Raw genomic sequence first — 121896 nt, 5'->3', positions numbered from 1 at the left:
GGAGCATGTATACCTACATCTGTGAGATATACAACAACAGGAGCACATATACCTACATCTGTGAGATATACAACAACGGGAGAACATATACCTACATCTGTGAGATATACAACAACAGGAGCATGTATACCTACATCTGTGAGATATACAACAACAGGAGCATGTATACCTACATCTGTGAGATATACAACAACGGGAGCATGTATACCTACATCTGTGAGATATACAACAACAGGAGCATGTATACCTACATCTGTGGGATATACAACAACAGGAGCATGTATACCTACATCTGTGGGATATACAACAACAGGAGCATGTATACCTACATCTGTGAGATATACAACAACAGGAGCATGTATACCTACATCTGTGGGATATACAACAACAGGAGCATGTATACCTACATCTGTGAGATATACAACAACAGGAGGATGTATACCTACATCTGTGAGGTATACAACAACAGGAGCATGTATACCTACATCTGTGAGATATACAACAACGGGAGCATGTATACCTACATCTGTGAGATATACAACAACAGGAGCATGTATACCTACATCTGTGGGATATACAACACCAGGAGCACATATACCTACATCTGTGAGATATACAACAACGGGAGCATGTATACCTACATCTGTGAGATATACAACACCAGGAGCATGTATACCTACATCTGTGGGATATACAACAACGGGAGCATGTATACCTACATCTGTGAGATATACAACACCAGGAGCACATATACCTACATCTGTGAGATATACAACAACGGGAGCACATATACCTACATCTGTGAGATATACAACAACGGGAACATGTATACCTACATCTGTGAGATATACAACACCAGGAGCATGTATACCTACATCTGTGAGATATACAACAACAGGAGCATGTATACCTACATCTGTGGGATATACAACAACAGGAGCATGTATACCTACATCTGTGAGATATACAACAACAGGAGCATGTATACCTACATCTGTGAAATATACAACAACGGGAGCATGTATACCTACATCTGTGAGATATACAACAACAGGAGCATGTATACCTACATCTGTGAGATATACAACAACAGGAGCATGTATACCTACATCTGTGAGATATACAACAACAGGAGCATGTATACCTACATCTGTGGGATATACAACAACAGGAGCATGTATGCCTACATCTGTGGGATATACAACAACAGGAGCATGTATACCTACATCTGTGAGATATACAACAACGGGAGCATGTATACCTACATCTGTGAGATATACAACAACGGGAGCATGTATACCTACATCTGTGGGATATACAACAACAGGAGCATGTATACCTACATCTGTGGGATATACAACAAAGGGAGAACATATACCTACATCTGTGAGATATACAACAACGGGAGCATGTATACCTACATCTGTGGGATATACAACAACGGGAGAACATATACCTACATCTGTGAGATATACAACAACAGGAGGATGTATACCTACATCTGTGAGATATACAACAACAGGAGCATGTATACCTACATCTGTGAGATATACAACAACAGGAGCATGTATACCTACATCTGTGAGATAAACAACAACGGGAGCATGTATACCTACATCTGTGAGATATACAACAGGAGCATGTATACCTACATCTGTGAGATATACAACAACGGGAGCATGTATACCTACATCTGTGAGATATACAACAACGGGAGCATGTATACCTACATCTGTGAGATATACAACAACAGGAGCATGTATGCCTACATCTGTGAGATATACAACAACAGGAGCATGTATGCCTACATCTGTGAGATATACAACAACAGGAGCATGTATACCTACATCTGTGAGATATACAACAACAGGAGCATGTATACCTACATCTGTAAGATATACAACAACAGGAGCATGTATACCTACATCTGTGGGATATACAACAACGGGAGAACATATACCTACATCTGTGAGATATACAACAACAGGAGGATGTATACCTACATCTGTGAGATATACAACAACAGGAGCATGTATACCTACATCTGTGAGATAAACAACAACGGGAGCATGTATACCTACATCTGTGAGATATACAACAGGAGCATGTATACCTACATCTGTGAGATATACAACAACGGGAGCATGTATACCTACATCTGTGAGATACACAACAGGAGCATGTATACCTACATCTGTGAGATATACAACAACAGGAAACGAATACCTACATCTGTGGGATATACAACAACAGGAGCAAGTATACCTACATCTGTGAGATATACAACAACAGGAGCAAGTATACCTACATCTGTGGGATATACAACAACAGGAGTATGTAAACCTACATCTGTGAGATATACAACAACAGGAGCATGTATACCTACATCTGTGAGATATACAACAACGGGAGCATGTATACCTACATCTGTGAGATATACAACAACAGGAGCATGTATGCCTACATCTGTGAGATATACAACAACAGGAGCATGTATACCTACATCTGTGAGATATACAACAACAGGAGCATGTATACCTACATCTGTGAGATATACAACAACGGGAGCATGTATACCTACATCTGTGAGATATACAACAACGGGAGCATGTATACCTACATCTGTGAGATATACAACAACAGGAGCATGTATACCTACATCTGTGAGATATACAACAACAGGAGCATGTATACCTACATCTGTGAGATATACAACAACAGGAGCATGTATACCTACATCTGTGAGATATACAACAGCAGGAGCATGTATACCTACATCTGTGAGATATACAACAACAGGAGCACATATACCTACATCTGTGAGATATACAACAACGGGAGAACATATACCTACATCTGTGAGATATACAACAACAGGAGGATGTATACCTACATCTGTGGGATATACAACAACAGGAGCATGTATACCTACATCTGTGAGATATACAACAACAGGAGCATGTACACCTACATCTGTGAGATATACAACAACAGGAGCACATATACCTACATCTGTGGGATATACAACAACAGGAGCATGTATACCTACATCTGTGAGATATACAACAACAGGAGCATGTACACCTACATCTGTGAGATATACAACAACAGGAGCACATATACCTACATCTGTGAGATATACAACACCAGGAGCACATATACCTACATCTGTGGGATATACAACAACAGGAGGATGTATGCCTACATCTGTGAGATATACAACAACAGGAGCACATATACCTACATCTGTGGGATATACAACAACAGGAGGATGTATGCCTACATCTGTGAGATATACAACAACAGGAGGATGTATGCCTACATCTGTGAAATATACAACAACGGGAGCATGTATACCTACATCTGTGAGATATACAACAACAGGAGCATGTATACCTACATCTGTGAGATATACAACAACGGGAGCATGTATGCCTACATCTGTGAGATATACAACAAAAGGAAACGTATACCTACATCTGTGAGATATACAACAACGGGAGCACATATACCTACATCTGTGAGATATACAACAACAGGAGCATGTATACCTACATCTGTGAGATATACAACAACAGGAGCATGTATACCTACATCTGTGAGATATACAACAACGGGAGCATGTATGCCTACATCTGTGAGACATACAACAACGGGAGCATGTATACCTACATCTGTGAGATATACAACACCAGGAGCACATATACCTACATCTGTGGGATATACAACAACGGGAGCATGTATACCTACATCTGTGAGATATACAACAACAGGAGCATGTATACCTACATCTGTGAGATATACAACAACGGGAGCATGTATACCTACATCTGTGAGATATACAACAACAGGAGGATGTATGCCTACATCTGTGAAATATACAACAACGGGAGCATGTATACCTACATCTGTGGGATATACAACAACAGGAGCATGTATACCTACATCTGTGAGATATACAACAACAGGAGCACATATACCTACATCTGAGAGATATACAACAACGGGAGCATGTATACCTACATCTGTGAGATATACAACAACAGGAGCATGTATACCTACATCTGTGAGATATACAACAACGGGAGCATGTATGCCTACATCTGTGAGACATACAACAACGGGAGCATGTATACCTACATCTGTGAGATATACAACAACGGGAGCATGTATGCCTACATCTGTGAGATATACAACAACGGGAGCATGTATGCCTACATCTGTGAGATATACAACACCAGGAGCATGTATACCTACATCTGTGAGATATACAACAACGGGAGCATGTATATCTACATCTGTGAGATATACAACACCAGGAGCATGTATCCCTACATCTGTGAGATATACAACAACAGGAGCATGTATACCTACATCTGTGAGATATACAACACCAGGAGCATGTATCCCTACATCTGTGAGATATACAACAACGGGAGCATGTATGCCTACATCTGTGAGATATACAACAAAAGGAAACGTATACCTACATCTGTGAGATATACAACAACGGGAGCACATATACCTACATCTGTGAGATATACAACAACGAGAGCATGTATACCTACATCTGTGAGATATACAACACCAGGAGGATGTATACCTACATCTGTGAGATATACAACAACAGGAGCATGTATACGTACATCTGTTGGATATACAACAACAGGAGCATGTATACCTCAATCTGTGAGGTATACAACATCAGGAGCATGTATACCTCAATCTGTGAGGTATACAAAAATGGTCCTGTTTCCAAGCAACAGGTAAACACAAACAAATCCTTAACTTAATTCCATATCATTACTTTAAAAAACAAAATTCTACCAAGCATATGGTATTAATAGCAAATACATTGTTGACAATCAATAATCTTTAAGACAAACATGATCAATTCAGAACAACATTGTGTGGTTTTAACAACAAAAAAACAAGCAATGTTTGCATGGCAGTAAATCCATTTTGATTAATAGAATCTGACTACGTTTTTGCATGCACCAAGGAGGACGACGAACAAACACTACCAATCCAACAGCTAGGCTACAAATCCCTGATCACATAATGCAAGTATATATGTCTTGTGTTTCATACAAGATCATAACTGATGGCAACGTCTGTGTAAAAAATCATTTACACATTAGAACCATTCTGCATTTTCGAAACAGATTCCATGTATCTGTGATATAACATCAGGCCTTTCCTCTCACACTCTTTGATTTCGACATTGTGCTCAGCCTAAGACAGGGACGTCTACTCATCAAGAGACAATTAACAAATATATATCCCTGTATAGCTAAAATGAGTCATATTCATCCTCTATCAGATCTGTTTGTGTGTTTGTTGTTTAACGCCACCCTCAGCAATATTCCAGCTATTTGACGGCAATCTGTAAATTATCAAGTCTGGACCAGAAAATCCAGTGATTGACATCATGAGCATCGATCCACGCAATTTGGATACGATAACATGCATTAACCAAGTCAGCGAGTCTGACCACCCGATCCCGTTCTCTATCAGAGATCATAAGTCATTACTTTTAATTTATTTGAGCTAATAAGGATGATTATTGTTTAAATGTTTTAGTTAGTCTGCTACTTATCGTGAGGTATCGTAAATTGATTGATTGTCTGACCAGTGTCTTGAGGAACACCTCTACCATGTGCACATTAGTAGGTTACAATATATTATAGACTATATATACTACCAAAATATGTTAATACAAATTAACAACTAAATTAATTAATAGAAAAGTACAAAATACAAAGTTCAATGTTTCCAATGCCTTTCAAACAATCAGACACGTATGGTTAGTTTGATATGAGTATTGCTATGTCAGGTTGTGGTGCATCACTCAGACTGACATTTAGTCACAGAAATAAAGTTATCTTATTGAAATATATACATTTATATAAAATAAAAATAATAAAATCAAAATCAGAACAATCCTTAATTTCGAAATCATTCTAGACTTGAGATGGACTCCTTTTTATTTTTTTCTCTAGGGTCTGGAAGACAGACTATACATCAATGCATGGTGCCTTACCCCAGGACAATATGGTGGGTGGTTCTGAGCACATGACCGTAGGACAATAGGCAATCCTGGGCCATGTTCCATAAAGCGATCATAGAGTTAAGACAATAGTTACTCTTAATTTTATAGAATAGGCTTACGACAATCGTAGCACGAGGATCCCTATGTGGAACCGGGACCTAGGCACTCCAACTCCATGCGTGTTTCAAGACCCGACTTGAGAAGGGATCATAGTGATACAATGTCATACCTGGCTGACAGTGTGTCACACACCCTGACATGGTATTCATGCTTTCAATCCCTAGCATACAACACCCACTTCCCACTTTAGTATATACACATATACCTCCAGTCAAAAATTCTTTTAAAAAAATTAAAAAAATATACCTCCAGCTCCAGTCCTTATGCTTAAGGTGGGAAGATAAGGATCCTACAATTCCTACTCCACCCCAAAAAATATTTCATATATGACCGTGGCTTCACTAACCAGTCAACAACATACTATCCTTAAAATATATTTCACAAACGTATATTAAGGCAAAAGATACAGTCAAGCTAAATTTTTCAACATTACATTCGACTTATACTCTCGGGTGGAACATCAGATTGACATCAGTCATCATACACAGTGGTGTATGTAAAAATAACATTTGAAAATCATATCAAAATAATCTTATCATCTATTTTTAATCATATTGCATGGCAAACAGGACATTTGATTTTGGGTTGTTTTTTGGTTTAACACCGCACTCAGCAATATTCCAGCTATATGAATGTTGGAACCAACAGGTATAAACTATTAAATGATAAGAAAGATTTTAGCACATTCTTCTTATTGAATCACATGTTCTGACTTGAAAGTTAGACCAAAGTTACTAGACAGGCGGGATAGGGGTTTAAGGGGTTTGAAAAATTACTGGCCCACCTAGAAAATTGCTAGCCACGGCAGGCAACCAGTGTTCAAAATAATAAAAATTGCATGGATGCCAGAGACTTTAGAAACTACAGGCCCTGACGGAACTCTTCAGGCCTAAGCAGTCCTACAGATCCACCCTTGATAACTTGGGTGCTTTATACCTCAAATAAGGTATTTCTCAGCTCAATTAAAGGTGATGTATTACTGACAGAATCTGGAAGAGGTGTATAAACAATTACACTAGTGTAACATAATATATTAGTTAGATGTTCTCAACGTGTTATGGAATAAAACCATCTTGAACATGCGGTATGGCAAGGTTAGCATCTGGTATTATGCAGATGAAAAGTTAAACATTTAATGCATTTCAATATCAATCAGTATCAGATCTTTAACATGGTTTATCCATAATACGGAATGGAATTTAAGAAAACGTGTCAAACAGGAATGATATTATTCAGTATATAGACAATAACTGATACAATCTTTGGAACAAAAATATTTGGAATTAATGGTTACCACAGGAAAAATATCAAGCAAAACCATCGTCAAAATCAATAATTTCCTCTTTCCTGAACTAGAAAATGATTCGTCACAACCAAGTGGTCATTACATGACATATAACAGAGATTGTTTGCTTAAAAAATCAGTTTACAGATCAGAGAAGCCAACAACAACAAAAAAGTGAAAAAAAATGAAATCTGAAATTCAAATTGAATAGGTGACATTTATAAAATGTGAAAAATATAAACAAATACAAATACAAAAAGATCAATGATATAATCAGACATTTTTTCAGCATCTGATGTTATCTGGTTGGTTTATCCATGTACGAAAGGGAGGTTACTCTTATTCAGCACTCTGTAACTCTATTATGCATACATGATTAATCTGCAAGACCAGAAAAACAGCATGACAACATATTCAAGTAACTCTTTGAAGAACACAAATAAAATCTGAACTATCTGTTTCAGATTTTCCCACCTACATGGACTTAAAAAATAAATTTGTAAACCAATAAATAAGAAAGGTTGGTCCTAACAAGTAGCTCTCTAAGGAGCCACTGGAAACAGGGTCACACAGTTGTCTTCACAGTGGACCATGCACACTAAACACTTGTGGTTTGTCAAAAAACATGTACAATAAGGTTCAGTATATAAAAACCAGCACTAGATATTCTACATAACTACAAGAAATGTACATAAAATATTGGTTTGACCACAGATCCCCAAAACAGTTACAATCATATTGAGATTCAGTATCAAATAAATACTGGATGTGAGATTCATGCATTATCACAAATTATTTCAGTTCAAACTATGAGTGACATTTGCAATGAATTTCAAATGACGTAAATTTGCTTCCGGTTATTAGCAAGTGGATACTGGAACATAATAAAAGCAATTCATTCTAGGTTGTAAGAAAATAAAATATAAACATCAAAATATTATAATGAAATAGTACTGATAAAGTCAAAGAAATTGTTGCTATGGTTACATATTCTTCATATGTTGTGATATGGTAATTTACGTGTTTGAAACTAGCACCATGAAATCATTATCATTTGCTGACAAAGCAAACCATTTTCTAATTGAGAATTGTGACTTGAGAGTATTTTCTTCATAAACAGTCAGATCTATATCCACATGATCAACAAACTGAGATGCTATTTGTCAGGAAATGACAACAGGCATGTGTAATTTGATTTCAAATTAATGTTATTGGGTTTCTCTACATCTTCTCCAATGTTTGTGTTTAACCATCTCCTGGTAAGAATGACATTGGTTCCTGGATGATTTCATAACTAGGAATAACCATAGCTGTCATTGTGGTTAGGTTTGGAAGAATGATTGACATAGTTTGGAAGACCTATGGCTACTGTTCACCTGCTTCAGAAGAATGATTGACATAGTTTGGAAGACCTATGGCTACTGTTCACCAGCTTCAGAAGAATGATTGAATGAAGAAACTATTTGGAAGAAGGCTAGAAACTATTCAGTGTATCTATTTTGAGGAATGATTGATGCAGCCATACAGAGGAACCATGGATACGATTCTGTTTATTGTTGTGAAGGAATGATTGATACAAACTACAGGGAGATCTCTGGCAACCATTCTGTACATAATTCTGAAGGAAGCTGGTGAGACTTCTTGCTATGGGTCGGTTAATCATTTGGTGGAAATATTGATGTAATCACAAGGAAGAACCCTGGCTACAATTCTGTTAATTCTATTTTGGAGGAATGATTGATAATCGGAAGGACATGGTTACCCTTTTGGCGAAACGATCAATGTACATATTGGGTAAAAACGTGGCTTCATTTCTGAGAAATGATTGACAGAACCATACACAGAAACCACAACTATTTTGTTTCTTGCTTTGGAAGAATGATTGATGCAACCATTGAGAAGAACCCTGACTACAAATCTGTTTATTAATATAGGTAATGATTTATGCAATTATTGGGAAGAGCTATGGTTACTGATCTGTTCATTGTTTGGGGGAATGATTGATGAAACTATAGGGAGGAACCATGGTTACTGACCTGGGTGCCGTTGAAAACAACCTAAGCGCTACGACAGTCGTAAGTCTATGTTAAGGTATGTGAGTTACGATCACCTTAGTGCTAAGATTGCTTTGTACAATGGCACCCTGGTAAATATTTTGGAGAAATACTCAGTACAAAAAGCATAAGGTAAACCTTTGCAATAATCTCTGCATATTAACATTGTGGTTATCTGACATTAGGGGGAAACTACACCCAGGCAAACAGTAGTCCATCTATCCTGCTGTTCCTCGGGAAACGAGAGGAAAGCGAAATTTTAAAATGACACCCTAAGCTTTGATGAAGATAGCAAGCAACATTAGTTTGAGTATTCAAATAATACAAATCACGTATGATTTTTCAAATGTACACAAAGTCGGCTACACTCATGAGGGATAGAACACAGAGCATTTTGGATTATACAGGAACCCTTTTCCATCTGGAGAAAATCATGAAAATAAGGCATTTGACAAATTCAACCAAATCCTTGAACACCAAGTTGGAGCAGGACGACTATGTGGAAATACCACTGAAATAACTTTTTTTGAACATTTCAACTGTTTATGGTCTTATTTAGTTTCAGGCAATTTGAGACATTGTTATTTTACTATAATATAAAGGAGACGGCTCTATTCAAATCAGATGCAGGTAATATATGTATGCGAACGTCAGCTGTTCCACAATAAGAGCTTTCCCCCTCTAAATTCAGTGTAAACAGGACGAGAACACCTACCTATACATATCTCATTGCACGTTGGTCCACTCAGGAAATGACACACAAGTGATGTTCATTAATGTGATTGTATTGACATGATTAAACTCAATTGTTTAAGAAGAGGTCAGCTGCTGCATTATTGACAAGTAGGTGATTTGATTCAAGGAATATTTCCATTCTAGATAATAAGGGGGTAATTAGAATTGCACTCTGAACACCCAGCTATCTCGTGGGTTTGAACTGATGGTGTGAACTTCTATTGTGAGTATCAGTTTCACAAGTTAAATTGTCTTCATCTTTGATCAAATTTCACTTAATTTCATGGTTAAAAAATAGAAGAAACCATTTTGCTCACAATCCTAACAAAATGTTCTCTCTGCTTCTGGAAGAGGTGGCAAATGCAAAATGGATGTCCTGATAACATTTCTTTTTGCATTTAGGAACTTTAACCCATGATATAACTAGGAAAAAAATATAGTTAATTATATATTGCATTTTAAAAAATAAGTTTAATATTTCAAATTAACAAAATGTGAAGAATATAATTATGTACTCGTGGTCAAAGGTCATACTATGAAAGTTCAGATATCATATTCAGATCAGCAGGTTCATTCATCAGTTTGGTATGTTCACAACTGGTTAAAAAGTATGTCCAATCCTTGTACAGAATCTTAGAGATCATCAATTGTTCAACGTAAGGTACGGAGGTATCACCCTCAGCAACATCAGCACCTTGATCCAGATGTTCCGACAAGAGGATCAAATAGTTCATGTAGATGTCAACCCAGACAGGTGACAGTTCAGTCTGTTTAGCAAGGAAGAGGAAAAGGCACAGTATCACTCCATTTTAGGCACTTGAGATTCAGATTTTGATCGGAATCGATAATCACTGGGTCGTGATCCATTAGGCTTCGGGTTTTCGGTGTGGGCCGATAGATTCCAGCTGACTCGAGTCTGGGATGTTCGGGTTAGAGTTGGTGTGGGCACAGAGTTGACTGTGAAGTTCAGATGTTTAGCTGAGACATTTCTCTGCGTCTTTGATCGTAGTTTGCTAGGGACGGCCATCATGGTGCTTGGTTGTATCACATAGCTAGAAAATGAGAGTGGGAGATCTTTTAAAGTCAGAAGGCGGGATTTTTCGTTACTTTAATCAATTGCTACTTCATTTCAACAAAACTCTATACACCTATACACGGTTGGTGAGCGTGAGTGAGTATGGTTTTACGCCGCTTTTAGCAATATTCCAGCAATATCACGTCGGGGAACACCAGAAATGGGCTTCACACATTGTACCCATGTCAGGAATCGAACCCGGGTCTCCGGCGTGACAGTGAATGCTTTAACCACTAGGCTACCCGACCACCCCTATATACACGGTTTGGGTAGCCTGGTGGTAAAAGTAAGCACTCATCTCAACAAAAGTCTGGGTTGGATGAAGCATAGGGTACAATGTGGGAAGCCTGTTTCTGGTAGCCAACATTGTCATATTGCTGGAATATTGCTAAAAATGACATAAAACCATACTCACTCATACAGGGAGACTAGGTGAGGTAAAATGGGGTATAACGTCGCATCAAATATTGATGCACTTATATAGCAACATGCATGCATATGTAGCTGCTTGTACTAGTTGATTTAAAGTGCTCGCACACTGAGATACCATGACGCAGTTAAACATAAATACCCCACTCAGACACAGTATAGTGACGCCAAGTTGACCAGTCCTTGTTTTAGCCCCTTAATGCCAAGCACAAGACAGGCTAACAAGAAGTACCATATTTTAATGTTTTTTGGTATGACGCGGCTGGGAATTGAACCCCGGACCTTCCGTTCTCTGGGCGCACGCTCTACCACTAGACCACGGAGGCGGTACAGGGAGACTAACTTGTCTTGTCTGAGGTAATGATCATGGTAATGGTGAAGCATCACTCTCTACAGAGCGAATAATAGCCGACAGTGTTTCCTTATAGAGGATTCATCACGAGTGTTTTTTAATATGGGAAATATCAACCGAGTCTTAGTTAATCGGTATTTGCCGAGCCTTTGGCGAGGCAAATACCGATTAACGGGACGAGGTTGATATTTCCCATATCAAAAAACATGAGTGATGAATTCTATTTATCATTTTCAAATTTTTGCTTCCAAATTAAGGAATAATTGCATTAAACATTAACATCAGCAACTTGTCGAAATCTTACGTATAGATCATGCGTAGTGATGCATGTTTTCCATAGCCATGTAAACCAAAATAAACAATTCGCTGAGAAAAAAAGTTCCTCGGATTATTTTAAACAAAATACTTGAACAGACTTTTGCAGAATAATTGAAACTTTAATAACGGTAACAACAACGATTCTGTGTAATCTGATTATATCTCTGGTGTAACTTCACTTATAATATATAGTTTCAAATCAAACCGCTCCCTCTTCCGGTTATCTAATTTGCATATCTAATTTGCATACTTATGTCATTGGGGTATGACATACATGTTTTTATGTCATAAGCTTATGTCATGGATAAATGCTTAAGTTAAATGATAAATCGTAATATGTCCTTATAACAAGATTAATATTTTGGCTCGCATAATACAATTTGTTCTTTCCAATACATCCTATTTACAATACGAAAACACATGATGATTATAATCATTCATAGAAGTTTATTCTTGAAAACAACAAAATCTAAGATTTATTTTTGGTAATTTGGCTCTTGATACAAAGTTTATCAGATTGGTCTCTAACATTTAAAAAACTATCACCTACATGATAAATACACTTACATCATATCTCCATTCTTCAGTTTCCTTTTGGGAGATGGGTTCACAATCACATAGGACAGCAAGCTATCTTGTTCTTTGGCTGGACCTGTACAAGCAAGATATATCCATGAATGAATTTGTAAGTTGTAGCAGGATCACGAGGGGTACATGGGGTTTTATGCCTCCCGCAGAGCCGGAGGAGGGGGGTATAAAATTTAAAAAGGGATACATAAAACCCCATGTACCCTGATTGATCAACAAATTTATCTTAACCGCCAATTTTTAATATGACATTGTAAAAGAATTCAAACAAATGCAAAATTGATAGAAAACAGCTGTTTGATTGAGCTGAGGTTAGCCTGCGCTATGTCACGTGACTTCTACTAACTCGGAAAGAGCATGCAGCTTTTTGCTTTGAAGCAGGATTAGGGATTTATTCTGTCTCTCAGAAATCCACGTGCAGCCTGATTTGCTCGTGGCGGGGTATAAGAGATTTATTCCCCTGCTGACCAATTTCTTCCCCTCCAGGCGGGTTACACAGTATTTTATCAAGATCACATGGACCAATCAGATCTCATCAATCTGACAGTGAGGTATGATAATGCTTTACATTGCATTCATAACAGAACAAGTGAACAGTCCCTATAAAACTGCATGTGTGCTGATAACTCAGGGAGATCTGTAGAGAAATACAACCTAAAACACTGAAGCTCTTAAAAAAGTGACGAATTTTGCTTTAGTCTTGTCCAAATTATCTTCTGGTTTAACAACCATGAAAATATAATAAAAAAGTTAAAAATGAGTTGTTTGGTTAAAAACTATAACATTCCCCTTTTGAATTTTTTGTATCCACAAAACCATCAACTGAATTCCTCTGGACTTCTTACCATAATCAAAATTTATGTCAAATCACTGAACATTTAACTGAAGGATGCTGGTGACAATGGGAGTCAGCTGTCTCTGGTGAACACTTGCTGTGCAGGTCAACACCATGCCCAAGTTCATGGGTTTCACCAGATTAGATTGTTTGTTTTTAACGCCACACTCAGCAATATTCCAACTTTTTGATGACATCCTGTAAATAATCAGGCCAGGAGCAGACAATCAAGTGACTGACATCATGAACATCAATTGATGCAATTTGGACACAATGACATGCATCAACCATGTCAGCAAGCCTGACCACTTGATTCATTTAATCGCCTCCTATGTCAAGCTAACCCAGGTCTTCATGGGGGGTTCACCAAAGTAGTAAATATCTAACATCACTTCGGTTATTCTAAAATCAGGCTGACACACTAAATATAATAACTGATTATCCCTTCTGCGGAGCATCCTGGCTGACTCACACCAAAACTGTCCAACGCATCATTTATTCTTAAACCATTATCATGACGTCCGGCTATTGATGTATTTGATTCTGGGCCAGGAATTCACTGGCCATCCTGAAAGTGCATTTTTTAACAAGTAAAACAATATGTCATCATGCAAAATTATAGAGAAATTATATCAATCATAGCATGGTTTTAGTGGGAGTAATCAATCAAATCTATTGATTTCGTCAATAGAATCAACCCACTGCCTCGTGGATAATTGATTCCACTTCCGGAATGAACACTTTCTCTATTACCTATTCCTGAAATGATCATGTTAAGGTATCACTCACATAATCATTTCAAAGGGAGATAACTCTACCATCACCAGATTAAAACTCTACATGTGACAAGTTGGGACTCAAGAGTGAGAGGAATATCAAAGGAAGACAACTCTGGTGACACAAAACTAGCACAGCTTCCGATCTTACTTTGGTCATCAGTAATGTTGAGGCTTTTCATTCTGCTGTTGATGAGATCCCGAGCCTCGTTCTGGTCCGTGTCAGAGAAGTACATTTTGCTGGCGATGGACTGTTTGTACTTGCCTCGTGGCTGCCTTGGCTTGCTGATGTTGTTATTCATGCTCTGTAAAGTAGAAAATGAGAATATTATTAAATATTAGTTCTGAAGTCTGAGGTAACTGTATTTCTCCTCTTTAAGAGATACAACGCTGTCAAGCAGGGTGCTTGTGGGTACTCAGTCAAGGCATTGTGAGCTAATTGTGATCCATTGATGAGTAATGTGTTAAATACAAAACTCAGCACTCACTGTCCAGGTAGGATTGCCAGCTAATGAGTTGAGTTTAACATTGCTTTGAACAGTATTTCAGTATTATCACAGCCTGAAATAATTAATGTCCTCAACGTTGGTGAAACCCAAGAGCAAGGGAATAGTGCTGATAACTAATAATAATCAGGTCAAATCTGAGATAAACCTGTGATATGATCCTAGCAAGCCTAAGGGATGCAACTCTGCACAGCAACTGGGTCCCATGATGAAAAGTATTTTGGGATTATGTGATATGGAGCGAGATGTTTGTGATAAATTGCCACATGCAACCATACAGATTTGTGCAAAGACAGGCATAGTGAAGATTTTTAATTTTGAAATTTGACACAAAACATAAAAAACATTTAGACAAGATATGTTTCTGGAGCTTTTGTAGGGCTGGGGTGAGTCCAAAATTACTCTCCGGGTACCCAGACCCCATTACCCGACCCAACCCAGGTCCCCGCTGTAGCTCTTGGTACAAAATGTCCGACGGAGAAATGTTTTACCAGAGCCTTGCAAAAACTATTTAGATAGTAATATATATTGTCGCATCATAGGTTTTCAGACATCATAGTTTTTGGAAGGCCATGACTGTCGCAATTATTCGTGCAATAATGGGGGGATGTAGCATCACACAGACATTGTAAACACTCAGATGATGACTTGTTTTTAAGAGAGAGTTGTCTTTTATTAGTGAATGAGATGTTTAACAGTTGTTTATTTGATTAGAGAGAAAACTATGAATGTTTAAGCATCTGAAAACCGATAACACAGGGATACACATATGAAATGATCTGGTCATGAATACACCGAAGTTGACTGAAGCGTTATCTTTATTCAAAAATTTAAAAGTCAGAAGGAGTGGGTGCATAGTCAGAAATAAACGCAAACATCAGTGACTTATAGTGTAACCATGGAGAATTTTTGTCATTAAACAATATATCATGTGACTAATCACGGATCCGGTCCGAGTTACCCGCCCCAGCCCTACTGTTGTGTTATAGTGAGTGAGTGAGTGAGTATGGTTTTACACCGCTTTTAGCAATATTCCAGCAATATCACGGCGGGGGACACCAGAAATGGGCTTCACACAGTGTACCCATGTCGGGAATCAAACCTGGGTCTTCGGCATGACGAGCGAACGCTTTAACCACTAGGCTACCCGACCGCCCCTTCTGTTGTGTTATAAGTAGGTGAGGAGTGTTATAGATCACAAACGCAAGACGTTACCCTGATATCTGGGTGTGAGGACACGACAGGCGTGGGCCGTTTCTCGGAGCGGTAGATGGCGATGGGGATCTCCCCTGTGGTGGAGCACAGGCCCTCATACAGCTCCCCATAGGTCGGGAACTGAACTAGGGTGGCTCTCCGGACCCTCACCTGCAACACCGTCATACAACCTTCTCATCTCAGACTTCTTCTTTTTTTTCAAATCATTTTTATTCCAGTTTCAGTGGTTACATACACAGTGATATATACATATATAGCAATTAACATTTTGGCACCGCATATTTGGAGGATAGGCCTTGATCATGAAGGATCGAGCAAGATGTTCTGGCATGAAAGTAGTTAACACCATATTTATGAGCAATCGTAGAAAGATAAGCTAATAATAAAGGAAAAAACAGTACCGAATTATAGTATTGTAATCCTTATCTTGGGTAAACATTACAGTCTTTCTTTGGCAATAGAGTCAAAGTGATTGGAAACAATCAATAATAACACACAGTCAGCAATCTATGTAAGATTCAAGGCATCATGTAAACCACAATACAATATCCACTTTTTGTTATAAGTGCTAAGCTTATTATTAGTTTTTGCTGACAGATATTCCAAATAAATAGCATCTTTTAATACTTGTTTAAAAACGTCTAATGAGGGTTTCTTTTTCTTTAAACTAGAAATAAAAATGTGTCTCTTAGCTAACATAATAATATGATTATTTGCAGGTTTTGCACTTATTTCACCAAAACATACATTAAATCTTGTAAAAAGTATATGATTATTTCCCACAGAATTCAGGAAAGCCTCCAAGTTTTGCCAGAATTAGAACACATATTCACAGTCATAAAATACATGCATCAAGTTTTCTTTCTCTATCTTGCAAAATTCACATAAATCATCATCGACAAGTTTCATTTTATAAAGTTCTTTTTTCGTATATATCATTCTATGCAGAAATCTAAATTGAAAATCTATCGATTTTACATCTCTAATGTCTTTTCTAAAAGAGAATTTTTTTTAGCCCATTCTAAGCATTCACCAAATTCAATTTCCCATTTCTTACATATTTTAGGTTGTGAGTCAGAAAAAAATAAGTTTATCATAAAAGAGTCTTGAACCTTTCTTACAAATCAATAAGTCCTGATAACAAGGAAGAATATACATGTCAAAGTATAAATCTACATCAAAATGTTTTTTAATTGCTGTTTTCCATGCTTGGGGAATAATTGAAATAAGCTGAACATAATGCAAAAAGGTCCCTTTAATATTGTATCTTTCTTTTAGAGTTTCAAATGGAATAAATCTATTTCCCTGACAAATATGTTTTAGGGACCAAATACCCTTAATATACCAATCTTTTATGAAAAACTTTGGGGAATTTAAGTAGTGGTTTAACCATAATGGTTGATTCATAATGTTTTCAATAAGAGAAAGGTAATTCATATTTTCCAAAATATTCACACCAAGCTTTAACAACATCGTTCCAATAAGGGTTAGAAACTTTTGTGTAAATAAAAGCATTTGAACCTAATCTTAGTAAATCTTTTACTGGAATGTCATATTGCTGACATTTCTGATGTTTAATACATTTACTTAAAAAGGAGATTTTTAGAGATTTCACAAAAGTTTTAATATCGGGCATTCTTAGTCCCCCGTTTTTATATTCTCTCTTAATATTTTCTCTTTTTATTTTATCTGTTTTTCCGTTCCAAAGAAAATAAAAAAATATTTTATCTAATTTCTTAATAAAAGCATCGGGCGGATTTGGGAATGCCGTGAATATGTGAACTAGCTGTGGTAAAGCAAGTGTTTTAATAACTGTAATTTTCCCAATTAATGTTAAATGCCTTTTTCTCCAGTTTGCTAAAAGTTTAGTGATATTTTCTAATCTTTTACGAGTATTGATTACCCATAAATCCTTTAATAATACCTAGAACTTCAAAGTCTCCAGTGTGCCACTCCAAGTTGAGCTGATCACATATTTTTAATCTACTCCCAGCGAGGGCGCCTATCCATAAAGCCTTTGTTTTATCCATATTAATTTTCAGCCCTGACATTTGGTAAAAATCGTTAAGTGTTTTAATTACAGCATTAAGACATTCCGGAGTACCCTCTAAGAATAATTCAGTGTCATCTGCATATTGACCAAGTTTATGTTCTTTTCCATGCATCTCTATACCTCTAATGTTTGTATTCTCTCTAATAAGTATGCTTAGGATTTCAGCTACTAGAATAAAAAGATATGGGGAAATGGGATCACCTTGTCTACATCCTCTTTCATTTTCAAAGAAAGAAGAAAGATGGCCATTTTGTATGACACAGGACAAACTATTGTTTATAAGCATATTTACCCAATCAACAATATAGGATCCAAAACCAATTTTTTAAGTACGTCTATTATGAATGATTTGGAAATTGCATCAAAGGCTTTCTCAAAATCTATAAGAAGAAGAAGCCATGTTTTATTTTGTTCTTTAGATGGAATATGATATCATATAATAATCTTTCTGCTATGCATCTTCCTGGTATAAAGCCAGTTTGATTTTCATCAATTAGGGAAGGGAGAGTTTTCTTTATTCTATCTGCAATACATGCACTCATTATTTTGTAAAATACATTAAGGAGAGTTATAGGTCGCCAGTTTTTAAGTAAAGTTCTATCCTTTTTACCTTTGGGAATACAGGTGATGATACCTCTGTTTACTGTTATTGTTAATTTCCTATTACTAAAAGATTCATTAATGTATCTGAAGATCCAAGGGCCTAATTCCTTCCAAAAAAAATAAAAAAATTCTATGCTGAAACCATCAAGACCGGGACTCTTGTTATTTTTCATATCCATGACAACTCTATTAATTTCTTCTTGAGTGATTTCTTGTTCTATACTATCTCTTATATTCAAATCAAGTTTAGGAGTTTTGATATCTTTTAAAAAACTATCAAGGTTATCGTTTTCAAAATTTGGATTAGTATATAATTTTTGATCGAAATGTTTTGTTGCTCTAGTATCTGGTTTCCATCTGTAATCGTATTACCTGAATCATCTACTAGTTTATGTATCAGCTTATTTGTAAAATTTCTTTTCTCTAAATGGCAAAAATAACTGGTTGGTTTCCATCCTTCATCATACCATCTTAGTCTGCTTCTAATTTCTTGAGCTCTTACTTCTTCCTCTCTTAATTGTTCTAATTCTAATTTAAGCTTGGAAAGTTGGGCGAATTTATTTTCATTTACATGTTGAAAATCATTTCTTATTTGATCTTCTACCTCGTTTATATCTTTTCAAGTGATTGTAATTTTATTCTTTTTTTTTTCTCTTCAAATAAGTTGATATTGAAATTGAGATCTCTCTAACTTTCATCAAAAAGGTTTCGAATACAATTGTTGCTGGGTATTTTAATTTTAAAAGCTCCACTGGAACATTATCCTGATCATTACAGGCATATTCAAGTTTAACTTCTTCAAGTGTTTTTTTAACCATATCACAAAATTCCTTATAAAATAACAAAGAGGAATTGAATTTCCAGTAACCCTTCCCTTTTTCTTTGTTTACAGATGTGGATAAGGTTAAAGAGATGGCTGAATGATCCGATTTGTAGCCTGCTGATATATTTGCATCTAGTGTAATATTACTTACATTTTCTGATATTAAAAAGAAGTCTAGTCTACCTTGTTGTCGCGGGTTCTTTTTCCACCAGGTATATTTATTAAAAGTAGGGTTCAGTTCTCTCCAAATATCATGAAGATGATATCTCTCCATATTTTCTATAATAAAATTTCGCGCTTTAGGTTTGTTGATATGTTTATAATTTTCAAGATCTATTACCAAATTCCAATCACCACATATAACCCAAGAGTCATTTTCAAATTCTAGCATATCTGTAAATAATTGTTTATACAAATTTGGATCATCATTATTAGGGCCATAAATATTAGCAATTACCATATCAATTCCATCAATATTTAGTGAAACAATTATGAAATTTCCATTTTTATCCTTTTTATATGAATGTATATCGATTTCACAGTTATTGTTAAAAAGAATGGCTACCCCTCTAGCATTAGATCTTAAAGGAGCGATAATACTTTGCAGGCCCCATTCATTTCTCACAATTGTTTCGTTCTCCTCAGAGATATGAATATCTTGAAGGCATATTATGTCAAATTTATTTTTTCGATAAATATTCAATACTTCTTTGCGTTTATTTTTATTTGATAGCCCTCTACAGTTAGCAGATATTATTCTAATTTTACTAGTCATTGTCAAATTTTAAAAGTATGATTGTCAATATACACATAACCACTCTAGGAAATTGCAAGCCACTGAAACCGTTTTTTAGTTTTTAAAAAAAACATAAATTGAGAAAAACATAAAAACAAACACATGTACCTCCTTTCATCAGTCTTGTCCACCTATTGGATCTGATACCTAAAATCCACCTATGAATATCTGGATATTTATATCATAAGGGAAAGGCCAAATCAAATTTACTGAGGCCTGGCAAAAATAGTTATTATGAATTAGCATATATCTTCCTGCTAATCAATAGAGGTTATCACGCGAGTGCGTTTGGGGATGGTAAATATCCTGCATTAGGAATAAACATTGTATTTAGCAAGCCTTGGTGAGCTAAATACATAGTGTTTATTCCTAATACAGGATATTTACCATCCCCAAACACACAAGCGTGATAACCTCTTTATCATATAATGTCATTCTTTAATTCTGTGCTTTAAAATCGCTTTCCCTCTCTCACAAACATTACCGAAATATTGCAAGTTTTCCTGGAATGCGCGCATTAATATTTATTACGTCATACTTACGCTAGAGAGATGGCCTGAATTGTGTTGAGCGTCGATTCCCAGCAGTAGGCGGACAAAGCTGATCAGGTACCCTTTCACAAATGTCTGCGGGGAAGAAGAACACGAACATTGGAGCATTATATTGATGCTTTCCTCTTCCTCATGATCCAAAAACATTTATTCTTGAAAGCAAACTTATATTAGAATACCCTGGAATCTGATTTTAAATTTAAGATGAATAGGAAACTTAGAAAGGCCTACACATTACCACATAAGACATAAACAGATTTAGAATTCTTTTTTAGATCCACTGACGTCAGCCTCATTGATTAGCACCTGTATCCCCATAACTTCCCCATAACTTCCAAGATGTTAGCTCTATCACATTGTGTGCCACCTTTATTACAGATTGCAGGGAGCAAAGTGTCATTGTAAGGAGCTTGCCCAGATGGCTGTCTGCTAGTAGAATTTTCTGGCACTCAGCTAGCTGTCTGGCTGAGAGATAGGGAATCTTATTCTCTTACCAGTACTCCTTGGAGGAAAAGGATAGACTGAAGCTTCTAAGAAGAGAAGTCATCGTAATGTGAAAGTTCACTTTTTGTTATTTGTGTGACATGAAGGCAAATAATTTTCAATGATAGGCTGAGGAAATTATACTAATTCATGAATCATTCCAAATGTGGACAAGCCATCGAAAGATCTACCATATAAAGGAAATAAGCCACCGATCTGAGTATTCACCCTGAATGTGAATCTGACCTTGGATCAGAATCTTACACTTGTGTTTATGGTTAGAGGCTGGATAGATGTACAGTAGAACATGGATATAACGAACTACAAGGGACCGGGGAAATCAGTTTGTTTATACGTTGTTCATTACCGTATTCGACATAATAAGCGCCCAGGGCGCTCTCAAAATTAGAAATAGGGGGCTCTTATTAGAATATATATTTTTGAGTTCAAAGAGCGTAAATTTCGTGGTTTATGCTGAAATGTTTATAAACGACAGATATATTTTTCCAGAATTTAATTGCCCATAATTAAGGGTGCATATAACAAACGTATTATGCACGAATAAATAGCCTTGTGTACATTTATCAATCGGAAGGGGTGCTAATTAGGATTGTTCACTAGCCAGTATATTAACAAATATCGCCGTGGGCGCTTATTAGAGCGGGGCGCTTATTACGTCGAATACGACGTAATAAGCGCCCGGGCGCTCTCAAAATTAGAAATAGGGGGCTCTTATTAGAATATTATTTTGGTGAAAAAAAACATGGATGAAAGATAAATTTCGTGGTTTATGCTGACAGCCTGAAGTGTTTATATGCGACAGATATATTTTTCCAGAATTTAATTGCCCATAATTAAGGGTGTATATAACACACGAGTGCGTATTATACGCGAATAAATAAGTCCTTTGTACATTGATCAATCGGAAGGGATGCAAATTGGGCTTGTTCACTAGCCAATATATCAGCAAATATCGCCTTGGGCGCTTATTAGAGCGGGGCGCTTATTACTTCGAATACGTATATACGTTTTCGCTCGGAAACAGCCGCCATCTCACAATACACATACACGTTTATACACGTTGCCTCCCTCTTCTACCGGTGATTTAGTTTAAAAGTACCCAATGATACAACTTCAAAACATTTTGATGCAATGGTCAGAAGAAATTGTATCTGAAATTATTATTTTATCAGAATAATATATTCCAATAATGTGTTAGTTACAGCTTTCACTATATATATTTAAAATTATAAGAACCATAAGCGTAGCACTTTGGTACAGGTGATTGCTATTGCCGGATATTTTTACGTATGAAACAATTTGACCAGTCATCGTAGGGACTTCCCGATTGCGAACACTGAGTAACATTTCTCAGTTCGCTATACACGTCACTAATTAGTGGTAGATTGGCTTGTCGGTGATCAGATATCAGTTCGCTATTTACGTTAGTTTGCTGTAGAGAGTTCGTTATGTATGTAAATTTTATATGATAAAATATAGGAGATAAATCGGAGATTTCTTAACAGTTTGTTGTATCCGTTTGTTCACTCTATCCTTGTTCGTTATATCCGTGTTCTAGTGTAGATAGATACATCAATTATAAATTCATCAATTATTTGGACCCCGAAGGTAGCGTTGTAGCAAGGGATCACTGTATGTTGCACAGCCAGTAACTGCTTTTCAATTTCAAAGGAAGGCAAGTCCATATATTTGTTAACTATCAAGCAAAGATAAGTCAACATGTTTCTTAAATATCATCCATGGCTATCCTGTTAGAATGTATGAAGTCTCTTTTTCATATTCCAATGTCTTTTCAGAAGTAAACCTGATAGATATATGGCTGACACGACACATGGCAATGCTGGAGATGTGGCAACCACTTTGAGGTGGGTGCAGCCGTACCTGGTACAGGAGCCGGTCCAGCATCCCTGCACTAAACACCTGGCCTGCAGCGAACGGGAGTCGGAACAGATGGGGCAAGTTGGAGCTTGTCCTCTCCTTCAGTTTCTGGGGATAACATGTCATTTTATCATGATAAACATTGCAATAATTAAACCATCTTCAATTGTCACACAGAACGTAAATACTTTGCCTAGAAATGTGTGTGCAATAGCAGCATCTTCACTGAACAGAGAGAAAAGGTCTCAAGAGGTCTCAAATACAAAACAATTTTGCCAATGTTAATTCGATATATCTTCAAAATGGCCATAGATGAAGATCAAGGAGGTATCTTATGTTGTGAACACTTGTAGAACGGTACTAATTATTGTGGCTTCCCTAGGCAGGGTGGAAACTTCACTAAATCCTGCCAATCTTCTGGGCATAATCTATGAAAATAGAAATCCAGTAAACATAAAATGACATTAAAAAGACTGATTTGCCATTTTTCTGCCCTGGTTTAGAATATATATCTTGTTTGATCACAGTATGCATGTCAGATATATGTTTCAACCAAGATTAGATCAGATGTTCTTTTAAGCAGACTTTTCATTAAGTTTGTTTGATATGTTTGGTATACAATGTACTGGCAATTTAAATAAATTGTCCATAAAAAAAATATTTTTTCCACGAATTCATGTTTTCATGAATGTGTGTTCAGTCAGCTACAAAAAGAATCAACCTGTGAAGATCCCGGGGTAGAATAGGTCGTCAGGAACCCAGGCTTGCCGTAAAAGGCGACTATGCTTGTCGTAAAAGGCGACTTATGGGAACAGGTGGTCAGGCTACTACTAAAATATACCCTTATTCATAGTTAGAATTAACAGGTAGATAAAAATAATAGTAAACCAACTCGTGAATGACTGTTGAAGATCCTACCTTTTCCAGCTTGGATATCTCCTGTGAGTACACATCGTGGGCCTGGAACTGCATGAAGCGCATGTTGGATGCATCGTTCAGCTCCGTGATCACGTTGGTGTTGGGGAACAATCTGAAATGAACCAAAATCCACCTTATTCTTGAACTACCACTAATGGACAATAAATACACAAGCAGAATCAAGAAATTCATCCCTTCTCTCAGACTCTATCCCACATGATATCAGGGGAGATGGGATAGCCTAGTGGTTAGTGCAGTCGCTCATCAGATCTAAGACTCGGGTTTGATTCCCCAGATGGGTACAATATCTGAAGCCCATTTTTGGTGTCCCCGACCATGATATTGCTGGAATGACGCTAAAAGTGGCATAAAATGCAAACCAAAACCGACTGACTGACTCATCAGGTCACTGCTAATATTTGTCTCTTCTTCCTTGTAGACATACCTGCAGCAAGACTTTCAGTGCAGACAAAGCATGGCTGGAAGAGAGGGATGTGATGGATCAAGAATTACCTGGATATCTTCTGGACTGTCACAACTGTTTCTGCATCAGCAAGAGTCTCCTCACTGGCGTCAATGTCCGACTCTTTATTGGAGATGACGACATGAGACGCGTGGTTGATGCCAGCACGGAGAAGGTCATCAATGCTGGGGAAGGGAGAGGTTGTAGCGTGATGACAAAACAAACAAAATGATTTAACTTTGGTGAGAAAAATCTGTTCAATCACACAAGTACTAGAAGTCACATTCTTTTCTATTTTGAATTTAGTTTAAAAAGGCAGATAAACAACGATACCTGGAGATTTTTCCTTGTAACCAGTAGACAAGAGGGAATGCAGCAATAGTCTCCAAGAACATTGTATCTGGTCTGGAAACAAAACCAAAACCTAGTGAACCCACAGAGTCATGAGCAGAAAATACCCCAGTGGTCAGAAGCAATATACATACTATAGCAGTCATCAGTAACATCACAGCAATAACTGAAATCTAGCATCGAGCAGTCAAAACAGGGATTGCCAATATGAGTTTCAGGGGCGGATCCAGCATTTTTAAAAAAGAGGGGTCCAAAATATCAAAATCCTCTCTCATATAATTTTACTGCCTACTACATGCATTTGGTTTTAAAAAGCGGGTCCGGACCCAATGGACCCCACTTCTGGATCCGCCCATGAACTGACACAGGGTGTGACGTCACATTAGCAAGATCATATCTGCATGGTCTTCATTCCTTATGGTCATAGAAAAGTGCTTGCCACATTTACTGACCAGTTCGGCCATCTTTTCCACCCTATTGTTCTTTCATTCTTTAACAGGGACAGACTGATTGCTTGAGTCCCTACAGACTTTGAGACAAGTTACCAGCATCAGCTGTGTGTAACGTACTCTTGTTCCAGCAGCAGAACTATGGGGCTGAGAGAACCGAGACTATGGAAGCTGGTCCGTAGCGGCACGATGAAGTTGTAGATCCCGGTACTGGCATACTCAGCAGCCAGGATGATGATCTGGCCCTTCCAGTGGTCATCTTTGGCTGTCTTGGTCTGACAGTGGTCGCAGTTCTGTCACAACACACAACAACAATTACTCATGTAGGACACATTATTGGAGGGGATTCCCCGAACCTGTGATGTTAACTCACCTGACAAAAGAACCAAGGTTTGAAGTATGGTAGCCCATAAAATGAGCCAATGTATACATCAGCACCTTCCCCTATCCCTCCATACACACAGACACACTTGGAGAAGTCTACATTAGTCACCTCTTACAACAAGGACAGTCGCCTTTTAAGGCAAGCATGGGTTGCTGAAGACCTATTCTAAAGATCTTCATGGGTCTTGTAGCCTACACACTTTACCAGTGGTGATCAACAGTTAATCGAAATTAAGAAATGCACTTTTATGTCAAATATAAGGTGTAATATTTGAGTCAGTATGGTTTTACGTCGCTTTTAGCAATATTCCAGCAATATTACGGCTGGTGGCACCAGAAATGGGTTCACACATTGTACCCATGTAGGGAATTGAACCCAGGCCTTTGGCGTGATGAGCAAACGCTTTAACCACTAGGCTACCCCACCGCCCCTTTGGTGTTATAAACAAGAAGGGAACTTTATAAGGCTTTGACAAATGAGGGTACCATGAATGAGGGTCACAAGTTATACCAGTTTTGGGAATCAAACCCAGAAGTTACCCATGAAATAACCGAGACCCTCACTCCCACACAAGACTATGCTGCAGTACCTGCCCCCACTCCAGACAGCAGTAGGGCCTTGGGTCCTGGTGAAGATGGCACTTGGTTCTCCGGGTCCCCACGTACAGTGTGCTGGGAGGGGAGCCAGTCATGTACCTGCACAGACAAGAGACAGGGTGAGGGACATCCTTGCATCATTGGCAAGCTCACTTCAGATACCTGATTTTTGTTTTTTCAGAAATAATATTTTGTATATAATTGAAACCCTTCCTCATTCTCATAACATCTCACAAAAAAACACCACCACATCCACTATCTCACCCATCAACACCACCACATCCACTATCTCACCCATCAACACCACCACATCCACTATCTCACCCACCAACACCACCACATCCACTATCTCACCCATCAACACCACCACATCAGCTATCTCACCCATCAACACCATCACATCCACTATCTCACCCATCAACACCATCACATCCACTATCTCACCCACCAACACCACCACATTCACTATCTCACCCATCAACACCACCACATCCACTATCTCACCCACCAACACCACCACATCCACTATCTCACCCATCAACACCACCACATCCACTATCTCACCCACCAACACCACCACATCCTCTATCTCACCCATCAACACCACCACATCCACTATCTCACCCATCAACACCACCACATCCACTATCTCACCCACCAACACCACCACATCCACTATCTCATCCATCAACACCATCACATCCACTATCTCACCCATCAACACCACCACATCCACTATCTCACCCACCAACACCACCACATCCACTATCTCACCCACCAACACCACCACATCCACTATCTCACCCATCAACACCACCACATCCACTATCTCACCCACCAACACCACCACATCCACTATCTCATCCATCAACACCATCACATCCACTATCTCACCCATCAACACCACCACATCCACTATCTCACCCACCAACACCACCACATCCACTATCTCACCCACCAACACCACCACATCCACTATCTCACCCATCAACACCACCACATCCACTATCTCACCCACCAACACCACCACATCCACTATCTCACCCATCAACACCACATCAACTATCTCACCCATCAACACCACCACATCCACTATCTCACCCATCAACACCACCACATCAACTATCTCACCCATCAACACCACCACATCCACTATCTCACCCATCAACACCACCACATCCACTATCTCACCAATCAACACCACAAGATCCACAACCTCACCCATCAACACCACCGCATCCACTATCTCACCCATCAACACCACCACATCCACTATCTCACCAATCAACACCACAAGATCCACAACCTCACCCATCAACACCACCGCATCCACTATCTCACCCATCAACACCACCATATCTACTTTCTCACCCACCAACACCACCACATCCACTATCTCACCCATCAACACCACCACATCCACTATCTCACCCATCAACACCACCACATCCACTATCTCACCCATCAACACCACCACATCCACTAACTCACCCATCAACACCACCACATCCACTATCTCACCCATCAACACCACCACATCCACTAACTCACCCATCAACACCACCACATCCACTAACTCACCCATCAACACTACCACATCCACTATCTCACCCATCAACATCACCACATCCACAACCTCACCCATCAACACCACCACATCCACTATCTCACCCATCAACACCACCACATCCACTATCTCACTCACCAACACCACCACATCCACTATCTCATCCATCAACACCATCACATCCACTATCTCACCCATCAACACCACCACATCCACTATCTCACCCACCAACACCACCACATCCACTATCTCACCCACCAACACCACCACATCCACTATCTCACCCATCAACACCACCACATCCACTATCTCACCCACCAACACCACCACATCCACTATCTCACCCATCAACACCACATCAACTATCTCACCCATCAACACCACCACATCCACTATCTCACCCATCAACACCACCACATCCACTATCTCACCAATCAACACCACAAGATCCACAACCTCACCCATCAACACCACCGCATCCACTATCTCACCCATCAACACCACCACATCCACTATCTCACCAATCAACACCACAAGATCCACAACCTCACCCATCAACACCACCGCATCCACTATCTCACCCATCAACACCACCATATCTACTTTCTCACCCACCAACACCACCACATCCACTATCTCACCCATCAACACCACCACATCCACTATCTCACCCATCAACACCACCACATCCACTATCTCACCCATCAACACCACCACATCCACTATCTCACTCACCAACACCACCACATCCACTATCTCATCCATCAACACCATCACATCCACTATCTCACCCATCAACACCACCACATCCACTATCTCACCCACCAACACCACCACATCCACTATCTCACCCACCAACACCACCACATCCACTATCTCACCCATCAACACCACCACATCCACTATCTCACCCACCAACACCACCACATCCACTATCTCACCCATCAACACCACATCAACTATCTCACCCATCAACACCACCACATCCACTATCTCACCCATCAACACCACCACATCCACTATCTCACCAATCAACACCACAAGATCCACAACCTCACCCATCAACACCACCGCATCCACTATCTCACCCATCAACACCACCACATCCACTATCTCACCAATCAACACCACAAGATCCACAACCTCACCCATCAACACCACCGCATCCACTATCTCACCCATCAACACCACCATATCTACTTTCTCACCCACCAACACCACCACATCCACTATCTCACCCATCAACACCACCACATCCACTATCTCACCCATCAACACCACCACATCCACTATCTCACCCATCAACACCACCATATCTACTTTCTCACCCACCAACACCACCACATCCACTATCTCACCCATCAACACCACCACATCCACTATCTCACCCATCAACACCACCACATCCACTATCTCACCCATCAACACCACCACATCCACTAACTCACCCATCAACACCACCACATCCACTATCTCACCCATCAACACCACCACATCCACTAACTCACCCATCAACACCACCACATCCACTAACTCACCCATCAACACTACCACATCCACTATCTCACCCATCAACATCACCACATCCACAACCTCACCCATCAACACCACCACATCCACTATCTCACCCATCAACACCACCACATCCACTATCTCACTCACCAACACCACCACATCCACTATCTCATCCATCAACACCATCACATCCACTATCTCACCCATCAACACCACCACATCCACTATCTCACCCACCAACACCACCACATCCACTATCTCACCCACCAACACCACCACATCCACTATCTCACCCATCAACACCACCACATCCACTATCTCACCCACCAACACCACCACATCCACTATCTCACCCATCAACACCACATCAACTATCTCACCCATCAACACCACCACATCCACTATCTCACCCATCAACACCACCACATCCACTATCTCACCAATCAACACCACAAGATCCACAACCTCACCCATCAACACCACCGCATCCACTATCTCACCCATCAACACCACCACATCCACTATCTCACCAATCAACACCACAAGATCCACAACCTCACCCATCAACACCACCGCATCCACTATCTCACCCATCAACACCACCATATCTACTTTCTCACCCACCAACACCACCACATCCACTATCTCACCCATCAACACCACCACATCCACTATCTCACCCATCAACACCACCACATCCACTATCTCACCCATCAACACCACCACATCCACTACTCACCCATCAACACCACCACATCCACTATCTCACCCATCAACACCACCACATCCACTAACTCACCCATCAACACTACCACATCCACTAACTCACCCATCAACACTACCACATCCACTATCTCACCCATCAACACCACCACATCCACAACCTCACCCATCAACACCACCACATCCACTATCTCACCCATCAACACCACCACATCCACTATCTCACCCATCAACACCACCACATCCACTATCTCACCCATCAACACCACCACATCCACTATCTCACCCACCAACACCACCACATCCACTATCTCACCCACCAACACCACCACATCCACTATCTCACCCATCAACACCACCACATCCACTATCTCACTCACCAACACCACCACATCCACTATCTCACCCATCAACACCACCACATCCACTATCTCACCCACCAACACCACCACATCCACTATCTCACCCATCAACACCACCACATCCACTATCTCACTCATCAACACCACCACATCCACTATCTCACCCATCAACACCACCACATCCACTATCTCACCCATCAACACAACCACATCCACTATCTCACCCACCAACACCACCACATCCACTATCTCACCCACCAACACCACCACATCCACTATCTCACCCACCAACACCACCACATCCACTATCTCACCCATCAACACCACCACATCCACTATCTCACCCACCAACACCACCACATCCACTATCTCACCCATCAACACCACCACATCCACTATCTCACCCACCAACACCACCACATCCACTATCTCACCCACCAACACCACCACATCCACTATCTCACCCACCAACACCACCATATCCACTATCTCACCCATCAACAATCTCACCCATCAACACCACCACATCCACAACCTCACCCATCAACACCACCACATCCACTATCTCACCCATCAACACCACCACATCCACTATCTCACCCATCATTTAGTTGAGGTATTGATATTCAGTATTATGTCATTTCATTACATCATTCAAAACTGTCGACGATATGGTGTGGCGTTCCTGTCAACTACTGAACTTCTAGCTTGTCATCAATGTATCACCATGGAGCCACAGACAAACACATGACCATGCCAGTTGGATCAATCATTACACCCCCAATCCTCACCCATCCAAAGCAGCCTCTGGAAACAGCCCCATGACTTTGCCGATGGGTGACGGTGTCGAATCGTTCACGGTGTCCAGGGTGTCGGTGCAGTCGTAGTCCGGGGAGTTGGGTTCACTTGATTCCTCGATGTTGTCCACCGTGATCTTCAACAGCGGCAGTGCTGCAACATGTACAACATTGTTCTAACATCCACACGAAGTTACTCATCCATATATTACATTTGGTTGAAAATAAAAAGTAAGCATGAAAAAAAGTTTTTAAAAAAATACTCATATGATCAGAAGTATTTGTCATTATATTAAATTTATTAACAGTACAGATTTCATGATGTGATCAGTATAAAAATGGTTGTCAAAAAGACTTTGGAAACTATACTGCAATACTTTTGGTTTTTAGATATATTTAATAATTGTTTGTTTGAAAAGAACACGAACATCAGGTTTTTTGACAGTCACGTGTAGGGAATTATACTACTCAAGTTTTGACAAGAATGTATTTATTTTCCCATGATACATGAAACTGACACTCATAATATGTAAAAAATAAAATATATATCTGATTATCCCTGTCAAAAGATGAGTAGCATATATCAACAATGTGTCAGGGATGTCACAGTGTCAAATGACTTAATCCCCAACTGCAATTTAGCCTGAAAAATAAATACATAGTAGTACTTTTTGACTGGAAAGATGAAATCAAAAATGAAAAAAATCACATCTATAAGGAAAAAACCATTGACATTAAATAAAGCAAAACGTATGTATCATGTACATGTAACATAGAACACATGTCAAAGCAAGCCAACATCAGCACATGTATCAGGCATGATGCACAATCCTGGAGGGAGGGAGGGAGGAATCATACATCTCACCTGTGAACATCAAGTAATTACACATCTATTTCACTGTCGGTCAAAAGGAATATGCTTACCAATATATTCACATTGATATAAGTTCTGGATCTATCATTCAAATTTAACATCATAATGTGGTTTTAACAGCTGAATCATCTCCTGATTGTGTAAATGTCTTCATAATAAGTGGGCACAGGTGGTTCAGTAGTCTATTTCAAGACCTGGGTAATTCATCGCACAGACAATTCCTGACCAATGAAGGAATATTCCCCACACAGACAATTCCCCACCAATAAATTCCCAACACCCAACAATAACTTTTAATATGAAAATAATCAAGACCAGACAATCCAGTGATTGACACCATGAGCATCGATCCATGCAAATGGGATACAATGACATGCATCAACCAAGTCAACGAGTCTGAACACCCGATCCCGTTAATCGCCTTTTACGACAAGCATAGTCGCTTTTTACGGCAAGCATGGGTTGCTGAAGGCCTATACTACCCCAGATCTGCACAGGTATGGAATTGATAAGTAGTGATTGGGAGAGTAGGAGAGGAAGTGAGTTGTTACTGATTACTATCATAAATAAAACCTCTCTTTCTGTCACCCTTATCAATGGGACTTATATATTTGCTTACTGTTGATGAACATACGCAGAAATCAATGAAGACATTGAAAATGAAATATTATCATATGGTCACTTGTTTATCATTATTTAAATGTATCTGTTAATATGTGGGAAAAATCCATGTTGGTCGTTGTCTATGTGGAGTGTTGTCTGTGTGGGGATTTGTCTGTGTGGGGTGTTGTCCGAGTGACGAATTGCCCTACACTGTGAAAAGTTGTCTCCCCTAGCTACCAGGATCTTCTGGTTGTGGTTTGAATCCCAAATTCACCCTGATTATCCCCCTTGGCTTTCAGTACCATTCCTGAAGGTTTCAGCACCGAGGGAACCATCTTTGACATGTCATGGCTTTTCTCCTATATAAAGCTAAAACTGTAAAATAACAAAACTATTGTTCCAAGAGGGAGAAGCCCAAAACATACACTTTTGATTTAAAAGATACATGGAAAAGAATACCTTATTATTTCTAAATTGCAATATGTTTCGTAAAACCTTTGAAACCACTGAGATCGAAAGCTTACTTATTGAAAACCCACTTAAAAAGCAAAGCTTTGCTTGACATGACAAACATGTAGGCAAATTCAAATGTTTATAAAAGTTATAATACATCTGTTAATCATATTACTATCAAGAGGAAAGGTTGAGTCAAGTCATATTGGATGTAATTAGTCATTAAAATGTTAAAATCAATTATTTTAAGTAACATATCTGTTATATTAATATCATTTTAGTTTAATCAAGGACAAATATATCTGCTCTCATTGTGATAGAATTTCCAAGCAATGTTTAAATCTATTGCTGCATCTGCTTGCAAATTGAAGGCTTGATTTGTGATGATAATGGAGTGGCCTTCACTAGCCATGGGCAGCTGAATGACGCAGTTATAAACTGGAATATTTAGCGGAAAAAATAGCAATTTCTTTTCTTTCTTAATCAAGTCAGTAATTAGGTGAGAAACTGTTCAATATCCTAATCAAGAGGATACATTTTCTACAGCTGATCAAGGAAAATGCTGCCATGGTCTCCTTTTGCACAAGGTCATTGAAGACTGGTTATTGTATATTATTTTATGTGTACTGCCCACATTGTGGTTAACTTATATCAAAGCAAAATATTAAAACACTATTAAAAAAATAATCTAACTCAAGTCATTTATGCAAAAATACAAGCACATAGCCACCTGTTAGGTGTCCCCAGCAAGATCAGAAAAAGTTCCAGCATTCATCAGATTGGCCATGTGTTTGTGTGTTTGTTGTTTAACGCCACACTCAGCAATATTCCAGCTATATGACAGCGTGCTGTAAATAATCAGGTCTGGACCAGACAATCCAATGATTGACATCATGAGCATCGACCTACACAACTGGGATACGATGACATGCATCAACCAAGTCAGCGAGCCTGACCACCCGATCCCGTTAGTTGCCTCTTACGACACGTAAGCATGGAGCGAAGACTTATTCTAACCCAGATCTTCAAAGTTTACAAAGCCTTGTGGTTCAATTCCCCAGGGAAAAACAACGGTCACCGACTCATTCACTCAACAGTGACACACACCATTGAGGTCATGCAGAATGCTGTATTTTTGTCAAGGTAGTCAAACATCATAATCCCATCACAAGGAGATCACAATGTTTGATTTCAGCTTGATTAGGTTCGTCACATACGGACCACTTTGCCTCTTTTCTTTCGTTTGTCGATGAAGGTGACATTTAATGAGTGTTTCGCTGTACTTTTGCTCAACTGGATGATAAATGAGATACTACTTAAATACCTTTGCTTCTAACCAACTAACAGAAATAGTGATTTTCATTGCAAAGGGATAGAGACCCGTTATGAGAGTTGTCAACTGACCACGAGCCAAGAGAGATCATATCAGTTAAAAATGTTAATAACAGATGTTAAAGTAGTAAAACAAACAGAGATATAATGTTCAAACAGATGTCATGCAATCATGCAACATACAAGTTGTACATCTTAACACTTAAAAACAAATCCTTTGAGCATACAACAACAGCCAAGCAATTACATGCTTCAACTCAAACTAAAATGATTCAATTTTATATATAAAAACTAGATACTTCTGGAGTCATAACTTTGAAAAATCAAACATATAATAATTGCTAAACACTGTTATGTAATAATGCTGGGTTTATGAAATCAATATAATGGTACTTCATATTATTTGATACCTAACAAGAATCTTTTGGGATTGGTGCTCAACTGGTGTTCTGTACTCTAACCAATATTATCTGACATTTGACTAGCTTGCCATGGACATTTGACGTGTCAACATTGACTGTAATCTAAAGATCAGTTCCATCAATATTTGTGATATTTATGGTCTGAGACCAGTCCAAGACATGTTCCTAGTCATCTTTAGAACAGTCGAATAAGTCTTGAGTACCAACTGATTTTTGTTCAAATGCATTTATATTTATAACATCCACAAATGTGCATTGTCACAGCAGTAAGACAAAACGAGGTCATGTGAGTGACCTTGACCCCATTAATATTGATAAAGATTTTGCTATATCGACCTTCATGTTTGAACTTGGTTTACATCAATTTGTTAAAGCACACCTTAAAAAAAGTGTAGTTTCTTCTTTTTGAGCCATTAAGAAGAAAAGAAATGCCAATCTTGCTCAAAAAACACTTCAGCCGAAACAGAACTCTCTTTGATGGTCTGACTGTATTTGGGCACCATGGATTTGTGTTTACTCAAGTTATCATCACGTTAGCAAACATTATAACATGTCAGTGGTACTGAGGATGGCACAAAGGACGACGGACACTGCCCAAGTTAATAAGCTCTACTGGTCTATGACTAGATGAACTGATGACAGATATGACAATTCATACAGAGAAAAGTTACATTAATTAGATTATTCAGTCAGTTCTAAATGATGTGGTTGTTATTTAAAAGAAGTGTACATTCTTGATTTCTTACAAATCGGTCCTGTTTGAGTTGTTGAACTTGGAGACTGGCCATTTTCTTGAGTGTGACCATTCTGATCATTTCCTTGACCTTCACCTGGTTAGTGTGAGTGGTCATAAAAAGTTGACAAAATTAATGACATGCTAACACAAATTAATCCATGAATTAGGGACCTCATTCTGCCCTGTTGTAAGTTCATACCCATTAATACATTTCCTGGCGTCATCAAACCAAGAATGAAAACCATCTAACTTATGGCGCTGTTGCTCATTTCAGAATGAGAGTATTTGCATGTTAATTATCATTAAAGATAAGACCGTCTTCTCTGCTGCAATTATGACTTTGAGAATTGAGATACAGTCGAACCTTGTTGTGTCAAACTTGGATGTGCCAAATTCCTTGTTGTCTCAAACTCATTTGAGAGTCCCAAGTGTCCAAATTAGGCATAAAGCTCCCCTGATGCCTCGAACACCTGATAACTTGAACCTTGTCCAGGTCCACAAGAGTTTGACACAACGAGGTTCGTCTCTATTGTCCAAAACACTCCTTTTCTTGTTTTCCATTTGGTCATTAAGCCAAGATGGACGAGTCAGTAGTTAAAAAATAGGTTGTCAGGGTTGACATGAGGTTACTTTTGACCACAAAAATGTATATTGTGCAATCAAAAACATAATTTTTCACTTTTGCAAAGTTTTCACAGGCCCATCTGTAAGACATGAAAGTTAGTCTGGCCCTATTGTAGCTTTCCATATATGGCCATATGTAGACAATCTGGTCAATGGCAGGTTAAAATTTTAGCCTGGATGTTGGCGTTGAATCTGTTTACATTAAGTTACTTTTTAACAATATTAGTTCCACAAACCCAAAGATATCATTATTAGATGGAATATATATAAACCTACAGGAAGGGAAAAACCATATGATCTCACTGGACTTGTGGTCAGGATGTAAGGAAAACACATTACCGTATTGGTTCTAATAATACACACCCTTACTACATGGAGGCTAAATGTATCACTCAATCAAGGCCAGACTACATTTCTACTGCTTTACATATGAGACTATTGTAAATACTGCAAAATATACAAAGGGAGCAGGATTTGATTGCAAATGCTTACAAGATATGTTGTGTCTTAACATTTAATCAAGACTGGCAAGTGTTTTTGTCTGGAAAATATAGCCGGTGCAGCCAAACCATTTTCAGCCATTTCAAAACAAAAACTAAAGTCTTATGTTCATGTTGGTCTCTCTCTGGTTGGCCTCAGTTAATGGGAATCATTTTTGTCCCCAAATCTTGTCATTTCATCCTTGAAAATACATAAATATGTTCTGTCCCTTACCATTAAAACTAGGAACACTTAAAGTTGATCAAACTTTCCTTGCTCTGATACACTTACCTGGTACTTAGGAAAGATCATTTTGAAAAATATGGTATTCTATTTAATCAAAATGAAAACTTCTCACCAACTACTAACAATGCCAGTCAAACAGGTGAAAATGAAAGCTATATCAACTAAATGACAATTGCCAGTTCCACTGTTTTCTTATCATGGACAAAGAAACAGCACTTAGGTTCTGCAGCTCACTCTAATACACCCATGTCCACATGAGTGCAGTTGGAAGATAGCGGGAATTCTTTTTCATTATATCTCAGAAGATAGTTTTCAATTTTTCAGTTTACCATGTTACAGACATAACCAATCAGTCATAAGTCATAAAATAAAACTAACAATGTTGGTATTTGTTGTCATTTGATATAAATTTGTTGGAAAACAATTTGACATCCTTGGCCAAAGCAACTTTTGACAAATTGAATACAATGTATACAATACTGAATTACCCACATGCAAATTTAATGTTTTGACCTACCTAAGATAACCGTGTCAGTAACAATTCAATAAACCATATGGTGAAGAACTGTGCCTTTTCTTTGTTTACTGATCGTTGACAAAAATTTGGAAAAACACTTTATACAAATATATTTCAGTAATTTACAAAACTTCCCGGTCAGTTAATAAAGAGGTATAATTGTGAGGTAAATGGAAGAGAATGACTCCAGACAAAACATCCCTTTAAAGTTTCATCATTGTCATTCAAAGAAACACATTTATTGGTCATTATCTTTTGAAAAGCTCAGCACTTTATGTCTTATGACTCTAGACAAGACGCATAATAAATATGATGCTTCTCTTTCTTATTTCTGGGAAGAAAACCATCCATATCAATGTTTCAATTATTGTTTTATTGTTTGTTTCAAAAACATTTTTTTAATTCTTAAGTACCCATTATGATGTTAGAAAGAAGTTGACCTCTATCGGTGACAGAAAACATGCCACGGACAGAAAGACGAAAGGATGGACGAACAGCACCCATTCCTATATCCCCCTTCCACTTCGTGCTGGGGTATATTAACATGGAGGATGTTTACTTATTCAGTGTACAGGCACATACAATACAAAGGGACACAACTCTGTCATTACTGACAGAATATGACAATTCCATGCCTAACATTCTGACCTCCATTGGTTAAATAGCCAGTTGAGGTAATTATAATTAGCAAAGTTAATGAAAAGTTTATTAAGATGTCCATGTATTGGGTTACAAAATCTAGATATATGATCAGTCTCATCACCTGAATCATCACCTCTTTCATTAAAACATGAATGTCTCCTACATACTCTTCATCTCATGTATATCAGGGTTAAGTAACACACACAACACAAACTGTTAACGAACACTGCAATGTATGGAGTTAGTCACAAACACATTGTATATACTTTGAACAGGGAATCATGTACAACAACACAGTTCATTCAAATAAAACATTAAAAATATGAATACATGACACGTTTAATGGATAGCAACTTTTCGACATTTCAGAGCTACTGCTTGCTCCATCAGGAGCAGAAACAAGAAATAGCTCTGAAACATCATGACGAAGTATAAAAAAAGTTGCTATCCATAAAAAGTGTCATGTATTCATGTTCTTCCAACTTCTAAATGCCTATCAAAGACTGTTTTAACAAAAACAACACAAACTTGAGAAATTCTTTGAGCATGTCAGTAATCCTCTGTAAACTTGACGCATAGCCTTATCTAGGAAATAGTTCTTCCAAAACTAGTCATGGGTTATATGACCAAGGTAAATATCAGTGAAGCAGGTGTTTAACATTATTTTGTAAAATTAATGGACTCACTCTGATATCCTGCACAACAGATACCGCTTTGTAAAATTAGGGAAAATTATAAGTACAAAAGTGTGGATGTTGTAAACAGCAATATTTCAGCTTAATTATGGAGGCCAATAAACAGTCGGGGGCCAGGCAAACCAGATGTTGATAGCACAAGCAATGGAAAGGGGTGAGACGAATCAAAGATACACCAATGTATAATGATGCATCTACTTTTAAAAGGACTTGTATCATACGTTGCTGATACACACTGATACACATAGTATCCAGACTGAGGTAATGCACAGAAAATACGATCAGGTCATCGCTGCAATTTTCAATGTTTAACTGTTTGTCCTTTTTTAAATTTCAACCAAGAGGCTTGGGCTCTAGACTGGTTTTGTTTACATTCTACTTTCAATTTGAACATCAGCTTGTCCCATTCGTGCTGTATCATGGTACATATTGTATTGTGACCTCACTATCATGATCCGTGCATCATGTATCATTGTGTATCGTCCCAGCTTTAGCAATGAGCCATTATGATGAGATATGACAATACATCGTGACCACCCTATCCTTACTTTGCTCAGTTCCGGTTCAGGTTCAGGCATAGCATTCACTTGGACCTACTGTAACCTATAATCCTGATGGACCCGTGAAGATCCAGGTAGAATAGGTCTTCAGCAACCCATGCTTGCCGTAAAAGGTGCCTATGCGACTAACGGGATCGGGTGGTCAGGCTCACTGTTTAGCGACGCCTAGAGATCCCTGGTAGAATAGGTTTGCCGTAAAAGGTGCCTATGCGACTAACGGGATCGGGTGGTCAGGCTCACTGTTTAGCGACGCCTAGAGATCCCTGGTAGAATAGGTCTTCAGCAACCCATGCTTGCCATAAAAGGCGACTATGCTTGTCGTAAGAGGTGACTAACGGGATCGGATGGTCACGCTTGCTGACTTGTTTGATGCATGTCATCATATCCCACTTGCGTGGATCAATGCTCATGATGTCAATCACTGGATTGTCTGGTCCAGACTTGATTATTTACAGACCACTGGAATATAGCTGGAATATTGCTAGGTGCTGCATTAAACAACAAACAACTATAATCCTGATGATCATAAACATGAGAAATGTATGGCATTATCCATATAATACACAACTGCACGTGATTTTGTCCTCAAATTTAGATCCCTTGATAGAACCATTGAACTTCAAGCATTCCTTAAGTTAGGGGGAAAATATGAGAGACATCATTTAATATAATGGGAGTGATTTAAACATACTCAAAGAACCTCTTAATAAACACGACACACTGACACTACAAGTGAGTAGACTGTGACTGTATGATGTGTAGACTGTACATACTTTCTCCAGTCTGCATGAGACGGCGAGAGATGGAACTGCCGAGCTGGGACGTTATCGTGCTGAACACACTCTCATCATCCTCTACATCCTCTCCTTCACCCTCCGACTGCAGCCATTTCTGGATCTCGTTAGAAATCAACTCTGAAAACAATAAGCAAACATGAATCATTTAGAGAGCTCGGAATTATCAGAACTGTAATTATTTGGTTATTTGTTTTTCAAAGAGGATCTACTGTTTTGTCAAAATTTGAACACAATCTATTTCATTATTCAAGAAATTATATTTAAACCAAATGCAATTTGTTTTTAACATCAAACACACTGACCTCTGCTCATATCCTAATGATGTTAATCAATCACAGTAACATCAAAACCTTTCCCATTGTTCTCATCCTTATGATGTTAATCGATCACCTTCATCTAAAACACCCTCACCTATGTTCTTATTCGTATGATGTTAATCGATCACCTTCATCAAAAACACCCTACCTATGTTCTTATTCCTGTTGGCAGAGACGGACACATTCTCCATGGCGCCAGACTTGATCTTGGAGTTCTCCTCTCGCGTGACCCCCATGTAGAAACAATAGTCCGATCCCTTCAGGATGTAATCAGGGCCAGGATTGAGCTGCAGACTCGGCTCCGTCTTCGTCACATCTAACACAGCTACCAGAGACACCCCAAACCTGTGGCCGAGGAAAGCATTCATGGTGTTAACCAGAAATCAGCCAAGTATTCCCCAAATTAAATTTCTACCAACACTGACATACCACTGATCTGGACTTCAGATATCTACATTTCAAACCAATATTTAAAATATAAAATGCTGTATCTATCCAAAATAATCCCATACACCCTGATTATGTTTCTAGGTGTGTCAGCATTTTACCCATGCTTGAGGATTTCACCAAAGAGGTAAACATCGAAGACCTGCATCACTCCCGGCTTTCCCCCCAAAAGCTGACACTGTGACATTAGACGTGTTTCCCCGACTCAGTCATCGTCATTCTCATTATCACCTGGTATGAGCACACGCGGAGGCCTCTGTGAACTTCTTGCCGTCGTACTGTTTGAAGAAGGCACTCCGATTCAGCTGGATGTGGTACACCTCGTTGCCCGAGTGTCTGCCATACACCTGTTGCCACGCTTCTGTTGCCAATTCCCCCTCTCTGACCACACAATCAAATTAGATGAAATCAAGGAAAGAAAAGAGACAATCAGATATGTATTTTTCCAAAATACTTTTTAAGTTCTTGACCCAGTATCTGGATTATTGCAGTGTTCTGTGCATTGTGAATTTTTTTTATTGGTAAAATTAGGTTTGGAACGGTTATTCATGTGACTGCCAGTCCCTGTGGACCGGCAAATAGAGTACCTTTTACATCTTTGTTGTTGAACAAAACATTTGCGATATTCATATAAGTATATTTTTCAAACAAAGCCATTTTATCTGTTAACTTCAGGTTTCCCCTTTGTCTATCTTAAGTGAAAGGAAATAACATTTCGCTTTCCTTCAAGGTTAACTATATATTTTAAGCGCCTTAGTCTCGGAATATTCAAAAGAAAGAAGAGATAATTGTGACTGAACTTTGTGTGAATGACGTGAAGATCTAAGTTACTTCAGAGATGAGGTCATTGCATTGAACATGACGTTGAAAGAATTAACACCAGGTAACTTTCATACGTTTTTATTAGTTGAAAGTTGGGACTGACAAAAATTTTTGGGGACTGGTAATTTTTTGAATTAGCAGTAAAGAAGGACTCGCAGTTTCAAAAACCAGCAGGAACACTATATTGTTAGTGTATAGTTGCTGTCCGTCATGACCAATACAAGGGCACATAAATTAAATTATAAGTGTGTCTGTAATCTCTACTTACCTCCCCCTTGATGTGTGTAACAGCAAGGTAACAAGGGTAGACAACCCTGGGTACAGACAGTTGTTAGCCAGTAAAGCATATTTAAACTCATCTTCACAAACTACATGTTCTGTAAAGAGAAGAAAATAATGGGAGACTCAAATGAATGCAAATATTTGTATAACTTAATCAAATATTTAACTATTAGCAAACACCAAATAAATTGGACATGATTGAAGTGATTTATAGTTTGATGAAATAAGTATTTCTAAATTTTTTTCTCAAGTAATGCCCACCTGCAAATTTCACATGCATCTTATTTTCTGCACGGAAAAGCTGCACATATTGTCGACACTTTGGTGCAAAATCCTTCACAGCCCACGACCGTAAAATTGTATGCTGGTCCTGAAGAAAATGGAAATATCATTTTACCATTAAAATATCATTGTCACAGAACAATAAGTACAGAAAAAATTGTTCATAATGTTTTTTTCCCAAAGGATTTATCATAAACACAGTCTCAGCTGATATTGTATGGAAATACAAAATCTGTTCATTTAAAGGCTTTAATTAGTAACAGTCAAATATACTGATAATTTTATCCAACATTACTGAGAGACCAAAAAGAATAGTTCATCAGCTACAAAATTTTCTGTTGAAAATATGTTCTTAAAGTAAGTAAAAATGGAAAATTGAATTAGTAAAATTAAGGAGCTAATTGAGTGCAATGAAACAATTTAAAAATATCAAACATTTTTCGTTTGTATGTTAAATTTCAGTAATATACGATGAGATAAGAATTGCTTGCAAAATCCATAAAATTTCAATCTCAAAAGGCTCCTTTTGTTGAAGAGTGCAAATAAATTATAAAATAAATAAATGTTTACTGTAAATAAAGACTTAGATTCTAAGAAAATGATGTGAATAAACCAATTACCCAAGTATGTGACTAACATGCTTCAAATGTATGTGTTATGTCTGCAAGAAATAAGCTGTTCAAAAGTTATCCTGACAGTTCCTCTAGTCAATATGTTATTATTATAATAATTATTATTATTATTTTACAAATAGAATTATGATGTGGAGATAAATGTACTGTGTTCTCAATGTTCAGCCATAATACCAGTAGATTTGACAGCACTCACTTGAACTTGGGACCAAAGGTGTAAAGTGAGTTTCTGGTAGTGTCGCTCTCTATTGAAAAGATAGTATGTTTATCTCTGTTCTACCATGACCAATTCAAGAAGGGACCTTAATGTCATCACCAGGTTTGTGGCAGTGAATGAGCGAGCAAAAGTTTGTAAACAATTGAGTCTTCACCAAACAAACCAGAGGCTCATAGCATGAACAACTTTTGATAATGATTGTATCTACACTGAAATAACATGGGAAATCTTTCTGTGTTGATGCAGTCTTCTAAATTGACTATTTTATCAAGAGACATGTTATTGTGATTTGAAACCTCTGATTAACCCATCAGAAATGAGTATTTCAGTCATGGTAAAACAAAGCATTAAAAGCTATTCTTGTTTCAAAATGTTTTAACAGTGCAAGGAAAATTACCAAAATACCAACTCCAACTAGGGCTGTGTATTGGCAAACTGACTGTGTTGCAATATATGGCGATACAGGTATCTGTATTTTGATACGTATCACGATATTTTAGGAGCAAATGTGTTTGACAGTGATTGACACTGATTGTACATGCAGATCTTATTTTCTACATACTGAAGTAAATATTAATCGGAGTGGTCAGTCGCCGCCATTTTGTAGTCATGGATACAGGGGAGATAACAAGTGGGAGAAAAATATGTTTCTGCAATTTTGTCAATCAATTTGGAAAGGAAACATCATTAGTGGTGAGGTGAGATGAGATGGGTTAACGTCGCGTCCAAGATGATTGCACTTGCATAGCGACGTGCATGCATGTGCGTGTGGCTGCTTGTTCTATACCAGACTAATGCCAAATTTATAGTGCTACCCCACCGAGATACGATGCCACAGTTAAACATGAATACCCCACTCAGACACTGTCTACTGACTCCGAGCCGACCAGTCCTAATTTTAGCCCCCTAACGCCGAGCGCCAGGCAGGGTTACAACAAGTACTATCGCTTAACGTCTTTTTGGTATGATGCGGCCCGGGTTAGAACCCCCAACTTCCGCTCTCCCATCATTTGTGAAAGAGTAGTTTCATGTAGAGTTATGTGTAGATTTTAGGTTAAATGATATAAATAATAACAAAACTTATTATATATTATTTACCCAATACACCGGAACACACAAAAAAGTATGCAATACATATCGTTTGAAAAGCATATTACACAAAACACTATTGAAGAATAAACAGTTTTACAACCTCTGAGGTCATGTCTATTAAGAGTGAGAGTAAGCAGGACTTCATGCTGTGTTAAGAAACATAAAGAAGAAGAACACAGGGGCTTCATACATCACACCCATGTGAAGAGTGAGTGAGTGAGTGAGTTGGGTTTTACGCCGCTTTTAACAATATTCCAGTTATATCGCGGCGTGTCAGCTTAATGTGGGAGGAAAGCCCGAAGTGATGCAGGTCTCAGAAGTTTACCACTTCGGTGAAACCCACGAGCACGGGTATGGTGCTGACAAACCTAGAAACATAATCGAGGCGAACCGGGATTCGAACCCACAATCATAGGTTTCTGGCGTGCCCAAGGGACGCAACTCTGCACAGCGAATCGCGGCGCCTTAGACGACTGGGCCACCCGTGCCCCCCCCCCCCCATGTGAAGAATCCAACCCAAAGATTGTTCATACTGAGTGGATGAACCACGTGGCAAGTGGCTTCAGGGACTATGGTTTGTACACTCTCCTACCCAGAGTTCAATGCGGGCGGCAGCCAGCCAGCATAGTACCTCTGCCACAGGCCAGAGCCATGTGATGATTCGTCACATCCTTCACGGTCCATTTAAGATATTGCATAAGCTTTTCATCCTTTTCAAGTTTGACACGTCTACACATTTTCATAAACAAATGTCAAAGAATTGTTATGGTTAATTAAGAAAGTATCCTAATACGTGAAAATCTACATGTCTTTGCATAGTTATCCTATGTTTACATTGGTTGTACGACTCCACGTGCTGTCATCGAAGCCCAACGGAGAGCTGGCGATACAGTCACTTTGATATATAAATATATATTGTCATGCAACTCACTGTCACAGTTGTAGTAGCATATCTATATAATTATGCAAAACAATATGTAAAGTGCACCTAAATACTTGCATTAGTCTGCTCTATACTGATTTCTGAAATAGCGTGTTTGTTTACAAACAAGAGAAAAGTCCAGTCACGTGATATGCAAAGTAGCCTGTGGCAGTGGTGTTATGCTGAGTCACCACTGCGCCAGAGTGTGTGGTTTGTAGTGCAGAGTTCCTTCCCTTAGTTCTGTGGAACACAAGCTCCTCACAGCAATAGCCCGTATGCAGAGCTCTCTGTACTATCACTGCCAAGTCAAAGCTCCCCGCTGTGATAGGTGGCTACAACCATGCTTGGAGTCGAACTCGCAACCGAAGGGCCATTATGTTTACAAACAAGTGATGACTGCTGTGATGCCGAATACTCTTACCCCAACTAAATTCTTTTCTTTTTTTGTCAATTTGAACTTCAGTTTCATTACAACTATCATGTATTTGATATAGTAAGAATGTAAGGGGGGAAGTTGGTTGATTTTCCGTTCGTCTGTAATCTCAAACCAATTTCATCAAACAAGCAAAACGCTAAATTCATCTGGGAAATAGGGTCAGTCGTAAACCTTTTCAAAATTAACTATGATGGCATTCCCAAAGACATAAACAAAAGTATAAACATTTCTACATTAGGGTTTAGAGGGTAAATTTCAAGATTCTTTTAATGGCTGCGCCCACACTAGTAGCAGCGATGTTACTGAGGGTGTAACAAAGGTGTCACACGCTGGAAGGAGCTTTTGTGGAACCATCATTTTGGACTACCCTTAAACATTAGGCTTAATTGCCATTGACTGAAATACTGTTCTAAGTGACATGAAAACAAATTCACTCGTGAGTGACAATACCGACAACAGATTCATCCAGGTGTGAAGAGGGAATAGGAATCTAGTGCAGTGAATGCATGTATGAATACAGTTGCAGTCGGGATCATTCCAAGAGACAAATATGTTACACAACTCAAAACAATCAAAACTACAAACAACAACAACATATTTTCTAATGAAGTAAAAAGAAACTAATGTTGGAATATATCCAGAATGAAAACCCAAAACAGACCACCTTACTCAATAATGATGACAAAAACACATTAATTGATGGAAATCTTCTGAACACAAATTTCTTTTACATAAGCCGTCAATCAGACATTCAATTTACATGCGACACTGTTTCATTAATGATAATAATCATAATCATAATTATAAAATCTCCGAAAATATCTGGGTGGGTTAATATTTGACTAGGCAGCACTTCCCATTCGCTGTCTGGGCTGCGTGTTGAGGGGGCAAGGTCCCTGAGCTGATGATGAGCCTAACGAGCGATCACCCAAACCCTCTTTGATGCATTTTTATATTTTAATCTGTACATCAAGATGATGATGATCATGATGATGATGATGATGATGTATATAACCATCTGATCTAACTGTTATTTCTAACTATCATGAAATATGGATCATGAAATATGGTTAACCTGAATGAATACTTACTTGTGTTTTTAACTTCATTGTGTGTTAAAAGCAATGCAATAAATGAAGCTATCATTAATGAGTACATTTGTGTTTACTTGAGGGTCTCTCAGGGTTTCTGTACATGTGAAAAAGATGTGAAAATGTTGTATGCAAATATGAACCCTAACAGACCCTCTTTACTTACAAAACGAATGATTTCCTGTTTTGAAACAAACAGTGACAGCACATGACAAAACAACCAAAACAAACAATACTTTTGTTTCGTACTTCTAGACAAAACATAATAGACACTTGTCTCTTTTTGACAAGCAATATGAACATTGGCAGCAGTTTTTGTTGATTTTCTGAATAACAACAGTAAAAAATTAAATACTGACTTTCTTTCTTGATCCTTTGTTTTATAAAAAGATTGTAAAAGAAACAATTAGCATTCTTTCTGTAATTAAGAGAAATTTCCATTTTTGCTTTTGAGTACTGACTTGGAACCTAAGTCGTCAATCCATTATTGAATACTGAGGGGCAACAGAGGAATGCAGTTATACTGAGGGGCAAAAGAAAGTATACCGAGTTTGTTTCTTATGTACTTGCAAATTGAAAGAATGGTTGTAAACCTTGATTACATCTGTTTAACTAATACTCCTTCCTGCAACAGGTTCTATACCACAATCTGTGGCTGGGTAATTTTGTGTAAAAATAAATTGGTTCAACAATGATTGGGGTAAGAAATGAATTTGCAACCACATGAGCCCCCCAAAAGCATATTTATTGATTTTCTTACTAAGATGTCTAAGATACCCATAGGCATTTGTGTATAAAGCAAATTTCTCTCTAATTTTAAAAAGTTTTAAACCAAATTGTATTTCAAAAAAAATTAAACTATGTAGAAGTATTCCGAGGTTGCTCATTAAGCGCCAGTACAGTTAATTTTTTGGATCTGATATCGCTGACTTAGATATTTTCAACTGAATATAAAACATGAAATCAACTCAGACGTATAGTTTTTTCTGCCCCTCAGTTTATTATGACCTGAAAGTCGTCATATTGAAGTAAGAAATCTGTATGGTTGTTCGAACAGCAGCACAAGTACAGGGGCATACAGTATACATGCTCACTGCTTTTCTTAAGGCCAATAACGATCATCAACAGAATTCCATCAAGGAATCAGGGCACTAGATACACTGAACACACCATGCATACACAAGTAAGTTGTCTTACTTGATGGTTGGACCCAACCAACTCCCTGCTGCCTTAAGAGACAGAAGATGGATATGAAAATAGGGGCAACAACCTCTGTCCAGATTCTCAAAAAGTGTTTGTTTTCACCTCCAAATGCAAACATTTAACTCTCCACCTAAAACATTAGTATGTAAGTACCAGTATCTATAATAACCACCAGTGTCCACACACAAAAAATGTTATCTGTACCATTGTTTTATTGTTTTACACCCATATTAGTGTATTCCTAATATACTGTTTATCCAAATCAAACACATTCAATACAGTTCCAGTTTACTTTGATGGCACCAACAAGCAGGGTGGAAGCTTAATAAATAGCCCAACACCAATCTAGGTCATTTCTACTGATCTGTAAAGTCATGTAATATTTATGCCCTTAAAATACATTTCCTTATTACATGGAAACACCCATTCCATAAAGGTACTTACGGCTTTGTCTCGACATCCGCAGTTCTTTGCAGCAAGAAAGAAACAAGCTTCAGCGTCATTGATTCTATAACAAAGATAAGTGATAATTGATTCCCCTCAAGGATAAGATCAGATCTTTAACAACCATCTTCACTCACTGAAGTGGATTGTGACCAAACATAATTAGAGTGCATTCTTCCAATGGTCAATGTATATAATTATACATTCTTTAGAGAGACATAATTACAAATATATTTGGGGGTTAATTCACATTTCCTTATAAATCTACAAATGGTGAGACAACACTCAAATCATTTTTGAGTCAAATGAATTGTTTGATAGGCATCGGATGACAACGTAGACACAATTTATGGATAACAACTTCTTTAATACTGTAAAGGCATCTTGCTTGACAACAGTATAAGGATCTATACCGAAACGTCTCACTTTACAGTATTAAAGAAGTTGTTATCCATAAATTGTGTCTACTAACACTCAAATGAACATTTACATACATTTCTTGAGGTCAGAAGCCTCAAAATAATGATGGACATTTTCCTAAAGCTGCAGGTCCACAATGGACTCTTACCAACACCTCTTGAGATGCTGTTCTCAAAGTAGGAGCTGATATGCCTCACAAGAACACTGAGGCGGTCGGGTAGCCCATTGGTTAAAGCCTTCTCTTGTCACGCCGAAGACCCGGGTTTGATTCCCAGCATAGGTACAATGAGTAAAGCCCATTTCTGGTGTCCCCTGCCATGAAATTGCATGAATATTGCTCAAAGCGGCATAAAACCATACTCACTCACTCACTCATACAGAACACTGAGGCGGTCGGGTAGCCTAGCCGAAAACCCGGGGTCGATTCCCAGCATGGTAAAGCCCATTTCTGGTGTCCCTTGCCATGAAATTGCATAAAACCATACTCACTCACTCACTCACAAGAACAGTGATGGTCTATTTCCTGAAGCCTCGTGGTCAAAAAGAACACCTACCGACACCTCTTGAGGTCAATGTCCTTCAGGGCAGATCCTCTGATGTACAGGACCCTGTTGGCCCACTTAGGATCCTTGAGGATCATCTGCATGCTGGTGTCCAGCTCATCGGAGCTCATCAGCACCACTGTGTGTTCCTGACACAGAAACATTGGTTGGTTGGTTGGTTGGTTGGTTGGTTGGTTGGTTGGTTATTTAAAGCCGCACTCAGCAATATTCCAGCTATATGACAGCTGTCTGTAAATAATCGAGTCTGGACCAGACAATCCAGTGATTAATATCATGAGCATCGATCCACGCAATTGGGATTGATGACATGCATCAACCAAGTCACCGAGCCTGACCACCCGATCCTGTTAGTCGCCTTTTATGACAAGCACAGTCACCTTTTACGGCAAACATGGGTTGCTGAAGACCTATTCTACCCCGAAATCTTCACGAGTCCACACAGAAACATTGGCTCCAACAGATGTTGCAATACTCAAAAAACATTTAAGATGCTCACATGGTTTGACTGCTTGTCTCTGATGGTATGTTCTGGAATTTCTGAATTGTTTTGTTTTCTGTTGAATTAATGTGGGGAACCTTACATGACCATACATCGTTGTTGAATCTAGTTTCCTATCACCATCATAAACATCTACGTTAAAAATTGTTACTATGATCATGTTCACACTTTAGAAATGATTTGGGTCAAGAGAGAATGAAATCCTAATTGACACATAAGGCATTTTGGTAAATATATGTTTGTTTCATTTGATACTTTAATAAACAAAAATCAATAATTCAAAATACATGGTTCTGCTCATCAACAATGTTTCAGCAGTGGACGCTATACAATATACATACCTCCAGTTTAGGATGGGCGTAGAACTCATTCAGGAAGTTCATGACAGTCTCCGTGGTGAGCGAAGTGGAACACACGACCACGTGCTTGTTGCGCGCAGCTTTCCGGCGGCCATATTCCCCACCTGACTGTTTCCTCTGCACGTAGGTGGAGCCGATCTCTTCAAGCTGAGGAACATAGGGTACTCAGACTTTCCAATGTTGTAAATGATATACAACATTTCAATAATTCTCAGATATATAGAGTTAGTGAGTGCGTATGGTTTTACGCCGCTTTTAGCAATATTCCAACAATATCACGGCGGGGGACACCAGAAATGGGCTTCACACATTGTACCCATGTTGGGAATCGAACCCGGGTCTTCGGCGTGACGAGCCAACGCTTTAACCACTAGGCTACCCGACCACCCTCAGATATGTAGACTATTGAAGGGTACATTATAAGTTGTAGCAGGATCACGAGGGGAACATGGATTTAATGCATCCCACCTTAGGTTTTGTACCATGAGCCGGAGGTAAGTGGTAGACAATCTAACGAGGGACGCATGAAACCCCATGTACCTCGAGTGATCCTGCTATAACAAATTTATCTTACATGTTTTAATACATTGTAAAAGAATATTAAAAAAATCAAAATTGATAGAAAAGGACTGTTCGATTGAGCCTAGGTTAACTTGTGGTATGTCACATGACTTTCATTGACTCGAAAAAGCTTGCCTTATATATATATAAGGGACTTATTCTGGCTCTCAGAAATCCATGTTTAGCCTGACTTGTTCATGGCGTGGTATAAGGGATTTATTCCCTTAAATTATGTTTGAATAGAAAATAGTTATTTCTTGCTTCAACTAAGAAAAATGTAGTATTTTGTCTCTTTTTAATAATTGAACGGAGCTGTTGGTCAGCTTTCAAGAAGACAAAATAGACAATGTTTTACATGACAGCTAGTTAAAGTATGCATCATATGAGACTGAATATACATATTTATTTGGACATATCTAAAGGTGCCCACACAACACACACCTAATGAACTGGGAAACATGATGAATGCAACTTTATCATTATGTCAGGTTGGATGAGTGCTTTTGCATTGGGTTCATGCAACTATTGTCTCAGTTAAATCACTGAATGTCAGTTTGATGAGACCAAAGTGTCCTGTCATGGATTTTTAACATTATCAGGATACATCATGGATTCAGCCCTATGCCAAGAGATGCACCAAAGTAACACAACTCTGCACAACAATCCTGGAAAATCTTGGGTTCAAAATCACTATCAGCAGATCCTGGCATGACTAAGGACAACTCTATGTAGTTATTACACAACCCATGCACACTGGTTAGGATTAAGTGTTGCACATACATAAATTTAAATCATATAACAGTGAATAATTTCTTGGTTAATTGAAGGAAGAATTTATCTGTCATATTTTGTCTTTTCGCAATTTGTTCACGAATGTCAGGTTATTTGATTCTCGTTCATTAAAACAAGCTGTTACAAGGTAGATGACCACTCTAGTCACTTACCTGTCTTGGTATGAATGCAAAAGCAACACAGATCATGAAAAGCATGAAGAGGCGACCGACCCATATGTCTGGGGATATGTCACCATACCCGACAGTTGAGAAGGTCACTATCACAAAGTACACAGACTCAAACATGTTGAGCTTCACAAGTGCACTGGATCTTTGGATGTGCTGGATGCCACAGATACTGTCAACACAAAGATAAACCAAACATGTAAATATTCAATACATATAATCATCATGATCAACATAATAATCATCATGATCATCAACATAATAATCACTATACAACATATATATTCATCATGAAGGCCAACTACAATAGCCATGACTGATGCTTTCACTCCTCCATCATCAATACCATCAAGACAAATTATAATCAGATTTTTATTCTGATACAATACCGCTCTGCATGAAGATCTGAGGCCACCTCAATAAGGTAGCATCAGGTGAGGTGGGTGAAATGGGGTTTAACGTCGCGTCCATGATTATTGCATTTATATAGCAACGTGCATGTATGTGTGTGTGTGTGCGTGTGTGGCTGCTTGTACTAGTCCGGACTGATGCCGATTTATAGTGCTAGCCCACTGAGATACCATGCCGCAGTTTAACATGAATACCCCACTCAGACACAGTATACTGACTCCGAGCCGACCAGTCCTTGTTTTAGCCCCTTAATGCCAAGCGCCAGACAGGCTAACAACAAGTACCATCTTTTAACCTCTTTTGGTATGACGCAGTCGGGGATCGAACCCCGGACCTTCCGCTCTCCGGGCAGACGCTCTACCACTAGACCACGGAGGCGGTCCAGGTAACATCAGGTCAACACTGAATGATCCTTGACGGTGAAATGTGAAAGAAGTGCTGTCACAGTAAGTGGTAAAGCAGACGTTATGGAGCTGGGCAAACGGAAGTTGTAAGTATCGGAGGGACACACAATTTTGCCGAAATGACTGTAAAAATTATTGAATGAAATATTGGTAAAAATTAATAAAACAGATTACGTAGATTACAAACATGAGTCTAGATAGACGATGAACTTTTTATAACTGATGGTGTAATGACAGGATTAACTTGCATAATTCAATACGGACTTGTTGATATTCTATTTCTGATGACAGATCATGACGAGACGTCGTTTTAGGTTGGGGGTCCGGCTTATCTACCACACATAACATTTTCATACAGATTTCAAGGACCAAATTAATACTTTCAGCTGATCTATGAGATCGGCTTATCTACGGTCTTATACGGTACGTGGGTTTCAAGATACAGAAATCAGATATCCTTTTGTGAAAACTTGCTCAATTGTATCGATAATTTAGAAGCCTCAATGCTGATTGGCTAACAGGAAGATCACCCTCCATGGATGTGTTTTCAAATCCACACTCAGAGAAGTATCATATTGGGGCAAAAGATCTGAGACTGCAACACCATCATCATCAAAAGATCATCATCACAAGATCATCACCACATCATGTTGTAACCCCCAGTTTTCTAATTATGTTAGAGGAAATAGGATATGCAGTCAATCATAATGTGTTTTTCAGGACTACATGGATAAAGATAACAAATTCCTCTTTCAGTATACAATGTATATGCATTAAAGCTGCTATTACACTGTGTGTAATTGGGAGGTTTAACGCCGCTTTTAACAGTTTTCCAGTTATATCACGATGCGTCTGCTTAATGTGGAAGGCAAGCCCGAAGTAATGCAGGTCTCAGACGTTAACCACTTCGGTGAAACCCACAAGCACGGGTATGGTGCTGACAAACCTAGAAACATAATCGGCGCGAACCAGGATTCGAACCCACAATCATAGGTTTCCGGACACAACTCTGCACAGAAAATCGCAGCGCCTTAGACAACTGGGCCACCCATGCCCCTATTCCACTTTGTGGTGCATCAGTGACACATATTCAGTGAAGTGAGTGAAACAACCAGAATCTCAATGATCTCGCCATGACATCCTCATAACATCCCCACAGCCAGAGGAAGGACAGCTAATGAGGCTAAGTCAAGATGAAAAACAAAGAGAATGGAGACATCTATATATTTATAGAATCGACAGGCAATGTGAATGCAGTAAAAGTAATTAAAACACCAATCTTAATCTTTAATTGAAACACTCACAGCCTTGAGAAAAGGGAAGTAACTCACGTAGTAAAGATGAGACAGAAGAGAGTGACATTGAGTAGAAGAATCTGTTGTGATAATGTCACAGATATGGTCTGGAATCGCTGCTTGGAAAGGTGAAGGTCATTCTGCAACGGAAATGGTTTGAAGGCACCATGGATCAGGGTGGTCATTGAAAAAACATACTGGCATGAAACTGTCATTTTTTATTAGAGTATGAGAAGAAAGTAGATGAATGTCCCGCCACCAAATGATGCTGAATCATCAGGAAATGATGATCCTTACAGTTAGTAAGGTTGACAGCAACAAGCAGACATGTTCCAGCAACACGATGATGCCAGACACCAAGGATGAAGCTCAGAGCTTCAGAGTCCATCCACCAGGGGAATCAAACAGGGTCTTCCATCATCATGACAGAAGGCTTGGACCATTAGGGTACCATAACTCCCACTTGGGCAGAACCCAGGCTTGACATGATTTAAATAAGACAGTGATGACGCCACTATTTTTCCTTTGGCGCCTACTGGAATCTGTGGTGGCAGATCATCAAGACAGATTACCCTCTGGCGTTGACATTTTATAACGACATTCCATCAAAGCATATCCATGGACAGGTTAAAATGATTCACAGAAAGTCACGTAACGTATCACAACTGCAAATTCTGCATGGTCATGTGGTAGACCAGCCCTACCTAGTAGCCTGCAACCTCGGGGTATCGCGGTACTTGTCATGTACGCTGAGCGGAACAAAATGCACTCACTAACCGTTATGATTATTCGTGTTCTCTACATCAGATATCATTCATTATATCAAACAATGCATATTTTACTGATAAAAGTTCATTATTTACATTAGTAGCTCCGAGTAAAAGCCGGGCCTCGCGCTCAGTTTGACAAGGGAGAGAACTCCATCGTATCGCGGTACAGAGAAAAGTTGTGTATGGAGGTCCGAATTGGACAAAAAGAGGACATAATTCTACCAACCACTTAGTATGATCATGCCAGATATCAGTGATTTGTCCAGACAAGTGCAAAGACAGCACAAGTAAAATTCGAAATGTGTTATCAGCAATAGGTATTCAATGCATATTTACCGAAAAGTAAGAGAAAAATATTTTTATAAGTCAACATCAAAATATCAGAAATGATATTTTAAGATTGTTTAAAACAATTTGGATGACAATAATTTGTCACAATAATGGAAAAACGTTAAAAGTCAACAATAAATATATAAAAATCACTCCTAGTATACCCTAAGTATGTATTTATCTTTTGGTTACTAGTGAAGAACGTATTTCTAAGTTTGGAATTATGGCCCTTATGATCTTCCAATAGATTCTGGGCACAGAGCGGGAAAAAATGTACGGACTACGTAACTTCCGTTACCTCATTAGTGGCCATGAATATGCAGATGATCTAGTTCAGGTCGATAGAGAAAGTTAACTTGGGGAACTGCGGGTTATATCGTTGGCCATTGATATATGGGGGTAAGGCAATATTACAACAGATGCCAGAAATATGTATCAACGCATTAATAACTCCTTACTTACAGCAGACGGAACATTCCGAGGAAATTGAAATTGTTTACGAAGTGAGCACTTCCTGGTTACTGATTAGCATTAATAGACAGCCACTAAGAGGCGTGTCCCGCGTGAACTACCGGAAATCACAAATGCCGCGATACGATGAATGCCGCGGTACCATGGGGTCCGAGTATACTACCCTGTATATAATAATAACCGGACATTATAAAGCACAAGATACCACACTACATATGCTTGAAGCAAGTGATATCATTTACCTGGGTGCCGTTGCACAAAGCGATCTTAGCGCTAAGGCGATTGTAACTCCCATACCTTAACATAAACTAACGACAGTCGTAGTGCAAAGATTGTTTCATACAACGGCACCCGGGTACCCATTAGCTGCTGGGTGGGAACCAACAGTACCAACAAGGGAGGAAAATCACCATATGTGTTGTCTTCTCTCTGAACTCAATGAAAAACACCCTATATATAGTCCTACCAAACACTGAATACACATCCATATTAATCACATCACCACAGCTAACCAAAGAGATTCCTTGAACAATTTGTTTAATTTTCATATCCAAAACAAAATGCCTCCCGGTTCAAATATTAGGAACACTTGGATGAAAATCTAATATGTCATGTTTTAACCAATGTTTCTGTCCAATTGCATCCTGGGATCCAGAGATTCTAGGATGAAATCAATTTGGCCTTGATAAAAAGACTAAATCAGGGTACATCTGACTCTATCCTGATCAATGCTGTGGTTTTCATCTCACAGAAATACTTACAAACAGTCTCTCCAGCGCCATCTTGACAAGCCAAACGTTGAGGAAGATGGGCAGGAACAGATCCTTCAGCAAGACTGGGTAGGCCACCTGGAGAAGCAGATATTAGGTTATTTCGAACATAACAATTAAAAATATAAATAATACATATAGCACCACAACACAAAAGACGACATGAATTGGAGATATATAGACTTCTAATTTTGTTTTTGTCTTCTAATTTCTAAGTCGTTTAACTTATTCCCATTTGATTTAGTTAAATGCAAATATGTCCATCACAAATTATTTAGACAGTGTAAGTTCAAATGTTTTTCTCAACTCTTTTGGGAGTATAGCATACAATCTGCTATGAATAATTTCTCCACACATCCTTCCAGGTACCCATTTATCATTGGGTGAACAGAAACATATTTTAACAAAGTCAATTTTTTTAAAAACAACAATGACTTCAACTGGGATTCAGTGTTAGGTATCAGTTTAATTAACCCCTGTGTTCTCATAGGAGGTAGGCTTTTTGAGCTAGTAGCACCAAACCAGAGACTGCCAGAATGAGCTCTCAAGGTATTCATATAGAGTGATACAATGGCACCTTGTATGCATCTTCCCGAGGCAAGGGAGTTAACTGACTTTAAAAGTCCAGTTTCCACCCTTGCCGAACTAGGCTGGAATTACTGGGCTCAATCGTTGCGCCACCAGTGGCTATTACCAATTATGTCCCTTCTAAGCCTCTCCTATGGACCAATCAGATTCCACCTCTCGTATCACTTGCATTTGCTTCACACCAAATGGTGGCGCTCAGTCAGGTCGATCTGATCGATAATCAAGATCTATATTGTGATAAAACGGGTCTTACATCGCGAAATGCATCAAATCACGTGAGCACCTTGATTAAAAACATGAAAAGATTTGGAAAATATCTGCTGACAACGAGTTGCTGGTGCACATGCTTTGCAAACCCTGCAATCGATAGAAATCTGCACGACAGTTTACAAACCGGATTTTTATTTCGGTGCGCAATTTTGATTGGACTATGCATAGACTCGTTAGTCCAGACAAAATGTAACTCCATAATACCAGACTAGTTCGGCAAGGGTGGAAACTGGACTTTTATAGTCAGTTAACTCCCTTGCCTCGGGACCGCCTCCGTGGTCTTGTGGTAGAGCGTCCGCCCGGAGAGCGGAAGGTCCGGGGTTCGATCCCGGGCCGCGTCATACAAAAAGACGTTAAAAGATTGTACTTGTTGTTACCCTGTCTGGCGCTCGGCATTAAGGGGCTAAAACAAGGACTGGTCGGCTCGGAGTCAGTATACTGTGTCTGAGTGGGGTATTCATGTTAAACTGCGGCATGGTATCTCAGTGAGCTAGCACTATAAATCGGCATCAGTCCGGACTAGTACAAGCAGCCACACACACACATACACGTGCATGCACGTCGCTATATAAGTGCAATAATCTTGGACGCGACGTTAAACCCAATTCCACCACCACCCTTGCCTCGGGAAGATGCCTTGTATGTTGTTTCAGCAATTGTCTACTTCTTCACTGGTGTATTTACTCACTGTGGCTATTACAGGAACTGAGCAGAAGAGCTCCAGCAGGAATCCTGGCTGAAGAATGTTCTCATGGCGCCTCCCCTGGAACATGAAGAATGTGAGGTGTAAGAACTGTCAAGTAGTTGCAAAGGGTATGCTAATAAAGTGGCGCACTTGATAAAATGAAAAGAGATATATGGTGAAATATATACTAGCATAAAAAAATAGTTCTTTTAAATTTACGTTATTGCAGTTGGCTTTGGAAGTGCTGTTTTGGCAAGTGACCTGACCTTGACACTACTGTTGGCTACCAAAATAGTTTACGTATGTCGGACTCTGCGCCAGGAGGAATCACCGCTTACCTCTCCTAGGTCAATGCATCTTTTGTAAATCCTGACTCTTGGTGGGAAACTTGCAACATTAATCAGTTCAGGAACGAATAATATGAAATAGGAGTAGGTTCTTCAATAGTAAGTAATTCAGAATTTTCAAATTCAATCAAAATCTAAATATCCTTTCTTCAGAATCACCAGTCCTGTGTCTGCTCCTCCATACCTTCGTCATGACATAGATCTGTAGCAGGGCCTTGATGAGAGTGATGATTGCCAGGAATATCTGTACAATCCATAGCGCCAGTGGCCTCGACACCCACAGTATAACATACCTGTCAAGAAAAAATAACAACATCCCATAACATCTGATCAAAATAAAACTTCATCGCATAAAAAATATTTCAACACATTTCAGTTCTTTCATTGAGTGCAGCACAATTTCTAAAGGGTAAGTAAAGTGAAAAACATGACTGATTTTATTGCAAATATCAATTGTCACAAATACATTATGTCAATTCTGAGACAAAAATTATCATAATATTCTTTGAAGGTATTTAAATGTCCAAGTGAAAGTGCGGAAATCACACGGATTCCAAAACTATTCGGGGGCGTGACCAAAAGCTACCAGCGCAACGATGCAGCGTTGTGTGACAAGTGCTTTCATTGGCTGATATGATGGCCGAGTTATGATGCTTAGAAGCTGTAAGGATATGTCAGGAAGTGGTCAGTCTAAAAGTGTTGCGAGCAACGACGCAGTGATGTGTGACAAGTGCTTTCATTGGCTGATATGTTGGCTGAGTTGTAATGTTTAGCAGCTATAAGGATATGTCAGGAAGTGGTCAGTCTAAAAGTGTTGCGAGCAACGACGCAGCGATGTGTGACAAGTGCTTTCATTGGCTGATATGTTGGCTGAGTTGTGATGCTCAGCAGCTATAAGGATATGTCAGGAAGTGGTCAGTCTAAAAGTGTTGCGAGCAACGACGCAGCAATGTGTGACCAGTGCTTTCATTGGCTGATATGTTGGCTGAGTTGTGATGCTAAGCAGCTACAAGGATATGTCAGGAAGTGGTCAGTCTAAAAGTGTTGATATTTCTGTTATGCTACAAACTTCACATTGCTTAGTGTGTGAAACAACCTTTGAACTTGAACATTGTGAATAACTAAAATATTGATTCATGTCTGTAGCTTTTCACGACTAACATCCTGTTTGGGTACCATAAACCCTGACTTCCTGCTAGTCCAGCAACTGGTCAAGGATAATGCCCATTGTTTCTGTTTAATCAATATACATCCGTACATCCAGCATTCATTTACTTTAAAATATAAAATAACAATTGATGAAAAGAATGAGCACTGTATAAAATATCATTTTATTTCTCCAATTTCACATTTAACATTTCCATTCCCATGGATCTATTGTTGAAATTTCTCAGCGCGTCCAACACCGGTAACCGGTTTTAACCTCTCCTGATGGGATTCCCGTCATTGGTGGAATTTTTCGTTTGGGAGATGATTTTGCCTGTCGTTTTTATCCTCCGTTTTACTGTATTTCCCATTTCAAAATTTACTTTTGGTCAACCATCTGTGATTAGGTATCCCCTAAAGTATTCAATTCTGCAAAGTTGCTAAGTTGACTTTACTTGCTCTTTAAGTTTTCAATCATAAATAATGAAATATGAAGATTTTAATGTTATAACATGTTACATTAATGTCATGTCACTGATTCTGTGCATTATAGTGAGTGAGTATGGTTTTACGCCGCTTTTAGCAATATTCTAGCAATATCATGGCGGGGGACACCAGAAATGGGCTTCACACATTGTACCCATGTCGGGAATCGAACCCGGGTCTTTCGGCGTGACAAGCGAACGCTTTAACCACTAGGCTACCCGACCGCCCCCTGTGCATTATAACTGAGATGAGAAGAGAAGACATTTTGCCCTTGAAGATTTATTTGAACTGTCAATCATGCCAACTGTAAAAATAAAAGTTTACAAAATCTTCTATAAAGAGAATAATATAAATCAGAGAAAAATGAGGAGAGTAGATCTTATACCACATCAACTCAGTCCGTAATGCCCTGGAACAAATCAAATGAAACTAGAGGTTTACACCAAAGAAATAATTAACCTCTCCATTAAACCATTGTAGTGCTTTCTGATGATTTGTGAAGCTGATAGCAAGTGCCAAACATCTACAATACAGAAATATAGTGTTGACATTAACAAGCCACTCTTTCATTCGTAACAGTAAGTCAAGGGCAGGTAGCCAATGCAGAAATGGAGAGCCAATCGATCACTCTGTCATAATAAGGATGTCACACTTCAAATGCAGAAAAAGACTTTTTTAAAGGAAGGGTATCCTTTCGTGATCACAGGTTAACATACAGGTGATATGAGTTTCTAAAACTGAAAACAATTTGCATTTGGTGTTATGTTTGTTGAATCTATACCACAGAATGGGTTACTGATTTGTTCCAAAATCCACACACCTAAATAAAATGTCTAAATGTCTAAATATTTAGTATGTTTCCCCTGAGACTAGACTCGCGTCTGCACTTGAATACAGCCCGGCACAGTGTAAGAGGCAGACGTCTCAAGAGGTTACATAACTTAGTGACATCCCTTCTCAATGGCAACAACCCTGCTTGTTACACCATTTTATAGCAAGTATTGTACCAAGTGGTCCCCTTTATTCACATAGTGGAACATAAAAGATATGGGTTTTTTTTATTTTTAAAAAGTCAAGTACCACAGCACCATAAAAAAACATGACAACAGGATGTAACTGTTGAGGTTCTCCAGGGTTGTTATTAAGTGAGTGAATATGTGAACATGATCGGCCATCATTGGCAACAATTCCAACTAAGCTACTCAAAAAGGTCAGTGACACTATTGTTCTTGCAGTTGATTGTGAGCCATGAATTCATTGGCCATTCTAACCCGTGAAAATCTGGCTTAGAATATGTCTTCAGCAACCCATGCTTGCCGAAAAAGGCGACTGAGCTTGTCGTCAGAGGCGACTAACGTGATCGGGTGGTCAGGCTCGCTGACTTGGTTGATGCATGTCATTGTATCCCAATTGTGTGGATTGATGCTCATGATGTCAATCACTGGATTATCTGGTACAGACTTTTTTATTTACAGACTGCTATCATAAGTTAAACAACAAACAAACAAACATTGACTATTCTGAACGTGTAAAATTGACACAACTAAAGGTCATTATGCAAAATTATAGAGAATTTATATATCAACCATGACATGGTTTAATACAGGAAAATCACACGAAGCTGTTGATTTCGGATGGAGATTCTACTTCTGGAACAAACAAATTCAAATGATTTGCCCATCACATAAACCAAAGCATGTTTTTTCACCTTGTCCTTTCGGCATGATGTGGGAAGAACCTGTTTCCACCGACCTTGATGACAACGCTGTAATTGGAACCACGTTCTGTGTCTGGATGTCATCACACCTATGTCATGCTTCTTCCACGTGGCTTTACAAAACCAACTTGATAGGGAACCGTTTCAGACATATTTTCTAGTTAAAGCAAGGTAAATGACCCCTCTGGTGTTTCACAACCACTAGCCATAGATTGCCAACTCAGTGTACTTGGTCAGCCTCCGTACTGTTCCTGAAGAGTACCATACATGACAACTGCTTCAAAAACTAAAGTGTATCGCTTACCGGATCAGTTTCAACTGTCTCAAAAGCTCTCCTATTACAAATCCAATTTGTTCCCGTGAATTATCTTCTTACACATCCATCACCTCTTGATGATATAATTTAACATAAATTCCTCATATCTTATGTAGAAAAGTAAGTTAATTCCAACCTGTAATGCCATTGTGTCGGCCACCATTGTAGGTAAGGCTTGAGGCAGATGACCATGATGACAAGGAAAACATCATTTCCATAATTCATGTCAATCTCAATCTTGTTATCTCCATCAAAGTGCTACAGTGTTGCACTTACTAATCAATCAAATATTACTAAGTCCTGTCTCTAACAAAGTGTCTTGCTGTGTTGAACCGTAGGACTATTAGATATATAATTAAAAAAGTTTGAATGACACAAATTTTGTGGACAGATTGGTCATGGAACAAGACACCACAACAGGAATACATTGGATAGTCTCTGAGTAATGTCCCTTGACTAAGTACCTCATTATCTGTTTATTCTCATGTCAACATAGGTCTTGAACTGTTGACTGTAAAAACATTTAAGCCCATGAATACATAATCATGGGAAAAAGGGTTTTGTTGTTAAAGATGGTATCACCCTCAGAGCTGAATGGAAAGACTATCTTTCATAAGTTATAGTGAGTGAGTGAGATGGTTTTAACGCCACTTTTAACAGTATTCCAGTTATATCACGGCGTGTCAGCTTAATGTGGGAGGAAAGCCCGAAGTGATGCAGGTCAGTTATAAAAGGCCATAATATTTTACAGCTTGATTGAAATATCGGTTTTCTTCATAACAATATATGAACTCATTTCTTCTTGTGTCAATGTGCAATCTTTTTGGATGATTTTCAAAAGACATATCAGGCAGTGTAACATAGATCTTGTTCCACACATGAAAAATGAATTTCATATTTTTGAATTGCTGTTTACACCTGAAACACCTGGTTAATAAATATGTTAAAAATCACCAATTTTTCAGTACTCTGTTCAATTTTGGATAAGGAAATAGTTGATCTCAATGCATCTCTGCAAGATTAACTTTTTGTGGTGTTAGATAATCTTAACTCTTAAAAAAGAAACCCAACTGTTAGATGCATCTCAAACTGCATACATGCACATCCAGTGTTCTGACTACCACAAACCCCATATATATATATACATATTCTTAGGACAGCAAATGATCCATTTGCAAAATGAGGCATAGATACAAAAAAGACAAAAGAGGTGACAATTTGGGTATTTGAATATTTCAATCCGAATGCAATAGTTAATAAAACACTATTGCGATACTATTAGAATAGTTGTTCCATTACTTGTGAGAGTTCCTCCCAGCATGCCTCAGTGTCGGGTATTTCCCATATACCAGATGTAGAGGGGAATGTCCGAGTAACTCTCCATTCCTTAAAAATAATGGAGCAGAGGCCCCTTAATTTTTAAAGAGTTTCGAGGATATTTCCCTACTTAAAACTCATCCCTACTTTTACACTTTGACAAAATATTCTGTAGGTGAAAATATTTGAAAAATTCAAATGCTGCTTCAAGATAATGTACAGTTGACAAGCAACTCTCCATTCCTGAAAAATAATTGAGCGTTCCAACAATAGAATGACGTCACAGATGTGTTTTAAGTACAGTCCCCATTTAACAGATGGCTGAGGAAGTGGGTTGAGATATAAGGGAGGTAACTCTGATTAACAGTTTTGTTTCATTAAATAATGTCTGTTGACTTCCATAACTGACATTTTAACTCATCAGACCAAAGACTGTTCCAATAAATTGGTAGTTAGATCAGTCATCACAGCCCTTGCATTATATTCACTTCAAGTTTACACATACTGAGTTGGTGAGTGAGTTGGGTTTTGACGCTGCTTTGAACAGTATTTCCGTTATATCTGACAGCGGGAGGAGAGCTGGAGTGATGAAGGTTGTAGATATTTACCACTGTGGTGACACCAGTAAGTACGGGTTTTGTCCTGACAGATTAAGGACCAAAACTGAGGTTACCGTATTCGTCCTATTAAGCACCTCTGACCAATCAAGACTAATATGTAACTAGGCCGAAAATTGACATAACATTTCGTATCTCTTATTACAAATTTCTTACAGAAGGGGCATATAATTGCCTAGTGACTACTACAGAAAATGTTTATTGAAATTGTATAAGAACCCCCCCCCCCCGCCCCACCCTCTCTTGACAATTACAGTACCTCCAACCCCTTGGTCACCTGTTTTCACCACTACATACTGAACAAAAATGGAGGCTGGACTTAGAACAATAAAGAAACCAGCAAATGATTTATGATTTATATGAAAACAGCAATAGGATAAAGAAACGCATGTGTACTATATTCAATCCTGCTTCAAATGTTGACACAAGTTTAAACTTCACATATTTCTCACCGGTGCAACACCAGGCTGAACTGTAATCAGTGGCGTCCATCTCGACACAAAGAAGACATATCATGCAAGCCTTGTTGAATTACAATCACGTCACAAAGGGAGGTATATTTTACTTATCTGATCCATGCATCCACTTCCTGCTTGATCCAGCACAACAACAAACAATGCAGTCTTTTGAACCCAGCACAACAAACTATGCAGTCTCTTGAACTCAGCACAACAAACTATGCAGTTTTCTGAACTCAGCACAACAAACAATGTAGTCTTCTGAACTCAGCACAACAACAAACTATGCAGTTTTCTTAACCCAGCACAACAAACTATGCAGTCTTCTGAACCCAGCACAACAACAAACTATGCAGTCTTCTGAACTCAGCACAGCAAACAATGCAGTCTTCTGAACCCAGCACAACAAACAATGAAGTTTTCTGAACCCAGTACAACAAACTATGCAGTCTTTTGAACCCAGTACAACAAACTATGCAGTCTTCTGAACCCAGCACAACAAACAATGAAGTTTTCTGAACTCAGCACAACAAACAATGCAGTCTTCTGAACCCAGCACAACAAACAATGCAGTTTTCTGAACTCAGCATTAGACCCAAATGAAATATGTGTTTCAGTCATATGGCCTTGACAGAGACAGCCATCGTAAGTTAATTGTTCTAGATTTATGCCCAACCTCCTCAGTACCAAACACCATCACATCATCTTGTCCCCAAATACCAAAAGAAACAGAACACCACTGAGTATGTTCTCTGCCTCTGTCCATTTAAATGAATTACACCATACCAGTCCAACCAAGCATGAGCAGCTAAGTACATAGGTTCCTTGGACAGTTGGGGCGGTCCAGGTAGCCTAGTGGTTAAAGCGTTCGCTCGTCATGCCAAAGACCCGTGTTTGATTCCCGACATGGGTACAATGTGTGAAGCCCATTTCTGGTGTCCCCCACCGTGGTATTGCTGGAATATTGCTAAAAGCAGCATAAAATCAGACTCACTCACTCACTCCTTGAACAGTTTGTGAAAAAATGCTATACAAAATAATATGTCCCTTTCCTTCACATTTTTGACAAACTTGGATGAAAATCTAATAATTAATTTATTGTGATCTGCAGGGTGGGAAACACTTATTTTTTATTATTTTTTTGCTTAATGCCGCACTCAGCAATATTCCAGCTATACGATGGCGGTTTGTAAATAATCAAGTCTGGACTAGATAATGCAGTGATTGACATCATGAGCATTGGGATACGATGACATGCATCAACCAAGTCAGCGAGCCTGACCACCCAGACCCATTAGTCACCTCTGATGACAAGCATGGGTTGCTGAAACCTATTCTAACTTGAATCTTCAATGTCCTCATTTCATTTAAATAAATAAGCTTGACAACTAATAAAAGTGAAGTGAATGATCTATCATGCTACTGGGATCTAGCCCTACTTGTCCATGTACACTGAACTACAGGTTGAACTACAGGTGCGCTGTTGATACACCAGCGAGTCTGTGGCCAACATCGTGCATCTCTTCAGTGCTTTCTCTACTTAATGCTGAAAAAAACATTTGACGCCCTTTTCCCATTTTTCATGCAAATTGTTTGTTATGTAATACCTTGATGAGCACCTGTCCAGGTGACGACAAGAATGAAGAGAAACAACAATACCTGATGAGGCAAAGACTGTGAGAAAGGCCACAGATAGTTTCATGAGGAACATGAGTAAGCGTTCTTGATATTTTGATGGAACATGATTTAGCTTTCTTGATATTTTGATGATTCATGCTGATTTAGAGATACCTGTTTCTATGATCATCTTCATAAAAAGAGTGAGTGAATAATGTTTTATGCCACTTTTAGCAACACTCCAGCAATATCATTGCGTGGGGAGGGACACCATAAATGGGCTTCACACATTGTACCGATGTGGGGAAACTTACCCAGGCCTTCAGCATGTTCAGCGTGACTAGACTAGAAAATGAATAATGGCCAGTCCTACTTTAACTTACAGTCAAAAAGGGTGATGTAAATTCTCATGGAATAGCATTTTTGTCCTCCAGAGAACAAACTGATTGGTAATTACACAACAGGATATCCAGGAAGCCATCATCTGTTGCAATGGTTGGATTTATTGCCATTCTAAAGAATATTTCAGTTGTATCACTGTCAGCTAGATGTGGGAGGAAAGCCCAATTTGATGCATGGCATTGACGTTTAATGCTATCTTATAACTTTTTTATTCACACCTCATTACAAAAACTGAACAAGATCAGCACAAAAAATAACTTGAGAAGCATCTTTTTGAAGCCTTATTGAATAAACCCAACTCCAACAAAGTAGCTGATAGATTATGGATCACCTTTGTCACACTGGGTCAACCATTTGATGAAGCAGCTAATCCTGTATCAGCATCTGTTACCTATCTCTCTCTAAGAACCTAATCTGACACTTAACATAAAATGAATACATTCCTTTCAAGTCTTTATCATGTGATCTGTGTAATCCGACACAATCACAAGTGTTGAAGCTTCCTGCCTCATCCCTGAATGTCTTCTATTACAGTCTATAGAGTAAACGGAGAACCCTTGTTCTTAATGATCAAACAAGGTCTGAATGTCTTCTATTACTGTCTGTAGAGTAAACGGAGAACCCATTTACTTAATGATCAAACTAGGTCTTGATGCACCCAAGCACTGGCAGGATATTGATATAAACATCACCAAGGCTCTGAAGCTTACCTGCTTGTGATAATTTAGTTTTAGATTTAATTAAAATGCTTTATTTGAACCTGAATGAACATGATGATCACACAGATGAAACCTGAAATTAATAATTGATGGGTTTGTTTGTTTGTTTGTTTGTTGTTTAACATCGCACTCAGTCATATTCCGGCTATATGATGGCGGCCCAGGCCAGTCAATCCAGTGATTGACATCATGAGCTACGCAATTGGGATACAATGACACGCATCAACCAAGTTGGCGAGTCTGACCACCCGATCCCGTTTGTTGCCTCTTATGACAAGCATGGGTTGCTGAAGACAATATTGATGAAAAACATATTACATGAACATAACAAAGACCTCTACCAATTTCAATACCATCAATTTCATTAGTCATTGCATTCAATAGTACAAATGACTGCCCTGCACGTCAGTTAGTAGGCATTTTATGCCTTTATATTATGTTTATAAAAGCAGATATGTAGATAAAATAGCTTTAAAATCCCCAGTAGGAATTATTCACAAATTAATGAAGTAGCAGTAATCAAATCGTCAGGGTAAAGTTGATACAATCTCAATGACAACATTGTAACATCATGCTAACAGGACATAACAAGAAGGAAGCTTTGTCACTTAATGAAATTATGATTCATAATGGGGGATGTCTCAAACACTAAACTGTTTGTTTGTTTGTTTGTTGTTTAACGCCACAGTCAGCAATAATCCAGCTATATGATGGCAGTCTGTAAATAATCGAGTCTGGACCAGACAATCCAGTGATTGACATCATGAGCATTGATTTACGCAATTGACAACCAAGTCAGCGAGCTTGACCACAGGATCCCGTTAGTCGCCTCTTACGAAAGACTAAACTGGATTTATGTTGTCAATTGGGCATTGCTAATATTGTTATTTTTTATGCTAAACCTCATGGCAAATAATAATCTTCCAACAACACATGCATAGTTTGAAACCTTACAAAAGCATCAACCATCTCTCAGATTGTACAAGTTAAACCTCATATGCCATCCTTGAAAGCAAACCGGTGTAATCTCCATCATGCTGTTTACACCATGGAGCAAATGATGAAGCGAGGTAGCCAGGGGGCAGATGTTTACATCCTTGAGACACTGGTCAGTTGCTTCTGGACATCTGGCCCCGGGCAGCCCAGGTGGACATCAAACAAGGAAACAAGACATCTGTGCTCAAAACAACATCCATCACTTGAGACAACAACCGTAACTAAGGCTGTGTAGCTCAGCTGGCTGGTCTATATGCAGTCTGTGATACTGAGAATACACCGAGCTATATTTACTTTGTTTATTTTACAGCAACTTGTACACAGATGATATTTATCTCAACAATATATATTTTTGTAAACATCACAAAAAAGCTAATTGGTGTGAGAGTGAACTGTGAGCATGGTAAGAGTAAATATTGCTGAAAAACTAAATAATGCTGATTCAGCATTATTACTAGGACATTTCTGGGGATAACTACACAGGATCTACATTTATTTCAGATAATGAAACATGCAGGATCTACATGTACATGATAAAGTATGGTCTATACTGTAGTCATATATATTCCAGACGAATTTTCATAAAAATGAACATTCACATCTGGGATCCTCAACTTTAGAAGCATTTCCTCATATAGAAGCACACACGACCATCTAGTTTCAAAATCTCACCATGAAGAAGTTTCCATTTGATTTTACTAACATTGTGTCGTTTTGTTTTTGTTTGTTGGTTGGTTGTTTAACGCCGCACTCAGCAATATTTCAGCTATATGATGTCGGTCTAAAATAATCGAGTCTAGACCAGACAATCCAGTGATTGACATCATGAGCATCAATCCACACAATTGGGATACGATGACATGCATCATCCAAGTCAGCGAGCCTGACCACCCAATCCCGTTAGTCGCCTCTTACGACAAGCATAGTCGCCTTTTATGGCAAGCATGGGTTGCTGAAGACCTATTCTACCCGGGATCTCTAGGCGTCGCTAAACATTTGTGATTGAAATATTTATCATGCAAGAACAATTTGGTTTTTTTATTCGTTGACAGTCATGCCTCAATTTAGCAAATGTGTAAACAAGAAAAAATGTTTGACACTTTTTTGTCTGCAATTATTGTTTTTAATTCTGTTCCAAAAGTTTTATGAAATTAACCTGAAATCAATGCTGACCAAAAATATATATTTTGCCTCCTGCTTCTTATATATTAACCTGAACATGTGTAACCATGGTAACAGTTTTTAAAAAAGTCTGTTCTCATTTTAACAAAATAAACAAGAATAGAGAACAGACAGCACCCCGGATGTATCGCGTCCGTAGCCTTGGTGAGACATTGCATCAAGACAATCCCTGGTGGTCGGACAATGTGTGACTGTCACAGTTAACTGAGTTGATCTGTCATCAACAGATGAGATAATGCACGTCAGACAACTGACGAATACATTTCCTTGTATGAAATTTCATAGTTCCTGACAACAAAACATAGGGACAATCTCAAAACTAATTTACAGCAAAATACTTGAGCTTGTCACCTCAGCACTCCAATTGAATCGAGTGTTATAAATGAACAACACAATTGTAAAATTGTAATCCATATCTTGAGGACAGTGTATGCCATTTAATACTGGTTAGGTACTATCTTAGTGAGGATAAGAATTTATGGATGAACAACTTCTTTCTTACAATTAAGAGCGACGTTTCGGTGTAGGTTCTAACACTGTTATCAAGCGAGTGAAGTACCATCTTGCCTCTGCTAAGATCTATCACTCTGTCGAGCTTGAAATTTGGCGCTCCTCAATAGAAAACTGTTCTAAAGTTGCGTTTATTGTTTTATAATGCTCAGATGCTCTGGCATAAATTCTGTTGAGAGTTATGAGTGAGTGAGTATGGTTTTACACCCCTTTAAGCAATATTCCAGCAATATCACGTTGAGGGACACCAGAAATGGACTTCACACATTGTACCCATGTCGGGAATCGAACCCGGGTCTTTGGCATGGCTAGCGAATGCTTTAACCCCTAGGCTACCCCATTGCTCCAGAGAGTTATGACATCACAATACTGGCATGTGCTTAGAACTAAATATTGCAATGGCTGCTTCCAGATCTGCAAGTTTTTCAAACAAGAAAATCAAGTTTTAGGATTTTTCTTCAGTTTAAGTCAATGAATAGCAGCTTCCATCGTCATATTTTCCCTCTGAATTCATCAGCATCACCACTGTAGATAATGCAGGGTTAAATACAAAATGACATAGTGTCAGTTTAAAAAACTTTCCTTGCCTTGTGTGTTTATGCTCCATATCTGCTGTGCTATCTTTATAAGTTTTAAGTGAAGCAACTGTGATTTGTGTGTTTTTCTTTCAGAAAATATCTTTGAGTATGTCAAAAAAAATTCAATTAAGTTTAGGGGTGTGAGTGTATGTTTTAATATATATAAGGAATTCAGTTTTTTATCCAACATCAAGTGCATTTATAATTAAGCCAAATTTCATTCCCGAAGTGAATGCTCAAGGCCGCTACATTATTTTTACCCCAGTCAATGGGTCAGTGTGCACTCGATTTTCATTCTCAACTCCCTGGGGAGTATACAACGCAAGCTGCCAGTGTTAGAACATTAACAGTAACATTACCATCTCATCCTACCGGGTACCCATTTACTGCTGGGTGAACAGAGACCTATCACAAACAAAGTCACATGCTTAAGGGGAGTGAGTGAGTGAGTATGGATTTACACCGCTTTAGCAATATTCAAGCAATATTGCGGCGGGGGACACCAGAAATGGGCTTCACACATTGTACCCATGTCGGGAATCGTACCCAGGTCTTCACTTGCTTAAGGAGAGACCATAGCTGCTACATGTGTTTTATGAAAAAGAAACTTCACATATCCCTGTCTACTCCTGCACCAATATCGTTATCATATAAAAATTCAATCCATTTATCTGCTATTTCATTTTTCTGTTTGATTATCACACCTAACATTATTTACCTGACAGTGAATAGCAAATGTCTTGGACAACAGGTGCCATATTTGTAATGCTCTACCAAAGTGAAACATCAGTCGACACGATCTCATTCAAACTAACCATCTGGATGAAACTGTAACTGCTGAAGATTAAAAACAGGTGGCGAGCAACGTTACCTAAGATGGGAACAGTCATAGGGTGTGTGTCCCAACTATAGACAAATGATAGATGCTCAGTATTTGGTTTGTTGTTTAATGACAGGTCAAGAATTTGAAACTAGTACATTATCTCACTCTTTGCAAGGATGTAGCAAGTCACAGCTGTTCAACAAGTCATGCATCCACATCGTGGGACATGAAACTTGATCACATCCAAAATTCAGCAACCCAATTTGCAAGGAACTACTCCAAATCAAATATCCTAAGATTAAGGTCAGGTGAAATTAACAACCGTTTTTGACCTACCGTAGATGACCATAGATACGCCGATCTGAGATAAGCCGAGGTATTAATTTGGTCCTTGAAATCTGTATCAAAATGTTATGTGTGGTAGATAAGCCGGACCCCCAACCTAAAACTCTCATGATCTGTCTTCGGAAATAGAGTGAGTGAGTGAGTATGGTTTTATGCCGCTTTTAGCAATATTCAAGCAATATCACGGCGGAGGACACCAGAAATGGGCTTCACACATTGTACTCATGTCGGGAATCGAACATGGGCCTTCGGCATGACGAGCAAACGCTTTAACCACTTAGGCTACCCGACCGCCCCATCAGAAATAGAATATCAACAAATCCATAATGTATTACACAAGTGAAAGTTAAAACAGTTTCATTACTCCTGAGCGATCTTTGCACCACAGTCAGATCATAATACCGTGTTATATAGTGGTTCTAAAAGGGGTGGTCGGGTAGCCAAGTGATTTAAGCGTTCGCTCGTCACGCCGAAAACCTGGGTTCACACAAATTAAGAGGAGATGAAGTAGGGTGCATCCAATATATGCACTTGTTAACCTTTGTACACAGATATTGACACTGTTTGCTGTTATTTGAAAATTATTTACACACAACCATTTAAATGAAGGAGAGGCATGACAAGAATACCGTTCAACAATTAGTCTCATGTTTAAAGATTACAAACGTTTTGATAACAGCTGACCCAGACTCATCTTCCATGTCACAGACTGCTAAACCATGTTCAGGGATCTGTTCCACAAGGCGATCTTAGCGATCGACTGTCACAAGTCAGTGCTAAAGAATGGGAGTTACAATCTACTTAGTGCTAAGATCCCTTTGTGGAACAGTCCTGTCCATATGAGTAAATGTGTTATCGTATGAGGGAACACTGAAGTAAACAAAATTTATTTTTGTCTCGTTTTACTTTTGGTAAATTTATTTTTCCAATTAAAGAGCTTGTTCTTAGACAATAAACCAAATTCAGAACCAATTCAGAATTTAAAAGTGTATTACACTTATGTGATGTCATATATAAATCCGCACTTGAAGGTTGACCTCGCCTCGGTGCATCGAGGTCATGTTTATTTTTGTTCACCTTCCAGTAACCTATTTTTAATACTTGATTTATCCCAAATATTGTTTGTAAATTTGTTCAGAGAATGAAATTATGTTGACATATTTCTAGATTATGTTGTATATATTCAAAGAACTATTTTTCTTTGCGTAACTGAGTATGAGTGGGAAAACGTATGTGACCGAGAGCCGGCAAATACCGACAAAATAACACAAGCTCGGAGGTTCAAACAGTTTAACCAGCGCTTTTAAATCGTTCACACTTCAATGAACCCATCCAAACTGACGTTCAATTCTTAAATGAATCTACCACAAATTTATAGTATTTCTTAAAATATAAATTATTTTTTACAGAATTATGAATTTCAGTCTTACCTGTTAGTAGAATTCCAACATTAATTTGAATTTTGAGTTCTGTTTATGTGCGAGTTTATCCTCTCAATTAACCTCCTGTCAATATTGTTTGGTCTATGCACCTGGACAGATTGGCCAAGAAAAATGTTCAAACCACTCAATGAGTCTTGATCAAACAAGTACCGGGTAGTGTGCACTAGGGCTGGGACGAGTCCAAATGTACTACCCGGGTACCCACACCCTTATTACCAGGCCCTACCCGGGTACCCGCTGTTGGTGTCAAGAGATAGGTACAAAATGTCTGATTGGGTATAGTTTGACAGTAGCCCTGGCAGAATGTATCTAGATACACGTATAAAACTATATATGGTCATGCATACACTGAAGTTGACTGAAGGTTTAGCTTTGTTCAAACATATATAAGTTAGAAGTAACGTGTTCATAGTCATAAAGGTATGCGAACAACAGAGACACAAAATTATCGTGTAACCCTGTAGTTATATGGTGAATCTTTGTCATGAAACAGTATATCACGTGACTAAACACGGGTCCGGGTAGTCCTGTGGGTACCCGGTTCTTACTCAGTACCCACCTGACCCGAGTACCCGAGTTACCCGTCCCAGCCATAGTTTGCACTACTGTAAACAGGATCTTTAATTGAGTAAACTGAAACAAGTGGCAAGTTCTGCAGGAAATGAAACCCTTCCTGTTAGCTAACAGTTTCCGTCACTCAGTGTTCAATAAAAAATACAACCCTTTGTCAATGATCTGGTTCAAACATTTCCTGGTGTACATTGGCATTGAAATGAACAAAACATGGGGTTGAGGATTAAGAAAAGTTTCGGGAAATGCATTCAGTATAAACAGAAAGGTACAATACAGTGTCAGAAGTTGTGCTGTTTTAGCATTAGTTCAGCCTGGGGCAACCAAGAATAAGTTTCTCCCTCTGTTGTTTGTTTGTTTTGTTTGTTTGTTGTTTAACACCGCACTCAGCAAAATTACCGCTATATGACGTCGGTCTGTAAATAATCGAGTCTGTACCAGACAATCCAGTGATTGACATCATGAGCATCGATCCACGCATTTTCACATTCACATCTGGGATCCTCAACTTTAGAAGCATTTCCCTCATATAGAAGCACACACTACCATCTACTTTCAAAATTTCACCATGAAGATTTTGGTTACCATTTGATGTTACTAACATTGTGTCGTTTTGGTTTTGTTTGTTTGTTGGTTGTATAACGCCGCACTCAGCAATATTCGAGCTACATGATGTCAGTCTTTAAATAATCGAGTCTGGACCAGACAATCCAGTGATTGACATCACAAGCATCGATCCACACATTTGGGATACGATGACACGCATGAACCAAGTCAGCGAGCCTGACCACCCAATCCTGTTAGTCGCCTCTTACGACAAGTATAGTCGCCTTTTACGGCAAGCATGGGTTGTTCTCACTCTGTAGATATATGGGAAATCAAACCCAGAGGTTTGTCTGTACAAGCAAATGCTTTAAATATCCACTAACCTACCCATCTGCCGCTTTTAGGCCACACTTACTTAATTTTATGTTTCACAGAGTTATTCCAGCTTTTCCACACAAGGTCGAATAAAAATGAATAGCTATGTCCATCATTTATTTATATGAAAGTCATTCTTTCATGGAGTTAACACTGCAGCTGGCTCCTTGAATCACTGATAGTGATGTTTGTTTGTTTGTTGTTTAACGCCGCACTCAGCAATATTCCAGCTATATGACGGCGGTCTGTAAATAATTGAGTCTGGACCAGACAATCCAGTGATGGACAGCATGAGCATCGTTCCACGCATTTGGGATGCGATGACATATATCAACCAAGTCAGCGAGCCTGACCACCCGATCCCGTTAGTCGCCTTTTACAACAAGCATAGTCGCCTTTTACGGCAAGTATGGGTTGCTGAAGACCTATTCTACCCCGGAATCTTCACGGGTCGATAGTGATGTATGTAGACATGGAATTTATATATAACATTTTATATTGTATAAGGGGGTCTATATTACTATCAGGAGACATAATAAAATAAATATTTTAAGATTTGATTTATTTCTTTTCGAGGTGCTTTTCAGTAGGGGTGACAGACCAATGAAACGAAAAATAAATAATGTGTGGCCTTAGGTACAAGTTATGAAAAGATAACTGAATGGGACTTTTATGTCATAAGTAGCAGTAGTCAAGTATATGAGTGTGATATATTCAGTTGGGAACAAGCAGCATTCATGTTGACACTTAACAAGTGAATTGTTTGATAGGCATTACTTAGAAGATGACGGATGACAAAGTAGACACGATTTATGGATAACAACTTCTTTAATCCTGTAAAGGTGACGTTTCGGTATAGATCCTTATACCCTTGTCAAGCAAGGTGCCACTAAAGTAAGATGACAGAACCAGTCAGGTCAAATCTCAGTTTACTAAGTTGAAATCGGCATGGGGAACTGAGGATCTGTCCTGGAACACCCAAGGTGTCACGCACACAGTCATACACCTCATTGGTAATAGTCAGTCCTCCTATGGTGGCCCCCATTCCAGTGGATGAACTGTCAATACTGTGTAGCAATGGAGGCCAACCAATCTCCACTTGAGACACAAGCAAAGCATACTGAAGACAATTGAGTATTTGGGAAAGATACAGGGTATATTTATGTCTTCTCTTTGTTGCAAAGATTTTCAAACTGCATCATATTACTTAAGCAAAACATTGTTGTTTTTAGTTCATTGTTATTCAGTGACACTAAAATATACTTCTTAAAACGGTAAGGACAATGAATGTTTATAAAACCAAGTCTTCACTCCAAAAAATATCCCCTAAAATATTAATGGTTCCTAAAACAATTGTTCATTATATTTCAGTTTAAACTTTGTAGCTTCATATGACATCAGATCATCTTGAAAAGTCTGTTTCAGTTCATGGCTAGATGTTTAAACTTTCTGGAAAAAGCTTATGAAACAAAGGGTAAAGAAAGATGCTAGACGTAAACTCTCATAAACAGATATTGCTGGGATGATTCATTCATACATCAAGGCAAAAACACAACATCGTGAACATCCATGAATGCAGGTACCCAAACCGCAAATCATCTTGATGCAATCAGCCAATGTGGTGCAATATTTAGCGATGGATACTGCATAGAAACATACTACAACCTCAGCATGACCAACAGTTACAGAGCAATATACTGAACCCCAGCTGCACCCTTGAGTGTATTTTATGGGTACAGAATATATTTGGCCAGTCTCTCTGCATGTTTAAGCTAGGAAACTGTGTGTGTTATCAACACAGCATGTTGACACAGTCTACCCCAAACTACATTAAGCTACCGTGTTCACTTATATATAACAGTACATCAAGAAGACGTTCTGGTTACCATGGTTACATAAGCTTCAGCAGTACATATCACATTTATCTTAAAATATGACCTTGGAGACTTCCTGAAATTAATAGTTAATGTAGAAACACCTTTGTTTCATTCAACACGAGGATACTTGTCATCTTCAGGACTTGAAGATAGTAATGTTTTATTAAGGCCAGGCTATGGCACAAACACCCATTTGACTCGAGTTCCTGTACCATTGCTGTTTGTTACTCACCAGTTGATGTGGTCTGCAGTAGCAACTTCTGTTGAATTTTCATTACAAGCAGACCCATGACTGAAAGAAAAAAGGAAATTAATTATGTTCATGTTTTGGATTGTTGTGATAAACTAACAATCAAATCCTGGATGGCATCTGAGAACAGGTAGAACAAGGGCAAAAGTGAGCGTGGCTCACTAATACCCCGACCCGCCTAGTGTGAGTAGTTTCAAATGAAATAATAGATAAGGTTAGGGTTTGAAAAATTCATAAAAAAATGGAAAATTAAAAAAAACATTTTTTTTCTTTTGACAGCACCCCTCCATATGACACAGATTATATGTACTAAGTTTGAGATGAATCCACTGAATAGTTTAAGAGAAATCGCGGGGACAAAGAACTTTTTGTTAGGTTTCACAGTCTCTCTACAATCAACTAGCTTAAGAATGGAATGCAAAACCATTAGCAAACTGTGAATTAAAATATGTATGTTGTCATTTTGAAATGTTTTTTAAATTTGTCATGTTGAAAATAAAAGACATTTATCAAGAACTTTCTCTTCATGTTCTTCTGCCATGAAATATTCAAGTAGACTTCCTCAACTCATCTTCAATCAACATAACAATATTTCTCACCTAATAATATCATGCATATTGAGTAGATTTTGAAATCTGTATCAAAATGTTATGTGCGGTAGATAAGCCGGACCCCCAACCTAAAACTATGTTTCATCATGATCTGTCATCAGAAATAGAATATCAACAAATACATAATGAATTACACAAGTAAAAGTTAAAACAGTTTGTGTACTACTGAGTGGTCTTCGCATCACAGTTAGATCACAATACCATGTTATTTAGTGGTTCTAAAAGGGGTGGTGGGTAGCCTAGTGGTTAAAGCGTTTGCTCATCACACCGAAAACCCAGGTTCACTTCCCGACATGGGTACAATGTGGGAAGCCCATTTCTGGTGTCCCCCGCTGAGATATTGCTGGAATATTGCTAAAAGCGGCATAAAACCAGACACACTCACTCACTCACTCATGCATATTGAAACACACTACAGTTTGCTTCGCTATGTAAAAATATCTTTAATTTTAATTTAAACAATGTTTTAATTTCCATTTTTATTTAATTGTCCATCTGATCACTAATTATGAGAACATATAATGTATATTGGAGAGGTGGTGGGGTAGCTTAGTGGGTAAAGCTTTCACTGGTTCAATCCCCTAATGGGTACAATATGTGAAGCCTAATCTCCGCTGTGAAATTACTGGAATATGGCATAGTGGTGTAAAACTATACACCCATTCAGTCACAAATTTCAGATTTTTAAATCCAGTGGAGATGTTAAAAATGCAAAGATTTATTGCAAACAGAAAGATCAAACATCATAGCAGAAATGAAAATTTAATCACAAAAAACATGTACTATATATATATTATTCATGCAATGAGATTTATTTTATTGACATGCTACGATTATCATATGTAAGGAACATAACCTTATGACCTTTACACCGATTGACCTGTACACGTGTGGGAAATTTACTGGTTGGGTATGTCAATGATTATGAAACAGGAACTTGCAAGTCACAATTTTCCATTACATGCACTGAACTTATAACACAAATATATTGTAAATGCAAATACTATCTGACTCAACTGTGCACCAGTGCATGTAAACAATTTAACATGTTTAAGATTTACAAGGTGGGATCATTCAGAAAAATATAATTTCCTTATCACGCTTATGGACATAGTTGTTTAAATTTGCTTTCTTGATCTGCTTCACTGCAAACACTGCACTTTTGAAAAGCATAATACTATAACATTAATAAACTACCATTTACCCTTTTGGATGAACCTCAGAGAGTGTGACTGTTTTGGTCGATAGCATCTTAGTAATATTTCAGCACAATAACACACAGCTAATTTATTGAAGTCACTTGTCATTTCAGTATGGGATTATTGAAATGGTCTTGTCACTTTTGTTAAGAGACAATCATAATTGTGCCTTACAAAGGAATGTCATAATTCTGGTATGTCATTTGAACTGACTCAGAAATACAGTGGCCATCCTTCTTTCAAACAAACTTTAAGCACTGTGAGTTGAATCCAAATGTAGCTAAGAATAAACCTTTATGAGTTAGTTTCAACATATTTTATTGTCCAGATGAACAATGGGATCTAGCCAAAGTGACACACTTCCGTAGCCTTCCCCTTTTATGCAGGGCCACACAAAATTAGGTTTTCTGAATACGTGCAACATAAATTTTATATGCATAAATGCACACATACATCATGAACGTAACCTGTTTTGCAGTGAAAGGGCCCAGGATGTTTTCCAAATGAAAAAGAGAAATACAACACTGTGTAACACTGATCTCTTTTACTCTACATAATTGCAGGGTACATGTTCATAAAAATATGCGAATAAACTTAAAATATTACTCAAAAATGGGTTTTCTAGTACATATGAATATGTGTCCAAAATTAAATTAAAAAGTAATTTACAGACGACACATGGCAGCTTATGTTTGACCAAGTTGTCACAGTTGAGTTAATATGATAATCATGTACAAGGTCATTGCATGCATTTATAGGACATTACCTTCGCTTCAAATTAATGTCAAGAATATGTCCCTCGTGAAATAATAGCCAGTTTGCCCTTGGTAAACCTCAAGGGACATATTGTGATATCAGACTGAAGCCAGGCCATATTCTATTTATTACCACAGATATAATTTGATGAGGAATCAACAACAACAGTTTCAGTACCATCTTCATAGCAACTGCGAGCAAGGTCAAGGTTACCTTTGTTTACTGAACCACATAGACTAACATTTAGTCTATGAAATCTTATATTTCACAATACCCTTCTTGACTCTAAAAATGATTCTGCTGATTCATGTGGAATAGAGCTTGCTAGAGCTGGCTAGACTTGCTTTTATATATGTTTCTAGATTGTGTATTTTTTTCATAAAATATATTTATATTCCACAGTCACGGTGCAAGACTATGAACAACATTGCTGTTTAAAATAATTTCCCATTAACTTATATCCAGTACAGTTAAAACAATGTTTAATATGTTATTGTCAAATTGAAAGGACAATTAGTTTTTAACACTGCAGTAATGTCTTATAACTGAGAAACACCAAACTGCAAGATTCAACTTGTCTTAATCTCTTGTTAATTACTTCATCAAGGAACTAGAACCCAGTCTAAGCTCAAGTTTGTTTGATGTTTAACGCCGCACTCAGCAAAATTCCAGCTATATGACAGGGGACTGTAAATAATCGAGTCTGGACCAGACAATCCAGTGATTGACATCATGAGCAACAATCCACGCAATTGGGATGCGATGACATGTATCAACCAAGACAGCGAGCCTGACCACCCGATCCCATTAGTCGCCTTTTACGACAAGCATAGTCGCCTGTTATGGCAAGCATGGGTTGCTGAAGACCTATTCTACCCTAGATCTTCATGGGCCACTTCAGTTTGTATTCCTTTGTGTGGTTGCATTTGCAGGGTAAACAAAAATTGTGTTGTTTTGATCAAAATATGAGTGATGTTCATGTTTTTATTACTGTAGTTTCAGCTTAATAGGCCTCAGAGGAAATGATGAATCACCATGACACTCAACTTGGGATAAGGTGAGTTAAAAATCAGAGGAAATGATGAATCACCATGACATTCAAACTTGGCATAAGGTGAGCTAAAAATCAGAGGAAATGATGAATCACCATGACATTCAAACTTGGGATAAGGTGAGCTAAAAATGTACTTCATTGTTTAAAGTCAAAGTGTTGCAGGTTGTAGATTGTCTACAACTTAGGTGAAGCCCAGGAGCAGGGATGGTGCTGACAAACTAGAAACATAATCACGTGTGAATCAGGATTTGAACCTACGATCATCAGATCGATCCTGGCACAACTAAGGGACGCAACTCTGCATAGAGAATTGTTGTGCCTTCGATGACTGAGCCCTGTGGACCCTTTAAACACAAGAGATACAAAGTGGGGTTGGGGCTGAACATGACATGGAAACAGCATCTTACCAGGCGTAGACCTCCAAGTCATCAATACAGACCCGGGTAACGTACAGAGTACACACAATAGTCTTCACAGCCAAGTCAAATATTGTACTGCATAATCCTGAAACAGAAGAACCTTATGTCAATGTTTTCAAACAAGAGTGCATAACACTTTCATCAATTGCATGCATCCACAGACCAGGTACAGCGAGAACCTCAGCCAGTGCTGTCCTCGTTACCGTAATCGTTGTATAAAATGTCCTGCTCCCATAACCCTCACCCACTTCTAGACATATCTGTAACTAATCTTTATAAGCGTGACCCCCTTATAGACCAAAAACTTAACATGACAGTGCATACTATTTTTTTTCATTTTAAACATTTTTTACAGAAAGGTACAGTACAAAAGAGGCATGTAATTGCCAAGTGACTCTTTTTGAAAAGATTTGAATTAAGTTTGTTCATAACCAATTGATCCCTGAAAACAAACTTAACTTGCGTACGGTCAATTTCCTTAGCGCCAGGTGCAGTTATTATGGTGAATATGGTATATGTACTTAGATAACCGACATATATTAACACATTATTACTCTCTCTCCACATAATTACTCTCTCTTTCTCTCTCTTCTCTCTCTCCTGGGGCGGTCGGGTAGCCAAGTGGTTAAAGCATTCACTCGTCGCGCCGAAGACCCGGGTTCAATTCCTGACATAGGTACAATGTGTGAAGCCCATTTCTGGTGTCCCCCGCCGTGATATTGCTGGAATATTGCTAAAAGCTAAAACCATACTCACTCACTCACTCTCTCCACATTATTATTCTCTTTTTTTCTCCTTCTTTTCTCTCTCTCCACATTATTTCTCTCTCTCTTTTCTCTCTCCCTCTTCTCTCTTTCCACATTATTACTCTCTCTCCATTATGACTCTCTCTTTCTACTCTCCCTCTTTCATATTGTACTTCAATCATGAGAACTACATTTTACCACACAACAGTCAAACAACAACATTTAGAACTTTTTTATGATTCAAGTTATCACATTCCTCTCAATACCTCATGTGCAAGTTCTGCATTCCTCTAAACACACTAGGGGGCACGGGTGACCTAGTCGTCTAAGGCGCCGGGATTCGCTGTGCAGAGTTGCATCCTTTGGGCAGGCCAGAAACCTATGATTGTGGGTTCGAATCCCGGTACCCCTTAATTATGTTTCTAGGTTTGTCAGCACCATACCCGTGCTCGTGGGTTTCACCGAAGTGGTAAACGTCTGAGACCTGCATCACTTCGGGATTTCCTCCCACATTAAGCTGACACGCCGTGATATAACTGGAATACTGTTAAAAGCGGCGTAAAACCCAACTCACTCACTCTAAACACACTAATGATACATTTACCTCAGATGCTCATTTTTTCAACGGATCATAAACATTTAGTATCAATGTCCAACAGAACAACAGGCACATTGTAAATACTCTGAATCTCCCCTTTTCGTCTTTAAAATATTACATTGGAAAAACATGTTGTATCTTAACATACTCTAAATATGACTTGTCCCATTTTTATGCATTGTCGCCACCTTCAATGACATTTGTGCTGAAAGCTCTATACAGGGTGTGTCCAAGTGTCCAAAAAAATTCTCAATCTCAAACATGTGACACGATGTACAATAACCGGAGTGGTTACAGAGGAGTCATAATATACTGTATCAATATTGAGTCTGTCCCATAACTGCTGTTTAAGTAGGGAGAGCATGTAACACTTGCCACAGTCCTTTCACATGATAACTCCTTCAACGTTCATTGCCACAGAATGGCATTGTGATGCAGTAGCAATTCATAGCAGACTTTCTGTTAACATGGATCAAACTTGAGTTGAATAGAGTTTTGTGTCTAAAGGTGGTGTATCAAGATTTTGTCCATAGAAAGAATTGCTGCATATTTTTACTGCGATCTGTTTGGCCTTAATATGACTGCTATTAAAGGACTTCTGAAACACGATTGGTTTCATTTGGTGGAGGGAAAAAGTATTGTATATCTTCAATGTTGCTCAGACGTTGCATCAAGGCCTCAGTAAGGCTTTCAAAACATTTAATGGTAGACATGTGGATGACATTTCCAAATTTGACATCAGTGACAGTAAGTTTGTCTGATGCAATTCCCTATTTTGACTTGTACCTTATGTTCCCATGTTTCTTCAGGTGAACAATTGAGTGGCCTTTGCATGTGTTTGTGATGGGTGCCATTTTTTTAACTGTTTTGTATCACACTGAGAATCGGCTTTATGGGATGTCATTAAAAACAAATCACATGTTCCAAAACATTTTAATTCTTTTTAATTTGCCTCAGGTTTCACCCCCAGCATAACATATTTTTCACTCAAAGTCCTGAAAAAATGTTTATGGGACCTTATCAATAATAATTAGCTTTTGCCTCCCTCCTTTTAAGAAAGACACATCTCTTGCAGCAGTGAGAGGAAACACATTGTATCTCTAGCAAATACTGTCAGTTGATGCTATATAGCAACAAACAAAACAACACTACAACCTGTTATATAGCAGAAGGGACATTCACTCCTAATATATTGCAACTTGTTCAGCTGCTAATAATAACTTCTGCACTGACCTTGCCAATCACTAAATGCCAGTCAGCACATGCTGACATCACCTTGATGACCAAGTGTCATGTCCCTTGCACACAACATGACGCCATTCAATGTCACGTCTTAGTTGCAATAAAGATTTATGATCTTGAGTCTACACTTAACTACTCTTACCATTACAGCATAAATTTTCTAATTTTGTTTGCCATAACTCCAGATGATAAATTCATATTTCTGAGATAAACATTGCATTAAAAGATGAAATTATTTCAAAGAAAATTTAATTCATTTTCCTGAGCAGGAACAGATCTCCATAAAATAATTTTATCTTCTTCTTTTTTTGGCTTTTATACAGAATCTTCTCTCTGGTTATGACTTGAACATTCAATGGATACCGGTCATTGCTAATTTCTGAAATTGTATCAGTAAGATTTTCACAATGTCACCATAAGATTACAGTTCTTAGAACAGAAGATCAGCCTAGTTGTGACTATAGGAGGAAACAACGAGAGCAGTTCTACAGGCACCACTACATAACCTGCTTGATAGGTGTAAAAACTTTTGAGAAGCTAAGTTGTACGGTTTAGGAAATATGCTCCAGACAAGAGCACTACCCTCTAATTTCCTATGTTCATCATATTTCCATGGAAACGACAAAAATAAAAAAATTCTAAAAAAATCTAAATAGCAAAAGGCACTACTACTGAGCCTGATTGGTAAGTGTACCAAGTTTTGTGAAGCTAGGTTTGTACGGTTTAGGAAATATGCTCCGGACAAACAATGATTACAGACGGACGGACGGACGGACGGACGGACGGACGGACGGACGGACAGACAGACGGACGGACGTACTGATGGCTATATCCCCCCGTCATTATATGTCGGGGGGATAAAAATTATAAAATTATCTGCCATAGTCTATTTCTTTTTCAGAATGGTATTTAGGCCATACACCACTCAATAACCATGGTAATACATGCAAATTTGAAAACATATAATATTTATCTCAAAATAAATAGAACAATTATGGTTTAATAAAAGACTATTTGAAAAGCATGTCATCTAATGTGTGGTTCTGTTAGAGGTTTGTTTAGAGGTTTGTTCTTGGCAATGAATCACAATCTTTATGTCAATTATTGTGATAATTTTGAGTATCAATACACCTCCGAGTATTAGTCTGTCTCACAGACCCAGAACGATATTATTCTCCCTTACCCAGCCCTTACTGTAATCAGAGCTCCAGATAAGCTGCGTATCTGTGTAAAATACGCATCAGAAATGCAGAAATACCTTGCCAAACTCCATGATGACAGTTACATCATGATCATTTGCCATCACACTTTCTTGTGGAAGTATCGTGGTATTTTTGAGTCCTATAAAGTTCTCGAACCCGCACGATACAAGTTTGCAGGGACTAGATGAATCGTGTTTTTAAATATTTAACTTAAATACCCATATGTGTAAAAACTAGTGGGTAACAGAAATTTGAATACCCAGATAGAATTACTGATACCCAATGATTTTAAAATGCATGGTTAAAATACCCACAACACCAAAAGCTTATCTGGAGCTCTGCTGCAATGCTATAGCCCTAAATTAAGCAGTCTAGATTTTTCCACAGGTTATGAATCTCACAGGGACTTATTTTCAAATGAAATGTAGTTGCATGTTTCTATGAATATTATATGGGTTCAGAAATTAGTATTCATTAAGTCAACATAACTCTATTTCCCCAACATAAGCACTGTAGCTCATCCATGAAGCACGAAAAAATGATGAAAACTTCTCCATGAACGTAAAACATGTATCTTCATACCTCTCATGCTGGACAACAGATTATTTACCATGCAGAACAAAGTTTCCCACCCTTTAAAAATGTTCCCAATTTATTTCCACAATTCTCTTAGTAACCCCCACTTCCACTCATGTGGAAAGTGCCATGGTAATTGTATCAAACTCCCAACCTTTCAGGACTAATCCAACAAATTACAAGTAGATAATAACCACCTGAGACAGGTGATGAAGATGGGGATAACATTCCATCATGCTAGGGTTCACCAACTTACTCAAGTATACAGCGCTGCCTGTCATGTTACAAAACACATCTGAATAGCTTAACTGGGCCCTGAGATCCTCTATGAAAAACACATCATTATCATCCTCTGAAACCTCCCACTGACCCTACAAACTGACCGGTCAAGAACCAGAGGGTGTAGTTCTGACCAATTTGTTTACACGGAGCTTGGTAAGCATGGTAAGCTTTATAAGTACATAATATTTCTAAACAGAACACCTCATAGACGAGTATTTTGGTTGCAAGGAAATATTTTTAAGTTGTAAGCATTAAAATTTGTTGCCACTATTTCTGTATTGTATTCAAACTTATAACAAACACAGAAAAAAAATGTGCATCATAGAAGGTGCTCAAAGTTGTGCAATTTGATCAAGTGTTGGTTGTTTTGGTCATTTAACACAGTTCTCAACAATATTCCAGCTATATGATGATGGCCTCTGAATAATCAAGTCTAGACCAGACAATCCAGTGATTGGTATTATGAACACCCATAATGTCCTGCCTGCCTGCCTGGTTGCCCGCCTGTCTGTGGCTGGCAACTTTTCTGTTGGGCTACATGACACTTTCCTCCACCTGCCCGACTGCCTGGCAGATAATTCTAAGACTACTTACGTATTCAGTTTTATCACAACTCCTCCTTGTTTGTATTACCTCAGCAGAATCAAAATGCAATTTGTCAATTATTTTTTGCAATTATTCAATATTTTTAATGTCTGAATGCAGACAGTTAACTTTGAAGATGGGCAGGCAACATTTATGGGTCACCTGCCCGACTGACTTGATAGGTTTTTAAATTATTTCAAACACTGACCTTCACAGTACGATGACACGAAGTCTGACCGTCTACCGGTCGCCTCTGACAACATGAACAGATTACTGGGGACCTATTCTAACCCGGAGTCACCAGGGGAGACTTAAAGTGAGTGAGTTTGAACAGACATATCCAGTTATATCAGCACATGTCAGCTAAAGCCCAAAGTGATGCAGGTCTTAGACATTTACCACTTTGGTGAAACCCACCAGCATGGGTATGGTCCTGACAAACCTCAAAACATAATCTGGGATTTGAACCCACAATCCAAAGTTTCTTGCATGCCTAAGGGACGTAACTCTGCAGCACTTTAGACAACAAGGTTAATCATGGTCCCAAGAAGTTTGATAAAGATTAGTAATGTGGTAGTAAGTATTGACAAAAACTACTTACATGGCACTCCCAGGTTGAACATAAAGTCTTTGAATACTTTATTCTTGCCCAATGCCTCCTTTTTTATAATCTTTGACAAGGTAATACACAATAAATTTCATATGATAGTTCACTTTTTTAGACAAAATATCCCTATCTATGTCATACAACATATATCCCACAGTAAAAAGGTTTTCAACCACTCATCATAAATACAAAACATGTGGTGAGAAAAGATGGCAATGAACACCTGAAAACATCAATGTTTTTTCAGAACAACTTTGAACACCCAGAAGATGCAATTTTGAATGTGAATATTCAACAAAACATCTTTGGATAGATACCAGCCTACATTAACAACTTCAAATAATGGAGCTGTGAAAATCCATGATCAACATAGAAAAGAAAGGTCAAAGGCAATATCTTTGTCTCATAGAAATTTTCAGGGTGCAACTTTCTCAATATTTAAAAACCCTACCTGTAATGCTTAGTTTTCAATTTCAGTAACATTTTCTGAGATTTATCAGGAATTCAAGCAAATTTTGAAAGAAGTTGTTATTTTGCTTAAAATTGGATTTTCAATCAAGTTCTTGTTTGCTTATATTCAGAGGTATTTTAACATTAATTTCAATGCAATATTGCATAACTAAGCAATAAAGCATCTCCCTCTCTATTGTTCTTAATGTCAGTTAAGTTGCTTCTGCTAACATTTAATTATCATTGCAATAACAGGAGTTCAAACATTTTTATCAGTAATCCCAATTTGGGACGTTTAACTGGAGACCTGGGGCCAAATATTGGCCTCTGGGCAGGTTTTGCCCTGCTTTTATTTAGAATAGTTTTCTAGACCTAAGGCAAGCCGTTTTTACAGGTATATAGAATAGTCTGGCCTTAGGCTAGTACATTCAAAGAAATATTATGAAAAACCAAAAATGAAAGGATGTCACTTACAAACCTACTCGCTACTAATTGTACATTGAATATGTTCAGACAATGATCGTGATAAGATAAAGATGAACTATAACTGAGCAAGATATCACTTACAAACCTACTCGTCACTAATTGTAAATGGAAATGTTCAAACGACAACCATGATAAGATTTATCAAATAGTCATAGCCTCAAGACATCTCCCAGTCACAGGCATAATTCAGTACTACTTTTATTATCATTATAGATCTCCATACACCACAGTTGCAAAGAGGCTTGAGGCAGGAAATCCAAATTGTATTACACCACTATTACTGACCTATGTTCCATGCAGTGAGGAATCCTGCCGAATTAATTACATGCAATCATCACCACAGGCTAATACAACAAAGTTAAAGGTCCAGTGGGCAGCTAATCCCCTGTCTGTTCCCTTTATCCTGAAGTGGACTAGTCGTACAACATGCAAATATAAAGGCCAGGTGAGGTGAAATGGGGTTTAGTGTCACGTCCAAGATTATTGCAATTATATAGCGATTTGCGTGCGTGTGTATGGCTGTTTGTACTTGTCTGGACTGATGCCGATTAATAGTGCTAGCCCACTCAGATACCATGACGCAATTTAACACGAAGACTCAGACATAGTATACTGACTCCAACCAGTCCTTGTTGTAGCCACTTAATACGGAGCACCAGGCTGGGCAACAACAAGTACCATCTTTTAACATCTTTTGGTACGACGCGGCCGGGGATCGAACCCTGGACCTTCTGCTCTCCGGGCGGACGCTCTACCACTGGACCACAAAGGTGGTCCGCAAATACAAAGACACAGAATAATAAAAATAATATAATTTCATGCTTTATGTAAAATATTTTACATGATTCAGAATTGTTTCATTTTAATACATAACAAAGCATGCATAAAACACATACACTACAGTGGATTATTTGCCTTTGTGTTTTAACAAAGTGTAGTAATTATGGCATGTCATTGTTTTGGGAGACAGCCTGCAGATGTGTGTTCCATGTGAATAGCTGAAGGGTTTAAAAATTATGCAATTTTTGACATGTTTCAAAACATGCCCCATGATACCACTTATTAAATTGTGAACAAAAGATTACATAATACAGGTGCTTATCTGGACTGTATTGTGTGTCTCAAGAGAATGTTCTCTGTGAGGAAAGATGAGATTTTCCGTGTAATCATTTGCGGGATGCTGAAAGAGGGCTATTATCTTCAGGCTATTGTGATAGTATCTCACAATATATAGGTTGTGTGAGTTTACGGTTTTATGATTCTTTTAGTAGAGTATTGCAAGATCACTATGTTGAATGGGTATTGGGGTAGAGGAAGTTGTTTGTTTGTTTGTTTGTTTGTTTGTTCCAGCTATGTGATGGTGGCCTGCAAATAATCATGTCAAGACCAGGCAATCCAGTGATTGATATTGTGAGCAATGATCCATGCCGTCTTGGTATGAGGATAAACTATCAACCAAGCCACCAAGCCTGACCACCCAGTTAATTTGGTTGCCTTATACAACGAGCATTGGTGGCATATTCTAAGTCAAAATCCCCACTGGGTGGGGGTCTGGGGAGGTTGTAGATGGATCCCTGGTGAGGGATTAGGGGTAGAGGATGAAGTACTAGGGTGGGTCACTGTCAAGTGGTGGGAGGGGTTTGTGGTATATGTTAGAAGGGTTTGGGACAGAGAAGAGGGGGTGGGAGGGTTGTGTGGTATATGTTAGAAGAGTTTAGGTTAGGGGTAGGAAGTGGATCCTGTCAAGTGGAGGGAGGGTTTTGTTGTAGATGTGGGAAGGGTTTGGGTTAAGGAAGATGGCGTGGGAAAAGAATACTTCGAAATGTAAGAGTAAATTTTTAACAGTATTCCAGTTATATCACATCATGTCAGCTTGATGTGGGAGGACAGCCCAAGGTGATGCAGGTCTCAGATGTTATGTTTGCCACTTTAATTAAACCCATTAGCATGGGTATGGTGCTGACAAACCTACAAACATAATGGGGACGAAATGCAATTTGAACATCCATTGGTTTCAGGCACACACAAGGGACACAACTCTGCAGGTTCTACTCCACCAAATCAGAAACAGTTTTCAAAAAGCAGTTTTCGTAGAGATCCTTCAGTGCAGATTGAATCAGCTCTCAGCTGTGATTGGATGATTTTGTGTAAGATTTTTATGTTTTTTAAATGTACATCCACCCAGTAATTAAAACTGACAATTCTTTTTCTATATAGTGCCGTCTTTTTAACATGATGACTTATGCTGAATGTGGTCACAGATATTTTTAAGCAAGTGACATTTGGTGCGGAACTGGGTGTGGTGTGTTTAGCTTCCTGTACTCAGAAGAGAAGCTTGTCATTTTTTATTTTTTTTATTGCTCACAGCTTTAAGGCCAGACTGTGAACACATGTACAGGTAATAGCTATTGAATGCTAAGTTAAATATTTTTTTAAAAATATTATGTTACTTAATAATGGGAAAACATTTGGTTGTGTGTAACCGGCACAGCGAACATTGCTGCACCTTAGACGACTGGGCCACCTGTGTCTCCTGTGTCTCCAGAATGTCAGAATATAAGAACCTCACAAAAAGTCCAAATTCAAACAAAAACAAACAAACACATATAGAGGTAGGTGTGTGTGTGCGTTTGGACTAGCTACGGGCAAAATTTCATCTCATGATAATGTTTTGCATTAGACACATGCCAGAAATCTTTTCTTAATAATTTTCCAATTCCTCAAGCATGGACAAATATTGTTAATCTTAGGAGCACATCAGCTCTATTCACTAGCATACCTCAAACATCATAATCCATTTTACAACCAATAATAGGCTTAATAATTACCAGTAAGTCTTTCCGTCTAAACTCAATCATCTGCAGCTTACAGCACTAATCTGCAGCCATAACATTGACCCCTAAATCAGCCAGTGTTGTGTCAAGGTGTCTGTGCGTTGGGATTAATGCCCCAATGATCACTCAAGATTACAACACGAGTGACTTGGACCGTGGTGAAAGAATACAACTGTTTACTCAGCGTAGTAAACACACGTAGCACTGGAGTAAACGTTTGTGTGTAGCAGGTAGAGTCGATGTTGTTGCCAAGCTGTGGATTACTGTCTGTTTGGAATATGAATTTCAAAATATCGCACATGAATGTAGAAGTTGAGGTACTACTTGCCAGTGTAGACGTGTTGAATGACACACTCGAATCATTCACTTATCTCAAAGCAAAAAGGAAGATTGTTTATGAATTATACCATTTACAGTTACCAATGCAATTCCAACTCCCAGTACATTTACGACCCATCTCCCAGGACATTTACGACCAAACTCCCAGTACATTTACAACCAAACTCCCAGTACATTTACGACCAAACTCCCAGTACATTTACGACCAAACTCCCAGTACATTTACAACCCATCTCCCAGTACATTTACGACCAAACTCCCAGTACATTTACGACCAAACTCCCTGTACATTTACGACCAAACTCCCAGTACATTTACGACCAAACTCCCAGTACATTTACGACCCATCTCCCAGGACATTTACGACCAAACTCCCAGTCCACTTATGACCCAACTCCCAGTCCACTTATGACCTAACTCCCAGTCCACTTATGACCCAACTCCAAGTCCATTTATGACCAAACTCCCAGTCCACTTATGACCTAACTCCCAGTCCACTTATGACCCAACTCCCAGTCCACTTATGACCTAACTCCCAGTCCACTTATGACCCAACTCCAAGTCCATTTATGACCAAACTCCAAGTCCACTTATGACCCAACTCCAAGTCCACTTATGACCCAACTCCAAGTCCATTTATGACCAAACTCCAAGTCCACTTATGACCCAACTCCCAGTCCACTTATGACCCAACTCCCAGTACACTTACGACCAAACTCCCAGAACATTTACGACCCAACTCCCAGTCAACTTACGACCTAACTCCCAGTCCACTTATGACCCAACTCCCAGTCCACTTATGACCCAACTCCCAGTCCACTTATGACCTAACTCCCAGTCCACTTATGACCCAATTCCCAGAACATTTACGACCCAACTCCCAGTCAACTTACAACCTACCTCCCAGTCAACTTATGACTTACTCCAAGTACATTTATGAAGCATCTACCATAACAGAGCAGTTAACTCCTATTAAACATACAATCTAAATTTCATCAGATTTTACAAATTTCGTGGCATACATAGTAAGTTACTGCTACTCGGTTCATGTCCAAATGCAATTCTGTTATCTTATTGATAATTATAACAGTTACAAATGTACTACATTTACAGAAAACAGTCTGTTTACCTTGTTTTCAAGACATATTCTAATGCGATATGATTGGTGACTTTTGATCACACGATTTCTACAAAATACAGTGATGTCATAATACGTTTAGGTTATCAGTGTATCATAGAAAACTCAACTGTTGCAATTCAGATTCAAAATCATGTTGGGAAATCCTAGATTAGCAGTAACTTACCTAGATCTGGCAATGCACCCATTGTGAAAAACCTGAACTCACAGGAAACTGGAGTTGCAACAAGCAGTCTCCTGTTATAAATTGTTCTGTACTGTCTGCTCGACAGTGTTTTACAAATTGCTTTGAAAGGTTATTTTGCATCTATAATTAGAGCTGCACTGCATCAGGGATCACGTCTCCATACAAAACAAGGCATGTATAGATAAGGATATGAGTTACTTGGTAAGAACATGAACAATAAAATAAATTTTCTGTTGGCATGTAGAACAGTTCGGAAGCCATTGTTAGTGTAATGATTCAAGGCTAAAGTATGTTTTGGATGGGTCCCCAGTACTTCCAGGGGTGATCGATAATGGTTACTTAACAGGGCAAGTGTTGAGTTTTCACGTATTGTTTTATGAACTAAGCGCTATTGAGGTACAAAACATCATTAAGTGTATCACTACAGTCCAGTCCTCAACATGAGTCCAAAATCCAGTACCAACATGTGCATGATCTATCAATCATAAGTGTTGAATTAACACTTACAACCAATACAGGGGGTTATCTGCTATTTATAATTTTCTTTACATAGGAAATGAAAAATATCCAAACTGATCGTCGATACACATTCTATCATGAACAAGTTGAACTTTACTTTATGAACAAGTTGAACCTAACTTCATGAACAAGTTGAACCTCACTTCATGAACAAATCATGAACAAATTGATACACATTGTATCATGAACATGTTGATACACATTGTATCATGAACAAGTTGATATACATTGTATCATGAACAAGTTGATACACATTATAGCGTGATCAAGTTGGCACTCACTTCATGAACAACTTGACACTCACTTCATGAACAAGTTGGCACTCACTTCATGAACAAGTTGGCACTCACTTCATGAACAAGTTGACACTCACTTCATGAACAAGTTGATACACATTATAGCGTAATCAAGTTGGCATTCACTTCATGAACAAGTTGGCACTCACTTCATGAACAAGTTGGCACTCACTTCATGAACAAGTTGGCACTCACTTCATGAACAAGTTGATACACATTATAGCGTGATCAAGTTGGCACTCACTTCATGAACAAGTTGGCACTCACTTCATGAACAAGTTGACACTCACTTCATGAACAAGTTTATATATATTGTATCATGAACAAGTTGATATACATTGTATCATGAACAATTTTGATATACATTGTACATGTTATAGCGTGATCAAGTTGACACTCACTTCATGAACAAGTTTCTACACATTGTATCATGAACAAGGTATCATGAAATGAGTGTTTGTTTCATCCCTCTGTGTCTGCCACTGGACAGAGGTATACTGCTTCCATTCACAACAATCATGTCCACCACTTCTACCTCAAGTCTCCCAACGTTCAGGCCAATAACTCACTGTTGCAGATAAGAAATGGTAATGGGAGTATGTACTTCTGTATTAACTGATAGAAAAACAGCTCAATGACAGCAACTTGGTAACGTGATTGTGATCCTCTTTAAAAGGAAACAGTTAAAATCTTTTCAATATTTGTCATTGGATAAACTTTTTTTGACTATATAGAGGTGTTTTATGATGTTGACTTATCAGTACGGTTCTGCCTTGTATTGAGAGCGGCTCCAACCGATCGGGGTCAAGCTGACAACTAAATGATACTCACTAGTAGTGGGGTTCTTAATCAGCAGTCTGCGGAGCCGGCCACGCAGGGACAATTCATGTGTAAAATACTTCACTGGAGACCTGATTAAACAAAAGAAAACATAGATAAACTTCAATAAATAAATACATACATAGTGTGATTTCTTATTTTTTCAATTTCAAAACCGGAAGCAAAAGGAGTTTCAGGAACTATATTTTTTAGGACAGACCATTAAATCTTCTCTAAATATACTAAAACTGATGCTGTGCACGGACAAACAGAACCCAGTCTGTATGAGAACATAAAGGCAGCAGTAGACATAATATCATGTTTGAGATGGAGAGTAATATATAGCTGTGTGGAGCTTGGTATAATACATGCAAATTAAAACATTGGTGTCTTCAATTGGGGGTGTGCTTCAATAAATGATGGTTATAACATGAAAATACTTCAGAACTGGGCCGGTCGGGTAGCCTAGTGGTTAAAGCGTACGCTCGTCACGCCAAAGACCCAGGGTAGAATCCCGACCATTGTAGAATATGTGAGGCCCATTTCTGGTGTCCACCGCTGTGATATTGCTGGAATATTGCTAAAAGCGGCATAAAACCATACTCACCCACTCACATTACAACTTAAACTCTAATTTATCACAACACTTCATTAATGATGCTTTTGAGCAGGATATCCTCAAAGTCTGCATATATTATATAAGTAGGTCATGGTTAAAGGTGAGGTCCCTGGAAAAACTTGTTACAGGAAGTACAAGGACATCTGGACACTGATTAGGGAAAGTCCTTGGATGTCTGGTAACAGCTCAGAGAAAATCGTAAGACGTCTGCTAATGGGTGAGGGGAAATCAGAAGACATCTGGTAACTAAGGCTGGGGAAAGTCCTAAGATATCTAGTAATGGGTTAAGGGAAGTCCTAGAAATCTGGTAACAGGTTAGGGAAAGTCCGTAGACATCTGTGACAGGGATTGGGGAAGTCCTAGGACATCTAGTGAAAGATTAGAGGACATCCTAAAACATCTGGTAACAGGCTAGGGAAAGTCCTAAGACATCTGGTAACAGGCTAGGGAAAGTCCTAAGACATCTGGTAACTGACTGGGGAAAGTCCTAAGACATCTGGTAACAGGCTAGGGAAAGTCCTAAGACATCTGGTAACAGGCTAGGGAAAGTCCTAAGACATCTGGTAACTGACTGGGGAAAGTCCTAAGACATCTGGTAACAGGCTAGGGAAAGTCCTAAGACATCTGGTAACAGGCTAGGGAAAGTCCTAAGACATCTGGTAACTGACTGGGGAAAGTCCTAAGACATCTGGTAACAGGCTAGGGAAAGTCCTAAGACATCTGGTAACAGGCTAGGGAAAGTCCTAAGACATCTGGTAACTGACTGGGGAAAGTCCTAAGACATCTGGTAACAGGCTAGGGAAAGTCCTAAGACATCTGGTAACAGGCTAGGGAAAGTCCTAAGACATCTGGTAACAGGCTAGGGAAAGTCCTAAGACATCTGGTAACTGGCTGGGGAAAGTCCTAAGACATCTGGTAACTGACTGGGGAAAGTCCTAAGACATCTGGTAACAGGCTAGGGAAAGTCCTAAGACATCTGGTAACAGGCTAGGGAAAGTCCTAAGACATCTGGTAACTGACTGGGGAAAGTCCTAAGACATCTGGTAACAGGCTAGGGAAAGTCCTAAGACATCTGGTAACAGGCTAGGGAAAGTCCTAAGACATCTGGTAACAGGCTAGGGAAAGTCCTAAGACATCTGGTAACTGACTGGGGAAAGTCCTAAGACATCTGGTAACAGGCTAGGGAAAGTCCTAAGACATCTGGTAACAGGCTAGGGAAAGTCCTAAGACATCTGGTAACTGACTGGGGAAAGTCCTAAGACATCTGGTAACAGGCTAGGGAAAGTCCTAAGACATCTGGTAACAGGCTAGGGAAAGTCCTAAGACATCTGGTAACTGACTGGGGAAAGTCCTAAGACATCTGGTAACAGGCTAGGGAAAGTCCTAAGACATCTGGTAACAGGCTAGGGAAAGTCCTAAGACATCTGGTAACAGGCTAGGGAAAGTCCTAAGACATCTGGTAACTGGCTGGGGAAAGTCCTAAGACATCTGGTAACAGGCTAGGGAAAGTCCTAAGACATCTGGTAACTGGCTGGGGAAAGTCCTAAGACATCTGGTAATGGGTTAGGAGAAGTCCCAGGACATCTGTAACAGGTTAGGGAAAGTCTGTAGACATCTGGTAACTGGCTGGGGAAAGTTGGTAGACATCTGGTAACTGGCTGGGGAAAGTTGGTAGACATCTGGTAACTGGTTAAGGAAAGTAACAGGTTTGAGGAAGTCCTAAGACATCTGGTAACGGGTTAGTGAAAGTCATAAGATATCTGGTTACAGGTTTGGGAAAGACCTAAGGCATCTGGTAATGTGTTAGGGATTAGCCCTAGGATATCTAGTAACTGGTTAGGGTAAGTCCAAGGACCTCTGGCAACAGGTTAGGAAAGTCCCATGACATCAGGTTAGGGAGTCGAAAGACATCTGGTCATGGATTAGGAAAGTCGTAAGACATCTGGGAATGGATTAGGAAAGTCATAGACATCTGGTAATGGATTAAGAAAGTCGCAAGTCATCTGGTAATGGATGAGGGGAAGTCCAAGGACATGTGTAATGCTCCCAAATGACATCCTCCAACAACAATTAAGTTGAAAGTACAATCTAAAAATAATAAATTCTTCAGCATTGTTTACAACATAGGTAACAAAATCAGTTCTGCATTGTTGAAGTGTTTGTTTGTTGTGAAGCCTGAAGAGACACCACTATTACAACACTTGAATTAGCTTCATGTTACAACACATGGTCTTCATGTCTCTTATAAACGGTGTTCTCTTACTGTCATCACCGGAATTCCTGGGTCAAGCTGTTCTTGATCATATGGTCTATTAAAGTTGATGTTTTCACAGATCCATGGTTCATACAGATGTGTAACACTAAGATTCAAGGCCTTCAACTGTCATTTTTAAGGCTTTTTTTGTTGGGTTATTATTTCTGAGACCAAAAAAGCAGTATGAACATCACAAATTTTCCAACACGATTCATTTTCACAACAGGCAATAAAATATATTAACTCTGTCAAGAATTTTAAAACTTTTATTAACAAGTATATGTAATTTTTGTACAAATTCAGGACTTTTCAAGCTGTTTGGGTGATTTTGAAGGCTTTTCAAGGTTGACACTAAAAATTAAATCTTTTAAAGAGGAACCTTATATTTGTTCACAGTGAGGACAATTATTTGATAAGGTTCAAATGAACATATTTAGATAACAATAACTTACAGGGAATGTAATCCTCAATACCAAGGTTAGAAACATTCTTTAATACAGTGGACTCTATGAACTCTCTGTTTGTTTGTTTGTTTGTTGTTTAACGCCATACTCAGCAATATTCCAGCTATATGACCGCAGTCTGTAAATAATCAAGTCTGTCCAGTGATTGACATCATGAGCATCGATCCATGCAATTGGGGTCGATGACATGCATCAACCAAGTCAGCGAGCCTGACTACCCAATCCTGTAAGTCGCCTCTTACGACAAGCATGGTTGCCTTGCTGAAGACCTATTCTACCCCAGATCTTTTGTGTCTATGAACTCTCTGTTTCATTGCTAATCTCTCTAAACAGGGATTTACCTTAGATTCTCAACAAAAAACGCACATCAAACTTGGGATTATTGTTACAGGTCTTAATTTCTCAAATTAGGAGGTATTTTAACATCGCATTTAATGCAATAATTTAAAAATAAGTGCAATACAAGTCTCTAAATAACAATGGTTTTCACTGGTTATTACTGTAACTACAGGAATTGGGAAATCTGTAATTCTAATTTAGAAATGTGTCCTTAGCTGCAGACTTGGGGAAGAATATCTTCTAGTCTGACTCCCAGACCCTTGAGAATAAATTAAAAAAGGAGTCCAACACAAGTCTAGAATGATTTGGCAAGTCTAGATTGCTGCAGCTCTAGGCCTGTTCTGGGCTCCCTTTTGGATTTTATTTTATATTTAGCATGTTTAGTAGATACAGATTTGTATACAAGAGAAGATTATTTCTGGGACAAAATTTCAGTCTCCATATCATCCTCTGAGCAGATCTAGATACAGTCTTGATGTATGACACAAATACACACATCAACACAGAGAGATAATGAACTTGAACTATCTGTATGAACATACAACAGATTGTATCTGTATCTGATGAAGAGTTTGTCATGAATATTTTAAATGTCAACACAAATCATGTATATCAAATCTGACTAAGGAATGTCAAACATTAAATAAAGACAGATGGAGAGTACCTATTTGAAGCTAACATGCACTTTTCATGCCTTGAGGATTACAACTCTATCAATCTGTGTCAACAAGCAGCGAATTTCTGAATAGATCCAGCTTTTTATTTGATCATAAAACAATATAACCGAGAAAACGGTCATAAACTTGTCAAAAAATGACTGGAGATCAAGATTGATGGAAGTGGAAGTGTTTTACTACTCCTGCTGTCTCTGTGACTTGTTGATCTCACTGCCCCAGGACCCCAGATAATAATATACATGATGCAGCTAACAATTGTCAAATAATGTCAAATATTAGGAAACTGTTTTCATTTTATGTCATATTTCTAGGTGAGGACTATGGGCTCTGTCTCAGTAGGGATATGAATACAAAGAGTTTCAACATACAGTTTTTTTAAAGTGGTCATAAATTGTTTCCTTTTTGTATTTTAGAAATGTATTCAATTTTACACTTTCCACATATAGATGGTGCACTGTACTTTTCACTCCATTTCTGTCAAGTGAGTGAGTGAGTATGGTTTTACGATACTTTTTGCAGTGTTCCTGCAGCATGACAGCAGGGGACACCAGAAACGGGCTTCAAAGGTTATACCCACGTTGGGTATGAACCCAGGTCATGATCACCCATTCCCAACATGGGTTCAATGTATGAAGTCTATTTCTGGTGTCTCCCACCGTGATATTGCTGGAATATTGCTAAAAGTGGCATAAAACCCCACTCACTCACACATAACAATGCAAGTTGTGTCAATAGTGATGATTGTAGTGACTGATGTAGTTTATTCAAAAATCAATTGTGAATTTTTTTTAAAAAATTTAAAATGTAATCCGTAAATCATGTTAAAGTAAAAAGCACATCGTGATAATGCATCTAGATCATTCAGTTATTATCACAAGTCTTAAGTCAATCACATCTGGTTGGTGATCATGATCATATTGATAGGCTAAAACAGACAAAGATGATCATTAGGTATTACTCCTTTCAAATAAATCCCTTCTGGTTTTAAGTAGATTTTATATTCTGTTTGTACATGTGGGACTGAGACATTTCACTCAGCGTAAAAAACAAGAATCGACAGTCAATGACATAAGCACCTCTCCCACTTAACCCATCCACCATATCAAGCTCCCTGTTCCTATGCCCCCTGACCAACGTCTGTACCATTCTGTAATTCTTATAAGAATCCCAATATAAGACTGAACATTTAATTACATATTTCTTGTAAATATTACAGATTTGTTTACAGAAAACAGCAGTGCAGAAGGAGTATATACTTGCCTTGTAACTATTATCAAAAACGTTTTAGTTTCACCAAGGTTTGAACCAAGTTTGCTCAGTACTATTCAATCCCATCATCAAATATAACTGGTTGCGTAGGGGCGGTCGGGTAGACTAGTGGTTAAAGTGTTCGCTCGTCACGCCGATGACCCGGGTTCGATTCCCAACATGGGTACAATGTGTGAAGCCCATTTCTGGTGTCCCCCGCGGTGATATTGCTGGAATATTGTTAAAAGCGGCGTAAAACCATACTCACTCAATAACTGGTTGCATATGGTTAAATATGTGGCCCCTTTGACATTTTTCTAAGCGCCAGACATTTAATACAAAAAATACAGTTGGTTCCGGAGGAAATGTTAAATGTTTGTGTCTTAGCAACAGACTAGACATTCAATTGCTCCACTATCTTCACAAAAATGATAAAGGTATCAATTTCTAAACATCATCCATGACAAAAAAACTAAGTTTGTAACACAATGACTCATGATTAACATGATGGCTACACCCACTTCTTGAAATCAACATGATGTCACACTATAAAAACATGCTGTCATAACTATGTCATATGTTACTGTCCTGAAATAGACAACGTTGCTGGGTAGTAGTAGTTGTATATTTCATGTTTATTACACACTTAGGACTGATTTTTTATCACGCTCTAAACACCTGTCATCACCGGTCCTGTGTCACTGATTGCTGTGGTATACATGCTTATAAGTAACAATGTTACGATAGACAGGCCTCCCATCATTTCTTCCTATTATGATAGTTTAATATCCTTCCACTTGAGGCCATGACATGGAGATGAATGGTTGACAGTAAGTGTTGTGTCATCATCTCGTTACTGTTATGAATCAATTAGTCAACAAGCTACGGTTGAATGAAAACCTGCAAACTGCCTCACAGGTTCAATAGGTGTCCATACAGCATGGCGATAATTTTCATTTTGTTATCTATAAATCAGGGAGTTTATAGAATTCCAAACATGCGCCCTTGAATTGTTTGATAAGGATGCCACAGAATTAAATCGAAGCTAACGAATGACAGAGTAAGTACAAATTATGGATATAAACAAGTGCCCTTGCCGTTGTGAGGCAAATTGGGAAAAATTGCTACATTCATATTTTAAAATTGTCTTGTAACATTGTTTTCAATACAATAATGTAGGTATACCGCCTCGTCCTTTCTGTTTCATGTTCCTGGGGCAAGGGAGTTAACTGACTATAAAAGTCCTGTTTCCACCCTTGCCAATCTAAGCTGGAATTTCTGGGCTCGATCGTAGCACCACCAGTGGCTATTACGAGTTATGTCCTTCCTATCGACCAATCAGATTCCACCTCTCATATCATTTGCCCTTGCTTTAAACAAATGGTGGTGCCAAGTCAAGATGATTCGATCAATTATCATGATAATCAAAATCTATATTTTGTTAAAATGGGTGTTTCTTTGCGAAGTGCATCAAATCAGGTGAGCACCTTGACTAAAAACATGAAAGAATTTGGGAAATATCTTTTGATGCTGAGTTGGTGGTACACATGCTTTGCAAATCTTGCAATCAACAAAAATATGCACAGCATTTACAAACCGGATGTCGACTTCGTAATGAGATTTTGATTTGACAAAGCATAGACTAGTTAGTCCAGCCAAAATATAACTCCATAATTCCAGCCTAGTTCGGCAAGGGTGGAAACTGGACTTTTAAAGTCAGTTAACACCCTTGCCTAGGGAAGATGTTCTATTTTGGTCCTGTTATCAATGAACGGAATACAAGTCACCACAACCAAGCCATAGCATTAATATTACATTAAATAGGAATGATTTAATTTCCATTTGGAACTTTCACTGGCAATTGCTGCAGACTTGGGGATGAATATCAGGCCTCAGCAGCTTTAGACAAATCCCTGTAGGAATTTAATACATATGATTATGTAAAATAAACAATTCCTTAGTTTCGCTTTATATGTGACCAAATATTATGAGTTGCCTGTGTCAGAAGTGTGTGTAAAGGATTTTATGAAGAGAAGGGTCCTTGTACATCTCTTTACGGAAAGTCAAGGAGTGTACCGGACCCTCAGCTTGTAAATCCTGTACACTCCCCAATTGACACGTGACAAATTTATCATCAGTTTATACATTACAAAGTCTTATTTGCCACGAAATGTCACATCATACGTTATGATGTCACGATATTCGTACTGCTGAAAATATGTTTTTTTCACAAAACAGCTAGTAAGTCCACCCTCTAACAAGTAATGATAAAGCAATATGTCCACGTAGGCTGTGTTGCTTGTCAAGTGCATTATCTGTCATTGCAGTTTCCTTCAACCAGCTCAACTCATTTATATCTGAAATAAAATGGTTGGTTTGTTGTTTAACGCCGCACTCAGCAAAATTCCAGCTATATGACGGCGGTGGTGGCACAAGAGATACAATGATGTACAATTTTCAACATGTACAAAATTGCAGCATTTAACAGAACTAATCAGGGTACGATTTCATTCTGTTTTACCAACTGCACAGGTGCAACCAAGTAAATTAATCTGGTTGCACCACCAAAATATTGGTTGCACCATTTTATCATAAATTGAAACACTGTATTTTCAGTTAGTTTAAATATTATATAATTTCAAAGAGAAAATAAACTTTAGAATGTGCTCCAGTATTTTATTTTGGGGAAATCTGTATATAACCTGGTAATACAAGTTACCTGCACAAGCAATGTTTTACCTGCACTGGTGCAGCTTGGATATTGCTAAATCGATCCCTGCTAATGAAAACAGAATATATAGATACCAATTTATTTTACTAATAGTATTATACACAGGATTAAGGAATTTAGAGAGAGACCTTTTAGATATCTGACGCTAACAGATGTGAAAAGTGAATTTTTCCTTACCACTGTACACCATGTACATAACACAAAGTGTATAGTGGACTCTTTTTGCAGTATTCTTTTGGGGGAAAACAATATTCTTCATTACGTTTTTACAAATATCATATATATTGTCATGCATCAAAATGGTATAAGGTTAAATATGTTTCATAACAGGCAATACTTACTCATGTTAAGTCATTTAAAATATCTACAGTTTCAGTGTTCATTACATTAATCACTTGTTAGTTAGCGCTGTATAGGTTTGATCACAAATTGTGTATCTGACACTGCAACATTCAGTTATGTACTGCACCATTCAATCATTCAATGGATGATTTCACCTGGGATGTGACAAGTATAACTTGAATTCTTACCCGACTATTGTGAACAGTATCATTAGAAACTCCTGATACTTATAATGACTGATTGCAACTAGAGTGACTGTGTAGGAGGCATTTAAATAGCTTCAACAACCAGTTGCACAGAACAAAAAGATGAACCATCAAGGATATCATAACTATATCAAAATTATCAAATGACTGACGTTATACTTTGTATATTTGTCTAAGGTAATAATACATACACCAAACCTTTGAGATGTCCCCTCTCCATTGTGTGGGACCTACATTAAAGTCAGGCTTATGAATTTATTCTGCATGTACCATTGTTTTGATAACTGTCTAGAGCCTTTATGTACAGATACAAAAACTACATGCAATTCAAGCACTAGATATGAATACCTCTGAAGTTCTCCAGGATCAAATCCTTTGTTGAAAACACAGTGTAAACCCATACTACTCACCATTAAAGTAATAAACAAAAATAATATTGATATCATTGTAGAAACTGTTTATTAAAGAGGTATTTATTATGTTAAGGAAATCACATGCTCAGTGATTAGAAATCACAGGATCACAATAAAACAGCAAAATGCATTGTTTGATAATGTTTTCGAACACTTCTCGGTGCTCCTTCGATAAATCACTGTTATCACACCAAACTCCTCACGTGAAATAACTCGACACTGTACTTTCAACAAGCATGCTACAAACTGACAGAAGTGACAGTATCTAACAATTTCAAGGACAGCTTCATGTGTTAAAGTGGTGTCAATTATCACAAACAGCTGATCAGACCGGAGTGTTCTAAATAGCGCGAGAAAGTCTGTTTACTGACGATCTTGAACAACAGCCGCCCATTGAGCGCCGCCACAAACAATACTCGAGCATGCGATTGACAATGACTCTCTACACCGTGCGGAAAAGGAGCCAAGCAATCACGCAATATGTCAAATAAATGTTTATGATAAACACACTTACCCATCGGCCCAGTCTTGGTCGTCCTCGTCGTCTCCAGCCTCCTGATACATCCATGCCAAATCAACACCATCGCAGGTCGTAGCGCTTTCCGCCATCCTAAGACACTATTATGTACGTAAACAATGCGATGCGCACACCTTGAATGTGCCCGCTTCCTTTGGACCATTAAGATCCACTGCGGTTTACTCCAAACTTTCCGAATGTACTATATATGTCCGCGCTGATACGACGTGCTAGCCCTCCAGTCACGCTCAATGCCTTCCGCTTCAGCCTATAGCAGCACCGGTTTTAGGGGAAGCCCCGGGCTAGAGTCGCGTTAATAGTTATAGAATATCCCTTCGTGTAGCTAACTTTGAGTGGGTCTCCTTTTAACTGGACACTTTAAGGCGTTCTGTAAACAAGGAAATATTACTTGGAGCGTTATATCACAATGTGATTGTACGTTTCTGGAATTCGTATATCGTTTTTGTCCATGTCATATAATGAGCGTTGTAAAGCGCATGCACGGTCTTTGATATCGTTCATCAATTTCCATCTATTTAACTATCATTTTTTTTTTTTTTATCTCATTTCATCTCAATTTAGTGATGCTGAGGTTGGGGATGCATGGTGTCATTCAGTGCACACATGACCTGAAGATTCTTGTAAATACATTGTTCCGTTATTGCTACACTATTATGATGTCATACATTGTAATGACGTCATGTCTTGTATTACAGTCTTTTTTCGCTATTGGAAAATGTAACATTTTGTCACATATTAACATACTGGAATATAAGAAAAAGGCATTTTATTGTTAATTTCACACTAATCGAATACGCAAAATTACTGTATTAATTTGATACCACGAACATTACAAATATTTTATAAAAAACACAAGATACGTCTCAAGATTGTGACACTTCCACCCCTCCCCCTACTTCTCTCCCCCTTTTAATGTAGAGATGTACAAAAGTTATTCTGATTAACGTTGTTTTTGTTTGTTGTTTAAAGCCGCACTCAGCAATATTACAGCTACATATGACGGCGGTTTGTAAATAATCGAGTCTGGACCAGACAATCTAGTGATTGACATTATGAGCATCGATCCACGCAATTAGGATACGATGACATGCATCAACCTAAAACAAACCAGAATGTCTGCCACAAGAATACATTTTTGAAAGGTGTGTTTTTTAAATAAGAAATATTTAAACTCATTGTTTTTATTCTTTTTTTTTAAATATCTGATTTTAAAGCTGTAGCATATGACCAGAGACCATAAAATTCTATTTTATGGTCTCTGATTTGACGTAATGTTTTCATAAGCTAACGCCTCTTTCTCACGATAAGCAAACAACACCCTTTTCTAACGATAAACAAATAACGGCCTGTCGTACGATAAGTATATAACGTCATTTCGTACGATAAACACGTATAAGATAGCTAGCTACGCGATAAATCGCAAAGAACAATGAAGAACGAAACATTGTTCTATCGTGACGTCATTTATCGAGATTTGAATATGGCTGGCAACTTGGAAGACGTTATTTTTTTAGAGGAAGTGTCTAGTAAGTTGTTCCCCGTACATGTACCTGGGCTACGCAGATAAAAGCAGTGGGGGAACGATCGCATCCAAAAGTGGGGGAGATACGACAATCTTTATGAGGAGAAAAGGTACAGATCGACGTGAGGATTGTGAGACTCTGCGGGAAATACTAAAATTAACCCACCTTTCGTAAAGTGGACTTGTCCAAAATTTCCAGATCGGATTCTATCCAGTGAGTCATCATGATTAAAATTTGTTTAATATTTTTAAAGCTTGTACATTTTATCAACATCCTTTCAAAATGAGGTTGTACATAATGTTGATATCTCATATAAGAAATAAACGACTCCTGGTCGTTTATCGCACAATAAAACTCTGCAAGGAGAAAACCACTCGGGACTGTTTCCCTCATGGTTTATTCTCCCTGCAGTGTTTTATTATACGATAAACAACGACCACGAGTCGTTTATTTCTTAATTATAACGTCCTTTTCTCACGATAAGCAAACGACATCCTTCCCCCGTGAGGACCCTGGTTACCATAAGCTTAGGGGCGGTCGGGTAGCCTAGTGGTTAAAGCGTTCACTCGTCACGCCGAAGCCCCGGGTTCGATTCCCAACATGGTAACAATGTGTGAAGCCCATTTCTGGTGTCCCCCGCCGTGATATTGCTGGAATATTGCTAAAAGCGGCGTAAAACCAAATTCACTCACTCCCCATAAGCTTACCTATTGCGAATTGTCTATGGAAGCGACTGCGTGTTGTCTTACTGACTTGGCAGTTTGCGTGTCCTGTCACGATGGCGTGACACGTTACTCATAATGTCAACCACTGGTTTGTTGGAACCGGACTCAATTATTTACGCCGTGATATAGTGAGTGACTGTGGCTTTAAACAACATTCATTCACTCATTCATTCATAGATGTTTATCAGTTTGTATTAATTGACATACATAAATTATATGTTTCACCCGTGAAGATCCGGGTTAGTATGAGTCTTCAGCAACCCATGCTTGTTTTAAGAGGCGGCTAACGGGATCAGGTGGTCAGGCTCGGTGCCTTGGTTGATGCATGTCATTGTATCCCAATTGCGTGGATCGATTCTCATGATGACAGTCACTGGATTGTCTGGTCCAGACTCGATTATTTTTAGACTGCCGTCATGTAGCTGGATTATTGCTGAGTGCGGTGTTAAACAACAAACCAACAAACATATATGTTTATGATATTTCAGTTTATCTGTGTGAACCTATTTTTTGCGACCGTCAGAACGGAACTATTACCGGATGTCAAAGATTCTACTGAAGCAGTGTTATATACTGTTACCCTTGGGTACTTCTTGTTATACGACTTTACACGTCACCATCGCGTTCGTGCTTGGCTGGGCGTATTTTATAGGTACATAGTTAAAGGCTTACACCGCCGTGTAAGCAGCGAATCCATGGATTATATGACCCAAGAGAATCACATTTCTCACTGTTTAGGTGGTATCAAACACCGTGGCCCACGCTATTCAAATGTCAGTTTTACCGTATTCCTCCTAAAGAGGCCTTCGATGTGGTTTCTGTTTATTAATTACCTAAGTTCTCGCAACTCACTATGTACATGAACATACACTCTATATGTGCACCGGTAAAGGACTGAAGAGAGTTTATGTTTTGAATGATACTGAAAATAAATTGATTACAATTGTAGAAAACTTGCGTTCACAAACTCAAACCATTTTTATTTAGATCTGTGATGGGCGAGCACTTGCCCCAATCCGCCACTTTGACATTTCGCAGGCATTCCTTCACACCAACTAGCTTTTGTTTGTTTGTTTTGTTTGTTTGTTTGTTTGTTTGTTTGTTAACGTCGCACTCAGCAATATTCTACCTATATGAGGGTGGTCTGTAAATAATCGAATCTGGACCAGACAATCCAGTGACTGATATCATGAGCATCGATCCACGCAATTGGGATACGATGACATGCATCAAGCAAGTCAGCGAGCCTGACAACCCGATCCCGTTAGTCGCCTTTTACGACAAGAATGGGTTGCTGAAGACCTACTTTAACCCGGATCTTCACGGTAAGCTTGTGGTAAGAGCTGACCTGGGGATCAAGTGGTCAGTATGTGACTTGGCTGATTGCGTGTCAGCGTACCACTGTGGTGTTGATCATTGTCCTTGCTTCCAATCACTAGTGTGGTCCAAGATTGGAATTATGCAACCGGAAATTAGCCCTGATATATATCTGAGCTGGTATTAAAAGTGGATTTGTTGCATTGACGTATGTAGTGTATATAGTCTAGAGGTTAAAGCGTTCGTTCGTCCACCGTTGAGCCGGGCTGTCACCTCCATGCTGCATGTGTAATCTAATTCCTGCAAATGTACGCCATGGAATAAGTGAACCAATGTGTCATGTCCTACACCATTGGTAATTTCTCACTCATTCGTCCACTCGCTCAATCACTCACTCACTCGTAGATATGTTATTGGCTTAATCTCAAAACTGCCCTAAAAGTAATTGATGTATCCACACACATGATACGAAACACAAGAGGGTAATGCTGTCCTTATCGTATATTTTCATTCTTACCGTGATCGATGTTTAAGTCGTAGCTTCTCTCAAAGACGTAATTTAGAAACCATGAATACAGTCTTTTATCGAAAAAAATGATCCCGAAAATTCGTGAAAAAAAGGTATTGCCTGCCACAAAAATTACATTATTGCAAGGATTGTTTACTAAAACAAAACCAGGCTCATAGTTTTAAAGGCAACAAAACCACACACACACACACACACACACACACACACACACACACACACACACAATCACTCACTCACTCACACACACACACACACACACACACACACACACACACACACACACAATCACACACACAATCACACACACACACACACACACACACACACACATGGATGTATGGAGATTAAAAGTAGTTGCTGTAAGGTGACCCTATGTTTACATAGGTATCGAACCGTGGTGCCATTCGATCAGATTGGTTTATCGCACCGATAACACTATCCAAATGTGATACTTGTCTTTTTATATCAGCATATAGTAGATCCATAGAGGTAAGTGTTATCGTAGTATCAAATTTGAATAACCGAAAACCGTAGAGCTACTAAGTATATATAATTCTGGAAAAAATATTAACCGAACAATTAAGTAATGATATTCCGTGTCAAACCGAATGGCTACTTAAAGATCGGGAAGCAGCGAATGGTGAACTGGGTGTACAGTTAACCTTGGCTTGCGACATGCGACAAGTTGGGATCATTGCTTGTGTGCTATGATTATGTAACTCGGACGTTCCCACCTAACGCAACAATGACCCAGAAAATTCCCCGGGGGCATTGACCCCCTTATTAATTATGTCAAGACGACTTTGTCATGGGTATCACAGTAGCAATATACCGTTACATGTAATGTACACGCGCCATTAGAAGCAAACCCTACGCAAGACGTAAAGTGCGCAATTTATTAAAGGCTATTATCAAATGTTGGCCAGAAACTTGAATGTTTACAGTTAATATTATTATATCTACCGCACACTCAGACAAGAGCACGTCCCTGTGTAATACACACGGTGCGCATCTATACAAGGATCATTAAAGGGGGACTTTTCGGTCTGGGCCTAGGCAGTGTATTAGATTATAAATATTTGGGTAGCTCAGGTCGTCATCTTTGCGGATTGATATAAACATGTACATTTTAAAACTTGTGTTTGAAGACCAGTTTGTTTGGTTTTGAATGACATAAATCACACAATTCGCGATCGCAGCTGTACAAAAACAATTGACCCATGTATCCTACGGTGTTTCTTTGTACAGCTACGTATTCCTCAGCGATATAAATTTGCCTGGGACTCACAATTTCCCAGAGCCTCGTCTCCCTTTAAATTCGGTGTGTGCTCGTTTATTTGCTCTTGTTAATGCTGATTTAAAAAGTACAACTACATTTTAGATAGTTGTTTTGTTAACAAACCATTCAGCGACGACATTTGATACGGTTTGATACGTTCTCTCAATCTGGGCGTAGACCTGTGTGAATTTCAGATACTGCCTCTATTTAATTAAGATAGCCTATTTGTCAATAGATTAAATAGGTAATAAAACGTGAAATGGGAGGCGAGTAATGTTATATTGAATGACATCATTAAAAAAAACGTGGTGATATTAAACCCATATTTCTGTCGCAGTACATTCCTTGATAAAGAGCCCCCCGAACAAACAACCAATTTGTCGTATCCTTGAAAAAGGAACTCGTCATCGTTGGGCCTACTAGTACTTCATTTGGAAGATCCGGGGTAGAATAGGTCTTCAGCAACCAATGCTTGCCGTAAAAGGAGGCTATATGCTTGTCGTTAGAGGCGACTAATAGGGTCGGGTGTTCAGGCTCGCTGATGTGGTTGATGCATGTCATTGTATCCCAATTCCGTGGATCGATGCTCATGATTTCAATCACTGGATTGTCTGGTCTAGACTCGATTATTTACAGACCGTCGTCATATAGCTGTAATTTTGCTGAGTGCGGTGTTAAACAACAAACAAACAAAACATTCTTCTTGTTTGTCCATTTGGAGTATATACTGTAGTATCAGACTGGATGATAATGGGTTACAATGATTGGATATTAGAGCAGACAGACTCCCAGTCTTGCGCAGCGCACTGTAATCATACACTCTGGTCCGTGACCTGAGTTTGGTACCAGGTTGGAGAAACGGACAGACCTGATGAGCATTGAAGTGTGATAATGACACATTTTCCTGATGAAATTATCTGTTTTGTAAGGCTGTAATGGATTATTGAAGGGCTATGTTCCATGGCCTGTTGCCCAATTCCAGCGTGTGTCCATAGGTTGTAATTAGTGTCTAGTGAAGCTAAGACCATACTGTGAAACCCCGCTTACCTGGAAGGTTCTGTTCCAAGTGGTACTCCACATTCACAGGTAAACGAATTGTATGTCCATTTTAGTACAAACCTATGTTCCTAACGGTAACGACCGCCTCCGTGGTCTAGTGGATAGAGCGCCTGTCTGGAGGTCGGTGGTTCGATCCCCGGCCGCGCCATAACTAAAGATCTAACTAAAATGGTACTTGTTGTGTCCCTGCCTGGTGCTCGGCATTAAAGGATTAAAATCTACCAGTGACAGAAGCATCCGCATAGCAACAAGATTCCATTTTCCTGAACACAGTGAGAGACACAGTCGGCTTGGACTGTGTGGGGTATCCATGTTAAACTGTTGTGTCCCCATCACCCTACTGTTTGTCATAATACATAATATCAATCATGAAGATGTTCTGGTCAAGTAATCACAAGATTAATTCAAGATAAAAAATACATTTAAAAAAGTCGAAAGAGGGGCTTTGTAGAAACGTTCCTGTTAATATATGTTTGTGAGGGGAAAACAGTGTTATCCAAGCGTGGCAATGGCAGTCGCTGTATGCTCGAACGTATTTATAAGTTTTGCACCTGCCGAACAATACCCCCCTCTAGTTGACCTGCATTCGTGATGTTGTACGCTCTGACACAGCTGCTCGGAAATATTACACATAAAACTTGTAGTTCATGAAAGGGAGGATGGTGGGGGAGGGGGTGGGCCGGGGGTAGGTGTGTGTATGGGGTGGGGGATGGGGGGTTGTTGGGATGGAATCGAATGGCAAAATGATCTCGATCTAACGTGGGTTTTACAAAGTTGATCGAGTACTTGATGCATCTTTAACATTTCCGCCTTTCCTCCGCAATTTGTAGTACAGAGTTGCGTCCCTTATTCGTACGAGGATTTGGGTTCCAATCTAATCCCAGGGTGAGTTGGGTTTAACGTCGCTTTTAACATTATGCCAGTTATATCACGGCATGTCAGATTAATGCGGGAGGAAAGCCCGAAGTCATGCAGGTCTGAGATGTTTACCACGTTAGCGAAACCCACGAGCACGGTCGTTGTTTGATGGGCGCCACAGAAAGAGGGTTCTAAAGTTAATGCCAACGACATGATAAGAGTCACAATTTTAAGTGAGTGAGAGAGTTAGGTTTAGCGTCGCATTCAACAATGTTTGTGGTATCACGGCGTATCAGGTTGATGTGGAATGAAATCCCGAAGTGATGCAGGTCTTAGACGTTAACCCCTGTGATGAAACCCACGAGCGCGGGTATGGTGCTGTCAAACCAACAAACATAATGAGGGAGAATCTGGGATTCGAACCCACGATCTTCGGTTACTGGCACATCTAAGGGACACAACTCTCAGCGAATTGCGGCTCCTTTGATAACTGGGCCAACGTTCTGTGTCACAATGGGACGCTCCGTGGCTGCAATTGGTCGCATTAATGTAATATATGGGTATCCAACAGAAACGGAATATAATATGTAGTTACTTAATTAATCAACTTATCGAAAATGCAATATAAAGTCTCTGTTAGGGTCTAGTGAAACATGATTTATTTTGCTAAAATAGATTATTATTGCATTTCAAAATTATATAATTATAAAGTAATTGCAATGTCTGAGTGAGTGAGTTGGGTTTAACGCCGCTTTTAACAATATTCCAGTTATATCGCGGCGTGTCAGCTTAATGTGGGAGGAACGCCCGAAGTGATGCAGGTCTCAAACGTTTACCACTTCGGTGAAACCCACGAGCACGGGTATGGTGCTGACAAACCTAGAAACATAATCGGGGCGAACCGGGATTCGAACCCACGATCATAGTTTTCTGGCGTGCCAAAGGGACGTAACTCTGCACAGCGAATCGCGGCGCCTTAGACGACTGGGCCACCCGTGCCCCCGCAATGTCTGAGACATCAAAGTTTAATTTGTCTCCGTCTGACATGTCTGGTTTTCACGTAGGAAAAAACATTGCCTCATAAATGTTGTGTCCCCGCTATGATAAGGAAACATTTATAAAATAAATGGGGAAAAAAATGTTTTCGTAAAAAACATAGTCACAAAATTAATTGGTATTTTTGTCTTTTCCAATAAGGAGCACGTAACGTGTTTGTACGCAGCAAAGATCAGCAGTATATACTTTTCCAAATGACATTAGATATAACACCAAGCGAATGTCAGCGAGGTTTCATTCAACAATGCTGGGCCATTTGGCCTTAGGCAGGTGCTCGTTGTTTACTAACGTTCAAAAACAATCAACTCTCTGACCCCTAGAGGTCACACTTCCGACGTGAGCTCGCGTGACGATAGCACGCGCTGTGACGCAGACGACGGAATATTTTACGGACCCAAGACTGGTGAATCTTAGCGAATGAAATACTGTAAAACATGGCGAAAGGAATTAATATATTCCGCTTATATATTCAAGTTGATATTCGCAATAGTTACATGTTTGTGAGGTAGGAGTTTAATTTAATCAGTTGAAACCTTTGAGAGGCCCAGTTAGGGTTCTGGTATACATCTTGGAAAAACGTCATAATTCTGTTTTATGTTCCATACACCTAACGTTAAAAACCTAACTTGTTGCAATAGCAGAAAGTTAAGTATGCGATGTACATTCAGTCGGATAGATGCGCATGTTCACATTAGAGCAATCTTTTTTTGTGAATCACTTCACAAATATATCTCAATACTTCTATCTCAGCTGCAATTGCAGTAATCTCCTCTCTCACACCCGGATACGAAATATCATGTGATGCTAATTTCAGATTGTTTAGAACTTTGGGCGCCCAAGCTTTGTCAGCAGATGTGCGTACTGACCGATATACTTATATTGCATTAGTGACTTGTGAGTGAGTGGGGTTTAACGCCGCTTTTAACAGTATTCCAGTTATATCACGGCGTGTCAGCTTAATGTGGGAGGAAAGCCCGAAGTGATGCAGATCTCAGACGTTTACCACTTCAGTGCAACCCACGAGCACGGGTATGGTGCTGACAAACCTAGAAACATAATCGAGGCGAACCGGGATTCGAACCCACAATTATGGGTCTCTGGCGTGCTAGGGACGTAACTCTGCACAACGAATCGCGGTGCCTTAGACGACTGGGCCAACCGTGCCCCCGCATTAGTGACTAAAGAAATGTTTGATGCACTATTGAGCTTTTCATTAGGACATTGAATTAATTTATTATGTTTATTTTCATAAGTAATAGCTAATCTCGTAGTAGTGATTTTATGAAACAATGTATTTAAATAATTGTCCTTTATATTTATCTATTTATGTGTTGAGTGGGCCCATAGTGAAAGACTGGCATAAAACTTGCACACAATTCTTTCAAAAAACAAACAAAAAAACTCTGCAATCTGATTGCTGACACTTTTGGTGTGTTTTTTTCTTCGGTTTAATGCACGATACAGCGCTTCCGGGATTATGACGTGACGTTTCTGGGAAGGTGAGATGTATCGGTTCAGTATAAGGCAAACCTTTAGAAATAAAATCAGCGGTTCAACTGGTTTAGCCGAGGTAAACAGGTTGACAAAAAGGCGGCGTGTTCATTAAAGCCAGTATGGAGGCTGACGAGAGACTGAACTATTCGGAAAAAGCAGTCGCGCGTGTCATATCAAAAATACTTTACAAGCTGTAGTCGTGTATTCATTGATCCATGCATTTTAAAATATTTGTTTGAAATATTCATGTAGATTTAGATAAAAATGAATATTCATCAATGAAATAGAAACTGTTTATGAGAAGGAAGTAATAGTAATATCTACATATTACATGCATGTATGCATGCATACGTACACTCACACACACACACACACACACACACACACACACACACACATACACACACACGCATACACATACATATATACATATGTATATATACGCGTATGTGTGTGTGTGTATGTGCGCAGGAAGACGAACTGTCCGAGTTTTTACATAACAGGATATATATTTGCAAGTCATTGCCTGGGGAAACACACCTCAATTTATCACCGCATACATGTGTTGTGTTCTCAAGTTCTCGTGTATGCAATCGTATTGCTATGAATCTACAACACTGTTACATGATCTGTCTTGCTGTCCATACATCGCAATCTGAAATTTCCGGATATATCGAACTTTCAACATGGTCCAGCTAGGTTCGAGATAACGGGGTCCGACTTAACGTGAAAATCTAGTTTTGAGATGGGCCCTGACTTTGATATTGACACAGTTAGTGATGGGCTACAATATGCATGATTCTCAGAATGTAGAGAGGCCTGAGTGGCAGGCAGTCATCATTCATTCAAATTCATGTCAGTATTCTACGTGACGAGAATATCCCGATGCTTATGCTCCACCTTGTATATTAACACAAGCCTCTGTATTTTTCAATCATCAAAACATTGCATTAAACAACAGAATCCTTCCACCAACAATAGAACCCAGCTTAAAAAATATTTTCTTAAACACTACACGGTCATATTGTATTCTTGGGATTTCTCCCAACGAAAACCAACATATGTATCGTGTTGTTTATGTGAGCTAAAAGGGTCGTAGGTCAGTAGAGCTCATAGAATCTAATGTGATTTGTTCTGTGAGCAAAATCGAAAGATTATTATTAGTGTTTGTATTGACAACCAACTGAAGGGGTACGCACCCCAATCACTCCACCCCTACCCCTCGATTGACGTATGAGTATCGACATACATGACCAAACAGATGACTTAAAATACTGTAAATGCATATACAGGATAATGTTCACAGTAAGTTATGCAGCATCTCCTAAGCTTGGATTGATAGATTCACGACCCGGTGGAGACTCACGTCTGATTATGAAGGCAGCTTGTTTGTCGCAAGAGGCGACTAAACTGGATCGGGTGTGCAGGCTTCATAACCCGGTCGCGTCACGTAACCCCACGGCGTGGAATGATACTTATTCTATCCACAATCCGTTATTTACCGGCCGCCGTGATATAGCTTGAATATTGCTGACTGATTGGACCAACAGGCGAAGACACATATATTACCCACTCAAACCTGCATCCTACTGTTAGATGAACTACACTTAGATACACAGTGGTATGTGTTATAAGGTCCACACAGTTCTGCCTCTCCTTAAACTCTGAAGTTTCGCATGGTATGAAGGCCCTGTGTATCCAGCTCTCGTAACCCTCTTGACGTACACTTCCCCAAAGGTAGAAGTTTACCTACATGTATTATGTTGTCCGATTTTCCATACATGATTTCACCTACCCTCTCTTTCAAGTCTTTGATAGGCATTTAGAAGTTGGAAAAATGTGAAGACGTGAAACTTTTATGGCTATGAAGTGTTTTTATCGTTTATAACGACCTTTCGGGGCTCCCTGTCCCTTCATCAGGTGAATACTGAAAAAGCATACTGACTTCTTATGTACACATGCTGATATGTCTACACAAGTTATGGTAAATGTACAAATATAACAATACAAGGAGGCCCAAGCCAATAGGATTAATATGAGAAAGGCCAATTAAGTAGTGAAATAGGGTGATTGGGTTGGGTGTGATGAAAAAAGAGCTTACTCAGTATTCACCTGACGATGAGGCACGAAGTAGCCCTGAAACGTCATCAAAAACAAGAAAGAAGTTGTTATCCAATAGTTTCACGTCTTTATTCCCTCTTTCTATCTGAAACTACGTATTACATATCACTGGCAGTGAAGTCGTGCATAGTGCTGTCAGTAGTGAAACAATAGGCTTTCTTGACAAAATGGCTTAGACGTTGATGGACCGGTTGAAAATAGGGTACAGTTATTAAAAACAGATTGAAATTGTAAATTTAGATAACTTTTCCAAAAGACAGAAATGAATCCAGAGGTTGAAATATACTCTTCAAAAAATAAAGAAACGCAAAGCCAGATTTGTGTTAGCTAGGAACATACATTTATACGAGGAACTGTAAAGAGTATTGAGCCAAAATGTTGTGAAGAGAACACTTGGTGATTGTAGTTATCTCAGTTATCGGTACATAGGAAAAGTCCAAGGTGAAGGTCAGCTACCATCCTTAACGCGCATGTCCCCGCGTTGGAACCGATAGCGGCCTGATATCTGCCCAAAGGAGAGACGTATACGAATCACATCCTGGGGAATGGTAGCCCACTCGGCCTGCAACGCAAAAGCCAACTGCTGCCACGTCTGGAGGTGTGGTTGACGTCGGCGTAGCCGTCTATCCAATTCATCCCACAGGTGCTCCATCGGGTTCAAATCCGGGGCTCTGTAGAGCCGGGGGAGAACATCAACGTTGTTGTGTAGACATGCTCTTGTGATCCATGCTGTATGCGGTCGAGCGTTGTCCTGCTGGAATACACCGTTGCCGTTGGCTGCAATTGGGAGGACGTGTGGTTGGGGAATTTCGTTGATGTATCGTTGAGCCGTAAGACTGCCCTGGATATGGACCAGATGATGAGAGATAGCCTCCCATATCATAACGCTACCCCCAGCAAACCTGTCCACTTCCTGTACGCAGTTTCCGGCATAACGTTCTCCCCGACGTCTGTAGATCCGTGCTCTTCCATCCCCTCAACGAAGGAGAAATCTTGATTCGTCGCTGAAACAGACATCTCTCCATTGCAGTTGAGGCCATACCTCATGTGTTGACGACACCAATGCAGTCGTTGTTGACGGTGTTCTCAACTCAATATGACGTGTCGAACAGGACGTCTTACTCGTAGACCTGCTGCTCTTAATCGGTTTCGTACGGTCTGGTCGGAGATTCTGCGCAGTTAGGATATTTGGATGCGGTTGAGGTGTCTGTGGTCGTCCTTTCACGTAGGTGGCGCAGTCGGACGTAACGATCTCGGGCGGGGTGGTTACTCTTGGCCGTCCCGACCTTGGCTGATCACGTGTTGACCCATGCTGTTGAAACCGATCCCATACCCTTGTGATGGAGCTGGGCGCTACATTGAAGCCCTGGCTACAGCTGATCGGGATTCCACTGCCTGCAAGCGGCCTATGACGTTGTTTCTTTGTACTTCTGTTAATCTTGGCATGTTGTTGAAATCTCACTGTTCGATTGACGCAGATGCAAGGCAACCAAACACCCTGCACTTAAAACCGTTCATAGTGTTGCTGCACGTGCAGTACGTGCAGCTCCATGACCCTTTTGTTAATGCACTGGGTGCGGTTTTTTTCCGAATCGTACGTGTTTCCCGGCGAATTGTTTGCAATGTCCTTGTTGTGATCATTTTGATCCGGGAAATTTGTCACTGACACTATAACAAATTAAACCTCTTCATTTTGCACCCCTTGGTCCGCTAATTTTGCTTTTATGGCCAAAAACTATTGCGTTTCTTTTGTTGAAGAGTATATAACTGGTATTTAAAGTTGATATCGTATACTTATTTGTCCGTAAACATGAAAGACTCCAAAGAACGGGTCACACATGGTAAGTTTTGAAGCTACCTTCAGTGCACAATGCAGATGATTTTTAAGATGGATTGGAGATATGCATCCTATGGACACATTTAATAAGGCTTGTAAATATATGGAGTGACATAGCAATGACCTGTGCATAATGCAAGGGAACAAACAATGTTTCTGCACTCTTTGACACTGATATAATGGCCCAGACAGCGTGGAAATTACATCAAAATACTGCTTTATTCCTTCCTTACGTGTCAACATAAAGAGAAAATGACGGGCCCGGATAATGATAACGTCAGGTAAATTGTAAGACAACAATTTCTTTTCGCTCAAAATGATACCTGTAGGTTGATTCGGGCTAGTACCTCTTATATGTCTCGATACAAGTACGGGTGGTGTCAGTGCAGTGTTAAGTTTGTGTGATGCCAGGTCATTGTGTTACATGGATGACGTCATGTTCAGTGTTGAGTTTGTGTGGTGCCAGGTCATTGTATAACATGGATGACGTCATGTTCAGTGTTGAGTTTGTGTGGTGCCAGGTCATTGTATAATATGGATGAGGTCATGTTCAGTGTTGAGTTTGGGTGTTGCCAGGTGATTGTATAATATGGATGACGTCATGTTCAGTGTTGAGTTTGTGTGGTGCCAGGTCATTGTATAATATGGATGACGTCATGTTCAGTGTTGAGTTTGGGTGTTGCCAGGTCATTGTATAATATGGATGACGTCATGTTCAGTGTTGAGTTGGGTGATGCCAGGTCATTGTATAACATGGATGACGTCATGTTCAGTGTTGAGTTTGGGTGTTGCCAGGTCATTGTATAATATGGATGACGTCATGTTCAGTGTTGAGTTTGTGTGGTGCCAGGTTATTGTATAATATGGATGAGGTCATGTTCAGTGTTGTGTTAGGGTGATGCCAGTTCATTGTATAATATGGATGACGTCATGTTCAGTGTTGAGTTGGGTGATGCCAGGTCATTGTGTAATATGGATGAGGTTATGTTCAGTGTTGAGTTTGGGTGATGCCAGGTCATTGTATAACATGGATGACGTCATGCTCAGTGTTGAGTTTGGGTGTTGCCAGCTATTTGTATAATATGGATGACGTCATGTTCAGTGTTGAGTTTGTGCGATGCCAGGTCATTGTATAATATGGATGACGTCATGTTCAGTGTTGAGTTTGGGTGATGCCAGCTCATTGTATAATATGGATGACGTCATGTTCGGTGTTGGGTTTGTGTGATGCCAGGTCATTGTATGATATGGATGAGGTCATGTTCAGTGTTGAGTACACTAGAGAATGTTGTACCTTATTTTGTAATGCAACTCAAATATTTCTTCATCATGATGGTCGGAATACGGATAGAAGCATACAGGCAGTTGTTTACGCCTTCAGGACACTAGTGTCCTTGTCCTCATACATTTGTCAATGTCACTGCCGAATCTGTGAGAAAAGTACAGATGACACACAGTCACCAAATAGATTCTAACTAGATGTTTACCTCCTGAAGCCAAAAACCATCTAGTTTCTCCAGCGTTAGGAATTGCCACTGGGACGCTGGTTACTATTATACTCATCGAAAAAAGTCTAAAAACCTTAAAATGTCAAAAATTGTAAGATGTATAAGTTTCTTGTAATAGTTGTATGATAAACATGAACGAATTGGGAACACATTACAACCGGTAGGGATGTATGACATAAGATGTTATGACAACTAACGATCTTGAATGACGATAGGGGTAAGATAGGAAATTTTGACGTTTCCGGATCAGCAGTGGGTAATAGCTCCACGATTTGTCAAACTTTCATCCACTCGACGCGGAATACTGCGTATGAGTCTCCCAATGGCGATTTGAGGGAGTCTGTCCTACTCCTCTTGCAGCGCCTGACCAAGTTCAGCCAACGTGGTCGGCGGCCTATGACGGTGACGTGCACGTCTCTGTATCATGTCCCAGTCGTGTTCATGGCATTCTATGGATGTTGTGCTGCTGGTGGTGAGCATTGACGATTCGTGCGCGTTGAGCACGGGCGTTGTCGTCCTGAAAGACTAAACGTCGACCAACACTCCTTGCAGACGGGCCCGTGAAGACGCCGGGGTAGAATAGGTCTTCAGCAACCCCTACTTGCCGTAAAAGGCGACTATGCTTGTCGTAAAAGCCGACTAACGGGATCGGGTGGTCAGGCTCGCTGACGTGGTTGATGCATGTCATCGATCCCAATTGCGTTGATCGATGCTCATGATATTAATCACTGGATTGTCTGGTCCAGACTCGATTATTTACAGACCGCCGTCATATAGCTGAAATATTGCTGAGTGCGGCGTTAAACAACAAACAAACAAACAAATCCTTGCAGACGGGACAACAAAAGGTGTCAGTTTGTTGCCCCGATAGTACTGTCCAGTGACCCTTCCTTGCACAATGTGGAGTGGGGTTTGGGCAGTCATAGTGAAGCCACCCGACACCATAACCGATCTACCGCCTAAATCTGTCATATGGTCTCAGGTTCGACCCGTAGCTCCTTATCCAGTTGTCTGATGAAAGTTTGCCGTTTGAGGTCGATTTCCAAAGCCTGGTTTCAGATCAACCGACCCTGTACTCGTGTCTTTAACCCGGGACGCCCTGAACGGGGTCGATCGTCAACATTTTGTGTATTTTAGTACCTGTTCCATAGTCTGCTAATCACAGACTGTGAAACATTGAACGAATTGACTGCACGCTAACTTCTGCCATTTTCCAGCATGCCAATAGCCCGTAGACTTTGCAGGGGCGGCATCGCTAGTTTATACACAAACGATGAATGAAATCAAGTAAATCAAAAGTGTATGATAAGCAGAATCAATAAGCTTGGCAGAAACAATGCTCCACGGAGATTGTTCAACCTTCCTTGAAAGTGTCAAAACCAGGAATCCACGAGGCGCTATTGCATGAGGCACGTGCTAGCTATAGGATATGCTTTGGTGTCATATGAGTCTTGCAGACATAAACGTTCTTGCATAGGATGTTTGTAAACAACGCTTATCTTTGTTCTGAGACTTGGTATTAACATAAATATTTCATGATCCACTACTTTTTTAAGAGTATATAACAGTAAAATGATTTTCCATGTTTCATCTCCACCCAACCATGAACATCCATCCATACTGTATTCCAAAAGCACACAACTGGCGCTGTAAAGCCCAGTCACTCTTGTACTGCTTCACCTACATACTAACAGTCTATACATTTCGATGGTCAGGTCTGTGTAACTACACTATTAGCAAGCAATTCAATATTGCTAAAAACGGAGTAAAACCTCACTAACTCATGGAAAGTAACTCGGTGACAAGTTCATGGCCATGTGATGGTGGCAATCACATCACCCAACCCATTAAACATAAACCTCTTCACGAAAAGAGAAAATCAGTCACGGATCCAGAAGGGATCCACGAACAAAGATTTGAGTAACAAACGCATTTTTTTCTGGAATTATGTGCCTCCACTTTTGTATTTTAAGTGCAAACCACAACCCTTTTCCAAAACGTTGTCCACTCCCCCCTTACCCCCTCTGTAAAAAGCTGTATCCGCGCTTTGAAAATGCTTCTATGGTTTCATTTCATGAATCATCAAATAGCCTTGAAGATATAATATTTTATGTACTCCGTTAAAGCCAAACCATCTGCTGGTACATGAAGTTAACTGGGCAGCTAATCTAATCACGCCACTGTGTTTATGCTACTGCTGATGTATACACAGACAACGATTGCGATATCGTAGAACAGCTACAGAACAGGGGTGCTATGTGATTTAGAAGTAAAAGATCGTTGTGTGTGACAAGTCGTCCAACCTGTTTGATTCACTGGACGTCGGCTGACAACTATTGGGATACAAATCTGTGTCGAATGTACCTCCAGCACTTGTGTACGATGTACTTGTTTCTAGACACAACAATTAAGCTGTTAATCACTAGATACCAGTTTGCGTTGGTCACATGCCATACTACCTGTTTTGTGCCAGCGTTAATTGATTACTTCCTTCGTGTCGAGGTCAGTTTCCAGTTGATATTTTCTTTTCTATCTAAGTAGAACACATAAAAAAACCGCAATCTACTATGCATTCCAGATAGTTTAGTTTCCCAGTGGTCTATGCTTGCCGTTAGAGACCGACTGGGTGTAACGCTGCACGCAACAACAATCACTGGTTTGTCTGGTCCAGATTCAATTATACACGTGCAACAACAACAAAAAGAGCCAAATCTCTCCTCCGTGGAATAACTGTCACACAGAGAACATGTCGTTCTTGTTTTCATAACATGTTTTGGTATACATAACAGTTCAGACGCCGTCTTCATCTGGTTGCCCTACCACATTGTCATTCGCGATAATGCTAAATGCTAAATATTAAATGCTAACGAGGATTTCTGCAGCCAGTCTAGGTACATATATCCTGTACAAACACTTAATCCATGTTATCTTGCATGCACGTGGATTGTAAGCCGGTTCTAAGGCAGTATTTCACATCAGAG

The 121896-nt window shown here is 39.0% G+C and overlaps 2 protein-coding genes across 5 annotated transcripts; both read right to left on the bottom strand.

The window, feature by feature from the left end:
• Positions 1 to 2967: 2967 nt before the first annotated feature.
• On the bottom strand, positions 2968 to 7597 carry LOC125373845. Its single transcript, XM_048384848.1, has 3 exons — positions 3478 to 7597; positions 3323 to 3361; positions 2968 to 2973 (listed from the first exon to the last, which is right to left on the bottom strand). The coding sequence occupies exons 1-3, from the start codon at positions 4519 to 4521 to the stop codon at positions 2968 to 2970; spliced, it is 1089 nt and encodes a 362-aa protein (XP_048240805.1). The 5' UTR covers positions 4522 to 7597.
• Positions 6410 to 104432, bottom strand: LOC124149834 (potassium channel subfamily T member 2-like). Of its 4 annotated transcripts, XR_006863170.2 has the most exons (32): positions 103586 to 104432; positions 93791 to 93870; positions 80861 to 80957; positions 76816 to 76875; positions 58729 to 58837; positions 58201 to 58275; positions 56646 to 56732; positions 54350 to 54453; positions 52189 to 52375; positions 50666 to 50830; positions 49817 to 49953; positions 48843 to 48906; positions 47362 to 47376; positions 42785 to 42893; positions 42510 to 42618; positions 41651 to 41800; positions 41121 to 41317; positions 40632 to 40772; positions 36105 to 36188; positions 31669 to 31828; positions 26704 to 26809; positions 25850 to 26022; positions 25263 to 25334; positions 24980 to 25114; positions 24467 to 24578; positions 23552 to 23656; positions 21158 to 21241; positions 16341 to 16490; positions 14771 to 14924; positions 12988 to 13072; positions 8887 to 11298; positions 6410 to 8833 (listed from the first exon to the last, which is right to left on the bottom strand). XR_006863170.2 is itself a non-coding variant. In XM_046521631.2 (31 exons), exons 1-31 carry the CDS (start codon positions 103678 to 103680, stop codon positions 11046 to 11048), a joined length of 3654 nt encoding a protein of 1217 aa, XP_046377587.2. In that variant the 5' UTR covers positions 103681 to 104432; the 3' UTR covers positions 6410 to 11045. The 4 variants fall into 4 exon arrangements, 3 of the variants coding, with proteins under 3 accessions (XP_046377587.2, XP_046377600.2, XP_046377609.2); XM_046521631.2 differs by having other exon boundaries at positions 6410 to 11298; XM_046521644.2 differs by lacking the exon at positions 47362 to 47376 and having other exon boundaries at positions 6410 to 11298; positions 103586 to 104431.
• Positions 104433 to 121896: the final 17464 nt, after the last annotated feature.

The sequence above is a fragment of the Haliotis rufescens genome, unplaced genomic scaffold, assembly GCF_023055435.1.
Source record: "Haliotis rufescens isolate VD_foot unplaced genomic scaffold, xgHalRufe1.0.p SCAF_1, whole genome shotgun sequence".
In the NCBI taxonomy this organism is placed as follows: Eukaryota; Metazoa; Mollusca; class Gastropoda; order Lepetellida; family Haliotidae; genus Haliotis; species Haliotis rufescens.
The sequence above is the reverse complement of the archived record's forward strand: the minus strand, read 5'-3'. Positions and strand labels throughout refer to the sequence as shown.

Coding starts and splice junctions, on each gene's coding strand:
- LOC125373845 (XM_048384848.1), bottom strand. CDS start 4,521: ATGTGCTCCCGTTGTTGTATATCTCACAGATGTAGGTATACGTTTCCT. Junction 3,362..3,477: donor TTGTTGTATATCTCACAGAT/GTAGGTATACGT, acceptor TATCTCACAGAT/GTAGGTATACATGCTCCCGT.
- LOC124149834 (XM_046521631.2), bottom strand. CDS start 103,680: ATGGCGGAAAGCGCTACGACCTGCGATGGTGTTGATTTGGCATGGATG. Junction 58,276..58,728: donor AGATCTATGTCATGACGAAG/GTATGGAGGAGC, acceptor TTCATGTTCCAG/GGGAGGCGCCATGAGAACAT. Junction 26,810..31,668: donor CCAGAGGCTGCTTTGGATGG/GTGAGGATTGGG, acceptor TTGTCTGTGCAG/GTACATGACTGGCTCCCCTC.